At 39.0% G+C, this 144,179-nt stretch overlaps 3 protein-coding genes across 5 annotated transcripts; 2 read left to right on the top strand and 1 right to left on the bottom strand.

Annotated features, from left to right (window-relative positions):
- Positions 1 to 33,329: 33,329 nt before the first annotated feature.
- On the bottom strand, positions 33,330 to 99,663 carry smoc2 (SPARC related modular calcium binding 2). 2 transcript variants are annotated; one of them, XM_036575092.1, is made up of 13 exons: positions 99,102 to 99,663; positions 83,959 to 84,121; positions 76,253 to 76,359; positions 73,808 to 73,907; positions 69,372 to 69,416; positions 64,474 to 64,557; positions 63,049 to 63,120; positions 57,884 to 58,070; positions 54,388 to 54,470; positions 38,819 to 38,918; positions 35,723 to 35,970; positions 35,552 to 35,592; positions 33,330 to 33,965 (listed from the first exon to the last, which is right to left on the bottom strand). In XM_036575092.1, exons 1-13 carry the CDS (start codon positions 99,180 to 99,182, stop codon positions 33,942 to 33,944), a joined length of 1,335 nt encoding a protein of 444 aa, XP_036430985.1. In that variant the 5' UTR covers positions 99,183 to 99,663; the 3' UTR covers positions 33,330 to 33,941. The 2 variants fall into 2 exon arrangements, with proteins under 2 accessions (XP_036430985.1, XP_036430986.1); XM_036575093.1 differs by having other exon boundaries at positions 64,474 to 64,524; positions 99,102 to 99,662.
- A 3,907-nt stretch (positions 99,664 to 103,570) lies between these two features.
- On the top strand, positions 103,571 to 110,756 carry LOC118810930 (eukaryotic translation initiation factor 3, subunit 6 interacting protein). Of its 2 annotated transcripts, XM_036575090.1 has the most exons (15): positions 103,571 to 103,713; positions 105,137 to 105,179; positions 105,372 to 105,585; positions 105,719 to 105,798; positions 106,104 to 106,165; positions 106,299 to 106,368; positions 106,518 to 106,591; positions 106,780 to 106,951; positions 107,593 to 107,747; positions 107,888 to 108,058; positions 108,391 to 108,524; positions 108,695 to 108,868; positions 109,163 to 109,352; positions 109,527 to 109,607; positions 110,284 to 110,756. In XM_036575090.1, the coding sequence occupies exons 1-15, from the start codon at positions 103,687 to 103,689 to the stop codon at positions 110,356 to 110,358; spliced, it is 1,722 nt and encodes a 573-aa protein (XP_036430983.1). In that variant the 5' UTR covers positions 103,571 to 103,686; the 3' UTR covers positions 110,359 to 110,756. The 2 variants fall into 2 exon arrangements, with proteins under 2 accessions (XP_036430983.1, XP_036430984.1); XM_036575091.1 differs by lacking the exons at positions 103,571 to 103,713; positions 105,137 to 105,179; positions 105,719 to 105,798 and having other exon boundaries at positions 105,507 to 105,585.
- A 1,724-nt stretch (positions 110,757 to 112,480) lies between these two features.
- On the top strand, positions 112,481 to 120,311 carry dact2 (dishevelled-binding antagonist of beta-catenin 2). The gene is made up of 4 exons (XM_036575088.1): positions 112,481 to 112,848; positions 116,230 to 116,362; positions 116,607 to 116,903; positions 117,574 to 120,311. The coding sequence occupies exons 1-4, from the start codon at positions 112,579 to 112,581 to the stop codon at positions 119,442 to 119,444; spliced, it is 2,571 nt and encodes an 856-aa protein (XP_036430981.1). The 5' UTR covers positions 112,481 to 112,578; the 3' UTR covers positions 119,445 to 120,311.
- The last annotated feature ends 23,868 nt before the right edge of the window (positions 120,312 to 144,179 follow it).

The raw sequence follows: 144,179 nt of genomic DNA, 5'->3' as shown, positions 1-144,179 counted from the left end.
CCTTGTGCTGTGGGTCAGGTCAGGTTCTGACTAAGTTTTGTCAAGCTCAGGTCAGGTCTGAACTCAAAACCTATTGGTTGAGAACAGTCTGCAATCGGACAAAGTTCTGTCAGGCTTGGGTCAGGTTCAGATTCAAAACATGGTTGCATGAGCTAGATCAGGTTTGGCTCTGACTAAATTGTGTTGAGCTTGGGTTGTGTTTGGACTCAAAACTTGGTGGTGTGTTTTGGGTCTTGGCGGACTCCGACAGAAAGTCTCAGGCCCAATTTCAGTTCCAGGCCAAATTCAGGCCCAATTTCAGTTCTAACACAGCATGAGAAAAATGTCTTCATAAATTGCACATATACATATATATACCCACATTTCAAACACTACACGGTTTAGATCAGTATGTTGGTAATATAAAGACACACAACACAAACTCCATTATAATTGATCTCTAGGGTTCTCTTTAACACAGTGCCGGCCTAAACGCTTTATCCATCCAATCATTTGAGCTCTGAGCACTAGTATGACTGACCAGACTGGGCTTTTAGTGGATGTCTCCCACAAACTACCCTCCTCACTCTGACACGTTCAGCGGCCGCGTTTTGTATCAATACCGCAGTCTAAATATTGTCTCTGCAAAGCGGCTCTAAGTGTCAGAGCGAGGCTAAACAAAACGAAACAGAGCTCACAAGGGAAGGCTTGTGGACGAACATGCTGTATGTTTGCTCTGTAAATGTTAGCTTTAATAATGAGAGCAACACTTTTCCGCACTCTATTTTCCCTCTGTCATTTTCACACTCACTCACTCTGCTTTTGACAAAACGGCGCTGAAAACGTGTCACACAGTGTTCAGCCAGTCATATTTTGTTTTCAGGATGGCAAATGGAGCTTCTGTAGGTCTTTACAGTATGTGGCCAATATGTGTGTACATGTGTGTGTTTGTGTGTCTGTGAGCAAATATAAAGCTTTTGTACAAATTCAGTCACACTTGTCTTCATCTATAAATGGCATTCATGCATGTGTAAATATATATATATATATATATATATATATATATATATATATATATATATATATATATATATAAACCCCTCTTCCTTCAGTCTAACGCCCTGATAATGTCCACCTCATTCTGTTTCCAGTCACAAGTTTTTGCAGTCCACCACCACCCCATCTCCGCCCTGCTCCTTAGTCCTATCTGTCAGTCCACCATCTGTCAAGAAGGGAGTCTGGCCTTCTAAGTCCAAGCAGAAGCTGGCCAGGACTCCAGCCCACATTCTTAGAGTTCGCCCTCTCAATCATGCAGGCCTCTTTCATACTACCACCACATGATGATGGCAAGATCTGAACTCACAAGTATTTATTCTAGGAATCTTTTTCCTTTTTCAAACCATCTCTCTCTCTCTCTCTCTCTCTCTCTCTCTCTCTCTCTCTTTTTTTTTCCATGTCTCTCTCTCTCTGTATGTTCATGGCTCCTACAGTTCAGTTCAGTTCGGGTGGAAATAGCTTTATTAGAATGACAAATTCTGTGTCAAATACAGTATAGCAGAAGCATTACAACAGTAGCCATAGGCAATAATCAAAATAACAACAAGAACTATAGAAAATAATAGCAATATTAATCACTACAACAACAACAACAACAACAACAACAACAATAATAATAATAATAATAATAATAATAATAACTATTATTATTACTATTATTATTAGAATATATATCTATATATATCTCTATATATCTATATATATATATATATATATATATATATATATATATATATATATATATAAATATATATAATAATACTAATAATAATAACAATAACTATTATTATTATTATTATTATTATTATTATTATTTACATATGTGTATTGCTGGGGGTCAGTAGGGTCAGGGTATGGATGGTGTTACACACTGTCACTCAGCTGGTGACATAGTTACTTACTTAGCAGTGAGGGGAGCTGTGTGCCCCTCTCCAAGAATGGGTTCCTATTTTTTTTTATTTTGTATTAGTTTTTCAAATTTTGATATTAGTTGTTTAAATTTGTGAAAAAATTCACATGTTGGTCTGAAGAAAGATCTTTCTCTCTCTCTTATGTGTGTCTACATGAAGGACATTGAGTTGTCTGTTTAAGGCCTGTGGTGTTCGGGGTTACATGCCGGCGCTCCAGGCTGGTTGTAGAACTAAGCTTCTAGGATTGCCAGCTCTATCTCTCTCTCTCTTTCTCACATTCTCTTTTTTTCTTTCTCACTCTCTATCTATCTATCTATCTATCTATCTATCTATCTATCTATCTATCTATCTATCTATCTATCTCTACTCTCTTTCTTTGCTCTCTATCTCTGTCTCTCTCTCTCTGCTCTTTCTTTCTCTGCTCTTTCTCTCCCTGCTCTTTCTCTCCCTTCTCTCTTTATCTCTCTCTCTGTCTGTCTGTCTGTCTCAGCTCTTTCTCTTTCTACTTTCTTTATAGGAAAGTCCAGAGCAGACTCTACCTGCTTAGGAGACTGAGGTCATTTGGACATTTGGTCATTTAATAGGGCCATCTCTGTCCTGGTAAGCCCCCTAGACCCAGTGAAAGTGGTGGGAGACAGGAGGATGTTAGCCAGACTTGCATCCATGCTGGAGAACTGCTCCCACCTAATGCATGAGACTCTGGCAGCACTGGGCAGCTCCTTCAGTGACCGGCTGCTTCACTCCAAGTGTGTGAAGGAGCGCTATCGCAGGTCCTTCCTTCCTGCTGTTAGACTGAACAACCAGCACTGCTCCCAGTAGAACCCCCCCACCCCACCCTCCATTAGACCTCACACACCTACAGCACATAAACTGTGGAATTCATCACCATTTCCTGTGTGCAATATAATCAGGAATAAGTGTAAAATATCTCTATAGTCTAAAGAGTTTTTGCTTTTATAATTATAACATTTATATTGTTATATGTACTTATATTGTAACTCCCCACCATCCCATGTGTAACATAAATCAGTTCCTCATGTGCGAAAACTCGATATGAAATTTGGGTAAAATATCATTACAGTGTAAATATTGTTGCTTTTATTTATTTATATTTCTTTATATTGTTCATTTTTGTAAAGGATAAAGTTTATATTTTTATCTTATTGTTTACTTTTAGTAATTTATATAGTGTCTATATAGTAACAAGTAACAAACTGTAAACCTTGTTAAGTAATTATCAAGGTTAATTACCTTGTTTGTTAATTCTCTTCTTGTTACTTCTTGCCTTGAGTGCCTTGCTTTCCCTTTGCTGCTGTAGCACTGAGAATTTCCCTGTTGTGGGACTAATAAAGGATTATCTTATTTTATCTTATCTTCTTTCTTTTTCGCCCTCGCTCTCTTCTCTCTCTCTCTTTTTCTTTCTGCTGTCTCTCAATCTAGCTCTCTATCTGCTTTTCTCTCTCACTGCTCTCTCTCTCTCTCTCTCTCTCTCTCTCTCTCTCTCTCTCTTTTCTTTCTGCTCTCTCTCACTCTACATCTCTATTTGCTTCTCTCTCTCTCTCTCTCTCTTACTTTCTGCTCTCTCTCACTCTATCTCTCTATCTGTTCTGTCTCTCTCTCTTTTCTTTCTGCTCTCTCTCACTCTACCTCTCTATTTGCTTCTCTCTCTCTCTCTCTCTCTCTCTTACTTTCTGCTCTCTCTCACTCTATCTCTCCATCTGCTTTTCTCTCTCTCTCACTCTCTCTCTTTATTTCTGCTCTCTCCCTACTCTATTTCTCTTTCTGCTTTCCTCTCTCTCTCTCTCTCTCTCTCTCTCTCTCTCTCTCTCTCTGTATGTTTATGGTTTAAAGGCAGTGAAAGCTCCTCCTCAGGGAGAGTGTGGCTCGTGTTGCTTTTTAACATCTGAAGAGAGGCCTAATGGGTAAGCAAACACACTCATTACCCACACTGCCCAGAGGAGGACAGCACGTGTATGTGTGTGTGTGTATATGTGTATATGTGTGTGTGACTGTTTACATGCTTATGTGTGTCTACATGCAGGACATTAAGCTGTCTGTGGTGTTCTGGGTTACACGCCGGCCTCAGACGCTCAAGGCTGGTCGTAGAACTGAGTTTCCAGGATTGCCAGCTCATGGTTTTAGTGTGAGACCCATGATTTTGGATCTTTTCTCCAGCTCTCACACTGTACAATGAAATCTCAAGCCAACCTCACGTTTTTACTATTTTACATTTGTTCTGCGTGAGAACGTCTGATTGGCTCATACTGAGAAGACACTGGCTGTGTCTCTTACAGCCCTTTTTATGTCACCAGTGCACTCTGAGAAGCTGAGTGGTGCATTTTTCCCCAGAGCGAGGGGCGGCTTTAGAGACTGACGATCAAATTCAAGTTCCTGTTTAACTTTGTTCTCCTCATCTGCTGCCAATAGTGTTGAGGTAGATATTCAGAATAAACGTAATCCATTACAAATAACTTTAAGAATTTCCAGTAACGCTGTATGATAGCAGGCAACATAAACATTACATAACAGTTTATAATAATAAATAATGATTATATAATTGTTAGTTGTGCATTAATAAGTGCTACCATTTGTATTATTAATCATGTACATAGTAATGTTCACATAATAAAATGCTTTTCACAATTGTGTTATATTTACATGTATATTAAAATGTACATGCAAAACGTGGTGGGGTTGGGGTTAGGATTTGGACCAGGGTTAGGGCTGGGACCAGGGTGAGGGATGGGTTTAGGTTTTGGGTTAAGGTTAAGGTTTGGTTTAGGATTAGAGCCAGGTTTAGAGTTAAAGAAAATTATGGTCAATTTAGTAGATATTTAGATATGTTGCAGAATGTAACTTAAAAGTAAAATCAGTGTCTACAAAGCATCTGAAGTGGACTATCCAAATAGGGCAATTGTAAGTCAGTTGCTGCCATTCAAATAAATTTGCATGACAGAGGATTCATTAAAGCCTGAGCAAGCGCAAGTGGAAAATACAATCACGCACGCCCACCTGTTTTGCATCAGACAGCACTGAGCTGAATGAAAGCAGAACTTAATCACTGCACACATCAGTGTTTAAAAAAAGAAGAAAAAATAAATACTAAACAGTATAAACAGTATAGACAACATCGCTGTTAGAACAAATCTCCTATCTCTAAAACAGTAACTTTACAGGAAAAATAAAACATGAACTTTCTTTGTAAGGCCAAAGTGAATCATTTTATTCTAAATGATTCTTTAACATTTCTATTCACCCGGGTAGCATGAAATGTTGTCACAATATAAGTGGCTTCTGATATTTTCTAAATTATGTAAAAAATATAGTGATATAAGGTTTTGTTCCAACAGCACTGATAAGCTTTTAAGTTAGGTGTATTCGATAAATACATCTCCGAATTATATACAAAAAAGTGCAAAGAATGAGGTCGGCACATGAAAAAAACACCCAAAAAGCTTTATAAAATAAGAATTCCCTCCTTCAGAGAGGAGGCCATCAGTGCCTGCTGTTTTGTTTTATTTCTTAATTAATTATTCGCTTAAAAGTAAATCCATGCACGCCATTCTAGACCAGCCAGTTCATCAACAGAGCAAGGCAAGATCTTTTGTTCATTTTCAAGATGTCTTTCTTTATAAGTATTCACTAATTCGTTCATTCATTGTGTTACTTGTTTGTTTCTTTCTTTCCTTTTAGAATGTTAATGTTGTTTCTGGAATGTTATTTACAACCCCATTTTCAAAAAAGTTGTGACCCTGTGCAGAATGTAAGTAAAAATAAGATGCAGTGATATGCAAATCATGTAAACCATATTTTTAAAGGAAAATACTACAAAGACAAAATATCAAATGTTGAAACTGTGAAATTGTATTGTTTTTTTGAAAAATATATGCCTATTTTGAATTTGATGCCAACAACACGTGGCAAAAAAGTTGGGACGGGGGCCTGTTTACCACGGTGTTTCATCACCTCTTCTTTTAACAACACTCTGTAAGTGTTTGGGAACTGAGGAGACACTGCTGTCGTTTTGAAAGTGAAATGTTTTTCCATTCTTGCTTGATATAGGATTTCAGCTGCTCAACAGTTCAGGTCTCCATTGTTGTATTTTTCATTTCAGAATGCTCCACATGTTATCAGTGGTGACCGGTCTGGACTGCAGGCAGACCAGATTAACAACTGGAGGCTTTTAATACAGAGCCATGCTGATGTAATACATGCAGAATGTGGTTTGGCCTCGTCTTGCATCGAAATAATCAAGGCCTTCTCTGAAAAAGACGTCATCCGGATGGCAGCATATGTTGCCAAAACCTGTATCTATTGTTTCAGCATTAATGGTGCCTTCACAGATGTGCATGTCACCCATGCCATGTGCACTAATGCACCCCTACACCATCATGAATACTGGCTTTTGAACTGTGCACTGATAACAAGCTGAGTGGTTTTCAGCCCGGAGGACACGGCGTCCATGATTTCCAAAAAGAATTTTAAACGTTGATTTGTCGGACCACAGGACATTTTTCCACTTCGCCTCAGTCCATTTAAATGAGCTCAGGCCCAGAGAACGTGGCAGCATTTCTAGATCCTGTTTATATATGGTTTCTTCTTTGAGTTTTAGAGGCTTAACTTGCATTTGTGGATGCAGCAATGAACTGTTTTCACAGACAGTGTTTTTCAGAAGTGTTCCTGAGCCCATGCAGTGATTTCCACTACAGAATCGTGTCTGTTTTTAATTCAGTGCTGCCTGAGGGCCCAAAGATCATGGCCAGCCAGTATTGGCTTTCGGCCTTTTCCCTTGCATACAGAGATTTCTCTGGATTTTCTAAACCTTTAATGATATTATGTACCATAGATGATGAAATCCTCAAGTTCTTTGCTATTTTACGTTGAGAAACGTTATTCTTAAATTCTTGAACTATTTGCCTGTATAGCCTTTCACAGAGTGGTGAACCCCTCCCCATCTTTACTTCTGAAAGACTCAGCCTCTCTCAGATGTTCTTTTTATACCCAATCATGTTACTGACCTGTTGCCAATTAACCACCAGGTGTTTCTTTTAGCATTACACAACTTTACCAGTCTTTTGTTGCCCAGCCTCCAACTTTTTTGGAATGTGTTGTTGGCATCAAATTCAAAATGGACAAATATTTTTCAAAAAACAATAAAACTTCTCAGTTTCAACATTTGATGAGTTGTCTTTGTAATATTTTCAGTGAAATATATGGTTTAAATGATTTGCACAACATTGCATTTTGCTTTTATTTACATTTTGCACAGCGTCCTAACTTTTTTGAAAATGGGGTTGTATTTTGAAACCAAGACTTAAAACAGGAACCTATTCTCCTCTGGGCTGCAGTGCATAGTGGAGTAAAGAGTTCAGAAAGGAAATTAAACAGAGATGCTCCAGTGGAAATACAGTGGAAAGATTCCTGAGATAAGCCAGTGATTAATGCTACAAGTCTATCACAAAACTCTCAGAAGAAGATCTAGTGCACTACTGACTGTGTTAGACATACACAGATCACCAAACTGCACTACACTCTGTATCTGGGCTGCTCTTTCATTCAGATCTCAGTGTCTGAAAAGCTGTTGGCCACTGATCTGAAAGTTGGAATTTGTTTTTGAGAAAACTCAAAAAATGCATGCTTGATCTTGGTTGTGGGGGGGGGGTTTCCATGACCACTGTTTGAACTTGATAACCCTGAAGTCTGGAGCTGATGATTTTTATTTCAGTTATAACATACTGTGATTAGTCTGATAAATATAAATAATGTAAAGTATTTGTGTCAAATCAATTGCACAATGTTGAAGGCAGTATTTTACTGGCAAACATTTAAAAACACTCATGGAAACATACCTGTCCTGTAGCACTGGATGTCGGGCTCCAAATTTGACTGACACAGCGAACACTGGAGCGTTTATCTCTGGGTTCCTTATCAACCTCAGCGTTAGATCTTTCTACAGTTGATCATTTTACATAACAGTGTTTTCCCTTGAGCACTGGTTGAAAACATCAAAGTAACTCAAAACAAAACCGTGCCCCAATCTGACCCTATTTTTTTTTGTAGTTCATTTCATTAAACGCATCGCTGTAGACTTATAAGGGAATCCTGAATGGATTATTTGATCTCCTGCCCAGTGCCTGTCAAGGCAAGCAGGTTTAAACTTGTGCAGAAAACTGTTTGTTGGCCATTTATCTTCCGTTTATCTCGCTCCAACGGCTCGCTTGTTTATAGAAAATGCTTCCAAATGCATAATTCCAAAATGTCATCGTAACTCCTGCCAGGCATCCACTACAAAAGCAATACATTATGTTGTCCACCTTCTTAACATCTAGATTTTTTTTTACTTCAGCTCTAGTTTGGCCAATAGGTCAGCTCATATGAACCTCTGTATTATTTTAAGATGAATGTGTTTGTATAAAATCATTCATTTCTGTCTTGCAATGCATTCAAGATACATAAATACACTTCTGAGCACTGTATGAAACTTCCAAATTATTCTTTTATTGTCCTTTTATTTCTCTGCTGAAATCCTCTTCCACATAATCTTCCTAAATTTCACAAGCAGAACTTAAGTGATATAAATTTAATGTCAACAGTCTCACAAATCAACCAATCAATACATCCCATTCTTTTGATGTTTATCGTGTTTGGTGTTTAGTAAGCTGAAAAACTGTAGGACTTGATGAGATTGAAATATGTCCAGAGGTATTGGGAATTAACTCTCAGAAGTCTGTTTCTATTGTCATTTTTTATTATATTATATTATACTATATTATATTATATATTACTATTTAGCTTCACTTGCTAAATTACGTAGTAATTACATAGTACTTACATAATAATTACATTCACATTAAAATGACATTTTGTGGTGGTAATGATTGTAAGTTTAGAATGTGCACTAAACATAATTTCTTTGTTTCTTTTAATTAATATAAAATTGTAATATTCTTTTGTTATTGCCAGTGATAATAGTGACTTGTAAAGGTGAAATCAATCAATCAATACATCTTCATGATTAAAAAAAGCATGACGAACTAGAAGGGGAAAGTTTGTAAACAAACTTGACAAAGCTTGACAAAGCTGTTGCTATGAAATCCCAGGTGGTTGCTAAGGAATTGCTATATTATTTAAGGTGGGTGCTAAAGTGTTGCTGGGCCACTTCTATAGAATCCCAGGTGGTTGCTAAGCTATTGCTTTATTATTTAATGTGGTTGCTAAGGTATTGCTTTATTATTTTAGGTGGTTGCTAAGGTTTTGCTTACTCATTTAAGGTGATTGCTAAGGTATTGCTGGGCCAGTGCTATAGAATTCCAGGTGGTTGCTAATGTATTTCTTTATTATTTAAGGTGGTTATTAAGGTATTGTTTTATCATCTAAGATGATTGCTAAGTTATTGCTTTATTATTTAAGGTGGTTGCTAAGGTATTGTTTTATTATCTAAGATGATTGCTAAATAATTGCTTTATTCTTTAAGGTGGTTGCTAAGGCACTGCTTTATTCTTTAAGGTGGTTGCTAAGGTACTGCTTTATTATTTAAGGTGATTGCTAAGGTATTGCTGGGCCATTGCAATAGAATCCCAGGTGGTGTTGAAGTGTCGCTAGGCCGTTGCTGTGGTATCCCAGACGACTGGTGTTCACAGACCTTTGCTATGGTATCCAAGGTTTTTGCTAAGGTGGTGCTGGGCCTTAGCTATGGTCTCCAGTTTGGTTACTGAGATGCTGCTAGTCCATGCTATGATGTCCCAGGTGGTTTCTAAGGTGTTGCTAGGGCTTTGCTATGGTATCCTAGTTAGTTGCTTTGTCAAGCCAACAGAATGATTTTCTTCATTTTTTAAACTCACTTTATTTGATTATGAATTCAATGTGAATACATGACAGATTGGCAATTCTAGTTAAGCATTTGCTGTTGAGCATCTTAGGAGTTTCAGATAAGCCTTTGCCAGGGCACTGTGAACCTTTTGATGTCTGCAGTAGTTCTTTAAGGCCTCCAGTACACAAAACATTCCAACAGGTGGGATTATGGTGAGTCAGAGAAAAAAGAGGGTGAAAAAAACTGTTGAAAGTGGCTGCTGAAACAAATACTGCACCGTATCTATTCAAAGCAACTTTTCCCCCCTCTCATATATTATTTCCAGCAGAGAGGGGAGGGTGCCGAGAGCAAATCTGTTTAGACCGCAAAATTTCCCAGGGGCATGTTTTGTGTGTCATTTTAAGAAGACAGAATGAGGGAACTGAAGTTTGACACTGAAACAGTGATATGGGCAAATAACGCAGTCAAGAAAAGTGATGTTGGGAAGACTCTGACGTTAAGCGATAGATTTACTAATGATTATACCATGGCTGCATGTTTAAAAAAGCATCATCTATTTTATTTTTTTAGAAATGTAGTATTATTTGAGTTTGATTGAATTTGATGGAGAACTGTTTCTGTGTGTATCATCTAACGACCACCCTTTATATTTTTGCCATTTTTGTGTCATTTTGTAGGATACTAAAAGAAACAAAAACAGTCAGCAGCAATACAGAATGTAAGTTGAAAGTAAATGTCATTCATCATGTAACAAGTGATATTATTAATTATGTAATTATGTAACTACATTGAAAGAATGTAGCAAAAAAAGCAATAGTAACCAGACTTCTAAGAGTTTCCTTGCAATCATTTTTGATCCACAAAGAGTTAAAACCAGAGTATATGTAGCTTTTGCACAAAATCATTGTAAGAAAAATGCATTTTCTGAAGACAGACGGGCATAAAAAATTCAACACTGCTGTTATATTTCACAACTCCAGCTATAAAACTTTCTACAAGAGTGCATTATATATTTTCATGCCGTCAGAGAGTGCAAACAGCTTTACTCAGCCAATGAACTGACCAATCATCACTTGATTATGCTAATGCCAGCATCCTGCTGCCCAAAACCTGTGTGATTGCAGTAGCCTATAGTAGTTACCATTGAATTTAGCTAAATGATGAGCAGTAAGTCATAAATACATTAGGGTCTTTGTTTTTAGCTGTACAGTGCTGCTTTTTTTGCCAGAGAGTTGAGATTGAGGGTCAGATAAATTTAGTTTACAATAAGCTCAGTAGTCACTGTTAACATTCCTCAGTCTGTTGCTTTATAACAAGAGACTCTCCATATACATTGATATCCTTTCACTAGAGTTCACTAGAATTTACGAGTGCACTGTTGAAATTTGTAGTGCATCCAATATCACTCCAGTATTCCACTATACGATTCGGATACTAAAAGAAAAATGGACGACTCACATAACAGTGCTCTACAATGTAGACAGGGATCCATTTCAGTCAACGCCTATAAAATAACGCATATGGAATTATTAAAGCTTTCATATTTGAAAGAGACAGAACATCGAGCTCCGCTCTTGGTTCAGATCTGAAAAAAATCCATGTGTTTCTGTCCAATTTTCCACTGTGAGAAGACAACTCAACATTATGAGTCTGAAAGGATGTGTAGTTGTCAGGAATCCCCCACTGAGAAAAGGAAATGCAATAAGAAAAGTTTGCAAATCAAACAGAGAAATTGCTGGTGTTTTCAGAACAATGAACTGACCACTCCAGAGTCCAGACCTCAAAATCATTGAATGTGTCTGGGATTGGGATAAGCATAAAATGCAACTAAGTTCTAAGACTGAACTTGGAAAGTGTGAAAAAAAACAAAAACGTTCTGAAAAGAACAGAAGCTATAGTAACGGCGAAGAGAGCACACAACAGTTCTATTTAATGGCCATTTTGTTTGGAAATTATATAAATAAAAGGTGGTCTCTGATTTTAGCACTCTATACATTGACTTCACTATTTGAATTTGTCTTAGAAACAAATTTCAGCAGTTAAGCTTAAGCCTATAGATTAAAATGCCTTTAAGTTTATGAAACGTTGAGCCAATTCATGTCCAAACATTTGGCTGGTTCTGTACTAAGAAACAAGTGCTCTCTCTGAAATGCTCTCTCACTTCCATCTGTTTTTCTCTCCTTTCACTCTCTGAGTCCTGAGTTTGCTCCACTTTCCTGCACACTGTCCCACTCCTCCCTCAGGCCTGAGCCCCTCCGAGCTGGAATGAACAATATTTGCTTTCATTGGGGAATTTTTGTGAGGATTAAAATTTTCAGACTTTTTTTTTTTGGGAGAGCAAAATAGGGAGGAGGGGGGTACCCTTTAATCTGGTTCACACAATGTCTACCTTTGGTGTAGCAGTAGACCATTAGAGGCTGCTCTAGATGGAAGAGACCAGGGGACAGATGGCTGGATGGATGGAGAGAGTGGGAGAGTGCAAGAGAGAGAGAGAGAGAAAGAGAGAGAGAATGGAGGGGTGCTTGCGAGGCATTCTACCCTTCAGGGATTAACGGGGTGACTTCTCTTCTGGAATGTTCTGACAAGAGCAACAGCCCGCCCCTCAGCAGCTGCCCATCTTACACAGGTGCAAACAGAATGGGAGAGAGAGAAAGAGAAAGAAAGAGAAGAAAGAAACGGTGATGCACAAACAACAGATCCTACGTGAAAACCATGATGCTGCTCCTTGACCCAAGGCTCACGGGCTACTTTATCAGAAACATCTACCCCTTGTCCATCTTGCTGAATTAGAATGGTTTGACAGAATTCAAGATTTTATGTTGTCTTCATCAATTTTCTTGCACTACTATACTTAGAATGCATCACGTAAATACATCACACAGTCATTTGGAATCCCTGTGGTGTCAACCAATCCTGACCATGAGCCCAGCCACTGAGCTGAAGGTTAATAATAACAACCAAGCTGACATTAGTGTAAAAACATGCTTTGTTCTCCTCACGTATCAGTTCTCCATTTTACAGTTCTCACAAGAACATTTTTGACCGTATATGTAGCTATAAATTCAAAATATATTCAGTGTAGCAGTCTGCAGTGGCCTAAAAGAGAAGCCCAAACCCGACCAATACCCGGAACTTTGTGACGCAACCCCACCAGGCCTGACCACTGCTGCTAAATTTTTAACCAGAACCCAACCCTAACTTTCTCACATGCACTAACAGAGACTGATTATTATAGACACTGTTTTACAGTGCTTTGCTTTGTCACAAAGCTCTGCAGCTGATCAACAGAAATGTTATAGTGATAAACTGGCATTTTACTTACCTGTAATACACTAACGGCTTTAATAATCAGTATATTTTTGTGGAAATTCCAATTGTACTGGAGAAATGCTTACCACAAGAGAGAGTGCATGAAATTACGTGGGCATTTTCCCTTAAATAAGAAATCTTTCATTAAAATAAACCCTATCCCGATCCAAGCCCAGTGTTGTATGAGAAGAATGTGAATCCTTCCCAAAACAAAGTTATTTTGTTGGGCCTGAGTGAAGTAGTACAGCTCCATGGCACACTGCTCAAAAACTGAAAGCTTGACCAAGGTAATAGTGGATAGCAATGGTTGCTAAGGAGTGACTGGGCTAAGAAAACAAGGCAGAGTTTGGGTGTGATGCAGGAGCATTAAGATTTGGATTGGCCAATGGCAAATCCCAAAGAAAACAAATGTGTACATCTTAAATGATCAGCCTTTGTGATTAAAATGTTATACTTTAAAGTTTTGCTTATATTGTAAGCAATTAATTGTCTTCTCTTTTCTTTATACAGCAGGCCTGGATGTGTGGGTGGGGGACTTGGGGTCTCCTTAGGGCAGGCTAAGGTCATCCATATTCCCCCTTGACACTGGGCCTGTTGAGAACTGTGTAGAACTACAGTCAGCTTCTTGTGACAGTGGCAAATATGGTTACATTTGGCATCGAAAAACTGCCAAAATCCAAGTTTCACTTTCATAAGTTTACTGAAGGCTTTATTGCTTTTTCCTTTGCTGGGAAGCATTTTTCATCTTGACCAGTTGGAGATAAATTTATTTTTATGGCATATGTTTAATCCACATGGTGTTTTTTTAGGCTACCTATTCCTGCAGAAATCACTCTATAAATCTCCAACCATGCTCAGAACAGGCACACTGATGTAGTTCAGTGAGGACACAGCCGTTATATTAACAGACCCCTAGAGAAGAGGGCATTTGTCTGACCGTAATTTATGAGAGGGAATGTACTAGAGCTTGTCTCTACTTGTGAGCGACGTTCATGCGTTACTCGGCAAACGGATTGGGTTCTAATGTCTCGGCTCTGAACAAGTGGCCTAATGATATTTTCACAGATGTTTCCAGAGCCATTTAGATGAACCAAAAAGTATTTAAATGTAGAACCCAAGTCATTTTCTTTTGAAGCTAGTGGTGCTTCTCTTAAACAAGATATCAGATTGTTTTCCTGAGATGTCTGATTGATAACGGACTTGCAAAATGGGACCCTTTTCACTTCTTTTCTTTCATGTGAGCAGTGCTGTTACCCCTTTACTTGGGAGAGGGGAGGGGTCCTGATGAATATAAACTGACTTCTATTAGCTTGATGCTATCATATTCGCTGGAAGGCCATGGTATTGAAGTCAGGCGGAGAGCAATGCGATTGCAAACACTGGGTTACAATGAAAGGACAGATTTTAGAGTAGATCAGGTAAAGATGCCCCCAGGCATTATTTTATAGTGGGCGAACAGCCTGAGGCTGTATCTCAGCATCTCTCAGAGCCCTCTGTTATCTAATGATACATCTTGATCTGATCAATGTTTTTATTCTGGGCCTTGAGGGACAGCCCATTCTCATCAATCACTTTGTTGTGCTCTGCATTGGCTGGTGAATGGGGCAGTACCCTTGAGCTATTTGGTTTTCGAACTGCCTGCTTAGTGATGGACATTCCCTCCTCTTTTTTCATGCTAATTGATGTACACAGGATCTCTGGTTAGATGTGGTCTAAAACCTTTTCAACTCAAGGTTCTTAAATTGTTGTAACATACAAGTGAGTAGTACTCTGAGTGAAATGTGCCAGAAAAACCTGCCAGGGTCAAAATTGTTTAGTGTTGATAATAACTAGATGTACAAAGAGTTTAATGCCTTTGAAAACCACCTCACAGAAGATTAAGTTAAGTGACACTTACTAGTGCCACAACAAGGAAATTTTGCCTCCGCATTTTGACCCATCCATGCAGTGAAACAACACATACACACTAGCGAATGCACACACACTAGGGGGCAGTGAGCACACATGGCCGCAGTGGTGGGCAGCCCTATCCATGGCATCTGTGGAGCGGTTGGGGGTTGGGTGCCTTGCTGAAGGCACTTCAGTCACGTACTGTCGGCTCAAGGGATCGAACCGGCGACAGCTTTGAGAAGATTTTGGCCTAATTTTTTTGATTGGCTCATTTTCAGTAAGTTATCAGTAACTACAGGGACTTCAATGCAAACTGCTTGAGCTGTTCTTAAGTTATAGAAGTATGTAATAAAACTTTGGGCCTGCTGGTGGGCCCTGGTCATTTAAGGGGTTAAGGAGTTTTTCCTGACACTATCTCCTTTGGCTTGCTCATTAGGGACGTGTACCTTAATTTCGGAAGTCTGTTCAGGGTCAATATCTGTAGGAAGAAGTGTTATACAAATGTAGTTGAATAATTTAGCAATAGAACATGATTATTCGCAAAAACACGTTAACTTGAGTGTTCTACTGCCTTTATACAACAGCTCTGCAAAAATAAAGAAAAGCGTAAAGGAAAGCCCTGAACATTGTACCAAATGTACTTAATATTGATAATTCCTTTTTGTGTTATGGATAGAGCCATAAACGTGTTGCAATAGTTTCAGGTTTAGCTTCATTTTTACAATGCTTGCAAGATTAACCCCTTAGTAAGCCATAAGCCTGCCGGCATAGTCCTGTGGTCACTCACCTCCAGAGTCCGACCAAATGGCCTGCAGATCAAATATTATGTCATAGTAATTCATGTTCCCATTTTTTGTTTTTGTGTGTGCTAAAGTAGAAGATTACTAAAAGTCAGTTGCATAATAAGATAATAAGACCAAACACACTGGGATGGTCTGGGATGGTTCTATGTGAGCTGATTGGTTCCTTTGAGATAAAAAAGAAAGTTAATGACGGGAAAATTCTTGAAAAAGGCTTTCTTTGCCATAAGCGTGGCTTGGCATCCCATTGAAGGACTAAGGTAAAGATGAATCATCATACTTTGTGCCAACCCTTTACTCCTCCTGTACCACAGTGGACTACAGGCAGGTGTGTGTTACTGGAGATCCCATGCATTCTGGGATTGCTGTGTTTTGGGTGGGATCAGGCCACATGCCTCAGGACCACCATGCTAGACTTTGTTCCTTCCCTGGAAATGCTTCTCTCCTCTAATTACCCTGCATTGCTACACTGTAGCTCCAAAACAGGGGCAAAGAGATATGTCTGTCTGACAAATACTTCTTGAGAAATGCATTGTCTGCAACCATGAATGAAAGAATGCTTGGGAGGTGGGTGATTTCAAAGAGTTAGCTGTGCACTGTTGGATCATTTGATTACCAAAACAGTTCCTTATTTACATGACTCATGGCCACACAGAACTTTCATGTTATTTCATTCTATAATTGATCATAACACCAGCTCAATCTTTCCCAATGTCATCCATCTGCTGACCCAGAGAACCAGCAGCAGCTCTAGAACTACAGTTTTCAGGGCTTCCTGTGGTTTTAAGTTTGCAGCACTAAGAGTTAAGCCAATAGAATATCTGTTTGTAGGCTGCTAAGTCAATGTAGCTAATTGAATGATAGATTGTGAACTTGGTTTGAAAATAATGACAAAATAATACAACCCACACACAGGAATGAACCCAATTGAATGGAAATGAATTCCATGCTGGTCTATGCTGGTCTGATGCTGATTTGGCTAGTAACCCACCACGGTCATGCTGGTTGAACAGCATGCCAGCATCCAAAATGCAACACATGCTGGTTTTGGTGGTCCTCAGCAATGCTGACCTATACTGTTTTCGTGTATATTTTCATGTGATCACAATTTTTTCCGCAAAGTCATTCGGAGTGATAACACGTGACTTTACTGTAAGGGTCTAGTACAGCCTATTACCTGAGTGTTAGTATAGTTACCTAATAGTTATGCTGGTACGGCGCTACCAAAATGTTATGCCAGCACAGCCAAGTAGCTACCTAAGTGTCATGTTCGCAGAGTACATCCTGCTTAACTGTCATGTTAGCATTAGATACCCATCTTTCATGGTATTAACCATGTAAGAGTGACCACACACCCTCCTTTGGGACGAAAATATCTTAGATATCTTTCATGTTGACACTTGCATTCTACACTCTGCCCCATACCACCTTCTGCTTCCACAATTCTTTAATTTTGAAATATATAGAAATATAATCACCCCACATAAGGGTTATACTAGCAAAGCACTTGCTACCTACACGTTATGCTAGCATAGCAGTAGCTACCTAACTGTTTTACTAGCACAGTACTAGCTACTTAGACAGTATGCTATCCCTACACTAGCTGTCTGTTAAGCTAGCACAGTACTAGATATTTGAGTGTTATGCTAGCACAGAAGCAATCTAAATTTTATGCTAACACAGCATCCGCTACCAATGTGTTATGCTAGCACATTAGCTAATTAAGTGGTATGCTAGCATAGCACTAACTACCTAGTGTTATGTGTTGATCTCTCAACACATATCTTAGTCTTCCATCCAGCACACAAGTGAAATTTGATAGGACTAGTTTCCCATCTTGCAAGTTACTGAATTTTTTAAGAAATATTTTTATTAAATTATAACTTCCAATTACAGACAACAACAATGTGGTTAGGTAGTTAACTGTGGAATGTAGCTGGACTGTAAGAAAGATACACATGCAATGGAAGAAGGCCAGGGGGAAAGACAATATGAAGAAGGTAAAACAATTAGGAACCAATGGAAAAGTTATTGAACTTTACCCAACAAGATTACATTGACCAACAAATACTTATGAAGTAAATCTGACAGCTCACTTATTTTTTTTGGAACAACACAACATATTCAGTTTCTTTCACTTACATGCACAAAATAGTGAATATCAATGAGAGAAATGGAGCAATTTCATTATTTTGAGTGTGGATAACACTGAGTCACTGGCTTACAAACCTCAGTTTACCTCATGGGATTAATGGGTTTGGATACACTTCAAGTTGGAATGTTTTACTTTCAAGCTGCAATGAAAATCAAAAACATCTCCTCTATCACTCCCTCTGATCGTTGCTCTCAAGCCTCTATGATGTGCCCTTCTTTCTTTCATTGTCAAATTAGGTGATTGAATGGATTATTGGATCGGCCAATGAGAATCACAGAGGAATTACAGTGGCACTGCTGAGCCGAGGGGTGCAGTGGCCACCCTAATCCCTGTTGAAAGACACTGAAAGGCCTTCTTGTTATGGCCCCCTGTCCCGTGTCCTTACAAACCTTAGAAGTTAGTATCTGGCTATGTCTCTCTGTCTCTGTCTCTTGGTCTGCTTGAATGGTATTAGGTTTGAATATCTGCATTAAAGGTGATTGATCTGGTGAAAGGTGCCGCATAGCAGCCACAGGCCTTTGTTTCCCTGGCAGCTGGTGCACTGTTTTACAAACAGAAGAGAACAGAAGTCTGATTGGACCAACTTGGAAAATGTGTGGTTGAGGAAGACCATCAGACCAAGAATCACAAACCAAAAACTACAGATTTCCTCTCCAATGGCTGCAGAATCTGTCCTAACCTTCGACCCCTTAAGTGGCAGCTCCAGACTTACATTACATGCTTTTATAACTTAACTTATTTTCACAGTAACCATAAAATAGAATTTCTACCTGATTTGGTCTCTCAGTTTTTGCATAATGCATTTTTTGTCTTCAATAATGTTGATGGAATATATTTCCATGGAAATTTACAAAGCTGGAAGTGAATTGAATTTTTCTCTTCATTGGAAAAACAACATTTATTGTGTTTATCCCCTTAAAATCCCAGGCGTATTACATTCTAAGGCTTATTATTCAGTAACTACAGAGACTTCAATGCAAACTGGCTGAGCTATTCCTAGGTTATAGAAGTGTGTAACAAAACTTTGGGCCTCCCAGTGGGACCTGGCCATTAAACTGGAGAACGACTGCTTTATCTCAACATGGTCATCTTTGTGGAGAGATGTGAATTGTTTTCACAGCAGGGGGTTCTCACCCCTCCCCTTTCAGCCATCATTGCTCGCTAGCAGCTCAGCACAGGGTTGCAACATTTCACAAAGTGAGAGCCAAAGTGTTATGGAGAAAATATGTTATTACTGAAAAATATCTGGGTCAGTTTCCAATCTGCCAGTGGAATGGCCAGTATAGGGCCCAGTGGAAAAAGGTTAATAACAAGTTAGCATAGTTAGTAGTTACTAAATATTAAGGCTTAGGTTCTAACAAGGCTGGGATTTTAAGGGGTAACATCTTGAACTCTAGGCTTAATGTTTAGTTATATATCTTAAAATATATTATTCAGCAACTAATAGGACAAATCAGCATTGTGTCACAAAAACAAAGAGCTTACTTCCGAGTGCTGCACTGCTACAACAGGACTTTCTACCAATCCTGAGAATGAATTGACCAAGAATTTGGAAAAACCGAAAGCTTTTAAAACTGTTTTTCCCAGGTATAAATCTTCAGGACTGTGTGATTATTTTTTTATATAATCATAAGCATATGCCAGCTACACATTTTATTGCATGGTTATTAATAAAGAAGCATTCACATCATAGTGTTTTCCCACTGCATGTTCAAAAACAGGAACTAATTAAAAAAAACACAGCCGAGCTTATGATTCTAATTTTAGTTCTAGTTCATCTTACACTTGCTCGGGAGTCCAAAGAACAGCTTATAATAAACACAATTACTGATTTAATGGACTTTTTGGTCATTTTGTATCACTTTAAAGCATCAAATTTACCAAATATCTTGCTTCCCAATTAGCTTACCTTATTGGACAAGGTCAATATGAATTGACATACCATCGTGTTCTGCACTTGCACTCATGTCTATATCTACACAAAATCAGGTGTAAAACCAAACAAAGCCTCAGTTTTTTAATAACTCATGCTGTGGTTGCTAGCATTAATTCTAATATAGCTTCTTATAGCTTATTTCACCTTTTGTTGAACTTCTACAAAGTAATAATTCTAAAAGCATCAATCAATACATCAACATACTGTTCTAGTTTACATTCTGGTGCACTTATTAGTCGTGTAGCAGTGCTTGGCAACTTCATCTTTATCTGGAAGTGTAAAGGATTCGCTAAATTGTTGTTGGCCTTAGTTGCAAGTGTTACCAAAGACAGAGGATCCCACTGAGGATAATACTACTTACAGCAGCTCTACCTGCTTTTGGAAGCTGGAAAATAGGAAAAAACTATTCATTACATGCTTGAGTTTTTTTTGACATTGCATCCTTTAACACAACACGATTTTACCACTACTGGCGATGTTTTGTTTGTTATGTTTGTTTAGTGTGAATTGTGCCATAAACTGAGCTGTTATAATACGGACTGGATGTGAGTTATCTACTCACAATTCAAAGAGAATTCAAAGAGAACTCAGCCAACTATTGTGTTTACAAAACGTTCTAATTTGCTCTGTATGAATTGTTGAAGTTAATATGTAGGTTCTGCAGTTATGAGAGCGAGAAAGTAAAGTGTGGCCCCTTCACTTCACTTCACTGTGCCCCACATACAGGCCTTAACAGTTTAAAGAGTCAAAAGCAGCTGCTGATTTGCTCTGCTGCCTCAGAAAAAAACCCCTTCAATCCCCCCTGACCAGCCCCCCATCTATTCTTATCAAAGGCTTGGCTCGATGTGCAGTCAAAGAGAAAAGAAGTGCGAATTGAAAAGAAAGAAATGAAAAGGATAAAAACATGGACAGTCAGCGAAGTGTAAGGGGACAAAGAATAGCAGTGAGGGGACTGACTGGAGTACTGGGCAGCTGCGTCCAGTTCACAGAGAGCAGGGATAAAGAAAAAAGATGAAAAAAGATGTTGAAATGGGGTGTAAAATGCTGCATGACGCATCAATCTGGAAGTTTTGATTCAACTATATCAATGTTAGATGGAATTGAATACAATTCAGAATCAATTATAATCAATCATAATAATACCCAATATAATATTTGCTCTTTCAAATCCCCAAAAAGGTGTGCATATTATATAGCTTTGATATCTTTATGACTTATGACTATCAGATAGTTGTCATTACAGTTATCTCTGTAGAAATTGTTATACTAATAGTGTCTGTGGGCTGAAAACACAAGTAATGTGATGGTGATTTATTCTGTGGCTTATTATTATGTGTCCACGCTGAATGCTAAAACACAGAGCACGTTTACATTGCACTCTGATCATAATTGGATTTCTGCAGTCATCTGACAGCATACTCCAATTTCTTAGATCAGAGTAAGGTCTAGAAATCTGATTAAGAAATACGATTAAGATAGCTGGAATAAGAGAATAAGAGAGCTGGATTTTAGCACCGTAATCAGATTTCTCAGCGCATGTAAACTCTGACTCTGATTTCTTTCGGATTTCTTAGTCTGCACATGTGCCAAAAACAGATGGCGGTACTGGAAATAAGCAACAGCGTTGCCATGAGACGCGGCAAAACACTTTTGGAGCCACGATGAAACTAACGACATGCTTTACATTACATTTATGTCACGTCTTTTTTCTGTGAGTTTATTGGTTGCATAGCAGAAATCTGCTTACTGCCTGACACAGGTAGATGCGGAAATTCCCCATTATCTGATTACTCAAGTGCATGTAAACCCATCGATTGGATTACTGACAAAATCTGATTTTCTGTAGTTATCAGATTATTAACTGCATGTAAACACACTCACTGATAGCCAGGAAAACAGGCCTTGGAATGCTTTGGTTAGGATTTGTGTATTGAAAAAATTTTTTTGAGTTGATTCGTATTAACAGGGATATTTCCTATTAGATGTTTACAACACTTAAAGCTACAGTGTATAAGATTTGGGGATTTGAAGACCTCTCTGGTGGAGAAGTGTAACATTCTGTAACATGGATTGTGCTTGTGACCCCTTCCCTGAGCGGAGGAATCTTTATATTATTTATTTTTGAGTGAAATAATATTATACATTATTAGTTTATCTGATCTCTCTGAGCATATTGGTTTGGGTCACTCGCCACACTCGACCAGATATACAATGCAAAGTTCTGGACCAAAATACATGCGGCATGTGATGAGAGAGTGAGAGAGAGAGAGAGAGAGAGAGAGAGAAAATAGGTAGACTGAAAAGAGCGTAGAAGAATTTTGGTGATGACCAGGTGATGCACCTGAGAGTAACCCGACCCTGCAGTGATGACAGCCTGGTTGCCGCTGGTGATGACACAGTGGCGTCACGATGCTGGCTGACGACGGAGGCTGTACACTGGTGATTCAGCGTGTCACAACAAACAGTGGAGCTGTGGAGTGGACACAGGTGTGTGGAGGCCTCCCCCCACAGCTTCCACCACTCACCTGTCCACACAACTCAAATGCCTGCCATGCCAGAGATGTCCTACAACCCACAGCATATACTGCTCTACAACCACCACATAACCACACTGCATGTGCTTTAAATGTTAAGAATAATCACGCTAAATCTGACATGCCAAGAAAAATGCTGCATTTTTGCTGAGATGTTGATAACATTTGGTTTAAGAGAATAATTATCATCATCATCATCATCATCATCATCGTTAACCGCTTAGTCCAGCTAGGGTCGCGGTGAGAATAATTATGATTATGATTGTTAATTATAATTATAATCATGCTAAACATTGTTGATATGTTTAGAACAGTCATACATAATCTTGTTATATTGAGAATAATCATGCAAAATTTTACTTTGAGAACAATATTATGTTAAGAATAATCATGCAAAATTTTATTTTGAGAATAATATTATGTTAAGAATAATCATGTAAAATTTTATTTTGAGAATAATATTATGTTAAGAATAATCATGCTAAATTTTATTACGCTTCGAATAGTCATATTAATTTATTTTAAGAAAAATCATGTTAAATTATATCACGGTTAGAATAGCCATGCTAATTTATGTCATTCGGCATATAACGACCATACTGAATAAATACGTGCGGAGATGTACAGGTAACGGCATATAACGACCATACTGAATAAGTATGTGCAGAGATGTACAGGTAATGGCATATAATGACCATACTGAATAAGTACATGCAGATGTTGGTACCAAAAATAAAGTGTCTAGGTGTGGAGTGTCCAGATGTGCAAGATACGCGAAAGGGATACAGAAAGTGCGATATGTACAGTAAGGTGTTCATACATGAAGATGGATAAAATGAAACCTAAAGATTTCAGCATGAGATAAAACCTATGGTTTAACATGAGATCCAGATTCAGTCCTCATCTCTCCTCTTCCCTCTTCTCTCTTCTCTTCTGGTACTCACTATTTAGCTGGTGACTTCTACCTTCTCCTTCCACTCTCTTTATGAAGTTTGCCTATTTTACAGACTCACTATATAAAGTGATTTGCAGTCAAAACAAATCTCTTTTTTTCTATTTTCTTTTCCCAGTGAGGCTTCTTGATAGCTACACACCCATTCAGACCCACAGTGTTGAGTTGTCTTCTCACAGTAGAAGGATGGACAGAAACACTTGTGGAATTTTTCAGATCTGAAGCAAGAGTGGAGCCTGATTTTCCCCTCTCCACATCAGGTCTTGCATGGTTGTTAAGAGTCCCAATTTCCCCTTTTTTGAACCCCAGTTTCAGTTTTTCCTTTGATTTGCAAGTGGATTATATATTTCATATAATCCATATCTTGGATTATTATACTTATAACTAATCTCCTCAGAAATATCTCCTGAGAAATGAATAATTTGCACTTCATAGCCAAATCAAACAAATGAAGGGTGATCTCTGACTCTTGCACAACATTGTAGGTTTATAGCAACTCTTCGGTCAGGAACTGACCATTGATGAAGGGCTAGAGGACGGCTGACACTAACTGTTACAAGGTTAGTGCTTCTTAGACCTTTATTTCAAAACCTTCACAGTGGAGCATACATCTAATGGATCTCTGTGTAACACCTACTGATTAATATCCATCCAGATGGCTAAACACTGTAAGATCTTTATCAGAATCAAGCCATGTTTCCTCACTGTTGAGGCACTGTAGCCATGCATGGAGAAGCACAGTGCACCAAAAGCTCCATCAATAGGAGCTTTGTTGGAGTCAGGCCTCACACTTAACGCTGTGTGTTTGCCTTCCTGTCCCTCTCTGCGCTCCCTCGCACCTCTTAACCCCATTAATCTGCTCCAGAGGCATCCTGAGCTGTTCACATATCTGACATGAAGCCTTGACATCCAGTCACCTCTCTGTTTCTACACAGTTTATTCAGTTACTATACATTAATTTAAATCTGTCTTGTTATAATGCATGCAGATGTTCTAAAAGTACTTACAATACCCATGATGCACTGGGAAATGATTTATTAAGCTACAGAAGAGTGAAGGGCTGTCAAGTGATAAATGATTCCTTCAAATCAAAGCAAGTCAAAGAGATAACTGACAACAAGCACTGAGTGACAAATTATTTGACATTTTACAAAGTCAGCAGAAATGATACATTTAAAAAGATGAAAAAACAACAACAAGAAAAAGAAAAATGTAGACAATAATAATAAGAATGAATGAAGAGGAAAATGAATATTCTGAATACAAACAAGAAGAATAAGAATAAAGGAGAGGGAGGAAGAAGAGATGAGGATGAAGGAAAAGGAGAATAAAAATAAAGAGTAGGAGAAGAAGAAGAAGAAGAAGAAGAAGATAATGATGATGAATAAGAAGATGAAAAAGAAGAACAATTAAATGATGGAGAAGGAGGAGATGAATTAGGTGAGGAAGAAGAAGAAGAAGAAGAAGAAGAAGAAGAAGAAGAAGATGATGATGATGATGAATAAGAAGATGAAAAAGAAAAAAGAAGAACAATTAAATGATGGAGAAGGAGGAGAAGAATTAGGTGAGGAAGAAGAAGAAGAAGAAGGAGAAGAAGAAGAAGATTATTGATGATGATGATAAAAGGAGAACAATTAAATGGTGGAGAAGGAGAAGAATTAGATGATACAGATGAATAAGAAGAATAAGGAGAAGAATAATCAGAAGAATTAGATGATAATGAAAAAAGAAAAAAGAAGAAGATTTAGATGATGCAGAACAAGAAGAAGAAGATCAAGAAGAGAAAGAAGAAGGTGAAGAAGAAGAACAAGAAGAAGAAGAGCAAGGAGAAGGAGGAGAAGGAGGAGAAGAAGTCCCCAGGTCCCTGGTGTCCTCCTAGCAGTATTTACTCAGGGTGCACTGCTCCCAGTAGCCAAGCCAGCAGTCATTAAAATGCATGATGGACTTTGACAGCAATTTCTCCACACAGCACGCCAGAACTGAGATCATTAAACACGCACACACACACACACAAACACACACACACACACACACACACACACACACACACACACACACACCAACTTGTGCTTGGGGAACATTAAACACACACACCATGCCCAAAGAACATGATATCAATACTATCTCTGTGTAGTGTGTGTGTGTGTGTGTGTGTGTGTGTGTGTGTGTGTGTGTGTGTGTAAATCTGCTGATGAATGACCTTCTTCCTACAGCATGTAACAAAGTTCAAATATTAAAAAGTTGACATGACTAACATTAATTATTCATACTTATTCCTACAGTACTGTGCAAAGTATAGGCATTAATAAATGGTAAAACAGTTCTTTCTGACATGACTGCATGTCCAATTAATAGCCCTAGATCTTATAAACAAAAGTGCTCTTTTCAACAAACTGGTGCTCGTCTTCTTTACTGACAAGGCAGCTATACAATAGGTGCTTAAAGTTGTGTGAAAGTTGGGGAATAAAGTTTTTGGATTAGAATTTTTTATTTCATTTTAATACAATTTTTCTTACATTTTAGCCAATATTAATGGAGAATTGGATACAGACAAAGAATTTACTTGAATATTAAACACTATAGCCTTAAACCCATAACGCATAGCGCAAGTCTTATTTAGCACCAATTCAGCGGTGCCCTTTTCTCGTGCTGAGGCTAAATCTCAAATGACTCCCTGCTCCCTACATAGTGCACTACATAGGAATTTAAATATCAGTTTCTGCAACCCAACGGTGCAAAATACAGCTAAGAAATAGTCATTTGGGATTCAGCTACATCCATACTCTATTAATGATGCACTACTTGGCTGTAGAGCCTAGAATTTCTAAACTTTCATAGCTAGCACACTATTTAGGGAGTACATAGCCATTTTGGATTCATCCTGGGTTTGACGCGACTTCTGACTGAAACACGAACATTTGAAGCGTGTAATCCATTCAAGTGACATTTCTTAGACTTTTATACTGCCGTTTTATAGTTAATCATACCGTAAGTACCTTAATTCAAGCCTGTGATATTAATGATGGAGTTGCTTAGCATGTTTACTATCTTTTAGGCTTTTAGGTAGCTGACCAGCTTAGTTCTAGTTAAGAAAATAAGTTGCCAGCCCCTCAGTTAGTTAAAAAAACGGGTTCTTAGTTCATCAGTACACTTGGTGGTCCATGCGAGCATCATGAGAGTCAAAGATTATTCATTAACAGCACAAAGGTTTTTTTCATACTGTAATGTAGTAATATACAATTAATTTTTTGTGAGGTGGTCATAGATGTGCTTATATCGTGGATTTTTCAACGGCTCCAAACGCGGCTCAGCAAATCAGATTTTAGGACCAGAACTATCCATTTTAGATCGCTGCCTAAATCAAATCTCATAGTCTGATAGTTAGATAGTATGCAATCAGCCTTTCTCTTCTGCTCTACTGAAACAATGCAAAGTCCTGCATCCTGTGCTTAGTATTCTCTATATTCAGGCCATGACTTGTGTGCTATCGTGTATAGCCATCCCATACGATGGTTCACTTCAACGTTAATCCCCAGAGTCTGTAAGTCTCTGACTCACCTCCTGCCCAGCAAGAAACACCAACTACATTTGAAAGAATAACGTGAGTCAGTGGATCTCTGCTTACTGTCTTGTGCTGTCAAAGGCATTTTGTTATTTTTCTTGTTATTTCTAAGACAACGTAAATGCACTGCAGTTGTAGATCAGGTGTGAGCTTCAATAAGAAACACATGGGAAATGTATCAAGGGCGTGTGCATACACATTATTCAGAATGACTGGAGTGAGGCTTGGCACATCTTCAAGCTCACCACTGAGCTTGATTATTGTTTGGGCACAATATAACGGAATTTCCCTGAAGGTGACTTTGGGTTCTGTTTCTGAAGTCTGTTCCTTTCCTGGTATCTGCATCTAATTTTGAGCTGTTTAGGCAGCTGAAACCATGTCCAGTGACTCATTACATTTTACAGTCATTTGTTGTTCTGACCACCCCAAACGACTGGCATACAAGCTAAAACAATGGCTAACGATACATGCATTTGATAATCTGTGTACATTATTTTCGCTCATTTTAGCCCTTCGGAGTCTAGAGTTATTGTTGTTTTGCTTCCCATTGTAGCGTAATTACAGGATCATGCGATCAATTATATAATCATTCGATTTACAAACGATTCAACAGGTTTGAGGTTGCAGGTCGAACATTTTATGTTTGTTTTGATTGTGGAAAAATAGCTGAAACATGGCGACGGATGTTTTTCTTATTGCAAAACAAAAGTCTATGCACATAAATAACTTTTCCTCAAATTCAAATCATAATAAAATCGCTGTTCTTTTACTTACAACCACAAATGTGGGATGGATTATAAGCTTAGAATCTGCATTTTCAACAGAATTGTTCTGTTTGTTTCAATGAGTTGAATAATTCAACAAAATGTAAGAAGATCGGGGGCTCCAGATAGGTTAAATGGTGAATTAGGGGACAGCAGGATGCAGACGCACATAGGATGAAATGTAACATATTTCTTTATGTAGTTAAACAGGTTCAAGTAAAATGTGTTATATTCTTTTAAGTTCTCCCCTGACGGTTGTAATATAGCACTGTTTTATAGCATAAACACAATTTACAGTACATTGAGAGCTAGCTAAGTTAATGTACAGCCTCCACATGGTGCAGTTAGTTTTAGCTCAATGTTGTAATTCTTCTAAGTAAACTATAGGGGAAGTCTGTATCACCCCATATAAATTCAAAATAGTTTTTTGGGGGGTTTTATGCACAGATTCAAAACAAGTACTTTTTTGTATTTTAATATACTTGCTGTGCATATGTACAAATTAAATTTCCACCCATAATATCTGTTGAGGTTTTACTTATGAGTATAAACAAAAATTATTATTTTTGCATTGCATAATTGATAGAAAAAAAAATCAGATACTGTAGAAACAATAAAAATCTTCACCTGCAAATTGCACCCTGGTACCATTCTAAAAGATATGACTACTGTTTTGGAAGATTTCATGCATTGAGTAGCAATCATAGTGAAGGCAAAGGAGCTTCCTAAAGTTCTCAGGAATGATTTTAATAAACAACATGAATAGAAAAATAACTACAATACAACTAGTTTAAAAATATTTTTCTTGGAAAGTTTGTGGAACCACAACTATCGTGGAATCACAACTGTCCATGGACTGGTGTGCCATGCAAGATATCTCTCAGACTAAAGATAAGGAAGGTAAATACGGAATGTAAATAAAAATAATGCGTGGCCACAGCTTATTAACGTAGGAAACGAGATCCTAAAGCGTGGCCACAACTTAGTAAGGCGTGGGAATGAGATAATTAAGTTATGGCCACCACTTAATAAGGCGTGGGAACAAGATAATGCCTTACTAAGTCGTGACCATGCATTAGGATCTAGTTCCCATGCCTTACTAAGTCATGGCCATGCATTACGATCTCGTTTCCATGCCTTACTAAGTCGTGGCAACAATCTAATTATCTTGTTCCCATGCCATACTAAGTTGTGGCCATGCATATATTATATGTCACCAGTGGGGCTCTGTAGGTAAGAGAGAGGTAAGAAGTCACTCAAAAAGTGTTGTAGGATGAGCTGAAAGCAGCAGGAACAACGTACACAGAGAACAACAAGATATGAACTGCACCACAATCATCTCCATTCCTCCCCATACAAACATAAGCATTTGGACAAATCAGAACTCTTTCAGAACAATATACTCTGGTCAGACGAAAGAAAACAGAACTCTTAGGCTACAACTTAGTTCATCATGTTTGGAGAAAGAATGGTTGCATGTGTGATCCAGAGAACACCCACAGTGAAGCATGAAGGAGGGAGTATCATGATATGGGGCTGCTTCTCTGCACAGTACTGGGGTATAACACGTCATCAGATGGATGGAGTGATGTGCTGGCATATATTAGAATTTAATCTCATTGAGCAAGAACCAAAATGTGGGGAGAAGATGAATGTTTCTACAAGACAATGACCCAAAACACACACACGCATCATCTAAACCGCTTATCCTACTGGGCACTGGAGCCTATCCCAGCTATCATTGGGCGGAAGGCAGGATACACCCTGGACAGGTCACCAGTCCATCGCAGGGCAGACAGACAGACATATACATTCACACACACACACACCTAGGGGCAATTTTAGCATGTCCATTCAGCCTGACTGCATGTTTTTGGACTGTGTGAGGAAACCCACGCAGACACGGGGAGAACAGGCAAACTCCACACAGAAATGACCCTGGTCGCCCGGCTGGGAATCGAACCCAGGCCGTTCTTGCTGTGAGGCAACAGCGCTACCCACTGCGCCACCGTGCCAGCCCAAGACCCAAAACATAAAGCTAAAATAAGTCAACATTGGTTTCTAAAAAAGGTGAAGTTGCTTGTATGGTCTAGTCAAACTCCTGGTTCAAATTCCATAAGAGAAACACTCATTAGTTTGGGGAAATGGTTTTCTAAGAGGAATGGACTAAAATTGCACCATAATCCCACAAAAGGCTAATCACTTCTTACTGTAGACTTCTCAAGGTTACAATTGCCAATAACAACATTGCAACAAAGAACTATTTACTTGTGGTGTCTGAATTCCTGGTTTATTTTTTAAACATTTCTTTGTTCATGCCTATTCCTAAGTAGAAAGTCAAAAAGATATGCAAGTAAATTTGAAGTGGATATATGAACTGTAAGTCCATCAAATTACAAAAATAAAAGTGTCAAGTGAATATTTGGTTGCTTGCATTGTAGCTGTCATGTAAATCTTTTTGTTGTTGTTTTTCTTTTTTTGTTGTTGTTTTTTGTATTTCTTTTTAGAGGTTTGTTCCTCTACTTTACAATCAAAAATTTCTGATGCATATTTTTAATGTATTTAGGCTGGAAAGCTCCTTTAGAACTGTACTGAATTAATTGTGTTTACATCATCTTACCAGACTTTTCAGGTGAACGTTACAACTTGCCCCCCAGTCTATGGGGTAAGTTGTAACATTTGAACTCGCTTCACTTTCAGCTGAATTGTTCATTAACTGTAAGTGCTGGAAACAATTTAGTAGCAGATGTGTAGGGGACTTGCATTGATCATAAAAAAGATTGATCTTAAATATTTTGCATTATTTAGCAAAAATTTAAATGTGTTAGTTTGTGTCCCACTCTGCCCTACAGCCCAGACTCATATCTTCGTCTATGAGGGGGTGATGTCTGGGGGGTCCTTAGAGGCCTTAATTTGACCTCTTTAAGCCGTCAATGGCTAATCTTCCCTTCATGTTCGGCAGGGGTGTTAGAGCCAGGCTGATTGCTGGCTAATCTCACCGCCGCCTGCTAATCGCCAATCACACACCGAGCGTAAGGGCCGGGGTCAGTGTCAGGTCAACAGTGAGAGAGTGAATGTGACCAGAAAAGAAAACTGAATCACAGGCTACTGCATTCTGTAGCCAGATATATATAATCTACAAAACAATTTAGGGGCCTTATAAATGCTCTGCCACAAATGCATTATATTGTAGCAACTGTTGCTAGGTTGGACAAGCTTTGCAGAATGTTGGCAGAACTCCCATTTAATCTACACCGATCAGGCATAACATTATGACCACCTCCTTGTTTCTACGCTCACTGTCCATTTTATCAGCTCCACTTACTATATAGGTGCACTTTGTAGTTCTACAGTTACAGACTGTAGTCCATCTGTTTCTCTGCATACTTTGTTAGCCCCCTTTTACCCTGTTCTTCAGTGGTCAGGACCTCCATGGACCCTCACAGAGCAGGTACTATTTGGGTGGTGGATCATTCTCAGCACTACAGTAATAATGATGTGGGGTGGTGTGTTAGTGTGTGTTGCACTGGTCTGAGTGGATCAGACACAGCGGTGCTGCTGGAGTCTTTTTTGTACATATACAGCATTTATGTTATATATGTTTTTTGAGTTGTGCACATTAGGTTGAATTGGATTTTTGCCAACATTCCGTAAATCTTGTCCAACCTTGCAACAGGTGGTTCCAAAAAAAATGCTTTGGCTTGTTTGACTTTGCTTTACAGTCTGGATTATGTCCACAACCCTCACACCATTCGTTACATTTAACAACAGCTAAATGTAAGCACCCACATCATATATGGTGGAAAGTAAACATGGTTCAATTTGAACTTGCCAATAACCTCACAGGAACATCAGTGAGAGTGAAAATTCATTAAATGTGATTATGGCGGCTCCTATAACTAATTTAAGTTATATTTCTATAAATTCTATAAGTCCCTATTGTTGGAAGGTTGTGAGGTCAATCACAAGTGATGCCACAGCCATCCAACAACACGTGTTCTCGCTCTTTCTGTGGGTAGGATGGCACCTTCTTTCCCTGCATCATTGATAGCATTGTGTGAAGGGGGAGCTAGTGGGTGTAATTGGCCATGACTGAATGCGGTGGGGATTGGGTAAAAATCTCCCCACCCTAAAAATAAAAGGTAAAGGGTATTGTAGGGAAAGTGATTTCAGCAGCATTAGACATACTAGATTTATACATTAAATGCCATGACATTCTGGTTTGAATGGATAAATTCACTTTAAACCCTTTTCAGAATTAACTTAACTAAATGTTATGCTGATGTGTAACATTGGCTTCTTAAGGTGGCTTCATATGATTATTTTCTTTATTTTCTATAGTAATATTGTTGGTTTAGAATACACATCATTATAATTATAGTGCTTCTTTTGGTTTGTTTGTTTTTTTTTTTTGTTTTTTTTTAGGTATTTTTGGTTGCCAGTAGTTAATGGCATTCACAAATTTGCATCAGGGTAACAATTTCAACCATTTTCCTGATTTTACATTCACATGATGCATATTTAGTGGCAATGAAATGGTTAATAATGAAGGAAAGAGTTTGAATAAACCAATAAAAACCTGTAGATGGTCACCCAATCTGCTGCTGGACATTTTTAAACCTCTTTTTGGTATGGTGAAGAGTGGATGACACATAAATCTGCATTGAACACAATTCTCATTTTAATCCACTCAAAAATATGATTCACATTCATTGGAGTGTGAAGTCTTTTTAACATTCAGTGTCATATAAATAATTCTTATGGTAATGAGAAATGGTTGTTGCCCAGAAGCAAAACTGGACGACAGTGGGAAATGTTATTTATGTAGCCACTTGACAGTTGTTGTTTAGTTTTTCATTGAGAATATTTTCAATTCAGAAACATTTTTGTGTTTTTGATTATTGTACATGTACATGTAATAAAACTTTGGGCCCTGGCCATTTAAGTGGTTACTTAAATGGCCAGGGCCCAAAGTTTTATTGCATGCTTTTGTGACTTAAGAATAGCTCAGCTAGTTTGCATTGAAGTCTATGTATTTACTGAATAATACGCGTTAATATGTAATATGCCTGAGATTTTAAGGGGTTAAGAAATGTTACTTATACTGGCTAGAAGCCCACTGCAGTCAGTTCTGCTATGTAGCATGCAGTTTTGTAGCATGTCAGTGTCATTTAGATGAGAAAAATGATTGTCAATTCTGATTACTTGATTTTTTTGTTTGTTTATAGCTTAGAATGGTTATTAACATGCTAACTTTGACACCACTAATAATAAAGACTACTGAACCGAAGTTACATGTATACACAAATCAGTTTTGCTAGATTGAAGTTTTGTCTCCTCTCCTATCTCAATGTGCAGCTGTGGAGGGGAGCTTAAATACCCTTTAGGCACTGTTTTGCTCATGTAATCATCATTAAAAATGTGTCTATCTCATTTGTCCTTATTACACATCCCTAGGGCCATCTCAGCCCTGGCATCTGACCTTCCAAAGACTGCCCTGAAACTGATGTAAACCTGTCTTAACTAGAGTTGACCACAGCCCTGATGGGGAAACAGGAGTGAGCCTGACTGAATGAATTCTTTCAGTGGTAAATTGGCTGGTGGTAAATCTGTTAGTTATAATGAAATTGCATGACATGGCAAAGTTTTCAGTACCAGATTAGATTGGAGATTCAGTTAGGAGAGAGTTTTATTACAGGCACAAATCCTGTTTTCCAAACATTTCACAGACAAGTCTTGATATATACAGTGTACTGGTATAAAATGTACAATAAAAGGTAAAAAAAAGACGTCTTTATTGCTAATTAACACAAAGCAGTCTTAGCAAACTCCATCCTAAGACCATTTAATGATACAAGAGTAGGAGCGCTCTACTGAAGAGCCAGAGAGCAAAGCAGGGGTGTCTAATGCATTATTTCCTTTCAGCTAACTGATAAATCTGTCATCAGGTATGAACAAAATACAACAAAGAACATAACAACAAAAAAGCAACACGTAATACAACTTGTACAACTCAGAAAAAAAAGCATTTACTTTTTTTAGAACTCACAAAGGACACATACATTGTATGTGTTAAAGTATTAACGTTTTGTAAGGACATAAAAAAAGCTAACTAACATCATTCACATGTTCAGCAGTCTGTTTAAATACCTTCCTTTTTTCTACAAAAAGTGAATTTACATTGTTTTTTGTTTTTTTAAAGTACAAAGTGCAAATACTATGGGTTCTTTTCCGTCGCTGCTGGGTGGGGGCAGAATCTCATTGTGGAATCTCAGCTGCTGCATCAGCCTTGCTTCTTCGAGGTGTTCTGAAAAGAGAAAGATGTTTACAGATTAAACTCATTTTCACTCTTTCCTAATAGCCGTCGCTAGTGACTAATGAGGTCTGGATTTTCTGCAAAGCTGCTTTGCGACAATGTCTGTTTCAAAAAGCACCATACAAATCAATTTTGACTTGAGCCTCTAATATAAAAGGATGGGCCCAAGGACAGAGCCTTGGGGCACTCCCTGAGTTACTACGGCAATGGATGACTAGTGTATAAATACTTCTTGTGTATTATTGCCTCTAATAGCTACATCACAGAAACATATCACATAAACTGGTTATGAATACAATGCCAGATGTCCGAGACATTGTTTTCCAATAGATAATAATAATAAAATTAGCTCCGGAAATATGTGGTTGTTTTGGATGGTAAACAGAGAGTTTCTCTGTAACGCATCATTCCACATAGAACCACTCAACAGTTAAATTATGCAAAAAAGTAGAAAAAAATCAGTGCAATTCCTCTTTAACTGTAGCTAGACTAATGTGTGCTTGTGCTGCTACAGTACTCTCTTTGCCTTTTATGGTCCAGATTAGACATTGTATTATTGTCTTAGGCATGTGTTAGTTCACTGATGGTTTTTGATGCTAAATAAAATGGATTTTTCTGGTTCCTATCAACACCTAAAAAAGGGTGAAAAAATTGGAAGAATTCCCCTTTAAGATCTTTTGGCCAAACATGCTAACTGTGCTACCAGTGACTGAAAGCTCGTAACTACCAGCTTGCATGATGGCTTAAGGCTTATTCACTTTCATTATTGCTAGGGACATTAGCTTTGCCTGACTGAGCTGTTTCTTTTATAAGACATGTATAAAGTTTTAGCTATGTATGTGTATGTGCTATGAACCTGTTATAAGAGCAGTATGCAGTACATTTAAAGTCAATGCAAGTCAGAAATTGTAATGTATCTTCCTTCCTTTCGGAAAGGAATACAGTATCATGGAGGGTATCTGAGATAATTTGCTCGATGATAGGTGAGGGTGGTAGGAGAGGGAGGTGGAACTTTAGAATTATGGTTAATTTCCTCACTGATACACTGTAATGAAACCAAAAATCAAAAGATGTTTTAAGAAAGAAAAAAGTCATCAGAGTTTGATGAAACAAGAATTTTGTCTTTTAAACGGTTCAACATGAAGAATCCTGCCTAATATCACCAAGGACATGAACTAACAAGGTGAAAGGAGTCAGATGACTTTAAAATTTTTGCTTTGTTAAAAAAAATTTAATTTGTCAAATAAATTGTTATTTATTTTCTTCTATGGTAACATTTTAAAGCAGCTGTTCTTAATTGTCAATACTAGACACTATACCTACTATAAAACATTGTATTGGACATCGTCACATACTAAGAAATTAAGATGTTGCTTCATTTTGACATATGATTACAATTACATTGCATCACAACCTCTAATCTTACATTTTTGCACTCTATGCCAGTATCATAAACTTTGTTTTCTGTCTCTTCACTGTATTGCTTTTGTCTGCTCTCTGTAACTCTGTGTTGTAAGTTCCAAAGCTTCTAGAGAAAGTATGGAGAGGGCATAGCAGAAAAACTGTCCTTTACTCACCAGTCTACTGGAGGTCGTGCCTTCACCTTGTGTTTTTGCCCCTGAAGAGAAGACAATGAGGAATATTTTAAAACCAAATTTCCCATCAGATCAAAGAAGAATCCTGAGAAAAGCACTAAAGTGCGAGAATCAGACATTGGCTAAAATTTTCTTGTCCTCTGGGGGACCTACCTTCTTCCTTCGTGACCCCGAGGCAGCCCATGAGCTCCTGCAGGGAGAGCGCTTTGTCGTTGCTGATATCACAGTACTCCACAAACTTCTTTACACACTTCTTTGGTTTGGACTTCTTGCGCAGCAAACGCTTGAAAGGTTTGATCTCTTTTTTGCCGATGTCACCGCTGGAGTTCTTGTCCAGCTGACTGAAGTACCAGTGCACCACTCTCTCCTCCAGAGTGTGGCTGGGGTCCGGCTCCTGCATTCTGGAAGAAGACATCATGACATTCAGCTAGGTGGACACTGGCTGACCAAAGCACATTCAACTAAGCAAGCTTAACAAGTACAGTGCTCAAAAGTAGTCTTGGGACAATCTCTGAACACAATTTACATCTGGCTTATTTATTACATTCCAAGATAAATTGATCATTTATTCACTCATATTCATTAAAGGTTAACTAACTGAAACTGAAATTGATCCAGTTATTAAATAAAAACATAACCAAAAACATTAGTAGGGGCAATTAGTGCCAAATTAGTATCTTTAGCTCAGTATTTAGTTATTATTATAGTTTAGTATGTTGTTGTATATTCTTTTAGATGACTGCTTCAAGACCACTAGGCATGGAAGTGCAAATAGATGCTTAGCCAGGCTTGTTGGATGTTCTCTTTTTAATGGCAGTTTTGAACGTGCTTTATCTTTTTCCACCACTTCATTACATTTTTCATATTTTATTCAGGAAATTTTAGCATATGTATAATCTTTCTTGCCAACACATTACCATTTTAGTCTGATCTACACAAAAACATAAATTGCTGTGTGAACTTCAATTATGCTGCACATTTCCAATACACACATATATATTTGGGTTTTATTGGAATGAAATTCTCTTTCAATTGTCATTCACTTCAAATGTACTTTCATTAATTTTGACCACGGTATGTAAACCAGCTACTTAATCACAACAAAATTCATTTATTTAATGTCAACATATTTTCAGTTTGTGAGTCAAACAACCCCAGTGATTAATTTTTTTAGTGTATCTGTCAGAATGTTAATGGAATTTAGGGTTAGGTGTGTTGGAGATCTTTAGTTTGAAGGGTGAACATTGGATTAGCATCTCAACATTTGTTGTAAAGTTAAATAGAGGGTTAGGTGAAAGTTTTCTAGCATGCTATTACTCAGTTGGACTCTGAAAGTGGTAAAGCACAATTTCCACAATATATTAACAAATTAATTATTAACCAATGGTATCATGTTTCACCTCCTGCTTCCTCCACTCCCACCACCCATGGAGAGAAAATACTCCGCTCACTCAGAGGCCCTCCCTGATCATGTGTTTCTCTCAGAAATACACCAATATACAGAGGGAAATTATGTTATGATTTCTTTTGACATTACAGCTAATGTTGCTTCTAGACTGGACTTAGTTAGGCAGCAAAATGACCAATTCCCATTTTAAGCAGAACAATAAAGTATAACTGAACTTACATAGCTTGGATTTTAACCCCTTAAACTCTAATGGCATGTATGTAGCTCACACTTTAGTTCTTCACTCTCTTAACTACATACGTTAACAAATAATTTCATTACAGTTAACAAATAATTTGTTACAGCTACTGAATGATTCATAGTTGATGATAGATAAATAATTAATAGATTATAATAGTTTAAGGGGTTAAAGAATATGTAAAGTCTGCCTGTATATTCAGCTTTTAAATTTGATATGAGCAGCTTTTGAGTCCAACACTGCTGTTTAACTCATAATGGACTTTTACTAAGATTGCAATCTTCCTATTAAACATGACAAAAACCTCTTGGCCTCCTAATGGTTCTTTAGTGCTCTTTGCAATGTGAAGAACCGGGCCAGCTCAGAAATGATCTGAATAACATTAAGACCTTTGGACGTTGTGGCATTAGTTGTGGTTGTGGTGTACTGGTGGATTTCCACAAAAGTGACTGTTTCTTGCTTCGGAACCAACACCACACCACAATTGCCCAATATCTCTCATTTTTGAAAGGAAGGGATGGAAATGCTCACATACTGTAGGGTCCAAAGCTCTGAGCCTGCTACCAAGAACTGCTTTTATTTTCCTCATTTATCAAAAACTAATAAAACTTTCATCCAGCTGATAATTCTTCTTTGACTCAAGTTGATACTTCAAGTAATTCAAGAAGTACTTCAACCAGAGACAAATATTTTCTTTCCGTCATTTGAGAAAGACAAAAACGGTCGCTAAAGGCTATTGATTGGCATCTTTGGGAAAGCTTGAAAAGGGGGAAAATGAAACATACTAAGCCATTTCAACACATCCTGTAAGCTCTGAAATACAACGGGAATAATGTGGATAATGGGATTTCTCAATGCTAATGCACAGCTCCTTTGATATGGATCTCAGAAAGCTAAAAATGTATCAGAAAAAGAGTTACCAACTACCATTTTGAACAAGCAAACACTGAAACACTTCTCTGATGAAACAAATCAATAATAAGTGTTTCCACGGTGATGTGAATTGTGTTCTTATTGTGTGTAGCTCACAACTTATCAACAGAGGCAACATGGAGCTTCTTTTACACTGTGGTAGACAACACAGTAGCACACAGAGAGCATGAGTGAGTATACACACGCATTCAGAATGCAATTCAGATTGGCATGGAAGGGCTTATTTTTGACTTGAATGAAACAATAAAAGGTGACTGAAGTATGATATACATGCAGTCATATGCAAAAGTCTGGGCCCTTCTGTCAAATTACACATTTTGTTGACTTTCTAAGTGAAAATAAATTAACACACCCTCTCCAGAGAACACACTTCTGCACATTTTAATGCATGATTACTGTTTACTTTCGGAATTTAACATATTGGGGAAAAAATAAGACATATGTGGCCTGTCAGAAAGTTATAGCACATATTTCAGTTTATGTTTTTTCCCCCAAACTTTTTCAAACTTTATATGACATATTTAAGGTTAGGGTTTAAGGTGTTAACTTATTTTACTTAAAACACGTCATTTGACGGAGCTGTTTAAAGTTTTGCATATGACTGCACTCATGTTTTTTGTTAGATATTTGTTAGATGTTCACATAAGCAAGTGAGCAGGTGCTTGTTTACCTTCCAGCAGCAGCTGGATCAGTGACTGCATGAACCATGTCTGTAGACAGCGCGTCCAAAACACTCGTCAGAAACTCCCTTTTCTTGGCTCCAGGACATCCTGCAACATATAGAGGTGGTCTGATTAAGCATGCAATGCTAATCCATTTTAAATCAATTTTAAGCAATAGCAAACACATGGTGTAATTTCATAATCATTGTTTCTCCCTCAAAGCTCACTGAAACAAGTAGAAAAAAGGTGTTTATTACAGGTGTTGATTCCAAACTTTCAATCAATACCATGTTTATATTTGTCAGTATGAGATATATTATTATTATTTCAATTTGGTGAAGTTATAGCTATTGATCTGTGGAAGGAAAAACATTATTTTACATTCTTGTTGTATTTTTGTCATGTTTTTAGTTCTGAAACAAATCTGCCACTAACAGGATTTGTATAAATGTAATTTATTACATAATTGTAATTATGTAATTACTATGTAATTATATGTACAATTACATAATTACATTTCAAAAGTAAAGTAAAACAACTAGGATCAGCTTCCCAGACAGGGGTTAAGCCTAGCCTTAGACTACACAGCATTCAATCTAGAGATTCTCCATTAAATGGACAATGTAACCCAGGACAAGGCTTAATCCATGATGGTGAAAGCAATTCCTAGTGGAATAACTCTACATTTACCAAAGTTAAGAAGTATGTAAAGGAATGAAGTAGATATATGTAAAGAAGAAAAACAACACAAGCCATTCCATGTCATGGTGGTCAGTATAGGTGGCCCAATAAGCTGTATGTGAGGGTGTAAAAATAACAGACGGTGTGCAATTTTAACAGCACTAACACATAAAGCTGGAAGAGAGACTTAGAAACACTCACACCTTTCCATCATAAGAAGGGAAGAGGACACCTGCCAATCATTCAGAGCATTTTATTGGCACAGGTAACAACAGCTTAGCACGACTGGAAAAATCAGCAAACACACACCCCCAGTGCTAACATATACAGCACTGGGCAAAAGTCAGAGACCAACCACCATGTATTTCATTTCCAGTCAAAACAGCCAAGTTATTCATTTTTCAGTGTCAGGTAAAAAACAGAAAACATATATTTAACAGAAAATCATACAGAAACCTCAAAACCTGAAATATAATATCTTTTTTCAGTATGTAATGTGTCCACTCAGCCTTTTTTATAGCTTTCATTCTTTTCAGTAGACTCGCTTTCAGTTTTTCAAAGACATCAGCAGGGATATTTTTCCAATCCTCCAAAGTTCAGTCTTAGAAGTTGGTTACATTTTTTGCTACTCACAATCTGGACTCTGGGCTGGTCAGTCCATTGTTCTAAAAACACCAGCAGCATTTTTGTTTGATTTGTAGATGTTTATCTTTCTTGTCTGTTTAAAGTTTTGTTCCAACATGCATTATAAACTACATTCTTTCTTTTATTTTCTTATTATTAAAAACATCTTAGAGTAGAGAAATACATTTTTTCCCACTATATGTCAGCTGTTATTCTAGGTGTATGGAGTAAATTTTATACTTTTCTTGTGTACCTTCTTGGAAATACCACAATGGTGTCTTGGTGCTGCTGTTTGGTTAATGTTTTAACATTAATATTTGGTTTGTAGGAATGGTTATAACTAGGCATCAAGAAAAATTCCACATTTTTCCAAAATATATGCAGAATAGTTTGATGTTGAATGCTCCATTCCAGAGAAACCCAGTCAAATTGTTCACAATGGTGGTGATAGGAACCAGACTTTTGAAGAGTGTAATGCATCTAAAAGTTACCTCACATGCTACTTTTTAATACTACATACAAAAACTCAGAAGACAGTAGGCTCAGTGGTCATTTTGAATAGTAAATAAAATGTTTGTATTTGTGTTGTAGACATCATGGCCGCTGGTTTCTATCACCACCACTGTGAAAAAAGTCAGTAAGTTTCTCTAGAATGAAAAATTTCACATCAACATCTACAATCATCATCATCAACAAGTTATTGCAAAACCAGCAAAGAAAACATTCCCATTCATTAAACAGACTATAAAACACTAGGTGTCCCCAAACTTTGGGCATGCAGTGCAGCCTTTATGGCTTTTCAGAGAGCAGCCGAACCCAAGGCTATCAACCCAGTGCTTTCATTTACCATTACCAGCAGCCTGCCAGGGAAAACATCATCAATAAACAAACCATAGGGTGAAGAAACTCCAACTGGAGCGACCCTAATGATAGTAATGGAGTGGATGGCTGTTTAATTGCAGCTAGGAGGCCCAGGGTGGGGCGGTGTGGATTTTCTAAGAGGGGTGGGGAGATGCAGGATCTCCCTGAAGCTTTTTCTTGTTCTCACACTCATCATTTTGCCCTCTCCAACTCTTTATACCATCCCAGTCAAAACTTACACATGGCTTTTCCATATTTTCACCATTTTCCACATTGTATGACATCAGTAGAGATACTGAAACTATGTAATAGCATATCATTGCTATTGTGACAAAATCTTGCACCTCTGAAATGGTAACTTCACAGAAGGAAAAATGTTTTTAACTTTGAATGGAAGTTGATGGAACAAGATTTGTTTCAAAGTAATTTTGGAGAATTCACTCATCATGAAATTTTAACACAATGGCAATAATAATCTATGTGTAATCTGAATACTGACTTTTTCTGTAACTATAACAGAATCCAGTCATCTTTTTTTGGAATCCCTACATGTATTCCATTACTACCCGAGTCTGCTTGATGTTATTTTAAGGGGATTCATTAGCAGCCACCTGGAATACTTTTTCAACAGGCTTAATGAAGATACACATATACATATGCTAAGACCTTACTGGCTATGTGTTTGGGGAGGTGGGTTTTATGAAACAATTCAGTTTAAAAATGCTTTGCAAATTCATCAACTTTGCTGGATACATTTGTCTCAGAAGCAGATTTAGAAAATGTAAATTAAGACTTTGGATCAAAACTTCATTTCAAATAGATTTGTCCAAACTTGTCACTGGTACTGTAACTTGAATATAAAATATCTATGGCATCATTTTTGAACATAAAATGTATGCTAAGGTAATACATTCTCACATGGAAAAAAATGGTATTTATAATGGTATTTATAGTGGTCTTGGGCGTTTTTCACAGCTAGTTAATTTGCTAAACTCCGAACCAGAGTTTGGCTTTTTGTGATGCTACATCTTTTTCATTTAGTTTGGATGATTTCAGAATGCAATGGCTAAAGTGGACCAAATAAGTGAGTGCTTGTTTATTGGTCGAATTTTCCAGGGATGCAAGCACTCTGTTACACTCACAATTGCCACCATTTAAGCCAAAAAGACATTTAAGCAGAGGCACAATGTTTTTATGTATCGCAGTCAAAGCAATAATACTTAACCATGCTTGACATCTGCTTCTTAATGATTGACCACTATTAATTTGTGTGGTGCAGACCTGAGTATGGGTGGAGTGTTCACGCTCAAAACCAACCAAACTAAAAAAAACATTTAACAGGTCTACACCAAATAAAGTAAGTGTGAAAGCACGCTTAGACACAAACTGATCTTTCAATGCTCCACCCACAAAACTTTTTTCATAGCAACTGTTGCTAGGTTAGACAAGCTTTACATAATTTTGGCAGAAATTCCATTCAATGAGAAAGGTTTTTGCCAAAACCACTAAATTTGGAGTGTTATTAATTTCAAAAATATTTATTTTGAATGTGTACGAATTGTCACTCTGGTAGGGTAGATCAGTGATTTTGTCATGTAATTGAGCTAAAGAAGCATGGAAGCAAAAGTAAATGACATCTTGTTTAGATTAACAACAACACAGGCTTGTGAAATCTCAATGTAATGTAGCGACTCTAAACTCCAACCTACATTCCATTGGAATTCCATTTGAAGGCAGAGCATGAACAAGTCAAGCCTTTTAATCAGAATGTGTTTAAGATGATCAAAGACTTTTAATGCCTGTCTAAAAATATTCAGACAGCCCTACTTTTAGGTGCATCTATTGCTGACACAGGTGTTCAACTGGGCAGGCACAGTTATAATCTGCATAGAGAGCATTGCCTGTAGAACGGGAAGCTCTAACCTCAACTCAATGCCAAGTGTCACCTAAAGGGGTATAAAATCCCCAGCACTGAGCTGTGGAGCAGTGGAACTGCATTTTCTAGAGTGATCAAGCTCCATCCAGTACTTTGGGATGAGTTGGAATGGTCTTTGTAATCCAGAACTCATCAAACATTAGTATCTGACCTCACTAATGCTGAATGTGGCTGAATGCAATCAAATTCCTACACCTAGTGTAGCCTTTCCAGAACAGTAGAGACTGTTACTGCAGCAAAGATGGACAAACTCCCCATTAACACCCCTGTCATTAGAAAAAAACATCGGATTAGCAGATGTCTATAAACTACTGTACAATCAGATGCATCCAAACTAACTGGTGTTGTACATCCATCACTCGCTGGTCCTAGATGACGTAATGTGTGTGGGGGTGGTGGGCGAAGGCTGAAGTGTTTACGGCTAGACCCCAAGGCTAGATTCTCCGGTGCTGGAGATAATTGTATGGTACGGGCTTCTCCAACAGGTGTGTGAGGCAGACGGAGGCAGATCCTCCAGTAAACACACATCTTCAAGACCCGTGCGCAGATACGTAGAACGTAGAAAGGTTTAATAGAGCAGGTCAGTAGAGGCCTCACGCATTTTGAGCTGTTCAAGAAATGCTGCGAGGCTTTATGGGGCCTGAGCTTGAGTCGAAGTCTGTTCTCACGGGCCGAGGTCCAATAAAAGATCTCGCCCACCTGTTCAAGTGGGAGTTAGGCTGCATTCTTACTTCTCTGCTTTAAAAAGAATGTCTAGTCACTCCCTCACAATGAAAATCATCTCCTCTTGTAGTCAATGCTTTATGGTGCCTTCAACCTTGAGTTTTGGCCAGGAAATCTAACACAGAACAAGTTTGGGTTGGACAAGGAAAGTTCAGATGAGGTAGTGCTAAAAAAATGCCTAGTCTATTGAGCCATATGCTTAATTTACAATACTTAACTGTGTGACCACTTAAGCTGCAGGCTTATTGTTAGTTATTAACCTTAAGATATATTTACAGGGTGGCACGGTGGCGCAGTGGGTAGCACTGACGCCTCACAGCAAGAATGGCCCGGGTTCGATTCCCGGCCGGGCGACCGGAGTCATTTCTGTGTGGAGTTTGCCTGTTCTCCCCGTGTCTGCGTGGGTTTCCTCCGGGTACTCCGGTTTCCTCCCACAGTCCAAAAACATGCAGTCAGGCCAATTGGACATGCTAAAATTGGCCCTAGGTGTGTGTGTGACTGTGTATGTCTGTTTGTCTGCCCTGCGATGGACTGGCGACCTGTCCAGGGTGCATCCTGCCTTCTGCCCAATGACGGCTGGGATAGGCTCCAGCACCCCACCGTGACCCAGAAGGATAAGCGGTTTAGATGATGTATGTATATTTACATTAATGGCATTTGGCAGACACTCTTACAATTTTACATTGTACACAGGTAGGCGAAGGTAGTTTTAGGAGTCTTGCCCAACGACTCCTATTGGAATAGAGTAGGGGGATTGAACCCCTGTCTACAGTGTAGATGGCAGAGGTGTTAGCCACTACACCATACTAACCATATATTGAGTTCTTCATAATATAGCTGGAACAAATGCCAACCACTTTTGGTTAGGGTCCCATATGTCAATACAATGTCATCCACTATAAGATAATATGATGAATGACACCTTGAGCAAACTGACATAAGCTATTCATAAATACTCATAGCAGTATTAATTTTTGAACACTATTTAATGATTATGTACATCATAAAGTCCCTACGTAGGCAGCCTTTAAATAAAGTGATAACCTTTTTCTTTCTGTGAAACAACACTATACACAAAAATAACCTTTTATCAAAATAAAATCATTAACAAATCATAATAAAATATTTCCTCTTGTACTTGTGAACACAAATGTGAAACTGAAAGTTTTGAATTAACTTTTAGCAGCATTTCTGCTATGAGAGGAAAAAATAATATTGAATAACTAGAAGGTGAACGAAATTTAAGTTAACTGGGCAAAGTTGTTGCTATGAAACCCCAGGTGGTTGTTAAGGTGTTGCTAGGCCATTGCTATGGTATCCTTGGTGGTAGCTAAGGTGTTAATAGGCCAATAAATTGGTATCCTAGACTGCTAATGACTGTTAAGCCGTTAACATGGTTTCCCAGGTGGTTGCTAATATTTGTGTACATATATATGTATATGTATATGTGTAAGTGTTAGTGTTAAAGATGTTCTTTGTGATGTCATTCATAGCAGTTACATTTGAATTTTCTCAACATTCTGCAATTCATTTCCTATGAGATATATATATATATATATATATATATATATATATATATATATATGTTTTACCAATTGCTGTGCAAAAACTGTAGGTATGAGCAAAAGCGCAAGCGCACTATTCTTATATAGGCTCTACAATCTTGCAAAGGTTCTAGCTCACAAACTGTGACCCATGAAAATGGTACAAAAAAAGTAAAATGAGAAAATGAAGCACAGTAAGATGACTTTGTCAAGCCAACTTCAATACATCATGCTCTTGTTATTGCTGGCAATAATTGCAAATTTCTAGGATTTAAAAAGATAAACTTCAACAGATGTTTTGTGTCAACATTGTACTTTTCATCATGGAATAGAAGGTGCCCAGCAGGTCTAAATCCTCCCTGCAGTTTAACTGGCTTTGTGTTAATCGAATGAATTATTGGATTATAATGGGGCAGAGTAAAAACTGCAGTTCAGATGAGCAAAAGTAAAACATTTCGTCAATTCAACACTCAAATCAGTCTTTACCTTGTTTCATTTTTACAGTGTTCTGTAACATTAGCTTGTGTGTGTGTATGAATGCATATGAACTCCACCAATTAAAGTGTAATTCCACCAGCGTGCATGGAGCGAGGCCATGCCAGCAATCAGAAAGCAAAAGCCAAGCCTTCTTCCCCTGGTCTGCTCTTTGTCTCCCTCGGGACAACGCTGGGCAAACACCCCTCCACACACTGCAGCTGAGCTTTCAACACCACTGCCCCCATTCTCCCTCTGCACCCCGTAAAGCTCTCATCACCATCCCCTCAGCAGCACACGCATTGGACTGTGAGAAGCACATTTATTACCTATCATGCACAAATGGTAGGTCCAGCCAAATGAGGCAGTGCTGCTGTTTGAATCAGTGGCAGAGACCATGCTCATTAGTAGAATGTTCTGATGAGCTGGTGTGTTTTGTATGTGGCCAGGTGTGTGTTGGCATGTCTTTTGTGTATGAAGACTTTGCTATCCCAAACCATGCATTTTTTAGTTTTGCCCAGTTTTTCTATTTAATTTAGTCAATTCGCACTCACTAGCTAGGTCTCCACCATATCACACAAAGCTACCAAGCTGGGAGGGTCAGGCCTGGTGTGCGATTCATTTGCCAGCCCAGGGGGTCACATTTTATAAATGATCATCATTGGTTGGCGGTTAACCAGCAAACCTAAAATCAGAGATACGACCAATCAGAATATCGGTTATTCCTGAAATCTAAAAGGCTGAGCCATGTTCAAAGCCATTGTAAAATACTTTATATATGCACACCTGTCAAGTGAATTCTGTATTAATACACCAAAGTTGTCCTTGCATGGACTGTGGAACAAAGTACTGATTTATGTGGCCAGGCATAAGCATGTATATGAAGTAAACAGCCAAAACCATATTAAACCTAGATAACCATATGCTTAAGAACTCTTTATTTAAACTGAGGAGCTAACAAATACATTGTTAAAAATCTGTAAAATGTCTAGCAGTATGGGGTCCCAGACAGAATCTGTTAATTAATTAAATAAAAAAGTAATAACCATTAAAAAAAATGCAAATGTTTGTATATATTCCTAACAATAACACTTTTTAGTGGTCCAGGCTATAAGCTACTGTTACCCCAAGAGACTGGCTGTTCTTTCCATGTATCCCTGTAATGTTTGCTCCATACATAACACATGTTTTTCGCTGTTTGCACCTTATGTCATCCAAGCTCATTTGTGGCTAATACCTTCAAGAAAGAATTTCAACTGGTAAATCACCTTTTTCAATAACAAAATTAGCATTTTTTACTACAGCTTCTCTGAAATGTGAAATAATCAGACGTTAATAAAGCATGATATGTTGCTTGCTTCTGTTAATCTGTTAAAATCCCAGGCTTATTACATATTAAGGCTTCTTTTTCAGTAACTACAGGGACTTCAATTCAAACTGGTTTCTTAGTTTATAGAATTGTGTAATAAAACACTGGGTCCGCTGGTGGGCACTGGTCTGTTAAGGGGTTAATGTCCACCTACTGCTGTGCTTGTATACTCATTCAGAGGTGTGCATGCATGGCAGAAATTGCTTCATCATATCAGTATTCTCTTATTCCATTTGTTACCATCCCATGTTCAAATAAATATAAATGTCAATTGCCTATTTTGCCCTCATGCATACATTTTAAACATATTCCTCAGTTTGATAAACCCGCCAATTCACAACTGTTGTTGTGAAATAAAATAGATTTTTTTTAACCAATACCAATCACTTTTAACCAATACCAATCACAATCAATCATCAATCACTTACACGCCTAAGTCAGCCAACACATTTATTCAAACTGAACAGCAGAATGAGAACCAAATGCAACATCACTGAACAGCTCAACACGCTTGGAGGAGAACATTAATTCCCAATTTCGATCAGCTAAGATGCCCGCGTTGGCTGGTATCACTCTGGGTCCATCACCCAAAGAAAGCGAGGACAATTATGCATTCACGATAGAGGCCATGCATTTAGCAATCAGGAGCAATGCTAGCAATGCAACAATGCTAATTGTTGCAATTTAATCTTCCATTACTTATTAGCTACATTAGGCTCATGGCTCCAGTGCAAAATTAAAGAAGCAAACTTTAGACACCAAACATGTCTGGGTGCATTTGAGGTCAGAGGAAAATTGTTGTCAAACTTTTCCCTTAAGAGTTAATTCACTGCAGCCCTGAAGCTGCCAAAAGGAGACAGTGCCAAGGCTAGCGAGGAATTCTACTAGTTAAGTCTGGATGTGCAGCTGCTGGCACCCACTGGCCCCCAGTAGTCCTCAGCGGCCCCCATGCCCCGTGATCAACCAGCCATGACCATTAGATCTGCTCTGTGCACGGCACCTGCGGACAAGCTACTGGCAAGAGAGACGGCTGCATAAACACACACGCACACACATACGTGTACAGGGAACAGAGAGAGCTCTGTTCATTAACACCCTCCGTTAATAACATGTTTGCGAAGGCGTACGGCAGAAAACTAGCAAAACAGAGCAGGGAAAGCCCAGGGCCAAGCTAAGACATTAGCAAGCCAAAGTACAACACAGAGATCCAGAGGGTAACAGCCTTTTCTTTCCATTCCTGCCTCTGTGGAAGGCACAGTGAAACGGTCTACTGGCTGATTTGTAGTGACTAGGATTGTCCCTTTACTAGAAGTTTCTTGTTTGACCTAAAGGCCTGATTTTGGACAAGTCGACTAATCATTCCCTAATGAATAAACAACCTCAGAAAACTCTTGACTATAGAACTTAATTAATTACTTTGCACATTATTTGGAAGCTTTAATTTTGCTGTATGTTATAGAAAAAGTTTTCATTATATTTTTCAAGCTGGCTGCAGTTTAGCATGACAATTGACAGTTTTTTTACACGTTACAATATTTCGTTTCGTAAGTTACTAGTTTGTACCTCACATGGCACTTTTTTTTTATTTTGCAAAATATGTTATTGAAAATTATTTTTAGCATGAAATGCCTCACACTTATGTTTACATTACCATACTTAGTTACGTTATGATACTTTTTTTATGTTAATGGAAAATCATACATGCTATTAAACCCATCTCCATACCACATTTTAATGCTGGTCAGCTGCAATTTAGCATAAAAACACCTAATATAATTACATTTTACATGATAAAAATTAATGCTATAACATGCTACTGGGAACATTTTTATTACACTTTTTTAATGGTCAGTTACAATTTAACATTACACCTCAGGCAATTACTTTTTGTATGTATATATTACTATACTTAGTTAATAAGTTTGTAGCTTATTTGGATACTTGTGCTATATTTGCTATCAAGACCACTTTTATTACACTTTTTACACATGGTCGGCTAAAATTTTGCATGAGAACAGCTCATGGAGGACGTATCAATGATTTCCAAAAAGAATTTCAAATTTTAATTGTCAGACCACAGGATCATTTTTCCACTTCCCCTCAGTCCATCTTAAATGAACTCAGGCCCAGAGTAGGTGGCGGTGTTTCTGGATCCTGTTTCTTTTTTGCATGGTTAGTTTTAACTGTTTGTGTTTGTGGATGCAGCGACGAACTGTGTTTACAGACAGTGGCTTCTGGAAGTGTTACTGAGTCCATGCGGTTATTTCCACTACAGAATCATGTCTGTTTTTTTAGTGCAGTGCTGCCTGATGGCCCAAAGATCATGGCCAGCCACTACTGATTTTTGGCCTTGTCTCTTGCGTACACAGATTACTGTGGATTATCTAAATCTTTTAATGATAGTATGTAATGTAGATGATCAAATTCCCAAGTTCTTTGCTATTTTACACTGAGAAATGTTTTTTTGAATTGTTGCACAATTGCCCACACCTTCTTTCACATAATGATGAACTCCTCCCCATCTTTACTTCTGAAAGACTCAGCCTCTCTGGGCTGCTCTTTTTCTACCCAGTGATGTTACTGACCTGTTACCAATTAACCTTCAGGCATTTTTACACAACTTTACCAGCCTTTTGTTGCCCTGTCCCAACTTTTTTGGAATGTGTTGCTGCCATCAAATTCAAAATGTGCATATATATAAAGATTCTCAGTTTTAGCATTTGATATGTTCTATTTTTTTCAAATACATATAGTGTTTAAATTATTTGCACATCATTGCATTTTGTTCTATTTACATTTTGCACAGTGTCCCAATGTTTTTGAAAATGGGGTTGCATATATATGTATGTAAATATATATTATATACATATATACAATATACATAGCAACCACCTGGGATACCACAGTAACAACCTAATTAGGATACCAAAGAATTGGCCTAGCAACACTTTAGCAACCATCTAAGATAGCACAGCAACAGCCAAGCAACACCTTACCAACCTCCTGTGATACCATAGCAGCGACCTAGCAACACCTTAATAACCACTTTCTTTATCTTTCATGCTGAAATTTGTATTGTGGTGAGTAAAACACTGTTTGAGGAGTTTACGTTCCAACATGCCAATTTACACATTTCAAAAAGTGCCTACCAGGATTTTTTTCTGCATTTTTTTTTCTTCTTGGTCTTCAGAGCACTTAAAAAAAGTGATGCATGGAACTTACTCGACACAAGTTTGTCTTTCACTTTCCTTCTGTGTTGATCTAATATACTTTAGTCATGTGAACATGATGTACACTTTAGAATAAAGTAAATCCTGTGCGTATTTGACTTAGAGGGGCACCCTCACACTCACAAGGTGTGAAAATGCAAGCCAAAGGCATTTTCGTGAAGATGAAATCCGTTTTAATTGGCCGCCTCAAACTGAAGCTGAGCAAGATTAAGCAGCTTTATCCCTTCAACTCCTCAAAGTGCTTGAAATGTCACAGTATTCACACAGCTGATGAAGAGCACATGAATCATGATTATCCATACACACGCACACACACTCTCTTCATAATAGTCCTAAAGCCTGTTTTATACCCTTATCCTGTTTGAGCATGGTATAGTTAATCCCATTAGCATGTGAGAAACATTAAAGGCTGCTTTTCTTTGGTGGGTAATTGTGGGATTTGCGGAGGGGGATGAACATGCATTTTTTAAAAAGTCAAGAAATACTTTTCATTCTTAATCAAACTCAGCAGAAGAAACATTAGTTGTCTGTTTTCTCTTCACTCTTTCTCTGCCTACCCTGTATCTGCCCCTCTGGTGCTTTTTCCCTCTTCATTCTGACCCTGATACTCATCCACCCACCCTCCTCCTCCCTTCTTTGCGTTATCTCCTCTAATCTCTCCTATCGCTCATCTCCATGGTGACCTAATCTGCTCACCTTTGCCACTTGCCCACTGGAGGGTCGCGGGAACTCTTCAGGAAAGAAGCGCGTACACACACACTACAGGCTAAAAGTAAGTAAGCAGTCAAAATGTAAAATTACTTTAAAGCTAAGTGAACTGACCTAGACATGCCAACAAATGTGATCTTAACAAATGGTGTGAGGCTGGACTCCATAAGCTCCATTATCTCTTAACAAACAAAGGTTTCAGCAACACGGGCCCAAAGTTTTATTACACACTTTTATAACATAAGAATAGCAGGTTTGCATTGGAGTTGCTGTAGTTACTGAGGCCTTGTAGTTACTAAATAATAAGCCATAGTACATAATAAGCCCAGGATTTCAAAGGGTTAACAAATGACGTACTAATGAAAATTTTAATCAGTGTTGTTTTATAAAGTAATAGTTTAAATATGTTAATCTCATAATATGTAATTAATAACTAACAATTCAGGAACAAGTCAGATGTTATCCAACTAACAGAGGATTACGTGAGTATTTACAAAAGACGTCAAAAATCAAAATAATAATGGCTGCTCATGCAATGTGTCCAGTTAGAAGAAAGTCAAAACTTTAGGCCTTCAAATGATTCGGTAAACATTTACAAAAAGAAGTGAATTTCTTGGTCATGTTTAACAAACGATTTATATGTTGATGTATATGATGTTATATGTAAATAGATATAATTTTTTACATCCTTTAGTCTAAACTAAAAACAATGCATATAAATATCTATAAAAAGTATTTTACAAACCTACATGTCATTTACTAATTTCTTTATGCTAGAATAGGACAAAGTAATTCATGAGCAACAACACTCTAGTGCACTAGAATAGAAGCTATAAGTCCAGAAACAACCTCAATAACTGCTCCTATACACTAGAATAGGAGATATTAATCCATAAAAAGTTTAATTAACACTCCTATCCACTAGAAAGGAGGATATTAGTCAATTAACATCCTGAAAAAGCACATCTACAAAGGTAGAATAGGAGATATTAGTCCATAAACAACCTCAGTAAGTGCTCATATAAGCTAGAATAGAAAATATTAGTCCATAAATAACCTCAATAATTACTCTTATACACTAGAATAGAAACCATTAGTTCATAAAAAGCCTTGGTAAATACTCATACCTGCTGGCATAGGAGATATTAGTCCATAAACAACTGCTCTCATAGGCTAGGAGATATTAGTCAATAAAAACTTTAATAAACACTCTCATCCTCTAGAAAAGAAGCTATTAGTCCATTAACAACCTAAAAAAAAAAACAGAAAAGGCTTGAATAGAAGATACTAGTCCATTAACAACCTCAATAATTTTTCTTATACACTATAATAGAAATTACTAGTCCATAAAAAGCTCAGTACATGCTCATACCCACTAGAATAGGAGATATTGTCCATAAATGACCTCAATAAACACTCCTATCTATACTGCCTTGATACCTCTATTTGTGACCAGACCACTGTAAAAGATGTAGGTGTGAGTTGATCAAAAAACTGTAAACAAAGGCAAACTGAAACATGAGAGTTACATATAACAAAGACCAGAGAATAGAATAAAAACACCTGGGAAAGGAGGGCTAAGAAACTACACACAGGTAGGAAGACTAATAATGAGGCAGGGCTACCTGAAAAAAGACAGGAGAGGGCAGAGCCAGGACCTTAATTCACATCCGCTTAGATTAGTAGCTGCAAACACAACTTAAGTAATTTGTAAATCACTATCAAGTAAAAGCTTATTTCCATCTTTGAACTTAATATATTAATTAATGATGAATAACTCTAAAAACTTAATTACTTCATGATTAGCCAGTTATGAATTATCAGCAAAGAGATGTCTCACAAAGTTTCATTATTATAGTGGTAGCAAAGTTCCATATATATTTTACAATGTTAATATTGCTTCCAAACATTTGGCCTGCAGTGTGTGAATAAACCCCACAGGCACACCTGGATGGCTGTTGGTAATGAGGTGGTAAGCATGCTGGTTCACCTTTATTTCAGCAGGTTTTACATAATCTATTTGTCAAAAACTAACCACACAGGAGGCGTTGCACCATTAACCGCAATGAGGGCAGTGGCACACACTAGCAAATACACACACATACACACACGTACAAACACATCTGCAAATGTGCACAAGCACACTCATACGCACACATTGGAACCGGGCATCAGGGTGTAAAGTGCAGTGAAGCATTTGTAGCAGAAATATGAGAGAACAGGGCTGAGGGCAGCAGAACACAAGTGTTTTATATTATTCACAAATTATCACCCCCAAATCACAGTCACACTACGCCAATGCGGCTGGTGCAGAGTTGGAGGCATGGAAACACACACACATAGGTTTGTTTTTATATACAGCCAGCATGTGGAGTCATATGTCCTGTATGTTTTATGTTAATGTATCTACCTACATGTTCCATATTATACCACACATACTGATATTATGCATATAGGCCATATTGAAATTACACACACATACTATATATATATATATATATATATATATATATATGGGCAACCTGCACATCTGTGAAAGCACCATTAATGCTAAGGAGGCAAAACACACACTTTGGAGCAACACATGCTGCCATTTAGACAACGTCTTTTTCGGGGATGCCACTACTTGTTTCAGCAATACAATGTCAAGTCTGCTAGCAACAGCAACAATTTAGTACCTGGATTGGCTCAATCATTAAATTAAAAAATGATGGAAATAATTAATCTCTGCAATGAACCAAAGCTGTGTTCTTCTAATTAACATAAAAGATATCAATTACTTTTTTGAAACCAAGAAATTCTCATCCCCAATTACAGCCCCGACGTTCTTTTGCATTTTTTCTACGTTATATAATGTTTCTACTAGAAGAAAGTGGTTTTAAACCATTTGCTTAGAAGCCTAATTCAGCCTAAGTACATACATTTGTATTCAAAAGTTTGGGTACCCATGGTTCAATTGCATTTCATTGATTTTCCTAGGTGAAAAATATCCTCTACATAAAACACTTCTACACATTTTAATACACTATTACTGTTTATTTGCTGAAACTGAAATATTAGAAAAAGAAATAAACCATAAAATGTGGCCTGTGAAAAAAGCACATTTTCCAAAATTGCAAACTGTAGTAAAGTGACACATTTAAGTTTGTTTCCTGTACAGGATGTGTAAAAATCAGCAAAATATATCATCTGAATGTAAGTTCCTGTACAGAATAATAATTTGTCCCATACATATCATATTTAAATATGTAAGTACTTATATGTAATAGAAATTGTCGAAGTTTAGCTCTAAACTTATCCTCAATAACCAAAAATAAATGGACCATTTTATTTGTCCTGACATTGCAGATTAACAATGTGTTTCTCTGGTTATCCTATAAAGTCAGGACATACAAACACACACATATACACACAGACACACACTCACCCTGCAGATGTCTGTTCCTGTAATGATCTTTGGGTTTGTTGGGATGGGCCCTCGCATTGCCGTCGCATTTTGGCTGCTCATATCTATGAGGGAAAAAGCACACAGAGCGTTATTGTTTTCCATGTACAACTGAATGAAGGAGCATTATATTCAAAATCCACAGACAGTGTTGAAATAAAATCCAGTGGTCTAAATCAGCTTAGAAATAACAAAGCATTGCAAACCTCAGGCTAAGTCTTCGGCTTATTAAAACATTGAGATGCCACCCACTGACCTAAAAATCAGTTCCAGTTGCAACTTAGGCCTCAGGGAGACAATCGACTAGGCATGCTCTATTGGACTCTTGCTTTGTGATCGCATCATGTTGTGAGATAAAAAGCAAGTGGATCAAGAACTTCACAAAGCTTAAAATGCGGGATATCTTTTTGTTTCCTGTTCAAATATTTCACTGTGATTGAAAGCTACAGCTTTCTTTCAGGTTCTGTACTACAATTTAGGCCAACATTATGGGGTAAAAAGGAAAGGACATTAGTTACAGTATTTTCTAGAGTTTCTTATGTGGTTCAATTCCAAATTACTGCTCTGTTTTATTATTCTGTGAAATTTTTGTACCGTTTTCACAGATTGCAGTTTTCAAGCAACCAACTGGGATACCTTAGCAATGGCTTCACAACACCTTGCAACCACCTGGGATAACATAGCTGTGGTCTAGCATCACCTTGGCAACCACCTGGGATAACATAGCAGTGATCTAGCAACACCTTGGCAACCACCTGGAAGCACTACCCTAGCAACAATTTATCAGCCATCTGGAACATCATAGCAATGCTCTAGCAACACCTTAGTGACCACCTGAGATACGATAGCAATGCCCTAGCAACACCTTAGTAACCACCTGGGATACCACAGCAATGCCCTAGCAAGACCTTAACAACCATCTGAGATACCATAGCAATGCCCTAGCAACACCTTAGCAACCATCTGGGATACCATAGCAGTGGTCTAGCAACACCTTAGCAACTACCTGGGATACCATAGCAATGCCCTAGCAACACCTTATCAACCATCTGGGACACCATAGCGATGGCCTAGCAACATCTTAGCAACCATGTGGGATAACATAGTAATGCCCTAGCAACAATTTATCAGCCATCTGGGACACCACAGAAATGCCCTAGCTACACCTTAGCAACCACCTGGGATACCATAGCAATGCCCTAGCAAAACCTTGGCAACCACTTGGGATACCATAGCAACGGCCTAGCAACATCTGAGAAACCTGACATTTGATATACCTGTTGCTAGATTTTCATTCGCAAACTTTCCCCATCTAGTTAACATACTTGTCTTAGCTACATGTGATATCCTGCTGACAACCATTGTAATTCTTTATTGTGTAGGAGAGTGAATGAGAGAACAAGCATTCAAATTAATGCACAAAACAGGGGTGATCACATACATGCACAGGTGTGTGTTGGTGTTCAGAGAGAAACAGATCTAGCCAAAGAAATAGTGAAAACAAAGTGAAAGAACATGAAAGAAAGAAGGTCTGACAGAAAGCAAGAGAGCATAAGCAGTACAAGTAAAAGAGGACGCATGAGACACAGAGAAGTATTCATGATTCTGCTTGGAAAATGAACAAGTTCCAATCGCTGATGGGGGACCTGGCCAAGTCAGACCCAGAAGAGGGGAACGAACAGAGATGGATAGATAGAGAAGGAGAGAGAGAGAGAGAGAGAGAGAGAGGGAAAAAACAGAAGTTGTAGGTGCACTAATGTGCAGTCTGGCAGTCTGCCTGGGGCTTTGTTAACTCAATACTGCAGTGAGCAGTGTTCCACGATTCACAGCATTACTCCACAACTCTCCCATGCCTCATTAAAGGAGGACCTGCTAAGCACAATCTCAGCTATCCTCCCTGCTAAGCTGGTGCCACTGCCCCTTCACACATACATAAACACATACACACACATACATAGTAGCATTACTATAATAAAGAGTCATATTTGCACCACTGCACTCACAAACCCAACTTGATTTGCCTGTGCAGGACTCAAACTGCAGCAACTCTCTTAAAATGCTGATTCTAGCTTGACTCTATTCTATTAAGAACTAAAAAGCTGTTCCTAGTGTTTTTCCGATTGACATAAAAGTGAAAAAATACTAAATCAGACAGGGCCAAATGTAGAGCCCTGAGGGACCCCATAGCCCGATTTTGGACCACACCGTGAGCTGAATAATAGGCCGTACCCCGGGAGTATATTAGATGTACTGTAAGTGAAGAGGTTGACTCGCACCTAGCATTTTAAAAGGCAGGAAGGGGGTTTCCTCTTTCAACACTCAAGAAGTGCTTCTTTAGGATGCCAAAAGGTTAATGTATTGTAGGTCTGTTCGCAATAATGGTAGGCGACATGAGTGATATGTGACTTGTTTGCCTTGGAAGGGTTATTTGAGAGATTTGAGAAAGTCAAGAATGGCCATGACTAATAATAATAGTACCAGAATTTCTGTAGTAGTCCTAAAATGGCCAAAAACAGCAAAACCAACTCATTTGAGGAAATCAGCTTAGCAGAGTCCATTCCAGTAGCTATGTAGGCCTTCCTGTAAAAGTGTACCTTAAGTTCTCATTAAGAATCTCAAAGGACTGGGCAGGTATGAGGTTTGACAAAGTGGTCTGGAAGCAAAGGTTATACGGGGACAAAGGACAAGCTCACATTGTGAAGATTTTCATTCAAGGAATATGCAGAAAGTGCTCTGAATGGATAATACATTTCATGCTAGCTACCATGCAGAACACCCTTAGAACCTAAGAGTAGTGAGCTGTCCGTCTGGTTCTACTCTCCAGGTACAGGTATAAGGTATTTTTGAGTGGAATGTAACAGCTACTGCAAAAAGTGAGAAAGTATGACTTACTTGTCATTGACAGGGTTTCCAGTGACTATGTTATCGATCTGATTGACAACTGACTGAAACTGAGTTTTTGAAATCAAAGTATCATCCCGAGGAAGATTTCCCAGGGTGCTGGATATCAAGCCTACTGTTAATGTTGATCTAAGAAATGGCACGTAAATTGAAAACAGAACTGGGTCCAGTATTGACCCCTGTGGAACCCCTTCAGGCAACTGTGGGCAAGCTAGATCTGGAAGCTCTAGACGTGCTAAGATGAAGTGCTCTCTCTTGGAGAGGTAAGATAAAAACCATGTGAGGATCTCATGTAGCCTGAACATCCAAAAGTCTTGAGGTTCCCATGGTTCAGAGTATCGAAAGCAGCATGACAAATGACAACAGAGGGAGATCCAGTTGGCAGTCGAAGAGGGGATTGTGATCTGTTTTCAGTACCTCCACTATGTTAAGATTTGTAACTGTGTATCTCTGCCTAGCTGTAGTGCTGTTGCATCTGTATAGGTTTGGCAAGGGGTTAGATGCTCCATGTTTTTCAGGGATTGAGGCAAAGAACCTTGAAACGTGAACTGGACACTGGACTAGAGCTGTTACTCACCTGGTGGAAGTGCCAGGTATGGGCCGCCCGGTGTCTATTAGAACACACCAGCAGTAGCCCGTAGAAGGATGACACTGGACTGGCTTGTACAGGCCACCTTGGGCACACTCTGGAACAAACACCGCCTCATTCTTATGCTGCCTTGCCTCCTCCTGAGCCGTTAGTTGCTCTTGATCACAAGAAGAAGCTATAAGATGGACAGAGAGAAAAAGAGTTTTCTTTACCTTTTGGTTTTTGAACAGACTGAATGCATTTTGTGTTTAAAAACGAGGCAGAAGAATGAACAGAGAGAAGTGCAAACCCGAGATGGGAGAGCAAAAAGTGACAGTATAGATTCACTACAAGATGAATGATGTTTAACAGTTCCCTGCTGTGAGAAGAGGCCAAGTGTCTGTGTTTGCTCTGGAGAAAGAAAGCAACTGAGAAAGAGAGAGAGAGAGAGAGAGAGAGAGCGTGACTAAGAGCAAAATGGTCAGTGTACACTAGCCTTGTTATAAAATATAAGTTACATTTTATGAGGCTTCATTAGTGGTGTAACTAGGATCTTATGGGCCCCAGTGCAAAAAACAATTAATGCCTCCCACCACCACCCCACCGTACAAAAAAGTACCATAGGATTTGCATGTTTGTTTATTATTGTTACGTCTCCAATGAGTTGGTGCTCTCAAGGCACGCCACTCCACTCACTAGCATCTAATGTGTTTCGTTTGCTATTTGACATTGGAAGAAATTACGGGGCTGAGAGATTTTTTTTTTCAATTGATGTGGCTGCACTGTGCTCTAGTTTAGTTGATCTTTCAATCCAAATGTCTGGACAGTCCAACTGACAGGTCAGGCTAAAATTTCCTGATACTTCCGATGGGCAGTCCGAGCCCTGTGGGGCCCAATAAAAAAAAAATGGAGGCCAGTTACCATGGGCGCCAGTGCAAGTACCCACCCTGCCACCCTAGTTACTGGGCTTCTCTTCAGTTTCATCCAGGTATTGAGAATAGTTTTACTTTTCTGCATTTTGGCTTAAAATTAGCTAAAAATATATTATTTTTCATATTACACAGAATTCGGTGGTGCAACATTATATTCTTCAGACTCATCTGTTTGACAGAGTTCACAATTTTACATCATTTTCATGTTTTCATTCATCAGTGTTCTCTCACTACAACACCCAACATCCTTTGGGAATCCCTGTGGTGCCAACCTAGCCAGAGTGCTAGACCAGCCACTGAATAATAAGATAAAAACATACAAAAAATTGAGTATTAATATATTTTTTACCTCAGTTGCAAAAACAAAATAGTCAAAGAAAACATTGATTGCATCTTTATTCACCACAAAATAGACATTTCTAGTTAACCAGGTATCTAGTTTATCTTTTGGCTTGTTATCCTCCTCATTTCTGTAGTTTGAATAACCCATTCTCTTTAATAATGATTTGAGGACAAGCTACCTCAGTTATATGTCTAAGATATACAGCTTCTTAGCAGTAACATTAGCAATCTGATTTACTTCTGCATTAGTCAGGTAGCAACCAAAAACGCTATTTTAAAAATGAGCATATGCATTGCAGAGCTAAATGCCACAGCTGCCATGTTAGAGCATGAGTGGCTGTATTTCAACCATTTTTGACCAAACAGCATGTTTTGATGAGCTACAGGACAGGAAGGTTTGTTATGAGACTAACTGAACGACTACTGAAATCTTTATATCACCAGACTTTAACTTCTATCACTCACATACACACAAAAATACACATAAACATAGATACATGACAGAGAACGGTTGGCTAAAGGAGCAATAAAGACAGATAATGGGCAAAAGAAGCAGAATAGGGGGCAGTAGTGTTGGAGAGTGCGAGTCAGAGACAGTAAAAGGAGAGGCAGAGAGAAAGAGCACACTCCCAGTCCCTAACCAACATCAATATTTACATAGAAATGTGGGTACATGTGCGTGTGAAATGTTTTGGCCTGAGTGAAACCACTTGTATTAGGCAGTTAAGGGAAAAAAAATCCAACTTACACAGCTTACAAAGGCAAGAAATCAACCTTACAGTTTTCTTCTTAGCCCAAATGTTGTCAATCAGCCAAGATGTGAAAGCTTATACTCCACATACATCTTACAATTGCCTCAATGAGTACAGTTGTTAATCTCAAATAGACTTGCTTGTATGGTTTGAGACACTGTACTGTTAGCTATAAATGTGTATTTGTCTCCATTGTCATAGATAACAGTGTATCATACAATATCAGTAACCATATAATAAGGTCTATTTGAGATTACTAAACACAGTTGGGGCAAATGTGTTATTATTTAGTCATGTGGTTTGCACTAATTAGTATAGTATATCTAGAGGTAACATGTCAAAATAAGGGGATATATGCTTATTAAGCCAGGATTCTGTTTATTACAACATTTTTAAGCAACCAAAGTGTGAAATAACTATATATATATCGCCAATAACTGGTAACTGACTTATTAAAGTGGCTGCTTGTTACTATATTATTAAGCAGTAACTAGAGTGAAATAAGACTTTTTTATTCTCAACAGCACAAATTAATGGTCTCAGTCTTGTCTTGAGGTAAGGAGGGCCTCCTTTATTATTATTATTATTATTTATTTTCTATTTTGGGATAACATTAATAATATTAATAAGAGCAAGTGCACTAGGAAATGCTTAATTCACCCTAATTACAAATTAAGAAAGTAGTAATAAACAGTCTATTAATTATCAACTACTGGCTTGTTAGGGCTTAATAACAGCACTCAAAGTGCTCTGGAAAATGCTTAATTCACTCTAGTTACAGCTTAAGAAAGTAGTAATAAGCAGCCTATTAATGATCAATTACTGGTTTGTAAAGGCTTAATAAGAGCACTCAGTACTTAGTCATAAGTAGTCTATTAATTATCAACTACTGGCTTGTTAGGGTTAATAAATGCCTTACAGGCGATTATAATGCCCCCCTATACTGAAGTTTTACCAAACTAGCTACAATTACTTGTTAGCTACACTGGCCTCATAGCTCCAGTGCAAAACTAAAGATGCAAACTTTGGACACCAGACATGCCCTGGTTGATCGACTACTGTTGGGATAAAGGAAGCATTGTGTAAATTAGATTTTCTAATTATTGTAGTTAACTATTCCTTAACTACTCTACACTGGCCTATACTAGTACTCACTTCTATTCAGCTTCAAACAACATACATTCAAATCTGAAATGTGCACCACTACAGCCTCGAATGCGTAAACGGTCCATATGGGGAACGACTTTGGACTTGAAAAGATTAGATTTCGCTACGACTGCTGCATCAGGATTCAATCATGCTCTTCTGTGTGGAAGGCTCATGCCATACCGCACTGCTCTCCAGCAACGCTTTACACCATCTCATCTGCCGCCAACACACAAAAAAGAATAAACGAATTAAAAAAAAAGATGAGAGAGACTGACAGACAGACTTTTTTCCCACTCCTTCCTTTGAAATAGAGGGAAGGAAACAGTGTGGGGGGTGGGGTAGATTAAACTTCTTTCTCGTTTGTTTACTTTTATTTTGGTTTCACACATAGAAGCCAAAATTACAGGCCTCACCCTGTCTGTCTTTTCTTTTCCCCCCTTCTTTTCTCTGATTCTTCATTTTTCTATCAGTAACTGTTTCCTCTCTTATCCTCTTTCGCTCTCTCCCACACCGCCCTCTTTGTGATAGAAGTAATCAGTGCTTACCCACAGAGCAACTGACTAATCAAAACCATCAACGCCACTTTCACAGGCTTTTTATTGGTCGTAAATCAATAAGACGTCACGATCCAACTATTCACACACACGCAAGCACTTATGCTCACACACACCGCAGGCGTGTGTAATGTAAACATTGTGCCATAAGTAAGTATAAGCTGTTGTGTCATGGTGCATGCAATCATTTTTTCCAAATAAGATTCAATAAAGGCTTTAATGCATGCAATTAGATCAACATGTCAGTAAGCTAGTTAAGTGGAGCATGTGTGCACTGCTGTCTGGACTACAGAGATATTCTGAGCACATTAGTGACCAGTTTAGAGGAATCAGCGCGTTTCTGTCCAAATAACCAGAACGTTTATGGAGAACAATCTGTCTTCGGGTCTATTTCATTTCATTTTCATTTCAGCAGGAGAAAATGATACATTAATGATATTTAACAGTGCATATTACAATGAATATGACACTTATTATGCAAATGGCAGTTGTATCTATTCACTGTTAGCCATATAAGTTTGGTCACCACTTTATAGACCCTCTGCACTGAAAAACGTGTGTTTTAAATGGTTAACTCCTCTTGGATGGCTTATTATGATTACATAGATTGGTATTCATGTCAAATGTGTTGATTTAGAGCAAAGTTCATATTTTTCCATTGTAAACTCAGGCTTACGTCTGAAATGTGGGTCCAATATACTAAAAATGCTAATGAGAGGATTACAACAGGATGTGTTGACAACCAGAAATTAGAGGATAAAGACTCAAAATTACTTTTTTGTGTGTGTTGAGCCGTTAGCTATGTTAATTTTGTTCCATTGTTCTGTGTTTGGTAGCATCAGAGGCTAGCATTCGCTTAGCAAGCAGACTAAAACAGTTTCATACACCACAACCCAGGTTTAACATCCGCAAGTTCAGAAGATAAAAACTCAAATCTGAGTGAGTGGCTGGTGTTGATGTGACCAAACGACAGAATCTAACCTGTTCTGTGTTGACATAAAACCATATATATAGACATGTATCTTATATATTTGAAATCCATTTGAAATACATTCTAAACGCTTACATATATTTCTGAATATACTGCCATATTAACCAATTTTTTTAAAATAAATTTGTTTTAAAATGTATGCAAAATAGTACACATATAAAGGTACCACACAAACATAAAAGTATGCAAATGTATTTATTAAATAAATTCAATAACACTCAATGGATCTGCTGGATGGGATAATTAATCTTCTGATTGACTACCATTCAGGAAAAAAGTATCATTTGTTGACTGTAGACGTCTAACCGCTGTAATCTAAAGGGCAATACAGGCAATATAGAGCACTCTCTTTGGTCTACACTAAGGTATCATGTTGTGAAGTTAAATGTCTTGTGAAAATGTGAGCAGCAAAGTGTCTGGAAAGCTGGCAATAGACCAAGAAACCACAACTCACACTGTGTCCTGGTCCTGTTCTGTCTGCTGCGCACCTGCTCTGTCCACAGAGTGGGGTACTGCGAGATGAACTCTACAGAAACAAGGGAAACACTGATGTCACAGAGACTGTAGTGCAGCTGCTGACTTGCACTTACTTACACATAAACAGTATTAGTCAATAATTTGTCAATAATTGGTTTTTGAATAACAGAAGACATGAAAAAAACATGAAAATTACAAATGAAATGTAAAATGTTGGCTTCGGAAAAAGGATCACACACCAGCTTCTCTGTGTGGCTGTCTTCGAAGTAATTTTTAAGCATTTAAACAAAAAACACACATTCTGTAAGGCACCCTCAGTCAAATTATGCATGTAATAATTACATGATTTTCAAAGTAAACACATCCTCTACTGGGAACAAAAAAGAAAGGCTTTTTTTTGAAAGACATTTTTGTGCACAATTTCTATTTATTTGTTTAACATGCTGGAAAAAAAAATAAAACAGAAAATATGTTTTTGCACAGGCCACATTTTATGTTTTATTTTTCCCCCAATATGGTAATATATACATATTTCATACATATATACATAGTTCATCAATCATACTTTAAAAGAGTTGTGTTCTCTGTAGATGATGTTAAGTGATTTTTCACTTAGAAAATCAACAAAATGTCATTTGACCAGGGGAGCACAAACTGTTGCATGTGACTGTGTGTCCAAACTTTTGACTGGTACTGTATAGCAAATGTACGTATGAGGGCCAGATCAATATTAAAATGTTGTGCCCGATATGGATACTAATTTTAGAGGGATAAAAAATCTGATGACTGTGACATCAACCTAAATAATTTCAGATTTTAGATTTTTCTTTTATAAAATTTAATTTTATATTGATTTTATTGATAGATATGATCGACAGTTTTCTTCTTAAATCAACAACTTAATCCTCTTGATAAGATGGAATGTAAAGGGCAGAACCTACAGAGTCAGGAACTGAACCGTATTTCTGCACTGTATTATTGCAAAGATAGAGAAACACATGCAAAAAACATTAAATTCGATGCACAGGCATGTTTGTGGAACCTAAAGGGTGTGTTGCAAGAAAAATAGTTGCTAATTGCCAGCAAATTTTTAGCTTGTTGTCAATGCCAATAAAAGCATAAGTCTCCAGTTAGGCTAAGTGTGTCAGACTCCCATCCTTGCAGGCCACAGCACTACAGGCTCAATAAAAATTCCCATATTCAGCTCATTAGCTAATGAACAAGGCCTTCACATATTGAATTCAGAGAGTTAGAGGAGGGAAAATGCTCATTTCTGTAGTGCTGTGGACTGGATGGAATCCACTTTGACATGCCTATCCTAGTCGCTAAGATGTAAAAATGGAGAGAGGATGAAAACAACCAAGAAAGAAGCAGACGAGCCTAACTGCCAAACGCCACTCACCTTCCTCCTCGGCCGGCGGCTGGGGGTCCATTCCAAGTCCAGGAGATTCATCTGCATTTAGAATGGAGAAGATTTGCAAGGAAACTACAATTACGAGAGTAAGCTAGACGTTCACGACATCGTTCAATAACTATTTGCACATTGCCCGGCCAAGAGAGAACAAAGAGTGTTTGTAGTGGACGGAAGGCTAGAAGAACTAAAGGAAAGAAGCTGGAGGATGAAGACATTAGAAAAGAAATAAGAGAAGAAGGAGGGAAGGGAATAGTGGTCATGTGATCTCCTGGCTGAAAATCTCAAGGAACGTTACAATCATTGTTAACACAGTAAAACACGTAATGTATGCTGTGGCCCAATTCTAGCACTAATTTGAACCAGTTTTTTTGAATACATACTTACATGTTTATAGTATTATTATATATTATATTGGCATGCCAAATTTGAGAATAATCAAAATCTAATGTGTACTAATGTGTACTAAACTGTACCCAGTTATTATGTATACTGGCAATAGGCACTATTGTCCCACCATTGGGATGTCAGTGTTTTGTACAGTAATCAAAATCAAACATTATTAAGATTAGTCATATTATTTCTACAGTTTTAGTATTTAGTGTAAATTTGGGCCACAGCAGTACTTTGCAAAAGTCTCCAAAACATAGAGAAAGTCAATTGGTGCTTTATACTGATTTTTAAAAATTCCTGTATAATTCAGTCACTGAGTAAACAAAGTCATTCAGAATGATTTTTTTTTTATGTGAAATGGTTACTTGTAGAGAAACCTACCCACTCAGATTTCTTTACAGTGGAGGTGATAGGAACCAGGGGTTGCAATGTCTACAGTGCAAACATAGCCATTTTATATGCTACCAAAAAAAGAACAAGTGAATCAACATGTGTGTTTATATGTAATGTTGATGACAAAACAGCAGTAAATCCCCCCAAAAAATGCTTTCTTTGGGGCTATTTGCCTGTCACCACCCTTAATGTTATTGTCTGCCATAAAATAAAATTTAGACCAAAACCTTTTCATAAAACCATCATTACACAATGTCTCAGGCATCACACAATGCATTCACAACCATTTCATGTAATAACATTCTGAGAACTTTTATAGGCATTAAACTCTTCAGACGTCTGGTTCCTTTCACCACCACTGTGAACAATTCTGAGCTGGTAAGCTAGTCCAGAATGCCACATTTCACAATAAAAAGCAATCTGAATGACTTTGTTTCGATCTTAATGGTTGAATTAGGCTGAATAAAGGGGAATTCCACTGAACATAGGTGGAATTCCTCTTTAATCCACTTTGAGGGAATCATATCTGAAAGTTGTGTAAGACTCAAAGCACTTTCTGACCCAAGTGGCTGAAAAAGCAACCTGAATTTGAAGTGGGCAGGTCCCCCCACTCACCCTGTTTGTTTTTTCTTGGTAACTGTTTACCAGCCCTCAGCTGTACACTGAAAGGGCAGAAATTGCAAAATCCTGACCATTGTCATGAAATAAAGTTATTACTGTTGGTCTGGATGGTCTTAGTGGAATTCTTTGATGAGTAACCTTCTCATGCTCACACTGTATTCATTATTACCATCTTGCGCTGCTTTACATAAAAACCAGCTGACTGCTATTTGAAGGGCATGAATTTGCGATGGCACTTCTTTTTAACAAGCAATGTTGTTTAGTTGAACCTTCTGTGGATGGATACTCATTCCTCTGATGTACACAATGGGTTGCTAGTTTATTAGTTGTCTGTCTTGCACTCAGAGTTGGTTTTATGATAGTCCCTTTCCATTGATTTGTGGGCTAGAGGGTGGCTGATACATCGAGCAGGCATAACATTATGTCCTTGTTTCTACACTCATTGTCCATTTTATCAGCTCCACTTACTATATAGGTGCACTTTGTAGTTCTACAATAACAGACTGTAGTCCACCTGTTTCTCTGCATACTTTGTTAGCCCCCTTTTACTATTCTCAGTCCAGCAGTGACACTGAGGTGTTTAAAAACTCCAGCAGCACTGCTGTGTCTGATCCACTCAGACCAGCACAACACACACTAACACACCACCACAACGTCAGTGTCACTGCAGTGTTGAGAATGATTCACCACCCAAATAATACCTGCTCTGTGAGGGTCCATGGGGGTCCTGACCACTGAAGAACAGGGTTAAATGGGGCTAACAAAGTATACAGAGAAACAGATGGACTACAGTCTGTAATTGTAGAACTACAAAGTGCACCTATATAGTAAGTGGAGCTGAGAAAAATGGACAATGAGTGTAGAAACAAGGAGGTGGTTATAATGTTGTGCCTAAACGGTGTATACTGTGTAACATCAGATGGGCTACAGTCTGTAAATATAAACCTATAAAGTGCACCTGTATGGTAGGTGTTACTTATCAACTGGAAACTCAGGGCTGGATGCGCTCAAAATGAATGGTGTAGCCACCCAAAATATGGGTAAATTTAATGTTCAATTTAATAAGACTGCAGCTTATCACACAAGCTGTGTATAACCCCGCCCACTAACTGCTCGCTCAAGCCCCTTTAAAGGGCACAGAGTCATTTATTATATATATTAGCAGTATTAAAGCTGTATTACGTCAGATTTGCACACAACATGTGTGAGTAAATTATCTACTATTACCATCAGTATCGTCAGTATGAAGTTGAACATCAAGCTGGACCTTCTTTTTGAGCCAGTGCATGTGATGCTAATAAGTACAGACGTATGACATGGTCTGACAAACTCCTGCAAAATCTGTCCCAACACCTCTGACTTTTGAATTATATTTCAGGCTTACATGGACACCATATGGACCCTATATTACAGGGTAACATGGACACCACATTGTTCTCAGTGACTCAGTAGTGCTACGTCTTTCAATAGTGTAATGTACTTTCAATGAACTTCTTTCATAGTGCAGCTTGAATTTCTTTTGCATTCTATAGGGCTGTCATTTTATTCCAGGCTGAGAAAATAAGAAACATGGACTGTGAGCCGTATTGCAGCCACATCACTGTATATTTTGCACAGGGCCTTCTCACATATGTAATTCTGGTCCTGAGGGTTTAAAAAGTGTCATTCTGATGGTAAATATTCTTTCAGCCCATTTTCAAGGCTCATTCCTGTGTCACTGTTAAAGGAAGTCTCTCACGTTTTTGAGACCCAACACAAACTGGCACCTGGTTATAAACAGTGCATGTGCATGAGTAAGAGAAATGCATTCTGCACTTTACTATGTGCATGTCAGGCTAATACTTTAGGCCAATAAATTGATTCTGATTCTGATTGGACAGAGCAGCTAATCGCTATCGCTAATGAGCTTTCCGGTGAAGGGTGAAGGAGGCAAAGTTTCAATTTGTGCATTTGGGAAAGAGACAAGGTTATAAAAGTCATAAACACCACACAACAGTCTGCAGTACAGCTAAAATAAACCATCTGTCCCACTGTGTAGGAAGGAGACTAAAACACAGAGGAAATGAAAAACAAAAGAGGCTGATGCAGGCACCCTATGAAAATGAAAAAAATGTTATTGTCAGTATATTCCAAAATGTAATGAGAATACACTGTAATACAGTACGGTACAAAAGCCAGAGACCGCCTTATTCTTTCATTTCCAGTCAAAACAGCCATTAAGGACCAGTTACTTATTTTACAGTGTCAGTTCAAAACGCAGAAAGCAGAAATCTATCAGAAAATGACACAAAAGGCTTTACAGCTAAATAGAATATAATAAAAGTCATCCTTTGCCTTTATTACAGCTTCTATTCTTTTCCTTTTCTTCTTGAGAGCTGCACATCCTTTCAGACTCATAGTGTTGAGTTGCCTTCTCACAGTGGAAGGATGGACAGAAACACCTGTGGATGTTTTCAGATCTGAAGCAGCTTGATTTTCTCCTCTCTCTCAAAGATGAAAGCTGTTTATCTGATGGAGACAGTTTTGATGATCTACCGGGTCTCATTTTCTCTGAATCTTTTAATCATTTTTTAGACTTGGAAATTAAACAAATTTTTTCCACTATTTTCCTATAAAATTTCTCCTTTCTTATGCAAGTGGATCATCTTATACTAATTTCCTCTGAAATATCTCCCGAAAAATCAACTTGTACTTATTGGGTCACATTCACCAGCATCTTCCCAAGTTTTTTCTTAAATTTGTTCTCGATAAAAGTCCCAAGAAAAAGTCTACATCAGATTCATGACGTGTTCTTAAACTGCAGAATTGTTCGCACCTTTGTTCTCTTGAGTGTGTGTAGATTCTGTTCTTACCTAGGAGCAAATCCCAAATAAGAAAACTGGTGAATGTCAGAATCTTGGTAAAAAACTGTGTAAGTGGGTTTTAAGAAGAAATTTCTTCTTAAGAACAGTCTGTGAATGAGGCCCATTGTCTGTTTTAACTGGAAATTAAATAAATGAAAAGTGATCTCTGCACAGAATTGTATATTATGCAATATATTGCTTCTTTTGATCAGGCAGCTGCTGCTTTGTCTTAAAAGGACCTAAAGGAAAGCCAGTTCAGTTGATGAAGTCGACTTTCATCTGGAAAGAAAAGTGACAGCACTAGAGTGACCAAGTTAGTGTCCAGTACTGCCTTGAAGCCTTTCTGTTTCACTTACTGTAAGAAAAGATGGATTATTAGAGCGACTTTCATTTTGATGACTTTAACATGCAGGTTTGTTCACAGAACCATCACTGGACAAATATTGGAATGGGAAGCTCCATTACAGCAGAGACGTGTATGCGCATCCACACAGTGCCAAGAGCAATGTGAGAGTCATGATGAGGGAAAAAGATTTAAAAAATCAGCATCTGCATGTATAAACACAGATAGACACACACTGCCAAAAGCAATGTGTGAATCATTTTAGAATGAGAAAGTGCTTCTCCATAGGTATGTACCTGTTTTTCCTGGCTCTCTGGGAGGCAACTTCTCTTGCTTTGAGCCTGAAAAAAAAACATGTTAACCACAAGTTACTTATTGGCAACATATTGGTTCTTTGTCATACTGCAGACAAATGGAGGATTTAAAGTTATTCTTCAGTGAAAAAAACACATTTACATAACTTCCCACTACCTCAAAATGCATTCCATTAGCCAACACGTGTGTGGTGTTTGAACATTGCTTCTTTCAGTTTTGAACTGGAGCTACAAGGCTAATGTAGCTTCCTTTAATGTAATGTAAAGGAAGCTTATACCTCACCAATTACTACTGTGTAAAGTGTGTGCCTAAAGGATCACATACTTGCCCAAATTCACACTGAGTTGTTAAATAATGTCAAATAGACTTGCTTATGTGGTTTATCACACTGTATGACATACTTCTAGCAATAAAAATGGACAAAAGTACTGGACATGGCTACAAACAGTAGTAGTAGCCATCTTGAAGCCTGAATTTTGTACATACTTGACATACTTTGCTGATTTTCTATGTGAAAATCAGTTAAAATATCATCTACATAGAACAAATGTAAATATGCAAATTTCTGTGCATAATTTATTCATTTGCTGAGTTTAACATATTGGAAAAAAAAATAAAATATAAAACATAAGATATGCCATAACTTGTGCACAGGCCACAATTTATGTTTTATGTTTTTATTTATTTCCATCTAGTTTGCTGAAGCTACAAAGCTAATCTAGCTCACAAGCAATGGAAGCTTATCGCTGTTGTCAGAAGAAAACCTTGTATCTCCAAAATGGTAACTTTACAGGAGAAGGAAAAAACATACTCTACTTTTAATGTAAGTCAATGGAACTAGACTTTTTTCCAAGTCATTTTAGGCTGTTTCTTTTGGTCCATTCTTCATGAAATGAAGAATGGACCAAATGTAAAGGGCAACAGGCATTTTCAGATTATGTCAGAAACTGAAAAATGATAAAAATGGGGATAGGAGGTTTTCTTCTGACACAATTAGCATCATACAAACTGTACGCCTAAATCACATGCTTATTGCCCTCATATACATTTTCTAACTCTGTATGATGTACAGTTATCTATATAAGTGACCAAAAGTATGCTGCATACAGCTAGCAGTACATAATTCAGTGTCAGGATAAACAAGTCTATTTTAGATTTCTGAACAGTTCAACATGGTTTAAGGTGAGTGTGTGATGACTTACAGTTTGCTAATACATTGCTAATGTACTGCCATGTTAATAAGTAGCTTGTAAACACATGGATGGCATTACCTGTTAGCTACATTACCCACATAACTTCAGGTTGAAACTAAAGGTGACACCAAATATGACTTGGCTGACTGACTACCTTTGGAGTAAATTGTGTAAATTTGATTTTTCAGCTATAGGCCATATGTAAGAACACTGTACACCAAAGAACAATGAAAAGCAAGCATTGCTGCTTCATGTGCGAATTCCCTTCATGTGCCAGTGTCTAATTACATCTTAAACCTCTACAGGGCACATGTATGTGTGTTCTGAATGCTGCAGAAAAACATATGACACCATGCTGGCGCAAAACGTGCACCGTGCTGGAAAGTGGCCTGAACGCACAGCTGTTTCCCGATGCTCGTCCATGCTGTATTGATTAAGTCCTCACATGTGCAATTAAAATAGCTATCTAATTGGCCCCTTTTACTGAGGTTGCCACAGTCGCACAAAGCCGAGCGCGCAAATCATGCTCTGGGCACGCAAGCCTCATGGTGACAGTCTTCGGGACATTATCGCTCCGTCCCTGTCTGAAGTTGCCCCCGGGGCAGGAGGCTGAGAGGGGGGCAGGTGGCTTTGGTTATGTGAGAGTTTTGGCAGGCCTTCTTACACTAGCCCTCTGGAGGATTAAGCGTTTTGCTCTTGCTCAACGCTCCTGCTGGGCTCCATACCGGGGTTGCTTGCTGCTAACGGGTTGAGTAAGAGTTCCAAAAGGCTTCCTCCCTACTGTACAGGTCCAAGGTACTTTTTTTGGTAAGAAGGATAGAAGGAGAGCCCCGCTAACTCTATGTGAAACTTAAAGGAATAGTTGAAGCGATTTCCCCCTTCCTTTTAGTTTCTTCTTCAGTTTGGAGTCACTGGAGCTATGAGATTAATATGCAATAACGTACCAAATCTGTGTCCACTCTTCATTACATTTCCACTCAAATGGCCATTAAAATACAAAATCAGAAAGCATCAGACATATTTAGATATATATTTAACAGAAAATGACACAACTCCCCAACAAGAACTTTTCCACACCTCCAAAGTTCAGTCTTAGAAGTTGGTTGCATTTTCTGCCTCTAACCATCTAAGAAGTCCCAAACATATTCAATGATGTGGAGGTCTGGACTCTGGGGTGGTCAGTCTATTGTTCTGAGAACACCAGCAGCTTCTTTGTTTGATTGATAGTGAGGGCTTCTTGACAGCTACACATCCTTTCAGACCCATAGCGCCGAGTCGTCTCCTCACAGTGGAAGGATGGACAGAAACACCTGTGGATGTTTTCAGATCTGAAGCAGCTTGATTTTCTCCTCTCTCTCAAACTGAAAGCTTTAAGTGCTGTTTATCTGACGGGGACAGTTTTGGTGGTCTTGCAGGTGGTTGTTCTGAGTCCCATTGTCACTGTTTATTGATTTGTTTTCAACTACTACTACTGTTTTTTCAAGTGGATTATTTTATGTCTAATCTTATCAAAAATGTTTATGATAAAATATTTATGATGAACTTATACTTGGACCACTTTGGCTGGAAATGAGATAAATGAAGGTATTTTGTGCAGCACTGTAGCTAAAATGCATTAGACGTTTATGTGTTTATATAATTGAGTGGTTATTCAGGCAGGTAGTTTTCACAAAGCTAATTGGTGTAATTTAACCATCCATCATTAGCCTTCATTAGCTTCCAGTGCAAAACTTAAAAAGTCAGAAACCATGCTTCATTTAATTAATTCCCACTCAAAATAGCCATAAAGACAAGTTACTAATTCCAAAATAAAAGATTGGAGAAAATCAAGCTCCACTGCTTCTTCCAATCTGGAAAAATCCACAGGTGTTTTTGTCCATTCTTCCACTGTGAGAAGAGTAACTCAACACTATGAGTATGAAAGGATGTGTAGCTGTAGATAAATAGATAAATAGATGAAGAAAAAAAGAAGAAAATACCAGACACCCGAAACAAGACCTCTGAGATGTTGAGTAAGGTGATGATTCTAAATGTATCATTTTTGGAAGTTAACAGAACTCGGTATGTACATCACTGAAGAATTTGAAGACTCTTTGAACCAGGTCTGCAACCATCAGTCAAGCAAAGTGGCGGTTCTGTTTGAGAATGTACAACAACATCTGGAATTTATGATTTGTTTTTGATGGAAGGCATCATAAAAGCTAATAAGTATAAACAAATATTAATACGTTATACAACTATTCCTCTGGAAAATGCTTGATTGGGAAGAAAATCATTGAACAGCAAGATAAAGAACCAAAGCACACTGCTGAGAAGATCAAGACATACTTATAAAACAAAGAGGTTGCTGGTGAACAATGGACTGGCCACCCTAGAGTCCAGACTTCCACATCATTAAGTGTGGTTTATTCAGATTGTGGGAAGCACACAATGCAACCAACTTCTAAGACTGAACTTTGGAAGTGTGGAAGAAAATCCCTGCAGATTTCTTTGAAAAAATGAAAGTAAGTGTCCCGAAAAGAAGGAAGTGTTCCAACACTAAATACTGACAAATATGATATTATATGTAGTTGTTGGGACTTCTTTGTAACGTCCTGTTAAATACTATATGTTTCTTGTTTTTTTGGACTCTGATATATGAATAACCTGTCCTTAATGGCCATTTTGATTGGAAATTAAACAAAATGTTCCTTTAAATACTGGTAATACAGCCTTCTGGCCCTTTTTTTAAATCATTACAATGTCACTCAAAAATGAAATCCTCAAATAATGTTTCCCACCACAAATATAATCCACAGATTTGAAACCCATTAAAAATAAAGTTTCAGCGGCCACTGCTACAGGTTTTAGGCTACCGTTCAGTTGGCAGATCTGCCTGTGTCTCATGCGTGTTGGGTACATAGAGTTCATCTGAGTGCATAATATAATCTCCAGCGAGTTTCCAAGGCAATCACGATACCAGCTGCGCTGCTACTGGGCAACTTGTTTCTTACAATAACAGACTGAGGTGAGGTCAGTGGACACAATACAACTGGGCAGACACATGAGCACTTTATTTACTCACGTAAAAAGGGTCGATGGGGAGCGTGAGTTATACTTTCTTCATTATAAGCGTCTGAAACTCCATAAACCCCAGTACATACCCTACTTTGCCTCTAAGCCACTTTAATGTGGAGTCTCTTATGAGCAATAAACAAATGGGCACCTCAGATAAAGAATCTTACCCTGGCACCGAGGCTTCTTATTGGCTACAGCTGAGCCGCTGATGGGTCTGCCATTGGGCGTCACACACCAGCAGTAGCCGGTGTAGCTGTGGCATTGTACCTGTGCAAAAAAGAGAGAGGTGCAGAGAAAGAGAGAGATATGTTAACTGAGAATATAATCAGGAGCGTGGAAGAGGGTTTTTCTTTTCATTGGACATTTTCTCCAGCAAGTTACCTTGCCACTGTAATGTCCAAGGCAGTTGAATTGTTATTGAAATGTATAACCTGATGGACCATAAAGGCAAAGAGAGATGCAGTGGTCACAGTTGGGGATGTGCCAATCCTGTTTTTGCTGCCCAATCAGATCTTATTGTTGAGTATTGGCCAATACTGGTATGATATTTATATTTTTTTAGATAATACAAACCAAAGATTTGGGTAAAATCCCCTCAATTTTAGTATAATGTGACACTATGCACGTTTTTGCACATTTTGTTTACTATTTTTTAAATAAAATTTTATTTGGTGTCTATTCTTGATTTCAAGTCCAATGTTTTATTTTTACATTTAATTAACATAATCAATTTAATTTACATAATCAATGCAATATTTTTTTTACCTGGTATCATCAGATGAACTAGGACACTAAACAATTTTAGAAATCTTGACTTGTTCACCTACACAAACGAAACTCCAGTTTGCTTCCTGTTCAGCAAATTAAAGACTTTCCATCAAAATACACTATATGGACAAAAGTATCAGGACACCTACACGTTACACCTGCAGGAGCTTTTATTACATCCCATTCTAAATCCATAGGCAATAGCATGGAGTTGGTCCCCCTTTGTAGCTATAACAGCTTCCACTCTTCTGGGAAGCTAGAAGATTTTGAAGAGTGTCTGTGGGAAGTTTTGCTCATTCATCCAGAAGAATATTTGTGAGGTCAGACACTGATGTTAGATGAGAGGGCCTGGCTCTCAATCTCCATTCTAGTGCATCCCAAAGGTGTTTGATGGGGTTGAGGTCAGGGCTCTGTGCAGGCCAGTCAAGTTGTTTCACACTAAACTCACCCAGTCATGCCATTAGGAAGCTTGCTTTGTGCACTGGGGCTCAGTCATGCTGGAACAGAAAAGGTTCTTCCACAAACTGTTCCTACAAAGTTGGAAGCATAGAATTTTCCAAAATGTCTTGGTCTGCTGAAGCAGTAAGATTTCCCCTTCACTGGAACTAAGGGTTCTAGGCCAACCCCTGAAAACAACCCCATAGCATCATCCCTCCTCCACCAAACTTTACAGTTGGCTCAATGCAGTCAGGCAGGTAACGTTCTCCTGGCATTCGCCAAACCCAGACTCGTCCATCAGATTGCCAGATGCTAGCTGCTCAGCCATGGACACACATTTCTTGAAGCTCCTGATGCACAGCTCTTTTGCTGATGTTGCGTCCAGAGGCAATTTGGAACTTGTTAGCAATCGATTTAAATGAAGTCAGGGCACTGTGCGCTTCAGCACTCGACGGCCCCACTCTGTGAGTTTGCATGGTTGTTGTTGCTCCAAGCTGTTGTTTCTCCTAGATGCTTCCATTTTACAATAATATCACTTAGAGTTGACAGGGGCAGCCGTAAGTGCTACTTTGGAAAGGGGTTAAACATGCTCAGTGGTCATTTTAAAAATCAGCACATTTGCAAGCGGCATAGTCTTATTTTAAACCCAGCTGAGAATCACAAGAGCAAACCACTGCAGGAGTGTATTTTGTACAGGTTTCAGAGAAACCAACAAAAATATACAAAGCTTCAGAACAGGATTGGGCTCAAAGTAGCCAATACCCGATCCATTAAAATATTCTGAGTTCAGCTCTGGGACGTGTCACAATAGTCAACCCACAATTAAGCATTGTTTGTTACAATATAATTATGGGTCAGAAAATAAACAGACATGAATGGTCCATTGCATCACCGCAAAACTCTTTAGACAGTGTAATTTAGACCCAGACGTCAACTGCGTCCCCAAAGCCAGGAGTCTGACTGTTAGATTAGTCTGTTAGTATTTTAAAGTGATGGGGAAATACCAAAAGAACACAAATGTCTCCTTTTCCCAAATGTAGTTGGTTCCTCAAGATATATTTGGTGTCTACAGTTTGCTTCTTTAATCTTGCACTGAAGCTACAAGTAATGAAAGTCTAAAAAATGCATAAATGTATGTCATACAGTGCCAGAAACATCATAAGCAAGTCTATCTTAGATTATTTAACAACTCAGCACAGTTTAAAGCAAGTATATGCTTTGGTCATACATGCCTGATTGTAATTGGAGGGGTATTAGCTTCCATTTAGCCTCTACAGAAGCAAACTTCAGACACCAAAGATGTCTTGGCTGTTTGACTCTTGAAGTTGAATATATTTGATTTGTTTGCCAACAAATTTATGCTTTCATGTTTTGTATTTCTTCTGGGTCTCCATCGGCTCCCTTACCTCGCTGTAAGTGCCGTCTGGGTTGCAGACAGGTACAAAGACTTGTGGGAACAGTTTCTTGGCCTGCTGCTCTGTATACTTCTTCTCGGCCACGCACCTGGACGTATCTAAAGTGGACACACAGTTGAGATACCATCAGAAACAACAAAAAACAGCATGGCCTTGTGAGAAGGTGTCAAGCTGCTACCATCACTCACAGAAGCAAACCAACAAGAAACATTAGCATCAAGTTTAACGCTGCTGAACATCTTCGGTTTCATTCATGTGATCCAAATACAGTACATTAGATGGGTCATTAACACTTTACTGCAGGAATAAAAATATTTTTATTACTTTTCTTACTAAAATGGCATAATTAATAGAAACATAAAACATTTTTTGTTTGTTTATTTTGAGGGGGCTTTGCATTTTGTTGCCACAGGGCAACAGTTTGTGTCAATGGGATGGCAATCTGCAATCCATACAATCAGAACCAACCAACAAATAGGATGAGACATAACCATAACTGTCATCCAGGCATGATCATATATGCATAAATGTTTTAAGAAAGGAATATGAAAACAAATATTCATATATTCATAAAAACATCAACTTGGGCTGTAGCATAATGTGAAAATCACTGTATCTAGGGTGTTGATTTCCTCCCCTTGTATGCATTACAGATTGCAGTTTCATTGTGGCATGATGTTGCCGTATGGCAACAATTTTATTTTACAATTTTATATAAAACCCATAGCAACTAAACTAGTTGCTAATATGAGAAAGACACTATAAATTCCTACAGATTGTGTTTCAATTTTTCAATTGCTGTGTATAAATGGGGTATATAATTAGTGAATTATATAATTCTATAATTATATGTGTATCAGAAAAAAAGGATTTCATTTTCACATAAAGCCTTTAGTTTCTCAAAAGAAGAGCTGTATATTTTAATCAAAAAAGGGAAGAAAGTTATTGATGCCAAATTGTTGCCGTATGGCAACACCATGCAGAAAAGTGTTAATAGAAACATAGCAAAACAAGTTGTGGTATGTTAATGTAGAGATTTTAGGTGCAAATGTTAGCATTTTGCATAAGGTTTTTGGTGTAAAATGTGGCCAGTTTATACCATTTTTTTTCTAAAGCATTTTTTAAGTGAACTTCCACCCTACTGGATTTGTATATGTGTTAAACTCATTTTTTCCATTTGCGAACTTTAGTGAAACGTGAACTTTAGGATGGCTGAATTTCATTGGTGGTTGGCATTCAACACTCCTGGTCTGCTATGTGATGCAAGCCCAACAGAGCCTGACAATATAGTTTTGGGTTGAGTTTGTGACAGCTGTGACGATCAGGCTCAGGTTAGGCTTTTTCGTTTTATTGGGAGGAATGTGCCTACAAAGGGAAAAAAAACTCTCCAAGAGGACCTGTTGGCTCACTGTTAAGCTAGATAAGCAATTTTACCATTTCCTATCTTATAATAAACAAACATAACTGCACTGTAATTATTGTCTGTCTTTTAATGTATTGCAGATGAGTAAAATATCACTTTATCCCAGCATGTAAAATCATGCACATCATGCATATCAAGATAATTGCGCATAATTTGATAATATCCAAGCTTGATTTTAAAATTTAGCAGGACCAGTTGGGCCTGGTTAGGTTGGGTTTCAAAGTTGTGGGTTAGCATTTGGGCTTCAACATTATCCCAGCCACTTTTTGGACCCTACCAACAGCATTTACTGCACAATGTCCACTTCAATCACCATCAATCACCTAAATTCCTAGCCTGCAAATCATATTAGGCTGAGCCCTTCAACAGCAATCATGCATAGAGAAAATAGCAAATTTAAGTAGATGGGCAGATTGTCTTGGGTTTGCCGTGTGACTGATGTGGCACGGGCCTTTTTTCCAGAGGGAAAAGCAAACTGTGGAAATGAATTCAGGAAAAAGAAAGCCTCTAGTTCTTATTTGGTAACGTCTGAATGTGTGTGTTAATGTGTGTGTGAGAAAGAGAGAAAGAGAAAAACAGAGGGAGGAGGATAACTCAAGATGTTTCGGAAGTTGTCAATATATGTGTGGTTAGGAAGAGCACCAACAGCCTTCTCTCATTAGAGCCACATACACAAACACACACTCTCATATGCACACCCCTCAGTCCACCCCGAGCCCCTAAAGTTAACCCTTAGAGGTTTCAGTTGTTGCCATTAATTGTCATTATAAATGCCATAATGTTTAATGTTAAATGTATATCACAGTATAATTAAAATTTATTATGGTTTCAGTCTATATCCTGTACAAATGGAACCATTTAGATGCTTAAGTGAACCTATTTTTGCAGGCTAACAGTGGTTCATTACTCTGGGCTGTCCTTTCACTTCAGAAACATTTTTTAAAACATATTTCAGTACATTTCAAATATGTTTAACAGTAAAAAAAACAAAACTGATCAATGTATTGATAAACCTGTACCAATACTGCTTCCTAGCACTAGCCCCAGCAGGCCTGACAAAGACAATGCTAAATGTTGTTTCTCGTCTTAATTTCTACAAAGCTGAAGTTCTTGTTTGAATTTTCTGTTCCACCTTAAATGGAGCGACTTGAAAGTAACAGCTGCGCAATTTAAGGTGGAACAGAAGCTTCAAATAAGAAGCCAATCTCTACTTTGTCAAATGAGTCTGATGTGTCTCGGACACTCGCCGCTGTGACCGTTAGACATTACTGGAATTTGGAAATGTTACAAGATAGTTGTTGCTAGGTGTACTCTAGTTAGCCATCGTGACATCAAACATTATGACACCTGTTATGATAAACATGACACTGTTGTATTACTGAACACCTGTTATGACAGCTCATGACATCACATGATATCGGCCATGTTGCACTTCAGCATGTGACATAAACTGCCATGACATGCATCCAGATTTCTCTGGATTAACTGACGCTTTTAATGATATTATGCACTGTAGACGTCGTACTGAGGAACGTTATTCTTAAACTGTTGGATTATCCGCTGATATGTTTTGTGGCAAAGTGCTTTTGGAAAAACATTGGAAAATTCTGGTTGGAAAAACATTCCAAACAGAATACGGAAGCACTCACAATCACTTCCAATGAAGATTAGTGAAAGAAATTCAGTAAATTTATGTAAAATTAATTTATTTATATAAAACAATAACTTCAGACTTGTAAAGGTTAAAGCGGCCCTCTAAGTGAGTTGACCAGAGCTATGTCCAGACAAGAGCAGACAACCTCTGAGGTAAGGGGGAGTTGGACGTTGAGAGTTGGTTCTGGCTGGGACGTGCAAAGCCGCAGAATGAAGCTCCACCAGCCTGCTTCAAAATTCAATTTCAGCAATGACATGCACTCATTTTCTCCACTGAGCAAATGGTGTAATACACCCTGCGACTGTAATGCACCCTGAGAGCGGTGAGCGCAGTGGTGAGGTGGCACCTCTTCTGTGGGATACACTGCCCAGTCTGCTAAAACTCACAGAAAGAGAAAGACAGATGGGGAAAGAACGATGGAAAGGAAGAGGGAGATGGAGAAATAAAGGCAAAAATAGCCATGCTGGAAGAGAGAATACGAGGGAAAGAGAGAGAGAGCAGATGATCAGGCTGATGAGGAGTGACAGAGAGAAAAGACAGACAGAGAGAGAGAGAGAGAGAGAGAGAGAGAGAGAGAGAGAGGAAAGAAAGAGAGGGAGAGGGAAGGAAAGGGAGAGAGAGAGAGAGAGAGAGAGAGAGAGAGGGAAAGGAAAGAAGAAAGACAGAGGGGTGAAGAAAGAGCAATAAAGATGAAAAGAGAGTGAGAGAGAGGAAGAGAGAGAGAAAGAGAGAGAGAGAGAGAGAGAGAGAGAGAGAGAGAGAGAGACATAGGGAAAGAAAAGAAACATCAAAAAAAGAGGAAACAGAGTGAGATAGATAGGAAAGAAAGAGGGCCATGAGAGGAAAAACAGAAGGAGAGGGATAGAAAGAAAAGAAAGAGAGGAAGAAGGGAGGAAAGAAAGAGAGGGAGAAGGGAAGAGAGGGAGAACAAAAGGAAAGCGAGCAGAAAAGAGAAAAGAGAGACAGAGAGAAAGAGAAGAAGGAAAGAGCGATACAAGAGGAAAAAGAGACAAAGAAGTAGAGAAAGGAAAGAAAGGGGAAGAGAGGAAGGAAAGAGAGAGGCAGACGGAGGAAAAAAGTGACAGAGCAAGGAAGCAAACAGAGGGAGAAAGAGAAGAAGGAAAGAGAGAGAAAGACAGAGAGAGGATGGAAAGAAAGAGAGGGAGAGAGAAATAAAGAGAGAGGGGGAAGGAAAGAAAGAGGGAGAGGGAGAGAGTAAAAAAGTATGTATAAAAACCTACAATATATTGTGAATAAGAGAAATCAAAAGTCTACAAAAAAGAAAAACTTGTGTCTAAAAAATGTTCATTAAAAATACTGAAATATTGAGTCAAATGAAAAATAAAAATGCAATCATTGCTGCACAAGTAACATGAAGAAGTGACCTAATATATAAACAAAATACACATACAATTATCAGAGAGAGAGAGAGAGAGAGAGAGAGAGGCAAATGCAGAGATGGCGGATGAAACTGAGTAAAACAGGCTGAGAGCAGACAGAGAGGACTGTTTTATTTCAGCCTGCTGAGCGTGAGAGGACGCTGGCCCGCGGAAGGTTCCGGGTGGACAGGCGGATGAGATGGCGGGATGTTGGAAAAGGATGACGATGACGAGAAGAAAAGAGAGAGACTCCAAAGTTAGCTTGTGTGGAAAAACGCAAGCAAAGCTTCCAGCGAGAAGAAGAGAAGACTGGAAAGAGTGACGGGGCCTGAATCAGCTCCACTGAGCTGAGGAGATACCAGCAGAAGTTTGGACACATTTCAGTGAATGAAGACGCTTTTCATACTTTTTGAACAAGTGGTTTTCAGCAAGCAGCAAGGTCTCAACAGATCGGACAGAACGGATCTTTTTTAGACTCATTGGAAAAGTATGTCAGGATCTCAAGAGTGTGTAAAGCAGCGTTATAGCAAAAGGGGTAGAAGTTTTAGATTAAACTACATAGAAAACCACACTTACAGTGTCAAAACTACTTACAGGCAGACTTACACTGACTCCATGGTAGGCTAAACTTTTTATGGGTTACTATACTTGATCAAAATCATTTTAATATGATGTCTAATAATAAATGTTACATTAAAATTTGCTGAAAGTTTGCTAGTGTAAAGAACAAGACTAGTGTTAGCTTTGGCATTAGCTCATCTGGCTTTGGCTGCTAAGATCTCCTCCTTATTAGACATGAAAACCTGTCACTTTAACATTGAGTGACTAAACAATTTCTCCGTAAACACGGTTTCCAGGATCCATGTTTTTCCATCTTTAAATTGGCCAATTTTGTGAATTCTAAAGAATTTTAAAGTTTGTAAACACTCAAAAAACATTCTCAGAAAACAGCAATACCTTAGCCACTAACAACACTGTAGCAACCACCTGGGATACTACAGCAACAGCCTAGCAATAAACTTAGCAACCACCTAACAACCACCAAGCAACAACCCAACAGTAAGCCGGAATACCATAGCAACATCATAGCAATATCATAGCAACCCGCAATTACTAAATAAGCCAAATTAAGCTATCAAAGACAATCAACAGTTTTCAGCAGCTGCTTTAACTTTTGAAGCATTATTATTTGTCAAGCCAACTCAACTTTCTCTGTCTATTTATTATTAGGCTACTTCTTATTGTCTTGAGATATTTAAATATCATTCATTTTAAAATGTGAATATTTTAACCTCAAAAATGACTTTGAAATTGAAATTGCCCAGCCCTAGCCGAAAGTCAACATTTCCCAACAAAACTTTTTGCTGAGGAAACAGTAAGAAAAAAGGAGAAAGTGTCCAAACTTTTGACTGCTACTGTAGAAATGACCTTTGAATGTCCCAAGGCACACCAGGCACACTCAAGCTGCCCCTCTTGACCTTGCCCTCTGTCCACCTCCCCTACAGGAGCGCTCTCTCCTCCCTCTGCTCAGAGCAGAGGTGCGTGAGACTGCCCCGCAAGCACAATGCCACTGTTATTAGCTTTCACGCATTGCACAGAAATCGCTCTTTTTGCTCTTTTTTCTCCCCTGGCTTTCTCTTCATCACTCTCGCTTCCTGCGTCTGGGACATTGCTGGTACCATGACATCTCACCACCTGCCTGAGGTCACGACAAACTTTTTGTTTGCCTCTTCTCACAAAACAACTGATAGAGTCACCAAGAAGAGAAGAGAAGAGAAGAGAAGAGAAGAGAAGAGAAGAGAAAAGAATGGACTAAAGAAAGAGAGACGAAGACAGAAAAGAAGTGTAGAAGAGAAAGAACTAAAAGGAAAGACAAGAGAAAATGGTCATTGAGAGGAAGGGAGAAGAGGTGAACGATGAAGAAAATGACAAGAACTTTTAAATACAGTGAGGGAATCTGTGGCTCATTTGACCTTTGGCCTTGCTCAGTAGTGATGGCCACTTGTAATTTCTTTTGTCTTTCCACAAACAAACTCTTCCTAATTTTTTCAGAGGCTGTTTTTTATGATCGTTAATGAACGTATCAATGCCACACAACAATAGAGCATCACTGCTACAATGTACGTTTGTAGAAATTTGTTTCGCACATAGATCAGTTTTTATCAAATGTCTTTGTTGATTGATGATATAGACACACTTTGAATCCACTACTAGGTTATTTAAAGACTAACATCTCCTACTATAGTGAATAATAGTGTGAATCCATGGACAAATAAGACTTGATATTACTGTCAAAAATGAAACTATGGTGCAAAATGCCAAAAGTAGGCATTGTGGCTTAAAACTAGCATTTAATAAATAATTTGTCATGCTCTACAATGTATGTAGTACACCCAGTGTAGCACATGTAGTACTCTGCCTTGGCGATTTGACAGAATTAACAATTTTGTATCAATTTCATGTCAGCCAGTGTTCTTTCACTATAGTACCCAGCATGCATTATGCCTGTGGTGCTAAACAAATGATGCACAGCCACAGATTTAGAGCTGATACTGGCGAGCGTTAGAGATCCAGCACGGACCTCAATTGGTTGTAAAATTTCAAACAGTCCTCAAAAATCCACTCCAAAGCAGTAGACTTCCAAAAGTACCACAACCTTCAAGATATATCATCAGAAGGTGGGTTTCCTAGTCTTTAGACCAAAAAAGCCTCCTCTAGAGACTACTGCAGCACTGCTATAAGAGGTGAGTAGGCATGTTTACAACAGATGTAGTAATGATAACGTTTTTCATTTTGGCGCAAGTGCCCCTCAAAAATAGGCCTGACATTGTAAAGTAATTAAAAAATAACATCAAAGACAAAAAAATGCAGCAATTAGAATGAATGCCAAATACTAAAATAAGGACATGGGCGTGAGGTGATCTCTCTGCCCAGATATCAGTATTTTATAACAATATTTCATTTATGTAGTTTATGCTTCTTTGGTCTGTCATTAAGTTCTAACTGTCTTCCCATAGACACATTAGGCTGGGACACATGAGAAAAGCTCTTTATAGGCTTCACTTCATTAATGTACTCAAAGTGCAAAGTCAGGTGAGTGATTACACATTAATTCCTCTCAACAACGGACAGTCTGTCCACCTCTTATTGTCATCCCAGAGCCCAGGGGATCAATTATCCAGAGATGAATTTAAACCCTGACCCTACAAAGGTCACAGAGTGACCTCAGCACAAGGCTGACCTTTGCACGGCCCTCGGATGACCTCCAGCTGGGGGTCGCGGCACTTGGCTCGCTGGAACTCGCAACGTGAGGAGAAGGTGCGGCCGTCGGATGCACACAGAGGCTTCCGCTGAGCCCCGGAACAATCCGTGTTACACTCCTTGTCCTGCTCGACCCGTAGGAACTACAGAGAGAGAGAGAGAGAGAGAGAGAGGAGAGAGAGAGAGAGAGAGGATAAGATTTAAATAATAAAAAGGATGCATTCTACTGTTTTAACTCCTAAAGCCATGACGTTTTGGTACATATGCAAGATCATATCGCTCTCCATTTTTGTCATTTTTCAGTTGTTGATATAATTTGAAAATGCCTGCTGTCCTTTACATTGTGTGTAAATTTCATGATCAGTGGACCAAAATAAGCAGCCCTGGAAAAGGAAAAGGTCTGGGTCCACTCACTTACATTAAAAGTAAAGTAAGTATTTCCTTCTCCTGTAAAGTTATCATTTTGGAGATACGAGGTTTTGTTCCAACAACAGCAACCAAATTATGACCAGTTAAGGACATAAAATACATTGTACTACACTTTTAATGGCTGGTTAATTAAAGGGGTATTTAGACAAAAATATATATTTTATTTAATATGTTATTTGTTGTGCTATGCAATATTCAGCCAGTTGGACAGAATTCACAACTTTACATAATTTTCATGTTTTCATTCATCAGTGTTTTCTCACTACAGTACCCAGCATGCAATACACAAATATATCATATAAGCATTGGAAACCCCTGTGGTGTCAACCAGTCCTGTCTGCTAGCCTATGCTAATAAAGTCTTCGAACAAAAATTACAAAGAAAACTACAATTCTATCTTTATCCAGCACAAAATGAACACTAAAGACAAGTTTTTGCCCGTTTAGCCAGAGGAAAGAAGCCAAATTGATGTAAAGTATCTAGATAGCAATTAACTACTTCAGCTTGTTGTCTTCTTCATCTGACAAGTCATTTCTGTCGTTCGAGTAATCCATTCTCTCCATTGTAATGATGATTTGAAGACTGTTATTGCAGTTATACAGCTGCAATTAGATTTTTAGCTAACTAGCAGTAACATTAGCTATCTGTCTTCCTTCACCAGCTAATGAAAAAAGTCAAAAATTCACCCCGAAACTACCTTCAAGATACGTCATCAGAAGGTGGTTTCCATGTTTACAATGGATGCAGATCAGTTTTCATTTTGGCTAGTGTGTCTCTTTAATAATGCAGTGCACTGGATGAACATGAAGATTCTGAAATCTGATAATGAAAAGTAAAATCTAAACCCAGCTGAGTCTTAAAGTAGACAAAGATGTACAGTGACTGGCCACTTTATTCGAAATACCTACCTTCTATGCTACCTTAAATTTTAGCAGCTGTAGGCCACCTGTTGATGAACAGTTTGTGTTTGCCATCCTTAAGCCTTCATGAGTGGAGAGTTTCTGAACACAGAGCTGCTCATGGCTGGACATTTTTAGGCGGTGGCCTAACAGTGACACTGACGTGAGTTAAAAACACCAACAGCAATTCTGTACCAGCACCACACACTACCCTGTCAGTGTCAGAAACTGCCAGGCTGAAGGGTTTTCTGTAATGTAAGTCTCCTTATTTACAATCATATTGAACCTATTGTCTCTGCAAACTTCGAGAAAATGTCATTGTGGCGAAGTCACTAACATAAAGTTGGAAACGAAAGGTTTTATTCACTTTACTTTTTTAATGCTGACAGTCTTAATTTAATCAGTTTTGTTCATGTTTTTTCTCAGGCTGAAATGAAGTCTTGCAATTTAGAATCTGAAATGAAGTCTCGCAATTTAGAATTTCTCCATAATTAAGAATTTAAGATGTAAACAAAGTCATTCAGTGTGGTTTGATGTGAATTGTTCAATTCTGGTGAAACTTACTGAGTCAGAATGGTTCACAGTGGTGGTTACAGGAACCAGAAGCATTTAAAAACTCTAAAAGCTACATTACCGAAAGCTTTCACACAAAATGGTTATGAATAGGCTGCCTGATGCCAGAGGCATTGTTTCATGATAGTTTAAGACAAGCTTTTAGTCTCAAGCTTATGTTTTTTCATTGATTAATGGTGGAGTGGTACATACAGGGCAAAATGGTTCCCTAAGAAAACTTACTTTCCTAGTTTACCAGTGTTTCCCATTATTAACATTACATAAAAACTTGGAAAACACATGTAGATTCTCTGGTGGTTTTGCATAGTGAATAAAACGGCTTTTTTTGTGTAGTAGACATCATGACCCCTGGTTCCTATCACCACCACTGTGAAGAAAAGTCTCTAAGTTTCTCTACAATGAACCATTTCACATCAAGACACTCTGAATGGCTTTGTTTACATCTCAACAACTGAATTATGCAGAAATTTTGAAAAATCAGTGGAATTTCCCTGGAAGTCGAGTCGCAAGTCCCCATCTTTGTCACACACCCATTAATGCACACAAAGGATTCATGCATCCATGTGTGTGTGTGTGTGTGTGTGTGAACACTGTGGATGATTCCTTTCCGCTTCATAGAAAACATCAGATCAAAATTTGACGGCTGCAACAATAAAGTGAAAACGCAGGTGGTTTTTGACTGCTGTTCAGTGATTTCCATGGTATGACTTCAATAGCATTCAAAGCATGCCCTCTCATTCACTTACAAATTTACATTCATTTCCTGAATAAATCCACCCACACAGAGTTCTTAAACACACACGCTCTGCTGTCAGTGCCGTATCTGCCTTGTCTTGTCTGGGAAGTGAAGCTAAAGAGGTTGGCAGGGTCGCGTGTGACGTCTCTTCATGCTTTTGTCTGTCTGTCACTCTCACACCTGTGAACCACCCTGTCCACACCGACACAAAGGGCTGTTGACTTTGTGGCTGAATGCTGAGGATCATCTATGTCAGCAACTCTCTCTCTTTCTCTCTCTCTCTCTCTCTCTCTCTCTCTCACTTTCTGTATCTATTCATCTATCTATCTCTCCTCCCTCTTTCTCTCTATTCCACATGCACACATGCATAAACACACATTTGTTTTTATACAGTGTCAGGATGTGGGGTCCCATTTTATTATCACATACAGGTACTTACATCTTTATAAAATGGCTGTTGTCTGAAGAAAACCTCTTATCTCCAAAATTACAACTTTACAGGAGAAGGAAAAAACATACTTTAACTTTGAATGGAAGTCAATGGAACCAGACTTTTTTCCCCAAGTCATTTTAGGCTGTTTCTTTTGGTCCATTCATTACGAAATTTACACATGACATAAAGTTCAACAGGCGTTTTCAAATTATGTGAAAAACTGAAAACGCCAAAAACGGAGATACAACATTTTGTTCCGACAGCAGTGATATGTAATTAACTTACAAGACAGGAAAAATGGCCCAGGGACACTGCCAATATGGCCACTGAGTTGAGAGTGCTTCCTATAAGGACTGTACCAATAATATTTAAAGACACATATTTGGATACCTATGTATATGTAATAATAATATGCTCCACGTGTATTATATTTGTGACTTTTATGTAATGTGGCCTAAATGTATTAAATATATGTAAGTGCTTATATATAATAATGTCCCATATGTATTACATATGTATTACATATAAGTACATATATGTAATGTTTTCTAAGATAACCCTAAGGTTGACTTTCACAGCTGAGCTTTTCAATATCTTGTTGTTTTTAAAAATGACACACTTATTTGCTAATTCCTACCCACAAAGCCTCAGTACAGAAGCTTAAGAGCTTTGCCACAAGGGCCAGATTTACCTGAGCCATAAATCAGAGCTGAGGAAAAGAGACACTTCATATCCACATAGTGAGTAAATCATTATAGGCCCGGAACGTCAGCTATACATGACAGCTTACAAATGATTTTTGTGTGTTTCTGTAAGTGTATTTGCACCTGGCAGAGGGGTGTGGGAGGGGGTTCGGGGAACAGGCCGTTACCCCTGGCGATGGGTGCCGGCCCTCCTGTCATCACTGACTATAAATCTCAGGTGGGTTTTGTGTGAGAAAAGTGCATATGAGTATGCATGTATGGTTTTGTGTGCACATGCGGCAGGGTTATAACCCGGGGGGCTGTAGTAATGTTGACAACATTGTTCCCTCAGTATGGAACTATTATAGGCAAATATAATTAATCAACAAAAAAGGCTATAAGATATTTTTGACTGGGTAGCGTTATTTGAGCTTGGGCAATCTCTGTCTTCAGGAAATTCTCCACTATTGTTTGCAACACTTGTTGAATCCAAAGCTATTGAGAAACATCAGACATGTGAAAAAAATGTGTTTAATTCTTTACTTTTCCCTTTGAGGATAAAGTCAACAGGCACTTTTACGTGAGCACCAGAATGGAAACTAGACTATGTCGATGTGATGTTTGCTATTTTACAATTTTTACAATATTAGTCTGCTAAGGTAAAATGTGCTAGCTAGGCAGCTAATGCTTATGCCGTTAGCATTTATGCTAGCACTGTTCCATTTCTTTATCCCTCAATTGTGAATTGCTAGTTATGCCATTGATGTCCAGGTGATGAAAGTACAGAATAAGACAGGTTCAAAGCCATTGGCAGCAAAGCCCCTGGCAAGTGTTTCTGCCCCTCATTTGCTTTTGAGCTGACAAACTGCATTTGTTTGATGAGACGAAAGGAAGAGGAGTGAAAAACACGGAGAAGAACATGCTAATTTTGGCTTTGGGTGAGTAAGTGACCCACTGTGTATGTGGAAGTCATCCGTTATCTCAATGGACTTCTTTTCCTCTCTGCTTTTTTCCCCTCTATCTGAATATAAACTAGGCAATAAAAGAACAATAGGCCTTCTCAATTCAAGCTCCCTCTTTCACCCCAACGCCCCCTCTCTTGCCTCTTTTTTCGCGCTTTATTTCAGAACGAATGAATATTAACTTGCGAATGAAAGCGTCTCCTTTCCAAGTGCATTGGGGGTCTATCTGTTTGGAGCTCTGTGTTGGAACTCCTGACTGACAGTGTCCCACTGTCTGGGGTCAGCAAGGCCCCTGCCCCTACCCCCCCTCTCTCTTGCTCTATCTCTCGCTCTCTCCCTCATCCTCCCCCTCTCTTCTTCTCTGCAGCTGTGCCCTCGCGCCCTCTCCACTCAGTCTTTCGTGGCTCTACTGTCAGAGGCCTCGGCAGGAGGTGAGAATGAGTTGTCAGGATGAAACCGGGCCGGGATCGGCTCCAGTAAAGAGTGACAGCCCAGCCGCTGCCAATGCTGACCCCAAATCAAGCTCATCGACTCAGACCGTGGTCGAATCCCAGTTATTCAAAACTTGGCAGCCAGAGTTCTTGCGTTTACCAAGTGATCTGCACACATTATCCCTATCTGATCAGCTCCACTGGTTGTCAGTATCCTGTCATGTAAGTTACCAGTTACTCACATTAGGCATGGGGTAAGGTGTCATATATCCTTTCATATAAGGTACAAACTTCTACTTCTAGCATTTGAAACCCTTGCAAGTTCTCAATGTTGCACAAGTTTACTGAGCTCCTTCATCACCACAGTCTCTCAGTTTCTTGCAACCCTAGATCTTCTAACACTGGACCTCTTGCGGTACCTTACGCAAGACTTTCATCAATGAGTGGAAGGTTTTTAAACCCCAACTCTGGAAGTCGCTGCTGCAATCTCTCTGTGACTGCTCCAATCTCCAGATTCTTTAAATCTCAAGTGTAGACCTTCCTCTGTGCTTTCATTAATCTTTTATCTCTGCATCATGTTTTTTTTTCTGTCCTGATTTGAAAGCCAACAGTTTATTGCAGAGGGGATAGTGGCCAGAGCCAACCGCAGTGTTTCCACAAAAGCAATAATGGTGCCCACAGAGTCGGACACCGAGCCATGGCTACTGCGGAGCTCAACCGGTCAGGGACCGTCAAGCCAGACCCAAAGTGGACAGCAAACCCAGACTCAAAGATACGATGTGCCCATTCACAAGCTCGGAGGGATTCTCGAGCCACCCACCATGACTGTCAGGCATGGTCTTTTTTACAGCTTCAACAGCTGGTCCCAGACGTCCCAAAAGAAAAGATGACTGGACAGCTGATCCTGCCACCCAACATGGACAAGCTGGCGCATCACAGGCCATTGAGAAAAGGATGACAAGAGTAACTAAGATAACACAAAACTAGTTCAAAGAAAGGAAAGAAGACACTATGGATGAGTTAGGGTTAGTTCAGCTTCTCTGAAAGACTTCTCTGTAGGACAATCGCATGGCTTTCGCTGACAAAGAGTCCACAGGAAGGGTAGATGAATGGAGCATTTAACTGAATGAGATGTCAAGGTTCCCTTTATTCTATATGTGGTTAAGACTCTTCAAACACAACATACAGCTTTTGAATAGGCTTGAATAGCCTTTTGGCTTTTTTTTTGGCCTTTTGAGTGCAAGTTAACCCGTGATGTTCTTAGGCTCGGGTGATGAATGTCTTAGGAAACAAGGGTAAACAGCCTCTATCATGACATCCCGCTAAGAGCTCATGGCTAAAGTGTGTGTGTGCAACAGAGGGCTGGGGAACGGCCTTGCTGGCATTGATGTATCACCACCGGCAACTTCACATGCCTCCTTCATGACTTATGGCCGTTCCCTCCTGCATACAGCCGCAGAAGCAGGGCAGCCAGAACAAAGTGCGAGAAAAAGAATCATGTGTCATGAATTCGGAGCTTTTTTCAAGTCCTCCACAGCTGCCTTGGCCTCTGTGTTTTCCTTTCTTGCTTTGTTTCTTTCTTTGATTTTTTCGTTCCTCCTACTCACTAAAGCTAAAGTGCTCCAGAGCTCAGCCATTGGGCTGAAATGAAAGGGGGTAGGCGATCCCAGAGAAGTGTGGGAGAGAATTAGGGCCACAAGTGGGACAGAAAGAAGCAATTTTTGACATATTTCTTTGTCAGGGACCCACCAGCACACAAACCCCAAATCTTATTACCCCCTCCAGGCAGGGAAGCATTGTGGGCCTGAAAGCTGCGATCTGGAGGCTGACCCCCAGTGGAGAGAGTATTGTGTGGGGTTATGGGCTGGGTAGGAACAAGGGGCCCTGGGGCCTGCCCCCTTCCCCTCTTCTCCTACTCCGGAGGGGCCCCTAACACCCCCCAAACACCCCAGCCGTGAGGGGTCAACAGGGACCCTTACAGAAAGCAAGAGAGAGCTGGTGCGGATGTGTGAATGTGTGGGATGTCCTGGTGGGGGTTTCCTGGGATTCAGCTGGGAACCATTAGTCTCCAGTTCGGTGGAAAGGGACGAAAGTGACAGGCTTTAACCAAGCTATCGACTCAGTCAAAAAGGATGGCGTTTAATTGGTGTGAAAAGATTCAAGAAAAGGAGGGATAAGGGATGAGAGGTGGAGGAAAAAAAGAGCGATAAAAGCCTGCCAGCAGCCATGTGAAATGAAGGGAGAAGGTCTTTATTTGCCAGCACAGGTGCAGGTCTCACGGCCTGAATTAGTCATGCCTGGATTTTGTCAGATATGCACAAAAGGGAAAAGGTGTTTGAAGAGGTTAAAAATGGAATCTCACATATGGATGGAAGAAGAAACTTGGCTGAATGTTTCAGCCAAAGTAAGAAGACAGTCACGAACCAACACTGGGATTGAAACAATACCACACGTTGCCTCTTGCACATACTGATTGCCACAAAGCACAACAGAATCCATCAGCCTTTTCTTAGAATTTGGTGGCTTTCTGACCAGAATAACTCTAATATGTCTTTCCTTGGCTTACAGAAATATAGAGACATTCTTCCCAAGCTTGAGTCATACTGCAGAAAATATTCGTTGAATGTGGAACTGTGGTGAAATATGTGGTCTCAGCCTTTAACAGTAGAAATGTCTCTGCAATAATAACACTTGTAACACGGAGCGGAGATAATTTTACACCTTGGACAAGGCATACTGTGCAGAGTATGATGTACTGTTTTCTATAAAAATAGAGGGACGCATGAATAAAAGTCAGGCTTGAAAAATGGCTGCTTCTATGGGTGGGAAACCCCAAAATATGGTGTTATCATCAGACTATACAATACAATATGATCCGTTTGCGAAATTTAAATATATAATATATTGCAATATATTGTGTGTTATTATGTTTGACCACAAATTATTCCTCCAAAGGATTTATGTTCCTGGCTGTTCCTAACAACACCATTGGCAGAAACGTTCATCTTACCAGCACCATTTTGTTGATCAACACAGAAATTAAGTAAAATATCAATACCTGGGCTTCCATGTGTGGATGCTATTTTTAAAACCAGAATATCCCTATATTGTACTCAAATGTTCTTTCTGATATTACTGTTTTCAGTTATGCAACATGGTATTGTCCATTTTTTAGACAATAGTATGTCACACAGTGTAAGAAACATAAGCAACTCCATTTGAAATTACTTAACAACCTGTGATTTGAGGCAACTTTGTGATTGTTTAGGCGTACAATGTGCATGATGCTCACAGGTGGGTTACCATTAATTAATTACTTAGCCTTGTAGCTCCAGTGTAAATCTAAAAAAGCAAACATCAGACACCTTGTCTTGGCTGACTGTCTACATTTGAGATAAAGGAAAAATAGTATAAAATTGACCTTTAAAAGCAGCAATTAGCAGAGCAGCAATGCACCCCACAGGTCTGAGTCCCAGCAGAGCCACTTGCTCGCAGTGCCCAGCTGTGTAAGAGAATGCATCTGCCCAAACTATCACTGGAACCTAGAGGTCAACTTTGTCCTTGTGCATGTCCTTGCTGAGCTGAGAATGGCCACCACCCAGATAACATCTGGTCAGCGTTGGCTCCTCTGTGGTTCCTTTCCATCGATAGATGGGTTAGAGGGGGCTGATAAATGCAAAAGATGGGCTACAGTCAGTAACTGTAAACCTACAAAGTGTACCTCTATGGTAGGTGTTTCTAATACAATGTCCAATTAACGTCAGTACAGTGTGGGTGTACCTAATAAACTGGCAACTCGTGCACATTAGTGATTCAAATCATTCATGTCAGCATTTCGGGAATAGTTCAGAGCTCAGAGATGTGCTAAGTCCCTGATAACTAGAGTTTATTTGGCAGAATCTGTGTAAATGTGTGCATGTGTAGGTGTGAGTGCGCACAAAAATACAGACGTGCGTCTGTATAATGCAACGCTGCCTCCCACATTCCTAGCTGCCTGTCCGTAAGCAGGGAGTGAGTCTGGCTGACCCTTCACCCGCAGCTTAACTACCCACGGCTATTTGTTAACGTTCAGTTCTGAGGCATCCCCTGCGTGCCCAAGAAATAATGAGGGTAGGGTCAGCAGTCGCAGTGCTGGCCTCTAAATCACACCACTCAGAGGCTGACACCATGCATACCTCTGCACTCTCATCCTCCACTATGTTAACAGATCACAGACACACCTTATGCCTACATTTTCGCACCGATTCTAAATAGCAGAAATGATTAGAGAGCTGATATCAGGTACCACTATGGGGCCAATACTAGTAGAAAATGCTGGGTCAGATATTGGAAGGAATCCTGTAACAAATCTAGCTTGAAATACATCATATATCATTGTGTGATGTCATGTTGTTAACCGTGTATGTCTTCCTTTGAGGAAGTTGTAGTGCTCAGCGATATATTGCCTATGCAAGTGTACAATGATATTGACATAGTCTGGAATTGCTTTTTAGGTTTCAGCGATGTATTTGATGTATTTGATAATGAGTGATATACTTGAGAAATAGCACTATGTAGTGAACATTTTATATAGCATGATATAATGCATGCAAAAATAGTGCTCTTGCCAAGTGATGGACTCTTTGGACTGTTCTGAATAGTTCAAAATCTATAGAAACTAAATAAACTGTAAGTTCTCTTGCTGGAAATGTGATTTTCTGCAATACTGTTCACTATACTATGCAAAGCTCCATATGGTGTCATTTAAAGAGAAGAAAACAGAAAAAACAGCCCACTTCAAACAAACTGTGTCAGGTTTGTAACGTCTGTAGCACAGAGTATCTGCATTCAAAAAGACACAAAAATTCAATATCCCCATATTGAATTTTAATAATATCACCTAACCGTAGGTAGTAGAGTGTTTAAGTAGTTTGAACAGGATAGACTACTTTTAGATGCCCATTTTAACCCTTTAAACACCCAGAACGGTGTTTGGGCCTGGTGGGCCCAAAGTGTTATTACACACATCTAAAATTTAAGAATAGCTCAACCAGTTTGCATTGAAGTCCCTGTAGTTACTGAACAATAAGCCTTAGTTTGTAATAAACTTAAGATTTTAAGTGAATCAAAATAGCTCATGTAGTTTGCTACTGTACTGATACTATCCCAATATTGGTATCAGTTTTTGGAAAAGACGTCTCACGCTGTCTCTAGTGATGATCCCATATCACAGCAGAGAGACACAGGGAAAGTTAAACCGGCATGCACCTTTGTATTTTAGGAGACACTCTTATCCAGTGTGACTCACTATGGTAGGCGAATGCAGGGGCACAACACACACTGGGGACATGGGGGTCATGTTCATCCCATTTACAAAGAAACTCTTCCTCTGACATTTTGTGGTAATTTTATAAAATGTTGTAACATTAATCATTAATTCTGATACATCAGCTAATAGACACCTGCATTGGCTAGCGTCATAGTGAGTGATGGGGGGGCAGAATATTGATCTCTTAGACTGCCGGTAGCATTGACAGGGATCAACTTGATCAGCCAACTATAGGGCCCAGGCTTAGATGGTTGAGTGACTACAGGACCCCAAGTACTCTTATAGCAGTGGTATCCCTAGAAAGGAACAATGGCTTTATCCAGTCTTTGCTCAAAGTGACTGAAGGCCATGAAATTAGCGTCATATTCTATTTGTACTTCCAATGTAATGAGTCTTTCCAGTAAGCACTGTATAGGTGGATCAAAATGGAAGCTGTTTCATCCAGACAGCTGTCACCAGTTTGGTCTGTTGGAGGATCAGCACTGTTGAAACAGGGAACTCAAGGAAACTAACTCTCCTCATTACTGTGAAATTGGGATTCCCTGGGACAGGCATGTGGCCAGGGAACCTGCGGGAATTCGGTTTACCTTCAGTCGTTCCTGACCGTGTCCCGGGCCGATTTGTACTTTCGGCCCAGCAAATAACAGTTTCTCCTATGCGCGGCCCCGCGGGTGCCCTCAAGGCCACGTCGTTATAGGCCCTCATTCACGGCTCCGCTGCATAGCTGGCAGCGGGTGCCAAGTGGAGAAACATTGACAGCCACTGTATCTCTGGCCATGGTGCTAACAACTCCCATCAGCACCGGTCAGACGCGCCAGGCGAGAGCCCCATGGGCCTGTCCCGCTAGCCACACTGCCCCCGCCCCCTCCCCTCGCGCCCCCGAGAGACAAAACCGCAGCAGAGCGCTGCCCGGCCCGGAGAAAAAGAGCTCTTCAGGCATTCCATTAGAACAGTCAACACACAGCTGGTCTGCCAGGGCTGACAGAATCAGACTCAGCTCCACACATTCAGTTCAGCTGTAAAGGGAAAGCACAGACAACGCAGGCCAAAAATAAACAAATCCCAAGATTGCATTCACCCACTTTGCAACCTGTGCAAACACAACCGGCTAGAGATCTCTGTAAAGGCAACATTCTCAGCTTTAATGTAAGCTAATGTAACATGATTTTATTCCAACTCATTTTGGATCATTTCTCGTGGCCTATTCTTCATAAAGTATTCATACAATAAAAACAGACAGCTACTCTTTTCAAAAGGCATTAAAAGAATTTTTTTAAAAAAAAGTTTTTGATATGACAGCAGTAAGATGTGGTAAAAACAAATGCACCAAAGCCTGCAAGACACAATTAATCAGATTATTAAAAGACTGAATATACAGTACTGTGCAAAGGTCAGAGAACGCCTTTCATTTATTTATTTTCCAGTAAAAATGGCCATTAAATACAAACTATTGACTTTTCAGAGCTAAATACAGGCTATTGATATCAGAGATACTTCTGATGAGATTAGATATAAGAAGGTCTACTTGCATAAAGAAGGAGAAAGTCAAATGATAATAAGTGAAAAAACAGGAGTTTCTGAAACTGTATGATTAAAATGATGATTAAAAGCTACTGATAAAATGGGACTTCTATCAGCCGTGCAAGACTTGGTAGAACAAAAACTCCTCATCAGATAAACAGCACAGGTGTTTCTGTTCCACCGTGAGAAGACAACTCAACACTGCGGGTCTGAAAAGATGTGTTGTCAAGAAGATCTTACTGCTAAAAAAGAAGAAAATCTGCAGATCAAACAAAGAAGATGCTGGTGTTCTCAGGACAATGGACTGACCACCCCAGAGTCCACCATTCTGAATCTGTTTGGGATTTTTTTGGGTCGTGAGAAGCAGAGAATGCAACCAACTTCTATGACTGAACTTTAAATATCCCTGCAGATTTCTTTGAAAAGCTGGAAGCCTCCCAAAAAGAACAGAAGCTACAATAAAGGCAAATACTTGCTGTTATAAAAAATATATATGCTTTATTCAGTATTATACTTGTTGGTTTAGTTAATTATATTAAGTTTTAAATATATTTTATGCTTTTTTCTGATGTTGAAAAAAAAAACTTAAAGGCCGTTTTTGACTGAAAATGAAATAAACCTAAGTGTGCTCTCTGACTTTCCAACTGTCTTTAGCAGATTTTTATTGTGAAAAACTGGGGATCTAGTCATCCTGTAATATGTTACAGAATGAAACACAAAAATGTGCTCTCCCATTACTAGAAGACACTTTTTTGCATTCTCGATTTTGCAATCATTTGCTAAGGATGGAATTCATACAAATTTGAGACACTGACCGGCATGCACTAGTTTACAGATTCCAGTCAACACCATTTCATTCCGTTTGTCCTGAAACTAAATCAGGAGGCAAGAAATCAGAGCTCCCTCCTCCTTTTTCTTAGCAAACTGGCCACTCTGACGGCCCCAGATGACACGGGTAGAACTGGTGTAATGTAACCCTGGAAGCTGAGACTTATTACTCTGTTCATTAGATACAATTCATAATGAGATACCTCCTCTACTACCAAACACAAGTGTGGTATGGATTGAAAGTTTGGAATCCCCACTTTCAATAGAATTTCTTGTTTCATTGAACCACAAGTGGGAAACAATTCATACTGGCATGCTTTTGTTATCACTAGCCACAACTGCAAGTTCATATCATGAGCAGGGTACATGGAATAACTCATCGCCTTCCTGTTGGGATGCCTAACAAGCACAAATATTGACCATTTGCAAGCATTTATGGATTATAAAGTGGACCATTTCCTTTTCCTCTATTGACACATTTAAAAACTTGCTGGCGTGCAGAGAGGATGGGATTTGGTTTTCCAGAAGTGGCCAGGCAGACTTCTCCACAAAAGCCCGCTCTGTTAGCGCGCTCCGTGCTGTCTGGCCTGTCTCTGGTGGCTTCGGCCTAGCGGGCCAGACCAGAGGCACTAGCTTCAGGCTAATGAGGAGCGGCTTCCCGCAGCCATCGAGTTTAGGCCTGTGTACACGGGCTGGAGTCCACGCCGAGATTACCCGCAGGAGCAAGTTACATATTTGGCAACACTGTGAATCTCACGCTGTTCCCTAGCCCCGAGCAGGTATGCCAGTCAAAACCGAAAGGGGGATTGTACTGACAGTGCACCTGTGATTCAGTGTATGCATATGCGTCACCCTTTCACAGAGAAAGTTCTCAGCCTAAGTTCTAAGTTTGACTATTTTCACTCACTGTTCAGTTCTGGTGATCTGAAAAACTGCTCAGTTTGAGAGTTTTAACAGGCCAAACTTTAGTGTTTGCAGTCTTTTCCCTGTCTTTCACCAGCCAATGACAGACCAAATGAACCTGACTTTCAGCACCTACATAACAACTTGGCAGGCAAATCGGTTCTCAATGTTTCTGCCAGATTCGGTAGCCTAAAAATAACATTCTTACAATAACATGAGCCTGCCGAACTGTATGGCCAAGGTTGCACAATGTTCGTTTCTCAAGAACACTGTGAAACAGGGTGCAACTCTACGACCCTCTGCAGCTACAGCAGTGAAAGCAAAGTTCACTCTCTCACAGCAGCAGATGCCAAGTCAAGCAAAACAGGTGTTGGGTAAAAATAGGTTAGAGTTTTAGGCTGCTTAGCCACTTTATGCTAGTTTGCTGCAAAGTCTTGATTGAATAGTCTTCATTACCATCATCAGCAGCAGTGTAAGAAAAAGTAAATAAGCAGATTGATTTAAGATTTTGAGTTAATTCCAACTCCATAGCACAATCTTGAAAAAGATGGTTCTTCAAGGGTTCATTGGTAAAGGGACGGTTCTGTATAGATCTCTTTAGAACCAGTTGCATGCTTAAATGGTTCTTTGCATGGTGAAATTGTTCTTCTGATTGATGGAGAATGTGTTGTGTGTAATTCTATATGGAACCTTTTTGGAAATGGTTCTAGATAGTTCTATATAGAGCTATTTGCATGCTTGAATGGTTCTTTGCATGGTGAAATTGTTTTTTCAGATTGATGGAGAATGTGTTGCATACGGTTCTACATGGACCCTTTTTGAAAATGGTTCCAGATAGTTCTATATAGAGCTACCTGCATGCTTAAATGGTTCTTTGCATAATGAAATAGATTTTTCAGATTGATGGAGGATGTGTTGCATATGGTTCTACATAGAACCTTTCTGAAAATGGTTCTATATAGCACCAAAGGAGTTCTTCTATTGTTACAAGCTTAACATTGTAACAGAAATAGAACCCTGTTTGATGCTATAGAAAATCATTTTCAAAAAGGTTCCATGCAGAACCTATGTATAGGAATCATAGATATAACCATATCCCTTACTAAAGAACCCTCGAAGAACCGTTTTTAAGGAGTGTAAAATAGATTTTGATATTATGATGATTTGATCTTTTCACTTTTTTAAATTTTGCTCAAAAATGTGAGTTGAAACTCCAGTATTAAGACAACAACAACAATAACAACAACAATAACAACAACAATATTCACACTGGTAAATATAGGCTTCACAAAAAGAGCAGAACAAAAAAAATCGAAATAAAAAAAGGTTAATCCACAAGGACGTTATTAAGGTGCACTATGTATTATTATTATTATATAGCCTAATAACAATGTTTTAAAGTTTGCCTTATACGCACCGTGAGCGCGGAAAACTTGTGCGCGCGCCCCGCGTGCAGCAGCAGGCAGAGCAGCGCGAGCAGAGAGACGCGCGCGCGCATCCTCACCGCTCCTCTCAGGTTTTAGCCGCAGCTGAGAGCCGGTTTCGTCCGCAGGGAGGAGCGCGTTTCTCCACACTTTTCACCTTCGCCCTGAGGTTTTTCTCAACAAATCCTCCCTTTACTCTTTTATCACTGTCGCTGTCGTTCGGTGAAGGCGCTGGTTTTATCCGTGGCTCGACTGTTTCTCTGCGGTTCAGTCTAGTAGCGGCTTCTGCTCTGAGAGGTGCTAAGGCTAACGGTAATTCTCCTCAGCAGGCTGGTGAGATTCCCCTCTGGAGTGTCCCGACCCTGTTCCCTCCTCAGCGCCTTCGGTCAGACTCAGACTCAGTCTTTTTCTCTTTCTCTTTCTCCCTCTCTCTCTCTCTCTCTCTCTCCCTCCCTCTCTATATCCCTCTGTCCCCCTCCCCTCCCCTCGTTTGTCAGCGCTGATGTCTTATCGGATGCAGGCAGAGCCTTCAGCCCTCGGGGAGGCGGGGTGGTAAGTTTGGAAGGAATCTCTTAGATGCTGGTAGCTAAAGCAAACACCGCCGGCTAACCCTTTCCAAATGTCTCTCTCTCTCTCTCTCTCTCTCTCTCTCTCTCTCTCTCTCTCTCTCTCTCTCTCTCTCTCTCTCTCTTTCTCTTTTCTCTTCTCTGCTTTTCTGTTCCTTTCATCAAAAGAGCTATCTTGTTCCTGTCTTTTATTAGCCTTCTCGCAACTGCATACACCGATCAGCCATAACATTAAAACCTCCTCCTTGTTTCTACACACTCTGTCCATTTTATCAGCTCCACTTACTATATAGGAGCACTTTGTAGTTCAATTACAGACTGTAGTGCATCTGTTTCTCTGCATGATTTGTTAGCCTCCTTTCACCCTGTTCTTCAATGGTCAAGACCCCCAGAGGACCAACACAGAGCAGGTATTATTTGGGTGGTGGATCATTCTCAGCACTGCAGTGACACTGACCTGGCTGTGGTGTGTTAGTGTGTGTTGCGCTGGTACAAGTGGATCAGACACAGCAGTGCTGCTGGTCCTGTGGGGGTCCTGACCATTGAAGAACGGGGTAAAAGTGGTCTAACAAAGTCTGCAGAGAAACAGGTGATTGTAGAACTACAAAGTGCACCTATATAGTCAGATGAGCTGACAAAATCTACAATGAGTGTAGAAACAAGGAGGTGGTCTTAACGTCATGGTTGACTGGTGTGTATGACGTACAGTGCTTTGGCTTCATAGTGAGTCTCACACCGTTCACTAATAGGCATATAGTGCACTTTTCTAGAACAGGAGCCATTATTTCACTATTTCACCAATGCAGTGCATTATGTAGGGAGCTACCTGAGCCCCAAGACCACATTAAGCAGATAGGGCACTATCTGGATGCAGAAGTCATTATTTCACCTACACGGTTCACTATATTGGACCTGTAGTGGACTATTTGGGTCTAAAAGCCATTATATAACTTTGGTGGTGCAGCCATTTGAATCCCAGATGTCTCCTAATGAATGTAATGTGCACCATTCGGATGCAGAAGTCATTATTTCACCTACATACTGACAGAGTCATTCTTTTGCCTCAGTGGTGCAGCCATGTGAATCCCAGATTATATGTGTGTGTATATATATATATATATATGCAGTGCACTATTTGGGTGCAAAAGCCATTATTTTACTGTTACACCTGTGTATTGCACTGTACGGGGAGCCATGTGAACCTCAAATGCTCCATATGATAGGGCGCTATAGGGTATTTGAGGGAAGAAGCTATAATATATATATAATTTTGTACCACCAGGTGTAGAACCCATTATTTTACCTACACTATATGTCAAAAGGTTTGTAGACAGATGCTCATGCAACGTTTCATTTCAAACCAACGGTGTTAATATGGAGTTTTTTCTCTTTTTTGCTGCAGTTACAACCTCTACTTTTCTGGGAAGGCTTTACGCTAGATGTTGGAATACTGCTGTGAGGATTTGATTGCATTCAGCCACAAGAGCAATACTGAGGTCAGGTACTCATGTTGAATGATTAGTTCTGGATCACAAGCTCCACTCCATCTCATCCCACAGGTATTGTATAGAGCTCCATCTCCCCAGAGAACATAGCACTGGGCTGTGGAGCAGGGGGCTTTGTGCCTCTTTAGCAGATGCTTAGCATAAGTCATTGGACATGGTGACGTTAGGCTCCTTTGCAGCTGCTCCAGTGCATCCCATTATTTTGGCAAAGCTGTGTGCTGAAAGCCTTTATTAGCAATAGGAACACGTTAAAGTAGCTGAATATACTCATTGTAAGGTGAGTCTGGATACATTTAGAAATGTAGTGTTAGTACTGCACATGCAGTGCACTATGTGAGTGTAGCAGCTAGTGTTTCACCTATGTAGTACTGTAGGGTGATTGAGATTTGGCTTTGTCCAAGCATGTTTGGGCCACATTATTCCTTCTTTTAGGATTCTTATGAGAGTGAAAACTTTGGTGGTAGACCAGCAGCCATCATCTTCAACACTCTCAGTCTTTTTTGTGTACTTACACGCAATTTAGGCTGCAAATTCAAAATCACGTGAAACTGAACTCTGGGATGTTTTTGATGATCAAAGTAACATATGACACTGGTTAAAGAGATTAAAGCAAGAAACAGTCTGGTGCTCATGGATTGAGAAACACTTAGGTTAGCTTTAAGCCTGCATCCAGACTTTTTGCTGTTCTGTCCCATGAATTTGAAAATGGAAATGAATTCAGGCTCTACTGAAGCATTACTTTCCATTTAATAATACAATTCAGTAATAAAAATGAAAGTCAACTAATGAGAAAACAGAGAGCTGATTCACATGCAGAGGTAATAAGTAGTTCCAAGTAAAATTCTGATGGATTTCTGCTTTCACTGAAATGTTCGATGTATAAAACCTCTACTTTTTCACTTCTTATTCAGTTACAGTCTTCTTTTGTGTTGAATTTCTTTTAGTTACATTTGGTAACAACATCTGTAGTGGTCATTTCTGTTACGTCTAAAGTTTACCATGTTGATTTAGACTAAGAATACATTGCAAATAGAAGAGCAGAGCATAACAAACCATTTTTTTTTTGCTGATAGATTCAAGATTTACTACAGTTCTCAGTACTTAAGTATAATTTATTAGCCTGGCACTTTCGTACTTCTACTGAAGATGTTTTTTGGAAAGCCATTGTTAGATCGTGAAGTATTTAATTACATTTTTACTGTGAATTTGCCCTGTCCTGAGTATAGATGATAATAGTTTTACATGATCTTAAGTATATTTATAAGTAAAGTAATGTGTAAACTTAACTTTCTTAGGGATGCTGGATGCTAAAAATGTCCACTGTAATTCCATAGGGAACTTTTCTGGATCTGATTTTTGGGTTTTAATAGCTACTATTTTTTAATGTAACGATTATTTAATCTATAACAAAAGTACCTGAACTTCTGCTTGAAGACCACTAACCCACCTCTGGCTGCAACTTGCTTAAGGACGCTGCTCACGAAGTTCCCTCGAATATCCAATATGGAGAAATGCCGCCCTCTGCTGGAAGACTTTAACGCTGCAGTTCTGAAAATGTATAATTCAGTTATAACAGTTTCCCTTAAGAAACGTAAAGTTACATGAGAAGAAATAAATGGACCTGAATCTAAATTGAAGTTGTTGTTTTTTTTTTTTTAATTATGTTCTTAATCTTCACATATGCAAAGAATACATTTGTTCCTTAGCAACATGGTTAGAATTACTTAGAAAAAAGTTTTAAGGTTCAGTTCTTGAACAATATGAGTAAACCGAAATTTTATTAAAATGCAAAATACAAGGATTTGTGAGCAACTTTTGACACCAATTTTGAGCTTTTGGCACAAATCTCTGAAGCGACCTCTCCTGGCCAATAATTATGAGTAATTTTGTAATTTTCTTAACGTTCTCACAATAAATTTAAAGTTATAACAATTATTGTTCTTATAGGTAGTATTATTATTTTTATTATTATTATTATTATTGTTATTATTATTGTTGTTGGTGGTGGTGGTGGTGGAGGTGGTGGTGGTGACGCTAAAAACAATAACAAGAAAATGTGTATTGTTGCAAAAGAAAGAGAATATGGTTTTGGCTGAGGATGTTTATTCATGCTTATAATAAACACTTATTTATGAGCGGTTATTTTATGTAATAACAAACAATAGATGGTATGTAGGTTTGGGGGGGGGCTTGAAATATGGAGTATAAAACTCGAAACAGATTCATTATATAAATCATATGACATACACGTTTTAAGACCTGCGCCGTTTCCGCCTCATTTTACCCCACAGGATGTCATACTGAGATGTTAAAACATTAAAATTATGTAATTATAAACTGCGCGCATTTCTGAGAGCTTTTATCGTAGATCTTCTCCTCCAAAGCGGAAGGTTCGCTCAGTCCGTTTCCTCTCTGTCTCTGCGCGGCGCCGGTGACTCGTGGCTGCGCTCACAGCGGCTTAAACGCACTGATTTTAACCAGGAAAAACACAAACTCACCACTTCACCATGTCTTACCAAAACGAGGACGACGAAGTAAGATTTTATAGCTTTGTGTGACTTCAGGAGCTTCAGACTCTCATGAAAATACTCTCATTTGAATGGTGCCGTGCTAGCAGGCTAACTAGGGCGAGGTTAGCTTAGCGGAGCGGGCCGTTATGAGACGGTAGCTCGGAGTGGAGACGTTTGTGGTCGGTTAGGAGAAAATTAATGTTTAAAAGGCTCTTTGTAGCTCGTGGCAAGTTTCTTAACTACACTGACTGAACGACCATTCGTGCACTAACTAACCTTTGTGTGCGGGACGGTTCAGCAGGATCCGCCAGCTGCTTGATCGAATTTTCCCGGTCCACCTTAAATGCTGTAGTAGTTGCATTCCAGCACCTGAGGCGCCAGAATAAAACTGCTGCACTCCTTAAGGTAGACTGGGGAAATCGAATAAGAAGCTAATTTGAGCTTCGTTGCACATATTGATATATGAACCAAGAACAAAACATGAAACAAACCTTAATACGAATTAACTTCCGTCAACATCACAACACGTTTTGTGTAATAAGGTTCAATATAGGTAAGAAACGATTGAAATACGGATAACGTTATATTATTTTGTCTGGTGGTGTAAATAGTAGCTAAAAGCGCCATTCCCATCCATACATATTGCTAGTTTAGCTAGCAGCTAACCTCCCAGGCGTCAGTTGCGATTGTTAATAATGACGTATTTAATTCTTAATCCCTTATTCTCCAGGGTGTGTTTTGGTTTGTCCATCTGAATTTACATGAGCAAATCCTAAGGCAAATTATTCAGTAACTGCATGAAATAAATGTAAATTTTTATTTTATTTATTTATTTGTAAAAGCTTCCCTGAAATGAAACAAACGTGTGTTTTATGATTGTACACATATTGCTATATGCTTACAATTTACTGCTGAAAGCCAAAGATCTTAGACACTCTTTTTGTATTATCTTATAAAAATAATTTTTACAGAGTATATCACTGGAGAGACAGCATCTGTTTATAGTTTATGGCCTAGATTTGTGGAAAAATGGGTCGACTTTCAGTAGACAAAAAAAATTCAGTTCAGCTTTTTTATTATAAGAGTTTAAAATTACATTACCCATCTACTTATCTGGAAAGAAGACAGTTACAGCTCTCATATGACACCCACCTTTTGAATGTAGCTTATGAAATATGAAAGTTATGAAGAATATGACGAAGTGCGTTTTGGAACCGCCGGTGGTCTCAAGGAGTTTTAAAGGGTGTACAAGCGAATATCTTATTTATCTCAATATTGTTCTGCTGTTTGTTAGTATCAGCGTCAACATACACATCACTTGTAATGTAAATTGCTACTGTTGTTTTTGTCCTGTTAGTAGCTGTGCAACAAACGTTAGCTCAGATTATTATGGTGCATTGCTCTGTTTGATGTGGTGTCAGTAATTTTATGTTTTTCTTTCTACCAGTATGATCCCTACAGTTACCCCAGCGACTATGATTTTCACACTGGTGAGTAGTGTGAGTACACACAGACATCAGAACAGCTGGAAGACCAGCATCCTTACACTGCAATGACACTTTGTCAGCTGAAATACTAGTTCCATGACTGATTGCACGTTGATTTTTGATTTCAGGTAATTATGCCATTATGGCTATTTAAAATGTCTAGATAAGACCTGAAAACTTTCCATGTGTCCACAGGTGATCCTAAAGCAGATCTGGCTTACGAGCGGCAGTATGAGCACCAGCAGACGTATCATGTGATCCCTGAAGTGATAAAAAACTTCCTGCAGTACTTCCATAAGACCATCTCAGACCTGATCGACCAGAAGGTCTATGAGCTGCAGGCCAACCGTGTCTCCAGTGAGAGCATCGAACAGAAGATCTATGAAATCCAGGATGTCTATGAGAACAGGTACAGATATAATAGACATGGTTTGGTGGAAAATCTTTTCATTAAGAGAATGTGGCGTTTCATTAATACCCTCATTTGAAGGTCATCTTAAATATCTTCCTTCTTTTTTCCCTTCTCAAAAAATTATTCTCAGCTGGAACAAGTTAACTGATCGTTTCTTCAAGACCTCACCATGGCCAGAGGCAGAAGCCATTGCCTCACTGGTAGGAAATGGTGAGTTAATAAATTTTTTGTTTAAGATTTGTAATGAGTCTGTAATTGATGAAGACGTTTGTTGTGCTGATGGTATTGCCGTGTGTTCTCTGTAGGATAACTGGTAATAGTTACACATATTGGGTTTTCTGGACAAGTGGTTTGCTGGTTCTTAGTATGTTTTATTGTGGCAGACTTTAGACAGACATATGTGAGGGGAAAATTCATTTTTGTACTTCTGTAATTCATTTAAAAGTAATCTTGGTCTAAGACAATCATCGACAGTATCTTACCATCTGTTTTTATACTTTGCTTCCTTCTTGCAGATGCTGTTTTCTTGATCCTTTACAAGGAGCTGTACTACAGGCACATATATGCAAAAGTCAGCGTAAGTACTTAAGTACTTTAGCAGTCACCTTGATGTGTTGACTTGATTTATTCCTCTGTAATGCAAATTAAGTGCTTTTAAAGAGTAGTTGATTATATAAATTCATACTTTTTATGTTTGTGAAACTTTATAGGGTGGCCCAACACTTGATCAGAGGTTCGAATCCTACTACAATTACTGCAATCTCTTCAATTACATCCTCAGTAAGTCAAAGTCTTTAATATTTTTTACGTTTGAACAGCCAACAAAGAGCAGAAGATTCTTTGTACAATGTACAATTTGTAAAGTAAAACAGTTCCATTTATTTAGGAAGCTTGGATAGCAGCTAATAATGCTTCATTATTCATATTAGATGCTGATGGCCCTGCACCTTTAGAGCTTCCCAACCAGTGGCTCTGGGACATCATCGATGAGTTCATCTACCAGGTAAATCTAATCAAGCCATGAAGCAGTAATCTTTGTAAACCACTAGAAATTGCTACAGGTAGTCTTCAGTAAATTAGTGAGTAATATTTGCTGAAATGTAACAGGTGTGTAAAGAGTGGACAAACTGTTCTTGACCCAGGACAAGAAACAGGATTGTCATTCTTTATTTTGCTTTGCCTTTTTTCTAGTTCCAGTCCTTCAGTCAGTACCGCTGTAAGACGGCCAAGAAGTCTGAGGAGGAGATCGAGTTCCTGAGGAACAACCCAAAGATTTGGAATGTGCACAGTGTCCTGAATGTGCTGCATTCTCTGGTGGACAAGAGTAACATTAACCGCCAGCTAGAGGTCTACACCAGTGGAGGTAAAAGGGGAGGCAGTGAGTGGGAGAAAGTAGTTGTTAGTCAGGTGTACTTCGGTACAGTATTGGCCTCAGCTGTTTTTATTTAAACAGACACTTCCCTAAGCCCCACCCCTTAGTTACTGTTGATATGTTTGACAAACTTTCAAGTCAGATGTATCAACTATTGAATTTTCAATGTCATGTTTTGGCAATTTGTCTCCTAAAATGCTATGTATTTTTGGAGCAACACTTTTTAAAAAAAAAAAAGAAAAGAGCAGACAAATAGGTCTCCAATATGTATTCGAGGGCTACATCATGATCACTCTGGAGCCCAGTAGTGCTGAAAGGAGAGGCTAAAGCCTACAGATCACAATAAATTAGCCTAGGGGTCATAGCCTAACGACATGGGCATACAAGAGCAGCATTGCTGTAAACTTGTAGAATATAATTAGGTTGATAAAGTACCACTTGCTTGGCAAAGGTGCAGGGACTGTTCCCAGTTGTTAATCTGTGATTGGACAGGAGGTTTTTAGGGTCAGATGTGGGTTTGGGTGTCCTGACTAGTGTTGGAGAGAGTTTTAAGTAAAGCAAGACAGTTTTTGTTCACCAGTTTTTATTTTATGACTTTTTCAATGAGAGATATGCATTACTATGTGTTATAGGAGACCCAGAAAGTGTGGCTGGAGAATATGGCCGTCACTCACTGTATAAGATGCTGGGCTACTTCAGCTTGGTGGGTTTGCTGAGGCTACACTCTCTGCTGGGGGATTACTACCAAGCTATCAAAGTACTGGAGAACATTGAACTCAACAAGAAGGTAAAATATCTGTTTTTAATAGTCATTTGCTGGCAATAGTGGCGCATATGTTATACTAAACACCCTTTTGTGTTGTATTTGCTGTTGGGATGTATTTTTATAACGCTTAACTGTCCTTGCTTCTCTCTTTTTAAATTCAGAGCATGTACTCACGTGTGCCTGAGTGCCAGATCACCACCTATTACTATGTGGGTTTTGCCTACCTGATGATGAGACGTTACCAGGATGCCATCCGTGTTTTTGCCAACATCCTGCTTTACATTCAGAGGACAAGGAACATGTTCCAGAGGTCCACCTACAAATACGAGATGGTCAGTGCAATCCCCTTATCAGTGCTTTTATCATGGAGAGCTTGATTTAATGTTAGGTCTTAATGTTGAAAAGTAGAGTGAGTATTTGTAAATGACTGAGGAATTTGACGAATACAGTTATGAAATATTAGTGACTGGTTTTGGTGTTGTTAGGATGCTTGAATGTGTGAGTCCCAACGTGCTACAGCTAAAGAAAGGTTATACTAAGAGGCTTCTGTACATATATAGACAAGAATTTTCTAGTGTAGGATGCTTAGTAATGTTATTAACAACAGACCTTAGTTTAAAAATATATTGTTTAACTTTGCTCTTTACTGAACTTGGTTTTTCAGATTAACAAGCAGAATGAACAGATGCATGGGCTGCTGGCCATCGCTCTGACCATGTACCCTATGCGCATTGATGAGAGCATCCACACACAGCTCCGAGAGAAATACGGAGACAAGATGCTGCGTATGCAGAAAGGGTGAGGCATGCACACTTCACGCATCCTGTACACATGACTAAGGGTGCAATATGGAGGGAAGCGATATTCCCAAGTCGTCATCTCTGGATTACATGGACATTATATGGATCTGTATTACAAACATTTAAACCTTGTATTAATTTGCTTCCTTGTGTATCTGTTTGTGACAGAGATCTGCAGGTGTTTGAGGAGCTGTTCAGCTTTGCTTGTCCTAAGTTTCTTTCCCCTGTTGTGCCCAACTATGACAACGTTCATCCCAACTACCATAAAGAACCATTCCAGCAGCAGCTCAAAGTGTTCGCCGAGGAGGTACAGCAGCAGGCACAGCTCTCCACCATCCGCAGGTGTGTGTTTTTTATAGAGCCCTTTAAAAATTTTTTTCCTCTGGAAAAAAAAACATTGAACTCTGGATTTTAGAGAAATATGGTGTAGTTCGACGCATTTGGCTTCCAGGTAATGGCAGAGTCTGGGTGCCAGATGTTTCTCCCTTGATTTTGTTTTATGTTTTTGTTGTTATTTGAAAACAGAATGGCATATTTTTCTAGTTCTTCTTCCAATAGATGTCCACTAGGACAAAACTCTAAACTGCCACAAAGGCTTATAATCTGTTTGTTTGTTTGTTTGTTTCTGTCCTGCAGTTTTCTGAAGCTCTACACCACTATGCCCGTGGCTAAGCTTGCCGGCTTTTTGGACATGACTGAGCAGGAGTTCCGGATTCAGCTGCTTGTTTTCAAACACAAGATGAAGAACCTGGTCTGGACCAGTGGCATCTCAGCCCTGGACGGAGAGTTCCAGTCTGCCTCTGAAGTTGACTTCTACATTGACAAGGTGTGTGTATGGATGGAAGGATGGATGGTTATAAAATATATGTAACCAAAAGAATATATTGCAGTCATTTCCAGTTGATATTTTACACTGTAGATACAGATTCAGTGCATATAAAGATAGCTAAATGTTTTGGTCAGTGGTGCAGTTTGGGCTTATGCTCCCATCTCTCTTCAGGACATGATCCACATTGCAGACACCAAGGTAGCACGTCGTTATGGAGACTTCTTTATCCGACAGATCCACAAGTTTGAAGAGGTAAGCCTTTTTTCTTTTAAAAAAAAAAAAGCATTCTTTGACCCTTCATGTGCCTGCATTGAAAACAGTGACATTGTTATACTCTTTATTCAGTGAGAAATTTTGCTTAACTGTAGAGTAGATGTAGTATTGCGTGGACATGTTGCAGCAATGACTTGTAACTATTCTGTGCGGACACTCATTTTGCATGCGCATGCAGCCATTTACATGTCAATTTGCACTCCGCTTTAAGTTCACTATTAATTTTTTGGCCGAGAACGGGCGGGAATAGCAGCTGGAAAAGCATATGTCCATAAGAGCTTGAAGACTCATTGTCTTTGTTAGCACATATTAGACATGCCTCATAGCAACAGCAGCACTCTTTTCTGATGTTCCTTCAAGATGTAATGACATTTGCCAACCTTTGAAACATCTGATTTTTTGCTACAGAAAAGGTTAACCTGCCTCCACTTATCATTGACCTTTTAAAAAAAAAAACAAAAAAAAAGGACATAGTTCATAGACCCTCCCTGACAGCATGTTTCATTTAAAAGAACATCACCACATGGAAGAAAAATGCATTACGATTTCTGATTCACGACTCTTAACTGCTGTCTGGCAAGGCTTTTAGCGTTCATGAGAATTGATTGGAATAGAGAACATAATTTGACTTACTCATCTGTCTTTGTCATTCTAGCTGAACCGCACCCTGAAGAAGATGAACGTAACTAGCTCATCTGGCTCCAGCAGCAGCACATCACGGGCCACATAAAGCCAATCACCTCATCAACAGCACCTCTGATACCCCACCAGCCATCTGGACTTGGTTTCCTGAAGCATAGTAGGGATCATCATTATGGTGGCGGGTGGCTCTTTGAACGCTCTAACCATTGAATGATGATCATTACACTGCAAAGCTTTGTGGGAAGGAGACCAGAGGGTGCAGTGGTCCAACTCTGACACTTACTAACTGATCAAGAGCAAACCCTTTTCTCACAGATGAAGCAGATGTGGTCTCTTCCCGGATCTTATTACATCAGTCAGCGGCCAATCTGATCCAATTTGTGTGTTTTATTTTTCGCTGACTTCTCAAGTCATAAACCAAACAGGGCCAATTAAATTCTTTTTGTAGGTTAAAAAAGGTTAATTAAAGTTGATGTGGTGAATACATTGAGTTCTTTTTTCTTTCCCTTCAAGATTTAATCTTGTCATTTTGACATTGATACCATTTTAAATATGTTGTATTCAAACTGTGAAACTGAATCTGGAAACCCAGAATTCATTACATTTCAGAAAATGTTTGTACCAACAATGGGTGGGCAGTATGGCGATATTTATCGTTATCATAAATTACATCAGTATTCTTATGCTGCATGTTTTGCTACAAAGAGAGCATAATTAGTCCCATGTAATTGGATTTAGTGCAGCGTGGTATGTAAATGGTTGAATACAAATCAGTGAGTACATAGTGTTTTTTTTTGTTTTTTTGTTTTTTTTATGTAGCATTAGTGCTTCTTTTTTTGTTTGTTTCAACTTAGCAAACCTAAGAAAAACTAGTGATGCATAACGTGTATTGTGAAAATGTGTTCAAGTATTGTGATGTTATATTTTTGTCCTATGCCCACTTCTAGCACCAAACCTTTAATAGTCTGTGCTGCCAAGAGCACTACAGGATGAAAGGAGGTTATCTGTTAGGGGGGAAAAAGCAAGGATTACATTAAGCCGTGGTTCTCCAGGACCAGTATTAAAAACCATTGGTTTCAGGATGCTGGGGATATTTGAATAGAACTGAAAGACTAAAACCCTGTACTGCAGCAGTGCAATGGTGAATGCATGGTTAGGGGGCAGTCCTGGGCCCATAAGGGAGGTTGGTTTGATGTGGCCTTTCACAATCTGCAACTTCATTGTTCGAACACTAGAGGTCGCTAGTTGTGTACGTTTCCAGTGGTCAACTAATCATAGCCTCTGCATGAGGCCAAACATGTATGAGTGAAATACTCAGAGCCAGTGTGTTTTCAATGACGACTGAAATATTGATTTGCACCTTCATGTGGCTGGTTTAAAATTAGACGTTAGAGAAATTCAGTTTCTGCAACCCGCTTGGTAATAAATGAGAGTTGGACAGATGGACAGATGTTTTTCCTCAGTGGGAGATTCCTTGGTCTTTACTCCCTTTGCAAGCCATGGCACATTCAACATGATTGTCCCAAGAAATGTGAGTGGCTTACTTTTAATGTGAACAATGTGTATATACAACAGCTAAGGTAAAGTATGTTGAGTTTGAAATATACAAAATCAGAGGAATATTACATATTTTTTATGTTTTATTTACCTTGGGATTGTGAAAGGCACTATACATTTTATACTATACTGTTTCTTTGTCATTATTACTATTTAGCAATTAATTTAACCAGGCAAACCATTAAGAACATTCTACATACATATAATTATCAATACAAAGGATTAACCATATTATTACATAAAAAATACCATTTTAAAATGACATAATAAACATATAGGGGTTAATTATATAGCCTATAGAAAACAAGAAAACTATTTCAGCAGATGCTTCTTTCCTGTAGGTTTTAAGGAATCCAAGGGAATCCAGTTCATTCAGGAATAAACTGGTTTAGTGGATATTTGAAATTATGGAATTTGGCTGGAATTGTTAAAAATTAATAAAATAATTCCTTCTTGCTCCCAATAACTTCCAAATTTAATATCAATACCAAACGTGGCCTGCAAATGTTCCCAGCCAATGGCACATCCCATATTACCATATTACGTGTGGGTGGAGCTTAAAACCACTCCTGCCCAATGGCTGTCCCGTATGACGGTCCTGGTTTAAATGTGGGCGGGGTTTACACTCCCCTGCTCACTCTTAATGAAATCAGTGTCATTCACGCCATACAGTGACTCTGCCTCTGCTTCGGTGAGCCACGCTGGATGTATCTCGTATTCTCTGGATAATGTCTTTGCATCTTGTGCCGAAATGCTGAGTAGAAAAGTAGCCGGGACGGAGCTGCTGAGCGCGGCTGCGGGTGTGGACCGCGGGCGAGTCGGGGAGAGGCTGCAGGCGGCGCTGGCCGGGCTGCAGGAGCTGCACTTTCTGAGGGAGAAACAGAGCGACATGGTCCGCTGGGCACTTCGGATGGACAAGGAGAAGCCAGTCAGCTTTTCTCATCTAAATAACAGAGAGTCGGACACGAACACCGAGGAGCAGCGGCTGGAGGCGACGCTCACTGCCCTTAAACAACAACTGGTGAGGGGGAAAAGTACTTTTTTGGGGGGTTAGCTCACAGTTTGAGGTAATATGTGTTAGAAAAGTGCAGGTTTTTAGTGAACATAGACAGTTCTGGGGAGAAGTGGGTAGAAACTAGTCATATTCGCACGAGGTTGAAGTTGGCTATCCTAGCGTCTTGATGGAATTTTCCCGTTCCACCTTAAATGGTGCAGCAGTTACATTCTGGCGTCTGAGACCAGAGGCGCCAGAATGTAACTGCTGCACCATTTAAGGTGGAACGGGAAAATTCCAACAAGCAGCTGGAGAATAAGAAGTATACTTGTTATGAAATAAATATTATTTTTTAAATCAGAGCCATTGTAGGCTTTCTCATTCAGCTCCTTGGCTCTTGGTGACAGAACCTGAAGTACTTAGAACGTTCCTCAGACCTCACGAAGAGTGGCTCCTGACCAGCTTCAGTTCCTGATAGATGCAGGATGTAGTGAGAAGGTGTAATGCTAGAGCGACTTAAGGAGGGTTTGGATCTACATACATCTCTTTACTCCTACTCGAGTTGTTTTTTAATAGCTGGGGGTGGTCAGGGCTCGTAAATCACGTTGGTCCACTGCAGGGGGGGGTTGGGGGGATGGGCCAGGTGGGGGGTGTTTCCGTCTCTGATGATTAACCCAGTTTAATGAGAATGGCCGCAGAATGTTGACCCGCTTGGCCACACTGTTTGACCCCGCGATGCCCCTTAGTGGACGCTTGAACCTTTGTGAACTCTGGTCATGAAGGGGAAGCCTATCTGCTGGGTTGGCTTCAAATTCAGTTCAGTTTTTGCATAGCACTGTTTCAATAGACAGTGTCTCGAAGTAGCTTTCCAGAAATGTGGGTCCAGACTCCTGAGGGGCAAGTCAAGGGCAGGGACGATGTGTGTTGTGCTGATGCAAGTGGATCAGACACAGCAGTGCTGCTGGAGTGGAGAGTGAGTCCACACCCTGTTTCACCTTGTAGATGTGAAGTCAGAGACGATAGCTCATCTGTTGCTGCACAGTTTGTGTTGGTCATCCTCTAGTCCTTCATCAGTGGTCACAGGATGCTGTTGGCTGTACATTTTTTGCTTGGTGGACTATTCTCAGTCCAGCAGTGACACTGAGGTGTTAAAAAACTCCAGCAGCACTGCTGTGTCTGATCCACTCATACCAGCACAACACACACTAACACATCACCACCACGTCAGTGTTACTGCAGTACTGAGAATGATCCACCACCCAAATACTACCTGCTCTGTGGTAGGGCTGAAAGGTTTGGATGAGTTGGACCAATCAGAAGCAACCAAACTATATGCTGTGATGTCACAAACACAACTAACTGGCAGTCTGGCATGTTTAGTGTCCAAATCTCAAGCCAGAAAAAGTGGATATTCTGGTCTTCTTGGCCAAAATAACAGGCCTGGACAGAAAATAATCGCAAATGAAATCAGTCACAGTATCAGTCAGAAAAATTGCAGTTAGGTATTTTTCCCCAAATCATTCAGCCCTACCTACTCTGTGGTGGTCCTGTGGGCGTCCTGACCACTGAAGAACAGGGTAAAAGGGGGCTAACAAAGTATGAAAAGCGACAGATTGACTACAGTCTGTAATTGTAGAACTACAAGTGCACCTATATGGTATGTGGAGCCTGTTAAATGGACAGCTATTATAGAAACATCAAGGTGGTTTTAATGTTATGGCTGATCTGTAAACCTGTTGTGTTTTGTGACATCAGAAAAATGAATTCAAAACCAGTTATTTTTACACATTAGTTTGCAAATATGGTCTGTACGGACTGTGGAGTGACTGCTCTATTTTAAACTTTCGGCGTTTCCATGGGCCTTAAGGTGTAGAAGCCACTGTTTCATGACCTATGTAAAGCACTAGGTAGCCAGGTTGAGTTCTTCTAGAGGGCACATTTCCTTTCAATGAATTAGAAGTTTTACGCAACAGTGGTCCCTGTTAAAGGGGTTTGCACTGCTTTGTAATAACATGCAAGTCACCAGTCATGCAGGGGAGTGGTTGATAAAAGATTCACAGTTGGTTTCTAAGGCAGGTCCACTAAGGGCAGAACTGAAATCAGAGTGGATACTCCTGGCCAAGGCCAGCAGCATGGACATAAAGATGTAAGAATATTGCATGAAGTCACTTTGTTTTTAAATTGCGTTTAAATGCCTATTTTGGATCATTCATTCACACAAAAAATCGCAGGTTATTTGGTAAATTAATAAACGTACATAACGTAAATTAATTTAAATGAAAATAAATTATGAAAGCTACATCCAGATTCTAGGCCAATTTGACCAATATCTTGATCATGAGGTATTGATGTTACTAACTCAATACCTCATGTCCAAAAACAAGACTCTCTATACTCAGTATTTGGCTTGTAGGGGTTAGTCAGATCACTCCAGTCCAATATTTGGCTTGGTGTTGTATTGCCTCGTGTTTGAGTACACAATGGCCTGTGGTTCTCTGCGGGGGAGAATGAACCTACAGCATTGCACCCCCAGGCCATCCCTTGTCCTTGCTCGGTTAATGGTCAACTACACTCCCTCTTTCTTCTTTCCTTCCCCCGAACGTCGTATAACCACAGGAGACTTGTGTCATTCATTAAAGATCTTCAAGTGTCTGGTTCCATTGTTTCCTTCTTTGGTCAATAGCCTAGTTATTTAGGCCTAGATATGCAGTACTGGTTGTTTTGTGTCATTCATTATTCGCTTTAGTTGCAAGACCTGGGGTCATCAGTTCCAGTCCTGGAAGGCTGTAATCCAGCACAGCTGCTCTAACACACCGACTAAACCTGGTAATTAACCGCTGGGTTGAGACAGATGTGTTTAAGGAGGAAAACCACCAAATTCCGCTGGAATTGGTGAGCTCTGGGTTAGACTTTATTTACCGTGCTGGTCTTATTAAGCTTCCTTTTCTCAATTGTTGTTGAGATATGGATATTTATACATTCATAAGCATATGGTATTTTAAAACACTGGAAGCAAAAAGAATGGAAGCTGTAGTAAAAGCAAAGAGTGGACACAATACAGAAAAAGTGATACTCTATGTAATTTTCGTTATTGTAATACGTATATTTTATGCTTTTTTCCTGACACTGAAAAAAGTGACTTGACAAATTAAATAAATTAAATATAAAGGGGGGTCTCTGACTTTTGCACAGGGTTGTACATACTTATGCAGGGTCTGTTTTATTGATTATGTAATTGGTCTTGCCCAAAGATGATCTATGGACAGCATGTGTTGCATGAGATGGACAGAACCAATAACATTTTACTCCATCCATACTCCAGTTGCAGCATCCACACTGAATAGCAGTGACAACAGGAAACAAGCCAACGTCTCTGTGCTGACCAGCTATTGTGTTTGTTGTCTATAGACACGTTTGCGCAGGCAGGATGTTGGACTGAAGACACACCTGCAGCAATTGGATCAGCAGATCAGCGAGCTCAAACTGGACGTGTGTAAAGCTTCTGCTGAACACCTGGAGAGTGACAGCAGACCCAGCTCAGGTGAACAGATAAATACAAACATTACCTGCAATCCAAAAGCAGGAAGAGGAAAAAATGCATACCTTTTTAACTCTAAGTGCCTATAGTATAGTATAGTATAGTATAGTGTTCATTTCTTCACCATTCTGACATATTAGTTTCATAGTAGTTACTGAATAAGTTGTCTAAACAAGTCTAGGGTCAAGAGGTTAAATGCAGAAATTGTTTATTCATTGAGTCTAATAATGGTCATTTCTTCTTTTAGGTTTCTATGAGCTCAGTGACGGTGGTTTGGGCTCTCTGTCCAACTCCTGTACATCTGTCTACAGTGAGTGCCTCTCATCCTCGTCCCAAGCCAGCTTGCTCCCACTCTCCTCAGGTCCCTCATTTCCCCACAGCCATAGCACTACAGGGCAGCCTGATGTGTCCCGTCGACGCTCCGCAGACGAGTCCACAGCTCAGTCGGATGCTCCTCGAGGGCTGGGAGTGCGACTGGGAAGCAGCGGAATACGTACAACTTCTGTTAGCTCAGAAAGAGCCAGACAGAGACCTGTCTCAACAGGTGAGTGTGAAAATGGATAGTGTTTACATGTACTGTGTGCTTGTACAAAAGGACAAAAGGGATTAATGGTATTAATTAGTGAATACTTCAGTGTTTCTAAATCCAGTATTCAGGTATAGGGATGCAAATGTTGGCAAAATCTTTAGGCCAGTAACCAAATGTCATTGATCAGTAATTAATCTTATACTGGTAAGAAATGTGGCCCATCAAAATATCAATCAAATATCGATTGTTCCTGTCATAAAACATGGTTGCCTGATCCACTTTCAAAGCCATTGTGAAGTACATAATATATGCACAGTTATGAGCGCACAAACCAGTTAAATTCTGTATTAATGCACTAAAATATTAAAGTGTTCCTTGTATGGACCCTGGAACATATTACTGTTTGGTGACAACTACAATATATTCATGATTATATGACCAAAAACTAAAAGGCTGATGAGATGACTGGAATATATTATTGTAGGCTACCAAAAGTTATATATTCTGATATTTCCCATTCTTAAGAGCTGGATTGGAATGGCATGTACTACAATTATGGATTAAAAAAGCAAACAGAGAAAAAATGTAGGCAATTGCTTTGAGATTCTCAAATGTGTAAGGATTGATCTTCCAAGTTTATATGTCTTAACCTAAAGTTTTTTTCTCATCTTTTTTTTTTTTTCAGGTGATCTTGACAGAGTGATGAGCCCTGGTTTTGGCTACTGTAAGCCTGCTGACGTGAAGACATCCAACCTTTGCAGTAACCTCTGCAATCCCACCTTGGACCCCAAATATCAAAGCAACCTTGTATCCCGCAATGGTACGGAAGTATATCGCTACCCTAGCCCCTTGCACGCGGTGGCCCTACAGAGTCCCATCTTCACTCTTAGTGAAGATCAGGGAGGGCCCGTGGCCTTTGAGGCCCAAGAGAATAAGACCCAAATGGGACTTGCTGAGGACACACTTCCCAAGCACGAGCTACCTGGTCCTACACCTGTAGGTTACATTGTTAAACTGGTCGAGCGTAGCTCCAGTAGGATGAACCTCCAGAGCGAGATCCCTCTTTCTGGTGGTGACGCCCATGAACTAATTGGTTCCAAAGCTCAAGAAGTGAACTATGGACATGTGAGAGTTGCTGAAGTGCTGGGTACCCTACAACAGAAAACAGTGGTTTTAGAAAATCATGTAGTGGCTGGAAAGAATTCAACACCAAGAAACATTGGTCAAGAACAAGTGAACCTGTCTGGCTATAGATTAGAAGAATCCAACCAGATGTGGTATGTTCAGTGTCCCCCAAATACCAGGGATCGCAAAGCAACTGTAGAGATGTGCCCCATGACCAAAGTCAGAGAGAAAACTGAGGACAAAAAGCAAAGCATTCAGTTTGATCATAAAAATAAAGATGACTTTAAGGCTGCATCGCTGGTCTCAAAACCTCCAGAAAGAATCTTGATCTCCAGCAATGAGGAGAACAAAAGCAGCGATGGAGGTCACACTCGTACACAATCTGAATTTGTATGTGCCCAGTTTGTACCGGCAGGGTCTCAGAGGGTGAAGGTGCATCAGGCAGACAAAAAGACAAAAGCAGTAAAGCTTCGTAAAAGGAATAATGAGAAACCTCTGGGTAAGAAGCACCAGCAGAAGCACTGCTTTCGAGAGCAGGAGAAGGACAGAGGGTACAGCGTTAAGGCACATGTCGATAAGGATACAAAGCTGACCAGTGCAGAAAAAGAGAGGATAGATGGTCACCTTCGGGAGGCTCGGGTTCGATCTTGCTCAGAGTCCAGTCTACTAGGATCTGGTAATCCTTGTATTGCTCACCTTCAGTCCCAGACCCAGCAGAAGTCCACCAGGCCCCGGAAGGCCCAGTTACCGGACCTGGGCAACCCTTCCCTTTGCCAACCCAGAAAGAAGCAGAGCTCTCGAAAGTGGCCTTCTGCCTCAGAGATCCAGCTCCCGCCTGGTGTCTCGACCCACTACCAAAGATCCAAGGAGGTATCTTCCCACAGACTCATGCAAAAGCCAGGCATGGCGAGAAATGTTAACATGAGACCCCACTCGGGTCACTGGGGTGTTGTTCCTCGTCCACTCCAACCCTCTCTGTCGTCTTCTTCCTACTTTAGTGACATGAACTTCAGGTACCCACCTGCACCTCCTTGCACCCGCTACCCACCAAGGTGCGAGTCAGAGTTCTCAGAGTACTCGGCAGAGTGTGCCTCCCTCTTCCACTCCACCATTGCAGAGAGTAGCGAGGGAGAGCTGAGCGACTATACGACCAACCGTTTTGGAGACAGCGAGTCCAGCCTGGAGTCCCGGACTGCCTCTGACTCAGATAGCAGCCTGTCGCTGGATGACGACGATGTTTTAGAGGAGGAGGAAGACGAAGGGGATCTGGTGTGGGCCGAGGCAGCAGTTGGGCCAACAGCGGCTGGGCTGTCCCTGCAGCAACATCCTCGACCAGAGCCAGTGGCATGCCGCATCAAAGCCTCCAGAGCGCTGAAGAAGAAAATCCGCCGCTTTCAGCCAGCTTCGCTTAAAGTCATGACGCTGGTGTAGTCCTCCAACCCACTTTGGATCAGCTGTTCTCAGTATTCTCACAGACTCTTTAAAAGGTAGCAGCAGTAGTCCAGGACCATGATTAGGAACCACTTCTTTACATAATTCAACGAAGTTCTTGGAAAAGTGACTGCTGATGTTCACTCATCTTAAATATACAGTTACCTTTGTTTAGCCAGTGTAGTGTGTTTTTAGTTGCCATCTACACCTCAGCTGAGACTGAGAATGGGCAGCTACTCTTATACCTTACCACCCAAAGACTACTTTGATTGCCTATTAAAGAAAAAAAGGATGACCCAAAAACGGAAATGTATATGGGACTGTGCAGAAGTCGGAGACCTTCTCTTCATTTATTTAATTTTCAGATAAAATGAGTCAGTGAGTACAAGTTATTCATTTTCAGGAGATATTACTTCTTTGACAAAAACGTCTTTTTGAAAGCAATTTACTCAAAAAGAATGGAAGCTAAAGGCAAAGGGGGGACCCGGCACATACTGAAAATTCTGATATTATGCTTTGTTGTTGAGGCTGTGTAATTTTCAGTTAAATGTTTTCATATTTTTTTCTTCCTGATGCTGAAAAATGACTAATGTGTACATAACTGGAATGGCTGTTATGACTGGAAATTAAATAGGATGGTCTCTGATCTTTGCATAGGAATTATACGTGCAGAATGTGCATTGTAAACTATTTTTTGTTTTCCAAAAGCACCAAAAACTAATCTTGTAAAAACATTTCAGTTTTAATGGACGGTGATACCTTCTTGTATTTTGTTCCAAATCGTTCTTTTGTGTAATTGTTTTGCACATTGATTTCTTGCTATGCATCTTATTCTTTTTGCAAAATAAACGCTATTTAATGCTTAAATGAGGTGGTCCGTGGACTCCATACTCCCTAAGGCTGTTTGCACATCTGAAAAACAATGAAATGTAATTGCAGGCAGTGGAAGTATTTATCACTTTTTTAACAGCTTTATACACCACCTGAGGGGTAAAAGTGTGCAAGAGTTTATCTAGCAGACAATTAACCCACATAATATGAGCATTTGATGAGTTTTCTACGGCCATTCGCACTGAATGACCTTGTGTGCAGATACTTTGTGTGCGGGAAGAGCAATAAACCACACAACACCAACATGTGAGGGACTAGGTGTGAGCAAACCAGACTTTAGACCATTGTAGGTGTTTCTGCATACAGTGGTGCTTGAATGTGAACCTTTTAGAATGTTCTATATTTCTGTATAAATATGATCTAAAACAATCATATTTTCACATGAGTCCTAAAAGTAGATAAAGAGAAACTGATTAAACAAATGAGACAGTAATAGTATACTTGATCATTTATTTACTGAGGAAAATGATCCGATATTACATATCTGTGAGTGGCAAAAGTATGTGAACCTTTGCTTTCAGTATCTGGTGTGACAGACAGATGTCCTGACATTTTCCTTTAGAATTCTCTTAAATTATTCAGAATTCATTATTTCATCAATGATGGAAAGATGTCCTGGTCCCACATGCAGCAACCCAGGCCTAAACCAAGATACTACCACCACCATGTTTCACTAATGGGATAAGTTGTGGTGTTTTCCTTTGTGCAGACATAATGATTCTCATTTAAACCAAAAAGTTCTATTTTGGTCTCATCTGCCCAAAAAAACAATTTTCCTGTAACCTTCTGGCTTGTCCATGTCATCTTTCGCAAGCTGCAGATGAGCAGCAATGTTCTTTTTGGAGAGTAGCGTCTTTCTCCTTGCAACCCTGCCATGCACACCATTGTTGTTCAGTGCTCTCTGATGGTGGACTAATGAACATTGACATTAGCTACTGTCAGAGAAGCCTTTCATTGCTTAGAAGTTACCTTGGGTTCCTTTGTGACCTCGCCTGCTTGGTCTTGGTGTGATCTTTATTGGTTGACCGCTCCTGAGGAGGGTAACAATGGTCTTGAATTTCTTCCATTTGTACACAATCTGACTGACTGTGGATTGGTGGAGTCCAAACTCTTGAGAGATGGTTTTGTAACCCTTTCCAGGCTGATAAGCATGAGCAACTCTTCTTCTGAGGTCTTCAAAAATCTCCTTTGTTCATGCCATGATGCACTTCTTCAGACATCTGCTATGAAGATCTGACTTTGATCGATCCCTGTTCTTTATAATACTGAATCATTTTCTTCAACAAATAAATGACCAAGCATAATATTTTTCTCTCATTTGTTTAACTGAGTTCTCTTTATCGACTTTCAGGATTTGTGTGAAAATCTGAATATGTTTTAGGTTTATTTTTTGCAGAACTCTAGAACATTTTAAAGGGATCACAAACTTTTAAGTCCCACTTTATGTGTGAAAGGTATTTTTGAAAAGTGACGGAACATCACCAGGAATCGTGGAGGGAGAAATTGATAAGCCTAAATAGCTCCACCACAGAGCTGTACTATAGAATTAAATGGGTGCACTCTGTGGATATTTCTATTAAAATTCCTGTGGTGTCACAGAGGTTGGAGTGGGGTTAAGCACTGTTTTTGAGCAACAGAGCTTTTTATACACACAGGTGGAGACCACATGATCTCTTAGGTTTCCTTTAATCTCAGTCAGACAGGGTTTTAAGGGGCTTAGGTCTATGACACAGTGTCTCAGGATTTCATCAACTTTTACTTACAGGCTGTGGCTCTGCATGATTCAGTCCACATGAATATAGGCAGCGCAATATAATCTGTGCTCTGTTTTTAAAGGATTATCTAACACTACTGTAGGCCAGTGTTCATAAGGCTACATGACACCTACATAAGCTTGCCATGACAACTGATACTTAAATTTATATATATATAAATATATATATAGACATTGGGTTGTATCAAGGTCACTTCTTTGGCACATTAAATCACCTGACTGTGCATCGTAGTGTACATCATACTGACATAATGCTGATTATGTAGTAACATTTTATTTGAAGGGTACCTTTACAGACTTTATTTAACATAAAGCTATATCTCTGGCTTCATGTGTATTCAGAACCATGTCATGTAATAACTTTCCCTAATGTACCTTTTAGAGACATGAAACGCAAAGAATCTAGGAGGGATCTTTGACTCAGAGCTCAAACTTGATAAACAGATATGAGCAGTGATTAGAAGTAGCTTTTTCATCTTAAGAATGTTCATAACATAAAAAATGAGATTTACAAAAAGTAAAACATGCTTTTAATTCATCACGGTTTGATTATCGGGTGACACTTTGTAGCTTGTATTCATAAACAGTTATAAATGTGCTTATAACTCTTTGTAACTTGGTAACAATGCTTTGTAAGCATACTTATAAACTCTAATAATGCTTCATAAGGCTGTAATAAAGTACTATAATTAATTATTTAATGATTTATAAACATGTTATAATACAAGTGTTACTATCCAATATAATGTACATAATTTTATCCATAATACTCAGTAATGGTTACAAAGAAATTTGTGAATATTTAAAATGGTATCACTTCAAGTGAAGTGATTTAAATGTTTGTTTTCCACATTTGAATATTATATGTGTCTGTCAGTGAGTGTTCTATAATATGCTGCATATCTTTTATTATTAAAGAATCACCTGCGAGAGCTTCTTGCCCTGCAAGGTTAATTTGGCATTACCTATGTATTCTGGTCATATTTGGACAGATCAGGACAAACAAATGTAAAATGTTTTTTTTTTACTACAGTCTTTTTTAGAACTTCAAAAAAAATATATGAATTAAAGTTTTCAAATTGCAACCAGAAAAGTGCATTTCCTGGAGAAAATGCAGTGATTATGCAGCTTAAGCGGTTCCCAGGTGGTTGCTAGGGTGTTGTCAAACAGTTACTATGACATGTTAGGTGGATGCAATGGTGTTGATAAGTGGTTGCTATGGCATCCCAGGTGGTTGCTAGGGTGTTGTTAGGAGGCTGCTACGATATACCAGGTGGTTGCTAGGGTGTTGCTAGATGGTTGCTATGGTTCTTCACATGGTTAATAGTGTTACTGATGGACAAGAAGACATAAATTGGGTGCATAAACCTTTGCAGCACATTCATTTCTATGCGGGAAAAAATGTAATTTAACGATAATTGTATGAAAACTATACATCCGATCAAAAAGCTGTATACAAGCCACCATTTCCAATCAGACCTAACATTCTGGAGCTGTAACAGTGTGAATATCACACAACCTGTGGGATGAGTTAGCAGACAAAAATATGAACCAAAAGAAAGAAGAAGAATATACCGTCAGATGACAAAAGCGATACACATTAAGTTTAGAGTAACATATTATATATTTATTATATAATAACATGTTGATCACTTGAAGTGCTCAGTGATGGCATGTTAAATGTTTTTAATGTTTAATAATGTTAATGTATGTTAATATGTGTTAAAGGTGCTCTATATATATTTTGCATAGGCCAGTATCCATTTAAAAGGCATTATAAGGAATAGTGACAATTGTGATACAACATGTTTATGAAGCATTAGAGCTTATAAATACGCTACCAAAGCATTGTTACCAAGTTACAAAGAGTTATAAGCGCTTTATTTATAATGGTTTATGAATACAGGCTTCATAGAAAGCATTATTGTAGTTTGTTATATGCTGGACTGAGCCAGTCGTCCTTGTCACATCTGCAGCTGGTGCAGAATGCTGCTGCTCGAGTACTTAGTGTTGTGAATAAGATGGAACATATTACCCCAATCTTAGCTGCATAATATTGATTAAAGGTTAATTTTAGAATCCAATACGAAGTATTATTAATTGCTCCTAAAGCTCCTAAAGTGTTGGGTCCAAGATATATTTCAGATTTGCTTTGTCCATAATCTGCTCCCAGATTTATGAGGTCATCATCACAGCAGCTTCTGACTGGCTTAAGTTGAAGGGCAATGGTGCTTTTGCAGTCGCTGCTCCAAGACTATGGGACAGGCTACCAATAGAGGCCAGAAGTGCTAAAGGCAATTTTAAAACAAGACTCATGTTAGCATTCAAAAAGTGATGACATGGATAGTCAAATGAAGTAAGGTTGTGTGTTTGGTATGTTGTGACGGTCTGTGTTTTTGGTTTGGTTTATGTAATGCTAACTGGCCCTGCCTGCTGGGTGCCATCTGCATTCAATAGTACACTTTTGCCTGGACGGACAGTAGGATTGCTATAGAATCTGTGAAGAATGCGTGTTTCAAATATAAGTCAGTTTTTTATTCCAGCCAATCAGATAATTGTAATTATATAAGGAGGCGGAGCCAACCAATCACAGCAGCAACACCCAGCTCCACAGTGAAACTGCTCTGGATCCAGATGCCGCTGCTGAACCTGCTTGTCAAGACTAATAGTCTATAGCCACTATAGCTTCTGAAAAAACAAAGCAAACTCCTGTTGTGCCTCAGTGGCCACAATTACTAAACTTTAAGGGCGCTTTTCATGCTCGTGCTGATTTGGACTGGTCATACGGGGTTTCTGTTGTGACTCGGCCATGTCTGGCTATGGTGACCTTTGGCCCCAATGAGGAATGGGATTAAGTCTTGATAGAAACAGACAGAACCTACAGAAAGAAAAGAAATGGGTTGGGAGGGGAAAGGGGAGAGAGGGAGGGGGACGGGGGTCCAGCTGTGCTTCTTTGAAGCTTGGTAAAGGCCAATAGGCTTGACCTTGGGCTTGTGTTCACCTCTGCCAGCTGTCTGGCTGGATCATCTCACACATCCCTTCACAATGGAACAAATTACCAGCTCACTGCACAAGATCACCACTATGTGTTCCTCAAAGGGCCCATAACAACTGAACGACTTTTTCCTCAATTTTAAATATAATGTAGTGTAAATATAATGTAAAATATCACTGTAAAATTACACTACATTACTGCCTAATAGTTGCATTACTTTCACAGTAATTTACTGAAATATATTAATAGTAATTAACAGTAAAAAAGCAAGTTTATTCATCAGTGATCTGCATTTCTGAAACATTACGTTCAGTGAAATTTAACTACAGACATTTTTAAACATCTTTGGCTTTAGTTTATACTGTAGTGTCTTTCAGGAGTAAGACAATGTAGGTCTGATCGTTTTTGGGCATTTATTTGATGAGAAACTGAGGAGAGAAAGTCAAATATCCAATGTCATTTTCTGTTTTTGTGTGGTAAATGGTAAGGTGGTTTGTTAAATTTGGTTAGTTGCAAAGCGGTTGTTACGTAGCAACCAGTGCTCAGTGGAATGATACAGTTGTTGTGAAAAAAGTGTTGTTATTTGTGATAATGCTAGAACACTTAGCAACCAATCAGATTGGGCCAATGAATCTAACTGTTGAATAAATTGCCATAATTCTACAACTTGTCTGAATTCTTGGGCACTTAAGCTGTGCTGAAAATATTGAGATGGTGTGTCACACTCTGAGAAACCTGAAGCAGAAACCATAGAAAATTTGCACTAACATAACATAACGGCCCAGTAATAATCCATCATTGTAACAGTTAAGGCTCAATCAGGGCTTGGTCTCAGCTGCAAACACCTGTGGAGGCCCTAAAAGTTTTAGCTTTAGTTTCAGTGCTACTTTCATTTTTCAGAAATGGAGAGCAGCCCAGTGCCATCATTTGCCCATTCTGTGAAGAGCTATGTATTTGCATTTGAAGACAATCTGCACTTTAGTTTTGTGCCTTGTCTGATGTGGAGCTGCACCTCCAAAATAAGCTCAAGATGAGTTATAGAGCTCCAGGCTCAGTGAAGGAGTTCATAATGTTTACGCTCCTGAGTGAGGTGGAGAAAGTGGAAAGCATCCAGTACAAAGGCCTTTGTGTGTTTGCCCATTTGTGGGAAATAAGGAACTTTTGATAGATATTCTGCCTGTGTTTTTTTTTCCCCAAAAAATCATATGACATCTAGTGTATATAGTGTTGAAGTGAAAAAAATCACATCTGAGTATTTTGCATTTTGGTGTTGTGGCACATCCAGTTCAGTGTGTGATGGCCTTTCAGTTCAGTGTGTGACGGCCTCTACAGTGAATTAAACATTACATGTACATCACATATTAATTAGCAAGCTGTTTAAAATTGGACTTTTCTGTTAAATTCTCTTTCCCAAAATAAAGTTTTGAATAAACAGAATGTTTATTGCCTTTAAGTATCATCACTGGGTTACTTGTCATTCATGGTCAGTATCCAGTTATGCTGCCCTATCACATGATCCTAGCATCGGTATCAGAAAAATGCCATCTCTACATTCAACCTTTTGGCTAACTTTGTAGTAGTGAACTTAAGAGTTGATGGATCAAAGCTGGACATGAACTTGACTCAACTTCAGTGAAGTTTAAGGCAGCCAGTACTGAAGCCCTAACCTATGTAACTTTATACATTAAATGAGAGAATCTAATGAATGCTAACTCTCTGCTATGGTGCTGATTCATGATGGAAACTCTAGTGGTGCAGGGAGACGTGGGGGAGGAGTGAGGAGGCGTTGGGGTGCACCTGCAAGGCGAAATTAGTTTGAGTTCATCTGAGCGCAGAGACACAGTGGTAGAGAAAGAAACAGAGAGAGAGAGAGAGAGAGAGAGAGAGAGAGAGAGAGAGAGAGAGAGGATCAGAGCAGTGCATTTCTGAAGCTCCACAGGAGGCCCATCATACGGGAAGATTACCACAGCCATAAGGGATCTCATTACATCGATTATGGCTTTAGGTTTTCACCCACACACTAGAACTAGCGGCCCGCCCAGTCTCAGCTGACCTGTACGAGAAGCTTTAAGCATTATTCACATGAGTGATTCATTGATTTGTTTTCTTGACTCTTTGAAGTGATTCTATGAGTGCTGGTGGACAGAGCAGAATGAAAATAGCCTGTTTGAAAATAAATCAGGAGCGCATGATCTGATACTAAATCAATCAATAAACAGACAGAATAAGAATATCACCCTTAAGTGGACTATATCCATGTTGCTCTAAAGGCACTTGGCCACTTTAGTACAGCATCTAAATGGTTACTATGGGGGATTGACAGTAAAAAGACACACCAGACTTACAAATTTTAAAATATATAAAATAAACAACTTTTATTACTTGTAGCAGTGGTAGCATTTTATATTAAGGGTCACAAATTAAGGATGATGTCATTAAAAAGTCATGAATATTTGTATTTGAACTAAGTGTTCATTAAGCATCAGTTATTACTTAGTAACTGATTAACTACTTAGAAATTAGTAATTGACTACACTGTTAACTGATTTAGTTCATTTATTTATAGCTTATTTATTCATATGTACTAACTGCTGTTTATTACACTGATGTTGAACTGATTTGTTTACTCGTATAAAGAAGTACTATGAGAACTTACTAGAGTTTGTGCTGTTAACTGTCTGTTAAGTAATCTTCTGATTTATCGTTACACGAATGCACAACAATACACCATTTGCAGTCATCACACACACGTTTCAGGGTTTATCTGATGTAAAAGTGCTATGCAGATTATTTAGTCTTCAAAACACTCAACCAGAGTCACAGAAATTCATACTGAGGGTGCAGTGCATGCTTTTGCACCCTCAGAGAACCAGACTGATGAAGCATTTGACCTCAGTTCATATGCTAGAAAGCAGGTGGGAATGCCAGTGGACAACAGCTTTGGCCAGACAAATTCTTACAGAGGATAGCAATGTTTCATACTTCATATACACACTTATTACACCTCATTACAACATTGTAGTAAACAGGGCTATGTTGGTCTTGGTCAAGTAATTGATTTTTCGGATGTTTCTGAGAGGATTAGATAAAAGATGATGCATTTGCATAAGGAAGAAGAAAGATACTAAGAAAAATTCTTTTCTGGTGTTTTCAGAACAGTGGACTGATCACCCCAGAGTCCAGCCCTCGACATCATAGAAAGGGATTATTTGTCAAGTGGGAAACAGAAAATGCAGCCAACTTCTAAGACTGAACTTTGGAGGTGTGAAAAATGTCCCTGCAGATTTCTTTGAAAAACTGAAAGTGAGTCTCCTGAAAAGAATGAAAGCCATGATAAAGGCAAAGAGTGAACGCCATAAATGCTGAAAAAATTGCACGTTAGGAGCTTCGCAAAATGGGTTTCCATGGCTGAGCAGCTACACACAAGCCTAAGATGAAAATGCACAATGCCAAGCGTCGAGGGGGGACGGTGTAAAGCACGCCGCCACTGGACTCTGGAGCAATGGAAATGTATTCTGTGGAATGACGAATCATGCATTTCTATCTGGGAGTCTGATGGATGGGTCTGAGTTTAGCGAGTCAGGCTCTCTGGTCCAACATCAGTGTCTGACCTCACAAATGCTCTTCTTGATGAATGGGCAAACATTCCCACAAACACACTCCAAAATCTTGTAGAAAGCTTCCCAGAATAGCTGCAAAGGGGGACCGACTCCATATTAATGCCTGTGGATTTAGAATGGGATGTCATATAAGCTCCTGAAGGCGGAATGTGTAGGTGTCCCAATACTTTTGTCCACATAGTGTATATTTCATGATAATTTAATTTACATCCTAACCTTGGTAACCAAAAAAGAAATGATTTAGGTCCTTCAGTTTTTGAAAAACTCTAAGCTTCATGTGGCTTCATCCTGTCACATGCGTTTTTACCTGCTGATTTTAAATGAACATTTCAATGCTAAAATGATGAGGCATTCATTATCACTGATCCTGATTTGTATACATAGTTAAATTCATCCTCAACTAAATCCACCTCTGATATGTTTGCAGTAAATCCAGCCAGATCTCCTTTCTGCAGTAATTAATCATACAGCGTTAGCATGCCAGAAGGGAACAGGGAGAGGCCTGGAGTAACAATGGCTCCCCAGCAGACTGGTGCTAATTGAAAGCCAGGGAAGGTGAGGTCACAGTACTACAGAAAAGGAGAAAAGGAGAGAGGGATGGGGGGAGGAAGGAAGAGCTCTAGGGTTTCCATTTAAAATGAGGTAATCCCTGTCCTGGGCCTAGCCCAAACAAATGGCCGCCCACTGTAGCTGTGTCACAAATCACTAAGTGTCCCCTGCAGCATACACGGCTTCCTGTTTCTAGCTACTCTCACTGTGTCACCCTGTGTGTGGCTTTTTTGACCTCTTCTTCCATTTCCATTCACTTTCAGCCTTGTTTCTGATCACCTGTGCTCATGTCTGTATGGTGAAGCCTCCATGTTTAGTGCTTGATTAATTAGTCTGGGTTTCCACACAACAGTTTTTCAGCAAGCATGTCATCCTAGTCCTTGTCTGGCAGGCAAAGAGATTTTTATCTTTAACTGATATTCTCTTTAACTGTGTACTGTCTTATAAAGCCCTATTCGGACTGGATTAGTTTTCCATGGGGAGGTGAGGTAACGCCAGTTGACCTCAGGATGTTTATGACCAATTCACGCCGGATAAGGAATCTCAGTATAACAGAAATGGGAGTGGATACTAGATTTATGCCCTGCTTTCACTCTGGAAAAGAGTAGAAAACATGTTAAAACATTTAATTTAGCCATTATTCCATTTACCCTATCCATATACCATCCTGTCTTAAGTGAATACAGTGTCATTAGCATAGCCATTAGCTTGGGAATTCACAGCACGTGAAGGGAAGTCAACTTTACTGCTTATGATCAAACTTATTCTGTAATTTTTATATGTGCTGAGTTTTACATGTGAAATAGAACAGTAACATTAGATATTGGCTCGATTTTAGACACAGAGAATGCAAATAAACGCTTCTTCAAGCCTCCATACTTAAGAAGCTCCATTTCCACACGATATGACAGCATTTTTACTGATATGTTGATTCGGGATTAATATAATCTGAGGTTATTTCTTTAGCTCTTTCTATGGAAGATAAAAGGCAAAGGAATCTTTATTGAAGTAGGTCAGGCAGATGGTAAAAATGACTGAAGTGGCACATTTGGACAGGACTAAAATCACAGAGAAATGCCGCTAAAATTTATCTTACTCCTCCTTCTAGTGTAAAACTAATTCTATAAAACCCATATAGGGTTTTAAAAATACAAGACATAAACTTTCATAAAAAAAGTTGTCATTTGACCACATTACACAATTTCATATGTAGTTCTATGGACATTTTGTAAAGTTTGGGTGCTGCATTTTGTGGCTTGCTTCTACATTCATAAAAAAGATGGTTCTTCAAGGGTTTTTAGTAAAGGGAATGGTTCTATCTAGAGCCATGCGTTGCATATAGAACCATTTGCATGCTTAAATGGTTCTTTGCATGGTGAAATCGTTCTTCAGGCTGATGGAAAATGTGTTGTATATGGTTCTATATAGAACCTTTTTGACAAAGCTTCTATATAGCACCAAAAGGGTTCTGCTATAGTTTGACATTGTAAAAATAGCAGAACCCTTTTGGTGCTATATAGAACTGTTTTGAAAAACAAACATACAACACATTTTCCATCAGTCTGAAGAACGATTTCACCATGCAAAGAACCATTAAGTCATGCAAATGGTTCGATATAGAACCCATGGTTCTAAATAGAACTATTCCCATCACTAAAAAATTGTCGTTTTTAAGAATGTAGGAAAGGATTCTTTCACTGAACTCTTCCACAAAGCTGCTGGTCATGAAGGTGGCGTCTGATAGCAGATCTTGGAATTTTGAAACCTGAGGATTCAAATAAACTGTGCAGTTCTGTAACTGTGATCTTTGGGTTCCCACCCTCCTCGCTGACGTGTGGGGCAGAATGCTCATGCATCCTCCTCCTGGCAAAGTTTCTACAGTTTCATGCTTTTCAAACTTATTTATTATCGCACAAGTTGTGTTTAATGGTAATTTGAACTGACTACTGACTTTTTATTGCCATTTCCTAATCAGTGCAGTCCCACAACCGTGGGACAATGAGAGTTTACATATGTAACCTCATATTTATGTACCAGGCACACAGGAAATGGTCATCCACAATAATGGAGTTCCTGGAGATGGGGATGAATTAAAAGAAAGAAAGGAATGATTTTTTCCCCAAAGATGCAAATTATTCAAAACATTCTAAGGGTGCCAATTAGACAAAACTCTTGTAGTTTTGATTTCTGTTAAATAAATAAAAAACAAGCTTCTCCAAACATTTTTGAGGAACATTTGAATCTTCGTGTGTGTTGTTCGTTTTTCATATGATTGTTTTTGTCCGGTTTCTTGAAGGGTGCTAATAATTCTGGAGTTGACTGTACATTCACTTTGACTAGATTCTATAGACATGACAAGCATATGACACGCTTGAAATACCTGACAAAATTCCTGTGTGCACAAACTAGCAGACCATGGCACGAGTGGTGCTTGGCTGAGCTGTGAGAAAGCTGCTGTGTGTGCATGTGTGAAGGGAGTGTGAAGTGAGATGCAGGTTTAACGTGATGGAGAGTAAAAGCTCAGGAAGCTCATTGACACCCTGATGAGAAAAGCTTTAGACACTCTAAAAAAACAAGGCTATAACAACACACACACACACACACACACACGCACACATATAGAGGAAAGTAAGTCGACCTTTACTAAATTCAAGCAGGACACACACACAAGCATTTTGTCAACTTTTCCGATAAAGACTGATCATCTGATGCTGTAATTTATGTTGTGCATGAACAGAGAAATTACAGTCATTCTATCTTCACTGCAGTCACATGCAAACATTTGGAAGTCCCTGTCAAATTACATGTTTTGTTGAAAGCACTATTTATTTATTTATTCTATTTATTTGATGAGATTAACATATTGAAAAAGAAAAAAAAAAAACATACCATTTAAAATGGGCCATAATTTATGGTGTATTTATTTCCAAAATGTGAAAATTACAAAATAGCCAGTAATTGTGCATTAAAATGTACAAAATGTGCTGTCTGTGGATGAAGTTAACTTATTTACACTGTAAACAAAATGAACAAAACATGACCAAGGGTGCCCAAGATTTTACATACTACAAACATTTACATTTTACAAACTGTGTGTGATATCAGATCTACCTGCTTTCACTAAAGCTAGCAAACTAATCTCTATTTGTTTGAGATTATCATATTGGCCCTTAAGATGACTTTACTTTCATGCAATTAGTTGTAGATTGTGCTGGCAACATGAAGTTTCACCATGTAAAGCCAGCCTTAAGGTCACCATGATAATCTGAATGTAGCTTTCTATGTTTAGCCAAATGAATCTTCCCTAATAAAGAATATCAAATGCCAAATGTACTTTCTAATATGCAATTTAGGTGCAATTTAGTTCCATGCAGAGTTCGAGCAACTGACATTGCCAGCCTCATACATCAAAGTTGCTTAGGAGTAAACCTGATCGTAAAATGAGCGCATGCAATTTTGCTCTGATCAAAGGGACAGTAATATTGTAATGATTTTTCAGCTGTGAAAGTTAAATCAATAATACCTGATTTCAAACCAATATTTCTTGACACATTTCTTGTACTCTACAAGAACAAAATGTTTAGGTGATGCTAGGCTGCTGCGCGAAAATGTGTGCATTTTATTCATTTTACTGCACTTGTAACCCTCTACAAGCAAATGCTATATTTTTTCTATAAGGGTAATCCAGGTGGATTTCCTACTCCCAAATTAAAAATTAAAAAGTGTTTATATATCAGCATCGGTATGGGCAGATATGTACATGAAAATCTTTGGGGTATTGTCTCAATTTCAAAATCTGTGCATCCCTAGTAATAACTGTGCATTTCTTGTACTGAAATACAAACACAGTTCCATAAGTCTGACCTAGTGTTATACAAAAACAGTACAAAGCTAAATAAGAATTAACAACTTTGTTGTCTTTTGTAAGTATATGCTCACTCCAAAATTGAAGCTTGCAACAAAAAAAGTTGGAACAAAAGTAATTTAAGACTAGAAACATTTTTAAATGATCAGTAAACATTTTAAAAGAGGTGATGCAATCATGCTTGTGTATAAAAGGGGCATCCAGGGAAGGCCTAGTCCTTTATAAGAACTTTGCCAAAAAATGCATCACCAAGTAAACCAACCGTTTAAGAACAATATTCCTCAACAAACATTTTTTAGGTATTTTCATCCTCTACAGTGCATAATGTTATTAAAATATTAAGAGAATCTGGAAAAAATCTCTGTGCATAAAAAGAAACGACAAAAACCACAACTGAATGCCCATGACCTTCAACTCCTCACACGGTACTGCATTAAAACCCAGCATGCCTCTGTGATGGATATTACCACATGAGCTCAGAAACACTGTATATCACGCTGTATAAACACTGTATATCACCGCTTCCACAAATGCAAGCTAAGGCTATACTATGCACAGTGGATGCCATATGTCATTAATGTCCAGAAACACAGCCAACCTCTCTGGGCTAAAGCTCATCTGAAATGCACTGATGCACAGTAGAAAAGAGTGCTGTGCTCTGATGAGTCAACCTTTCAGATTGTTTGTGGAAATTTTGTGGATGTTGTTTTCTGTTACCAGAGTAAAGTTCAAAATCCAAGATCTGTCATGGTTTTGGGGGGTTTTAGTGGGTAACTTGCACATCTGTAAAGGCACCATTTATGCTAGATATATACACAGTTTTGAGCAACATATACTGCCTTCTAGATGCCATCTTTTTCAGGAATATCCAAGCTTATTTCAACATAACAACACCAAGAAACATTCTGCAGGTTTTACAACAGCATAGCTGAATAATCAGAGAGTGTGAGTGCTAGACTGGCCTGCACATCTTCTATTGAAAAGATGTGACGCATAATGAAGTGCAAAATATGACAGGCTGTGTATGGTTGTGCAGCTGAAGACCTGTATAATAGAAGAATGTCAAAACATTTCATGTTCAAAACTGCTGTCTTTAGTCCTTAATGTTTATTAAGTGCTGTTAAAAGGAAAGGTAATATATCATGAAAGTAAACATGCTCCTGTCCCAAATTTACTGAAAGGTGTTGCAGGCATCAAATTTGGAACGTGTATGTATTTACAGAAAAATAAAAGTTCATAAGGTAAAATATTTGTGTATTGTTTTTACATTAATATAAGGAACATGAAGAACACATTTAAGTGGACACAGGAGGCTGTGGAGTAAGAAAAAATTAAATTGAGCATCACTGTGAAGATTCCATGTTCACTGTGAACTTCTGCCCGTTGTGTGCAATGTGTGGTAGTTGAGGGGAGTGGGGGTGGGGGGTTGGGGTGTACACAGTAATGTTTAAGGCCTGAAGCCCATCACCCGTCTCAGTACACATCCTGCCTGCTGGTGTCTTAATCCCTTTCACCCTCTGTTTACACCACATTGTCTACACAGCCTCTCCACACTGTGCTTAGGTTCAACTGAGTACACAGGGAGAACACACACACACACACACACACACACACACACTAGGGGAGTAAAACAGCATTTATGGGGAATGTTAGAAATAATTATAATCACTGAAATTCAAATTCATTAAAGTTATGCTATTTTGGGAGTTTAGAGACCTCTCTGGTGGAAACGTGTAATTGCATGCAACATGCGAAAGAACATTTCATAAGTTGTGCTTCAGATATATATAAATGTACTGTATATACAGCAACCAGCCACTTCATTAAGTGTACATTGTATCTACACTCATTGTCCAGCTCCATATAGCTACCATATAGGTGCATTTTGTAGTTCTACAATTACAGAATGTAATCCATCTGTTTCATACATTGTTAGCCCCCTTTGGCCTGGTCTTCAGTGGTCAGGACCCCCAGAGGACCACCACAGAGCAGGTACTATTTGGGTGGTGGGTCATTCTCAACATTGCAGTAACACTGACGTGGTGGTGTGTTAGTGTGTGTTGCGCTGGTACGAGTGAATCAGACACAGCAGTGCTGCTGGAGTTTTTAAACACTTTGTCCACTCACTGTCCACTTTATATATATGTTCAAAAAGATAATCCAGCTGCATGGGGAGAAGACAGCTCAGTGCTATGGGTCTGAAAGGACATGTAGCTGCCAAGAAAGAAGGAAATAAACACAAAAAAAGAAAATTTGCTAATCAAACAAAGAATCTGCTGGTGTTGTAAGAACAATGGGCTGACCAACCCAGAGTCCAGAACTCACTGAATATGTTGTAACCACAATTTTCAGGCTGAACTTTGGAGGTGTGGAAAAATATCCCTGCAGACTTCTTTGAACAAACAGATGGTATAGTTGTTGAAGTTTCTGTGTAATTTTATTACATATAGGTTTCCTGCTTTTTCTTGACACTGAAAAATGAAAAACTTGTTCTTAATGACTGTAAATAGGATAAATGAAGAGTAGTTTGGGATCACTACTGTGTATATTTACATAATCTAAATAATTAAAATAATCCAAAGTTGAATTGAATGATGGTGAAATAATATATTGATGGCTTGAATTGTTTTTTAAAGAATCGACACCAAACTGAATTGTGAGGTCAGAGATCTACACCCCATACACACATGGATGGGGTCCTTTTGTATTGCTTTGCTTGGCTACATGCATCCAGCAGGAAAACGCATCAGATTCCCACCACTTTTATACACTGATTCAGCCTCTCAGCAAATAACCACATGCTGCTTGCTGATAGCCTCAACACACAAATCCAATTAGGTAAAGAAGAAAAACAAACTGATGCATTCCAGCTGGCTGATACATTCCAACACCGTCTCCTGTGACATTCGAGCGTCAATGTATGTGTTTTCACTAGTGGATATACAGCACACTCACATTCGCAGGTGCATGGGAATGTGCGCATGCCCTGGACATATGCATCTTTAAGGCTAGCATCTGGTTTGTCACTGGAGCACATGTGTGAGTTCCACCAAGGCCTAAAGTTCAGGAGGGGTTTCTTTAGGCCCCAAAAGCCCTTAGTGCTGGACAGGAAGCCCTGAATGACCAGCAGATGTTCCTCTGTGCTTCAGTCCTATTACGAATCCCACAGGAAATGGATTAAGCAACCTGCTGGATTCTCATGCCAATGATGAGTTTAAAGAAGGGATTACAGATTAGCTACAGGTCGCACCATAATCTCTGTTAAATCTGTAGCTGTTTTGTGTGGAGAAAACATGCAAAGCTGGATGGGTTTAATCTTAAACAGCACTATTCCAGTGATAGAACTTGATGTATAAGCTGCAAAGGCTAAAATTGAACAAGTGAAAAAATGACCTGAATAGCCACAAAAATATTCCAGATGATGTAAGAGTACATTTCAGCAAGTTCTACACAATGCTAAAGCTAAATAAAATACTTAATGTATAATGTTCAAAGGATATATCTAGTAACCTTCAAATGTAGGCTACAAGACTAAACATAAGTCTGATGCTATAAAGTGGACAGAAATTTGCTCAAATGGATATACAACCTAAAGATAACGGGATAGCCGCTGGTCTTCAAACATATAGGCTAGACACTGACAACTAACCTACGGCTAGCATGTGGAGAATCTGTAGAATTTGTATTTTGAGCAGTTTCTCAGCATCAAATCAAATTAATATAAAGCCTAAAAGTTAATATGATAACTTATGATATTCAAATATACAAGCAAAACATTGACAGCTAATTGCTAGCATGGACATAAACTCATCTATATCAGTATCATCTTAAATAAAACCTAAAGGTAAAATGATAAATAAAATCTGTAACACTTTCTATGAATGTCACCTTTGAAAGCATCTAAAAACATATTTATAACGTTATAATGTATTCATAAGGCATTATAAACATGGTTATAAATATTTATAAAAAAGGATTACACTGAATTACACTTTATAGCCATGTTTATTATACATTATGAATTGTTAATATAATGCATTATAAGTAGTGTTAATAACATGTTAGCTAACGGTGGTGTACACTGACTTTCCCACACTGGGTAAAGCACTGATGGCAGCTCTAGTTTAAACTCTGACATTTGAAGCCTGTAATGAGCTTTATTGTGAATGTTTTAGTGTTTCAGTAAATCCTTCAGTAAATACTTCAACTTGAAGCCTCACTCTTAACACTGGAGGAGGCTTTAGTACAGTACGCTTCACTTTACTTAGAGTGGACAAATACGACTTATGAGCTCTTATAATTTGTTATGATCAGTACTTATAATGTATTATGTAAACAATTCATAATGCATAATAAGCATGGCTATAACATGTAATGCTTCTTTATAAATATTTATAGCTATGTTTATAATGTCTTATGAATGCATTATAACATGTTATGAATGTGTTTATAGATGTTTACAAAGGTGACATTCATAGAAAGTGTTACCATAAAATCTTCAAATATGTCACTGTTGTCGGAACAAATTCTTGTGTCTCCAAAATGATAACTTTACAGGAGAAGGAAAAAACATACTTTACTTTTAATGTAAGTCAATGGAACCAGAATTTTTTCCCAACAATTTCCAAGCCATTTTTTGGTCCATTCATAATGAAATTTACACACAACGTAAAGGACAACAGGCATTTTCAGATTTTGTCAAAAACTGAAAAACAACAAAAATAGAGCTAAATATGATGGCTAAACTTCTGGTAGCACATGAAATTTTACACAGCTTCTCAGCAGGTAATATGATTTCAAATATAAAAGACTAACATTGCCATCTATCTTATTGTTAACGTGGACATGAAATTAGTGGAAATCACTGGACCTGAAGGTAACATGATAGCTCATTTTGGATGCTAGTGTGCTGGTCAATAGAACTTAATGTGATGTTGACCACCAAAACCAGCTAATGATGTGCTTTAGACGCTAGTATGATGGTCAACCAGTACAACAATGTTGGGGAACCAGCTAAACCAACATTGGAGCAGTACATAGCATAAAACAGCTTAAACCAGCTTGGTCTGTGCTGTTATTTTCAGCAGGGGTAACACAGCTCAAGTAGGTACGTCAATTATATTTGACCTGGAGCTCCTAAACTTCCAACACCAAGTAACTAATGGTCCATTGTCCATTTGGTTTTGCAACAGTGGTCCAGAAACCACCAAGGAAAATCCTTCAGGATATCCTGAGGATGTATACCAGGATGCCCATCCAGTACAAATAGCAAGTCTTGTTGATGTCCCTCTAATGAAGTACACTGTGGCTACTTTGAGGGACAAGGAAGTTTGATGAGACTTGTGTAATCAGGTAAGCCAGGAAAAAGTGCTCAGATGTTTCAGCCGGATGTCTGAAGTTAATATGATGCTGACCACCAAAACCAGCTACTGTTGTGCATAAATGCTAGTATGATGGTCAACCAGCCCAACAATGCTGGGGATCCAGCTTAACCAACATCAGAGCAGTACAAGACTAGCATAAAACAGCTTAAACCAGCTTGGACTGTGCTGTTTTTTCAGCAGGGGTAACAGCTCAAGTTGGTACTTCAATTATACAGCTCTTCAATTATACCAGCTATGACAGCTAATCTCCTGCTAGCATGTGGACTGAAATTCACATTTTGAATTTTTAGCATCGGCCAAAATGGATATGCAAACTAAAGATGACAGGACAGCTGCTACTCTTCAAATATAAGCATTGACAGGCAACTCTAAAATGTTAGCTGATGATGGTCAAATACACCGATCAGACATAACATTATGACCACCTCCTTGTTTCTACGCTCATTGTCCATTTTATCAGCTCCACTTACTATATAGGTGCACTTTGTAGTTCTACAATTACAGACTGTAGTCCATCTGTTTCTCTGCATACTTTGTTAGCCCCCTTTTACCCTGTTCTTCAGTGGTCAGGACCCCCATGGACCCTCACAGAGCAGGTACTATTTGGGTGGTGGATCATTCACTGTGTCCACTCATTGTCCACTCTATTAGACACTCCTACCTTGTCAGTCCACCTTGTAGATGTACAGTCAGAGACGATAGCTCATCTGCTGCTGCACAGTTTGTGTTGGTCATTCTCTAGTCCTTCATCAGTGGTCACAGGAAGCTGCCCACAGGACACTGTTGGCTGGATATTTTTGGTTGGTGGACTATTCTCAGTCCAGCAGTGACACTGAGGTGTTTAAAAACTCCAGCAGCACTGCTGTGTCTGGTCCACTCTTACCAGCACAACACACACTAACACACCACCACCACGTCAGTGTTACTGCAGTGCTGAGAATGATCCACCACCCAAATAGTACCTGCTCTGTGAGGGTCCATGGGGGTCCTGACCACTGAAGAACAGGGTGAAAGGGGGCTAACAAAGTATGCAGAGAAACAGATGGACTACAGTCTGTAACTGTAGAACTACAAAGTGCACCTATATAGTAAGTGGAGCTGATAAAATGGACAATGAGCGTAGAAACAAGGAGGTGGTCATACTGTTATGTCTGATCGGTGTATAAGCTAACCTTTGACAGTTAGCTCATTGCTAGCATGTGAACATGACTTCAAGACAGTTTCTCAACATCAACAGTTGATAACATGGATGGAATGGCACAATCCGTTGATTAGGTTTTATCTCAAATTGAGGTTTAAGGAATGTTGTCCCACCGTTCCTTCTGTGAGTAGATAAGAGCCGGTTCCTCTGGAGGTCACCGAGTGTTAGTTTAGAGTTGGTCACATCAAAGGCCATGCTGAGGAACAGATGGTTCTTCCTCTCCAACAAAACCCAGAAGGGTTTTAAGATAACAGCTAAGTGGTCAACAGAACATCAGGATCTGCTGGAGCTCCTAAACTTCCAACACCAAGTCATTAATGGTCCATTGTCCATTTGGTTTTGCAACAGTGGTCCAGAAACCACCAAGGAAGATCCTTCAGGATATCCTCAGGATGTCCATCCAGTACAAATAGCAAGTCTTGTTGATGTTCCTCCAATGAAGTAGCTGTGGCTACTTTGAGGGCCAAGGAAGTCAGGTGAGACTCATGTAATGAGATAAGCCAGGAAAACATGCTCAGATGTTTCAGCAGGATGTCTGAAATTTAATATTAGATTTAACATGAAAGGCCCACAGTGTTACTCAGGTAACATAATTGTGCATGCAAGAAGATGATTTTCCTCAGATAACACCAATACCCTGAAGAAATCAGAGCTCCCTCTTAGTGAATGACCGAGCTTCTAACCAACACAGTGTTTTGGTTAGGCTTATTTTGCCCCACAGCTGATATGCTGCCTCTTCTGAGTGCAAATTTTTATTACTTTGAAGTTTTAGCGCTGGTCACTTCCTAGGGCAACCTTCCGTTTATTGAAGTTTCAACACTTCAGGTTGCATCCACAACACCACCCCAGCCAGCATCCTCAGCCTCAGCAGGGGGTGCCTTTTTATCTTACCAGAGCAAGCCTCCCCAATAAGACACCTCTTTCTCCTCCCTTTCTTTATCACCCCGTTCACATGGGTGCACTTTCGCTCAAATAAATGGCTATAAAGTCATTGGAGATGCAGTTATAACGACTACTTCAGAGACGGCCCTTGTCTTAATGGACTCTGTAGAATGTTCCAGATGTTTCCAAAAGAATATGTCTTTTGAATGACTGCATATTTCTTCAAATAAATAGTTTGGCAATAATAATAATAATAATAATTTTCTCTTTCCTTCATGTGTTGAGACTGATGTCTGGTGTTTGCTTCTGTAGTCTTGGACCTGCACTGGACCTACCAGGCTAATAAGTAATAAAATGTACACCTAATAGTGGCAGCTAGTGGTCAGATTTGGTTATTAATGGGGAAATTTTTGTGTAAATCATTTGTTGAGTTGTAAAGAAAGTTGCTCAGAGTGGTTTGATGTGAAATTGTAGAAAAACTTATCAGGTTGGGTTTCTTAACAGTGCTGTTTTTTCAGGAACCAGGGGCTGCAGTGTCTTCAACACAAATGTAGCCATATTATTTACCATCTGAACTTACACATCTTCAGAATTTTTATTATATATTATATAGTCTACGGCTTCATGGCTGGGCTATTGTTGTGACTAGACGCCTCGCTTTCACAGCAATAGCACTTACAGTTGTCTAGGGCAGATCTGGCAGGGCAGGAATATCATGAACAGACGTGTGGCAAAGGTGGTTTCTATGTTAATGTGAAGTTATTGAGCTCTTCAGTATGTCCTATTCTACTACCAGTGTTTGTTGTGGAGATTTCATGGCTGATTTTAAACACCTGTTAGCAATGGGTGTGGCTGGAACACTTGAACTCAATAATAAGAATCAGTGTTCACATACTTTTGGCCATAAAGTGTATCTTTGCATGTTTAATGCAGTTATGTATTTATCTTTTTAAACAGCAGCATGCGTTTTTATAGTTTATGGAGAAAACTGTATTATACGGGGCCTACTGACTTCAAATGTAGAGAAAGACAGAGAAAGCATTATGGATGAAATATAATTGAAGCGGTATTTCGCTGTTGTCGGAAGAAAACCTCGTATCTCTATTTTTGTCGTTTTTCAGTTTTTGACATAATTTGAAAATGCCATTTGTCCTTTACATTGTGTGTAAATTTCATGATGAATGGACCAAAAGAAACAGCCCAAAATATCTTGGGAAAAAGTCTGGTTCCATTGACTTACATTAAAAGTAAAGTAAGTTTTTTTTTCCTTTTCCTGTTAAGTTACCATTTTGGAGATATGAGGTTTTCTTCCAACAACAGCGATATGAAGCCGTGCTTAATTAGCTTAAATGGCAGCTGCTAAGTTGTTAAGTTGGTAAGTAATCTAAAATACTTATTCTTGTGTAGTTTCAGACATATATATGCTACTATTTTTAGCCATTCTAAGTATGTTTATCCATGTTTATATATGAGTACGTTGTCACTCACCTCCTCAGTCTTTTTGAGATTACTTAACAACTCAACCCAGTTTGGAGCAAATGTGATGATTTAGGCATGTTTAATATGAGCCAGTGCTTCCACTACTTGCTAGCTACATTAGCCTTGTAGCCTCATAGCTGCAGCCCAAAGCTAAAGAAGCAAGCCTCAGACACCAAACGTCTTGGCTGATCGGCTACATTTGCGGTAAGGAGAAAACTGTGTCAAATTTTAGTTTTCGGCTGAACTATCTTAATGTGCTCGGGTGGAAAGACGTCGCAGGGTCATTCAAGGTCAACTTGTCCCTTTTTGAAATGCTCAAAGCACCCTGCTCTCCAAAAGCACAGCCCTTTGTCAAAAACACTGGGGGATACCCAATTAAATCTTCATCAAGAGAAGCGCTACGTACGCAGGGCTTGTTATAATGGAACGGATCGTACTCCTTGGGGTCGTAAGTGTCTTTGCAGCACTGATGAGTCTCAAAGGAGGCGCCAGCGGTTACCTTCCACCTCTTTTTGCAAAACTAGGGCAGGTCCCAACTCGCATAAGAGAGACCACTTTCCCGAGCAAAAATCCTGCTCACTTCTTCAAAACAATACTACTGGTGACAAGGGGATAGTAAGAGAAAAGGAGAGGGGGAGAGAGAGAGAGAGAGAGAGAGAGAGAGAGAGAGGAAGAGAGAGAGACAAAGAGGATTAGAAGGAGATTGAGACAGGGAGAGAGAGAGTGGGTGGGCTAATTGAATGAATTGAAAGCAACGGAAACAACATGTTGAAAAGCAATACTGGGAAAATGTTTCAAATTTTGAATAAGGGATATAATGGGTTTATCTGTAAATGACAGACATTTCCTTTTGAGAAATCTAGCCTTACATAAGACATGATAGCAAGAGTGTTATTTACCCAGTCATTTCAATATATTTGCTTTAATGGGTGAGTATGATAAATAAATATAACTCAAAAAAGTGTTATAATGACTAGAAATGTTCTGTTAAATATATTTATATTTATTTTCCTGCTTGTAACTCTTTTCATTGCCCTGTTCTTTGTTCTAATGCTCAACTACATTCTAAATGAGAGTCGCTCTCAATGTATTCTGAGTTTAAAAAAAGGCTGATTGATTGAAATTTTACAATAATAGTTTGATTAAGAGGCACATCTAGGACAGGACAGCTGCATCTATAGCCTGTGGTTCATTACCATGGACAATAATTGTAGGATAGCTCCTTGTACTACAAAAAGACTGTTGACTCAGACTTATAATGGAAGCCAGTGGGCAGTTGCTGAAATACCTTCCTATTGACATCTGTCACTAATATGTTTTAAGCCAAGCATGTTGTTCCTTTCTGAGCACAGGGAAATCACTGTCCATTGGAATCGATCATATGCTACAGATGAAGCACATAGAGATTAAATTGTATGTATCTTATGTCTTTAAAGGGGTATTCAACCCAAAAACTAGAATTCAGTTAGAGGTGGGTAGTAACTAGTCACATTTGCTTACAGATGCAGTTGTAGTCTTCTGCATATTTCCAAATCATAATACTTGTACTTCTACTCAAGTACATTATTACTATTATTAGTTAAGGAATCAAATTTTACTCAGTTACATTTTTGCCATTCTTATTTATTTACCATTTCCTTTCTTTGTGTGTTTAATTTCATCATCTCTCTGCTTTGTGATCACATCTCTGACTTTTGGAGCTTTAGTATTTTATTTTAAACCAAACAAAACCCAAAGAGAGAAGAATAGAGTCAAACTACCTGTAGCTCTTATGCTGATACATATGAATTTTGTGCTTGTTCTGTGTCCATTTTTCATATTTCTCCTTTATTGCAAGTTGCTCTGAAAAAGTGGCTCATCAGTTCAACCTAAAAAAATCTTCATGTGGTAACAAGTGACTGAACTAGTTTTATACAACTCCAAAACTTACTTGAAAGAATCGCTCAGTTTCGTTGATTAAATCTAGTTAATTTACTTGTTACCACATGAAGTATTTTTTTAGGTTGAACTGATGAGCCATTTTTACAGTGTGAGTTTACTAAGCAGTTCCATTGCAGTAGTTTTTGCAAAGGTACTTTTACATTTGCTTGTGTCA

The sequence above is a fragment of the Colossoma macropomum genome, unplaced genomic scaffold (assembly GCF_904425465.1).
Source record: "Colossoma macropomum unplaced genomic scaffold, Colossoma_macropomum, whole genome shotgun sequence".
Lineage (NCBI taxonomy): Eukaryota > Metazoa > Chordata > Actinopteri > Characiformes > Serrasalmidae > Colossoma > Colossoma macropomum.
This window is presented reverse-complemented; position numbering and strand designations above follow the sequence as displayed.

Coding starts and splice junctions, on each gene's coding strand:
- smoc2 (XM_036575092.1), bottom strand. CDS start 99,182: ATGCGCGCGCGCGTCTCTCTGCTCGCGCTGCTCTGCCTGCTGCTGCAC. Junction 73,908..76,252: donor CAGACGGCACTTACAGCGAG/GTAAGGGAGCCG, acceptor TTTTTTGCACAG/GTACAATGCCACAGCTACAC. Junction 54,471..57,883: donor ATACCTGGCACTTCCACCAG/GTGAGTAACAGC, acceptor TTTCCCTCATAG/ATATGAGCAGCCAAAATGCG.
- dact2 (XM_036575088.1), top strand. CDS start 112,579: ATGCTGAGTAGAAAAGTAGCCGGGACGGAGCTGCTGAGCGCGGCTGCG. Junction 116,363..116,606: donor TGACAGCAGACCCAGCTCAG/GTGAACAGATAA, acceptor TTCTTCTTTTAG/GTTTCTATGAGCTCAGTGAC. Junction 116,904..117,573: donor ACAGAGACCTGTCTCAACAG/GTGAGTGTGAAA, acceptor TTTTTTTTTCAG/GTGATCTTGACAGAGTGATG.
- LOC118810930 (XM_036575090.1), top strand. CDS start 103,687: ATGTCTTACCAAAACGAGGACGACGAA. Junction 105,180..105,371: donor CGACTATGATTTTCACACTG/GTGAGTAGTGTG, acceptor ATGTGTCCACAG/GTGATCCTAAAGCAGATCTG. Junction 108,059..108,390: donor CCACCTACAAATACGAGATG/GTCAGTGCAATC, acceptor TTGGTTTTTCAG/ATTAACAAGCAGAATGAACA.